Genomic DNA, 144179 nt, shown 5'->3' with positions numbered 1-144179 from the left:
TCAAGAATCCGCTCAGCAGATCTGGGGGCTGCAACCTCATGTTCCATGCCAGGAAAGCTATTTCTGTGTGTTTCCATCTGTTATCACCATCTTACTATGAAAATGGAGGGGGCAGGGAATGTTAGGAGAAAATAATGTGATTAAATGTAGTATGTTCCTTAGTACCAACTAAGCTAATATCTGATACAGAGCTCAGGAAATACTGACTCCTCGATATATGGACTTTACTATATACAGGAATCCCGATATACTGAATTTTTATTTTAACAGCTCAGCTTTCTGACTGTTGGCATATCAGGAAGATATGAAATTGAAAAAACTTTTGACAAAGTAGGAACATCTTCAATATATGTTGCCTAGAGAATCTCAGTATGGAACTTTTCATTTCTTCCTTTATAAATTCAAGGAGGTAGAAATTCTCCTATCTGACCTGATCAGGTACATTCCAGGTAGGCCTGTTTGCCATCATAATTGCTATGACTGTCTTCACTGTAGGGAAGCTGTCTCATAGATAGTGTAGCTCCGTGGTTCTGAATGGGGGAAGGATCTGAGAGATCAGAAATATCTTCATAATAATAATATACATTATTTGCCTATTAAAATAGTCCTCCCAGGGGTTGATGATGTTGCTAAGTGGGCTAAGTAATAGGGCTATATATCCCTAGGTGGCGAAGTAGATAAAGCACTGGCCCTGGATTCAGGAGGACCTGAGTTCAAATCTGACCTCAGACACTTGACACTTGCTAGCTGTGTGACCCTGGGCAAGTCACTTAACCCCCATTGTCCCACCCCTCAAAAAAAGTTTGAACTAAAATAGTCCTCCCTTTTCCAGCGCTATAGTTGTGTAAGGATGGGTTTTCTTCAGTCTTCAGCTAAAACAACAGATTGCAACAGATTGAATGCAGCAGCAGATATGAAAATCCAGCTGTCTCCTATTGTTAGGCATCAAAGAACTTTGCAAAAATATGTAAAACAATGCCACTCTTTGCACTACATTTTTTTGTTTTGGAAAAATGCTTGTTTTTCATAAAAATATGTTAACATGTAATAAGCTCATTGTTGTTTTAAAATTTATTAGTAAATGGTAATAGCTGGATGGGATATATGTCCATGCCACCAAACATATTGGAAGGAAACTGAGTCATACTTAATCAGATGCATGGGATTGAGACATCCATGGCATCAGGCATATAGGAGGGGGCATAGAAGCCAGGTGTAGAATGAGATGGGTGGGATGAAAACTTCCAGCCATCTGTACAATATTGTGGGGGGAAAATTAAATCAAGAGAAACCAACCTCAACATTTGTCAAAAGCCGTTCCCTCGGCCATACCTTGACTTCATGCATGTCTCCCCTCATGTGACAGTTCAATGTCTGCTCTTGCATGTATTCCTCTTTCGATTGGATGGCATCCTGGCCAACTGGCATCTGATAACTCAGAATGAAGACAATTTTGGCCCTCACACTTGCTGACCCCAGGTTCTTGAAATTTATTCTAGACTTCATGAACCCCTTTCTGATTTTGACCTCCTTAAGGAATTAAATAAGATAATATATGTAATGTGCTTTGTAAACTTCAAAATGCTATATAAATGATGTCATTATATATACTATAGTAGTATCATACAACCAAAGGGTATGACATTTTATACACTTTTCTTGACATAGTCAGTATTACCAAAATGGAAAGGCTTCAAGAATGTGTCTATGATAGATTGTATCACTGCTGTCAGAGAACCAGCCTTGTTAAATTCAGTCTTATATCCAGGTTGGCTTTAAGGTGAGTCGGTTTTTCAGCTACAAGATTTGTGAAATACCATCTACCAAGCTCTGAGGGTATGTAGTCTGCCTCAATGGAAGAAGTCTGAACAATAATGAGAGCACAGAGCCTTAATATATTGAGGCATGAGTTGTTAGTTGTTAATGCGTTTAGATGAAGTAGGAAGTTGTTAAACCCTGATGTGGAACACACTTGGGCCTTTTCTTATTGCCATGGCGGAGTGAGGCAACTTTGGTATGAAAAATAATGTCCCTCTTCTTCCCCTCTTGCAATCATATAGCATTTTATAATTTTATCTCAAAGTCATAGCATAACCAAGTTTTATTTCTTTCAATATTTGTTCATTGTATTATTTCTTTAATCAAACTGACTGCTCTCCTTTGGATTCTACTAATTTGACAATATTGTAAGAAACTGTGAAGTAAAGTTCTTTTCATATCTTGTTATTCACATTATTTTTCACATCTTCTCTTTCCTGTTATGCAGACTCAATCTCTAATCATTTACTTAATATCAAATCTCCTAGTTTGAAAGGGGAAAAAACTAACAAGTTTTATAACTATAACTCTCTATTTTTCTCTGTCTCTGTCTCTGTTTCTCTGTCTCTGTCTCTCACACACACATAAATCTATAAGATATAAAAATTGTTTTCACCATAATTCAGTATGGTAGGTATTAATAGATGTAGTGGGATTAAGATGACAAACTCCCTTTTCTTTTAAGCCTTCATTTTATGAGCTTAAATAAGCAGTTGTTATATAATCTGTTTTCTTTAATGAGAGAAGCATTTTAGTGATATAGTTTGGCAATGACATGAGTGTTCCGAAATCTTGAATAACCTGTGTCTCTCAAATCTGATAAACAACTGATAAACATTTGCTAATGAAGTTTAGTAAACTAAAACTTTTACTGATAGTTTCCTTTCATCACAAGTTTAAGTAATGCATCACCAATCAGAATTTAGATGTAATTTATAAATGCCATTAGCCAGAATCATGAAAACCAACCAGAGGACTCCAGTCATCAGCCTGCTGCCAGGTTGTGACAAGAACAGACTCTTGTGTTCCCTAAACTTGAAAATGTAAGCATCCCATGCTAACTTGAGAGCAGAGCTGATTGACAGAGATTTGCCAAAATGCCACCTAGAGGGAGACACAGTTTCTGTCTGAGCAGTGAAGGAACTTTGTTATGATCACCAGTATGAGACATACTTAAGAGAACCTTTAAGAATCAGGTTGGTGGTTTGTTCCTAGAAGATTTAATATCTGTATTATTGAATAGTCTATAGAGTTTGATTGTATGAATTGATTAGTGTATTGTCAACCCCAATTAGCATATATTGGTTTTACATCTGCTCTGTACATTACATTATCTATACCTCCCTCACCCCCATTTTAAAGATGAGTCAATCAACTAACATTTATTAAGTACCTACTATGTGCCAGGCACTGTGCTAAATGCTGTGTTAAAATCTTGTGAGACTGAGATAGTAAATTACATGTCCATGAACATAAAAGTATTAAGTATGGGGGCGGCTAGGTGGCGCAATGGATAAAGCACCGGCCCTGGATTCAGGAGTACCTGAGTTCAAATCCAGCCTCAGATACTTGACACTTACTAGCTGTGTGACCCTGGGCAAGTCACTTAACCCCCATTGCCCCACCAAAAAAAAAAAAGTATTAAGTATTTAAGTTGTCCCTCAGGCTCACTGCCTAGGAGTCATCCTGAATTCCTCACTATCTCTCACCCCATTCCCATCCAAGCTGTTGCCAAGGCCTAACAACTTTATCTTTGCAACATCAATCCAATTCATTCCCTTCTCTCCTCTAACATTGTTACAACTCTGGTACAGGCCCTAATCACCTCATGCCTGGACTATTGCTCACTGACCTCCTTCCTGGTTCACAAACAAGGCACTCCCTCTCTTGGCCCTGGGCACTTTCTCTAGCTGTCCCTCACTCCTGGAATGTTTGTCCTTCTCATCTCTACCTACCACCTTCTCTGGCTTCATTTAGGTCCCAACTACAATCCTGTCTTCTACAGGAAGTCTTTCCCATGTCTTCTTAATTCTAGTGCCTCTCCTTTTTAAATTATTTTCTACTTATCCTGTATATAGTTTGATTGTACATATTTGTTTGGAAAGATGTTGCAACGGTGAAGTTGACAAGGCTTGACAACAGACTGAGGAGGAGTGGGGTTGGGTTTAGAGATGATAAAGATTCCAGGATAACTCCTACATTCTGAGCTTGAGGGACAGTAATAAGAAGTTAGGAGGAGGAAGGAGGAAGAATTTAGGGGGAAAGATACTGAATTCAGTCTTGGACATATTGAGTTTAAAATGCCTATGGCATATCCAGTTTAAGATGTCTGAAAGGCAATTGGAGACATGAGACTGGAAGTCAACAGAGAGATTGGGGCAGGACATGTATATTTGAGAATCATCAGCATAGAGATGGCAATTAAATCCATGGGAGCTGATGAGATCACTAAGTGAAGTAGTGTAAAAGAAGAGAAAAGGGCCCAGGACAAAATCCTGAGGGGGCACCTATTGCTAGAGGGCGGTGGGCAATATGACCCACAGGGGTTCAGAATCACTGAGAAGTGAAGGGCATGACCAGGTGTGAGAATGTTCATCATAGTGGATGGCACCACTACTCTTCCCAAAGGGAGAGGAGAGGAGGCTAGAGATCAGGCTAGAGGCAAGAGCAGTATGAGATAGAATACACATGGTCAGATGTTCTTATGGGAGACTCCATTTCATGACTCTTCTTTCCTCTGAAGGGTGGAGATTAGGCAGGAAAAGGGTGCACCAGGAGAGGGTCATTTTCCTCCCCACTGACTTTCTTCTTCCTTTTCTCTCAAGGGACAGGCACAGCAGGAGATGGAAGAACCATGGTCAGAAAGGAATGTTGCTTCTCTTTGAACAGAAAGTTCTCCATATCATCTCCAACAATTCGGCTAGAAATAGGAGTTCCCTTGTACTGGCATGGTTGGATGTCTCCCAGCTGGCCCCTAGCAGCTTCCCCTTAGGGGAATGCACAACAGGAGATTTAATGCTGTACAGATAATTTTGTGATTAAGGCAAAGGAGCACTCCTGTCAATTAGACAAGGAAACATGCTAATATTTGACCATTTCCATACATATATTCATATATATATATATACATATATGTATACACACATATATGCATAGCCCAAGTATAAAGGTTTAAGAGCTAGCAACTACAAACCACAGAGAATAAGAATGCAAATATTAGTTAATACTACAGTTTGTTCTCTACAAAATAAGACTTCTTATAATTCTAGATCATATGTCTCCTTGGAAATATAACAACAAACTAGGAAGTGTGAAATAAAGTAGTATAGCTGAATTAACAACTATTCCTGAATATATCCATGTGAAAACACATTATTGCCAGTTTTCTTTATCATTCAGTTTTATTTTTAAAAAACACATGGGGGCAGCTAGGTGGCACAGTGGAAAAAGCACCAACCCTGGATTCAGAAAGACCTGAGTTCAAATCCAGCCTCAGACACTTGACACTTACTAGCTGTGTGACCCTGGGCAAGTCACTTAATCCCAGTTGCCCCGCCAAAAAATAATGTAATCAAGAAATATTGAATAAAATAAATAAAAATACAATAAAACTGTGGGCACCCAACAAAAAACACGTGTATAACCTATTACCTTCCAAAAAGCCACACCTCCAACCCACCTCAAACACACACAAAAATGGTCTTGATCTTGTCATCACACACAAATGCACCAATTCCATGTTCAAGAATTCTGAAATCTTCCTCTCTTACCATAATCAGTTGGCTTTCCACTTTTCCCTCTGCCTTCCCTTACAAAAACTTACTCTTTATACACACCATGACTTCCAATTACTCCACCAGTTCTCTCAGTTCTCTCCTCTGCACTAGCCACTCTCTTCCTTATTACCAGACTCATTACATTCCTTTAAAACCACTGAGGAATATTTTAAAAGAAATATTTAAGAACTCAAGAAGTGGTTGACTAATGGACTACAGGGACTGTTTTTCATATGAATGAAGGAGGATTTTATCACAAAATCACAACTTTTTAAGGAAGAGTCAGAGAGAAAAATGTAAGAGGTCAACTTTTGTCATTAATAACTGCTATAAGCCTTATGTAGAAGACAGGAAAGTAAGCTTTGTTAATAAAACTGAAGCCTTAAATAAGCCACACATAACCATTTAATAAACTCCAGAGGTTCCATATCACCTCCAAGATTAAATATAAAATCCTTTGGCATTCAGGAAGAAAGTGGTCCTCTTAACAAATATAGGAAATAGGAAAAACAAATTTAGGAAGTGAGATAATGAGTTCCATTTTAGATATAATGAATACCTATCATTTGTTCTCCACTTAGCTGTCAAACTGACCTTCATAAGTGCAGGTCTGACCATGTCACCCCTCCAGTCAATAAATTCCAGTGACTCCCTATTACCTCCAAGATCAAATATAAACTCCTCTGGCTTTCAAAGTTTTTTTATAAACTAGCCCACTCTTAGCTTTCTAGTCTTCTAACACCTTACTCCTCTACATGTACTCTGTTATCTAGTAATACTATCTACTTAATGCTCCTTGCCAAGGAGGGGACTAGGCAAGTGTCAGAGACAATGACCTTAGCTTTCCTCTGTGTTTTTTCTCTACCCATTTGTCTGCCTGAGAGAACAAAAGAGATTTAGCATTGGAGAACTAAGGGACTCCAAACTCCAGAGACATTTTCAGACACCAAAAATTGGGAAATATCTGGAATGAGCCCCATAAACTTGCTCTCTGACATTCAAATCTTAGGTTTGGATGAGATTAAATATAAGGCCATTGGATAGCTAGCTGTAGCCACCCAGATCTTTGGTCTAAGAAACTTGCCTAGGGGTGAGAATCTCCTGCTGAAAAAAGAAGAGGCCTCAGTAGTTGAGATTCTGAAGAAACAAGAACCTTTTTTCTATTCCTAGGCCAAGGGCTTTCTCCTATCTCTAAAAAGTGCTGCTGATGAGATATGACAGCACGTTTTTCCCTGAGGAAGATACAGACAAGGATTTCAGATAAGCTAGATAAGTGGTGGCATATCCAACATCTGGCAGAGGCTACTTGACCATAATGGGCTATATCAATCAAGGAGGGTAATAGGCCTACCATGGAGCAACCCCAGAAGGAGAAGCAGAATGAGACATCAGTGGTCCTGTAGTGTCACAGTTATGACTTGCCCTTCTAGGACTGTACCCTGGCTCCCTACATGTGTCTACTTTTCTCACTGATGCTTTGTATATACATTAGAGTCCATCACATATTGCTTCTTAATATGCTATTTCACTAAATGCCTTCACTTTGAGCTAATTTTGTTATTAAAGTTAGATAGTTAGATCAAATTTCTCATCATTCAACTCCTCCATAAAAGCAGGGAGTATCTTTCACTTGTATTTGTGTTCCCAGTACTTAACACAATGCCTGGTCCAAAGTGTTTAACATGTGCCTTTTCATTCATTCAATAAACAATCATTAGAAATATGATATTCAGGTTCCATTAAAAATATTAAATTTTTAAATTTATATAAAATTGTGAACTTTGGAATTACATTGTACTATTCATTTATCAAACATTTATTGAGCACTTACCGTGAGCAAGGCACCTAGGCAGCAAACTGGTCCAATGGATAGAGCTCTGGGCCTGGAGTCAGAAGATCTGAATTAAAATCCTACATAAGACACTTACAAGCTTTGTGACTTTGAGAAAGTCACATAACTTCTGTGTCTTGTATTCTTCAAATGTAAAATAAGAATAGCAGTATCAACCTCTAGTAACACCTGCCTCTCAGGGTTATTGTGAGGATCAAATGAGAAAGTATTTGTAAAGTACTTAGCACAGTGATTGGCATATACTAGACACTTAATAAATGCATGTTTCCTTTGTTTCTTCCTTCCTTCCTTTATAATCTGAACTAACCTAACCTTTCCAAACATCTTACATTACTCCCCCTTCACCTACATTATGTTCTAGCCAAACTAAGCTACTTTGGATTGACACCGTACTATTTATTTAACAGATATTTATTGAGTACCTACCATGGGCAAGGTATTTGAATTGGTCCTGCATATACACTGTGCTTTCCTCCTATTGGTGACTTGGCTAGATATAATTATGTTCTGTCTTTCCTGGGAAGGCCAAAAATGTCTTTCTTCCAATATCTTCCATTGAAATCTGCAAGGTCCAGTTCAAATGTCATTCTCAGTGTTGCAGACTGAAAGTCATCCATCCATTCTTTGAACTCCAACATCTTTCTACTTCTAAGATGCACTTATTACATTTTACTTTTATTTTCACTATTGGTGAATAGGTCATCTCCCCTACTATACTGTAAATTCTTAGAGAATAGGGCACCTATCTTATACAACTTTGTGTCCCCCACAACATAACACATTATGCCTTGCCCATGGTAAATGCTCAGTAAATGTCTATTAAGTGAATAGTACAATAGTACAATGTCAATTAAAAAGAGCTATGATTTTAAATATTCAAATTAAAAGTTTTTTACATTTTAATAGAACTGGAATTCCATATTTCTAAATATTGCTTATTGAATGAATGAAAAAGTATTAAGCATTATATGCCAGGCACTATGCTAAGTCCTTGAAACACAATGCAAAAGTGACAGTCCCTACTCTTTTTTTAATCAAAAAGTAGTTTATTATTTTCTAGTTACATGTAGAGATAGTTTTCAACATTTGCTTTTATAAGATTTCTAGTTTCAAATTTTTCTCCCTCCTGCCCTTCCCTTCCCCCTCTCCAAGACAGCAAGCAATCTGATATATGTACAATCACATTAAACATATTTCTGTATTAGTCATGCTGTTAAAGAAGAATTAGAGCAAAAGGGGAAAACCTCAAAACAGAAAAAAAAAATGGAAATATTGTGGTTCAATCCGTATCTAGATGCCACAGTTCTTTTTTTCTGGATTTGGAGAGCATTTTCCATCATGAGTTCTTTGGAACTATCTTGGACCATTGTATTGATGAGAAGAGTCAAGTCTATCACAGTTGATCAACACACAGTGTTGCTGATACCATGTACAATATTACAATGTTTTCCTGGTTCTGCTCATCTCACTCAGCATCAGTTCATGCAAGTTCTTCCAGGTTTCTCTGAAATCCACCCTGCTCATCATTTCTTACAGCAGAATAGTATTCCATTACATTCATATACCACAACTTGTTCAGCCATTCCCCAATTGATCGGAAAACCCTCAATTTCCAATTCCTTGCCACCACAAAAAGAGCAGCTATAAATATTTTTGTACATATGGGTCCTTTTCCCTTTTTATGATCTCTTTGGGATAAAGACCTATTAGTGGTATTGCTGGGTCAAAGGGTATGCACAGCTCTATAGACCTTTGGGCATGGTTCCAAATTGCTCTTCAGAATGGTTGCTTCAGTTCACAGCTCCACCAACAATGAATTTGTGTTTCAATTTTTCCACAGCTTCTCCAACATTTACTTTTTTTCCTTTCTTTTGTCATATTAGCCAATCTAATAGGTGTGAGGTGCTACCTCAGAGTTGTTTTAATTTGCATTTCTCTAATCAATAGAACATTTTTTCATAAGGCAATAGATATCTTTGATTTCTTCATCAAAAAACTTCCTGTTCATATATCCTTTGACAATTTCTCAATTGGGGAATGACTTGGATTCTTATAAATTTGATTTTGTTCCTGATATATTTTAGAAATGAGGCCTTAATCAGAAATACTGGCTATAAAAATTGTTTCCCAGCTTTCTGCTCCCCTTCTAATTTTGGATGCATTGCTTCTGTTTCTACAAAACCTTTTTAATTTAATGTAATCAAAATCATCCATTTTGTATTTCATAATATTCTCAATCTCTTGTTTGGTCATAAACTGTTCTCCTTTCCATAAATCTGAGAGGTAAACTATTCCTTCCTCTCCTAATTTACCTATGGTATCACCTTTTATATCTAAATAATGTACCCATTTTAAACTTATTTTGGTATAAGGTATATAAGATGTTGGTCTATGCCTAGTTTCTGCCAAACTATCTTCCAGTTTTCCCAGCAGTTTTTTATCAAATATTGAGTTCCCATCCCAGAAACTGGAGTCTTTGGGTTTATCAAACAGTATATTACTAAAGTCATTTACTACTGTGTCTCCTGTGCCTAACCTATTCCATTGATCTACCAGTCTATTTCTTAGCCAGTACCAAATAGTTTTGATGACTGCTGCTTTATAGTAAAGCTTCAGATTTGGTACAGCTACCCCACCTTCCTGTGCATTTTTTCCCAATAATTCCCTTGATATTCTTGACCTTTTGTTCTTCCAGATTAATTTTTTTATTATTTTTTCTAGCTCTATACAATAATTTTTAGGTAGTCTGATTGGTATGGCACTGAATAAGTAAATTAATTTAGGTAGAATTGTCATTTTTATTATATTAGCTCAGCCTATCCAAGAGCAATTGATATTTTTTCAATTATTTAGATCTGATTTTATTTGTGTAAAAACTGTTTTGTAATTGTGTTCATAGAGTTCCTGGGTTAATCTTGGCAAGTAGACTCCCAAGTATTTTATATTGTCTACTGTTACTTTAAATGGAATTTCTCTTTCTATCTGTTGCTGCTGGACTTCATTGGTCATGTATAGAAATGCTGATGATTTTTGTGGATTTATTTTATATCTTGCAACTTTGCTAAAGTTGTTGTTCCAAGTAGTTTTTTAGTTGATTCTCTAGGATTCTCTAAGTATACCATCATATCATCTGCAAAGAGTAAAAGTTTTGTTTCTTCCTTACCTATTCTAATTCCTTTTTCTTCTCTTATTGCTAAAGTTAACATTTCTAGTACAATATTAAAAAATAGAAGTAATAATGGACATCCTTGTTTCACCCCTGATCTTATTGGGAAGGCCTCTAATTTATCTCCATTACATATAATGTTTGCTGATGGTTTTAGGTAGATACTGCTTATTATTTTAAGGAAAGCTCCATGTATTCCTATGCTCTCTAGTGTTTTTATTAGGAATAAGTGTTGTATTTTGTCTCTGCATCTATTGAGATAATCATATGATTTTGGCTAGTTTTCTTATTGATGTGGTTGATTATGTTGATAGTGTTCCTAATGTTGAACAAGCCCTGCATTCCTGGTACAAATACCACCTTATCATAGAGTATGATCCTGGTGATCACTTGCTGTAATCTCCTTGCTAATATCTTATTTAAGATTTTTGTATCAATATTTATTAGGGAACTTGGCCTATGATTTTCTTTCTCTGTTTTGGCTCTGCCTGGTTTTGGTATGAACACCATATTTGTGTCATAAAAGGAATTTGGTAGAACCCCTTCTTCACCTATTTTTCAAAATAATTTGTATAGTATTGGAATTAATTGCTCTTTAAATGTTTGGTAGAATTAACTTGTAAACCCATCTGGCCTGGAGATTTTTTCTTAAGGAGTTCATTGTTGACTTCAATTTTTTTTTTTTTTTTAGTGAGGCAATTGGGGTTAAGTGACTTGCCCAGGGTCACACAGCTAGTAAGTGTTAAGTGTCTGAGGCCAGATTTGAACTCAGGTACTCCTGACTCCAGGGCCAATGCTCTATCCACTACGCCACCTAGCTGCCCCCCAATTTCTTTTTCTAATATGGGCTTATTTAAGGATTTTATTTCCTCTTCAGTTAACCTGAGCAATTTGAATTTTTGTAAATATTTATCCATTTCACATAGATTGTCAAATTTATTGGCATACATTTAGGCAAAATAGTTCCTAATTATTGCTTTAATTTCCACTTCATTGGTGGTGAAATCACCCCTTTCATTTTTGATACTGGTAATTTGGTTTCTTCTTTCTTTTTTTTAATCAAATTAACTAAAGGTTTATTTTTTATTGTTTTGTTTTCATAAAACCAGCTCATAGTTTTATTGATTAATTCTATAGTTTTCTGCTTTCAATTTTATTAATTTCTCCTTAATTTTCAGGATTTCTAATTTAGTATTTAATTGGGGATTTTTAATTTGTTCTTTTTTCTAGCTTTTTCAGTTGCATGCCCAATTCATTGATCTCCTCTCTTATTTTTATTCATGTAAGCATTTAGAGATATAAAATTTCCCCTAAACATTGCTTTGGCTGCATCCCATAGGTTTTGATATGTTGTCTCATTATTGTCATTCTCTTGGATGAAGTTGATTGTTTCTATGATTTGTTGTTTGACCCACTCATTCTTTTTTGTTTGTTTGTTTTTGGTTTTGTTTTTTAGTGAGGCAATTGGGGTTAACTGACTTGCCCAGGGTCACACAGCTAGTAAGTGTTAAGTGTCTGAGGCCGGATTTGAACTCAGGTACTGCTGACTCCAGGGCTGGTGCTCTATCCACTGCACCACCTAGCTGCCCCACCCACTCATTCTTTAGAATGAGATTATTTAGTTTCCAATTAATTTTCAGTCTACCTTTCCATGGCTCTTTATTACATGTAATTTTTATTGCATCATGATCTGAGAAGGATGCATTTACAATTTCTGCTTTTCTACATTTGACTATGAGGTTTTTGTGCCCTAATACATGATCAGTTTTTTAATATGTGCCATGTACTGCTGAGAAAAAGGTATATTCCTTTCTATCCCCATTCAATTTTCTCCAGACAGCTATTATATCTAACTTTCCTAACATTCTATTCACCTCTTTAACTTCTTTCTTATTTATTTTGTGGCTAGATTTACCTAATTCTGGGAGGGGGAGATTCATATCCCCTACTAGTATAGTTTTGCTGTCTATTTCCTCTTGTAACTCATTTAACTTCTCCCCTAAGAATTTGGATGCTGTAGTCCCTACTCTTAAAGAGTTTACATTCTAATAGTGGTAAATAACACATATAGGGGAATGGTGGCCAGGAAGGGGAGTTTTGTTTGGGAAGTCACAGGTTAGAGAGTTGAACCATAGGGCCACATATTGATCTGCCATTTCTAGAAGTTAGGATAGTATTGATTTAATTTCTGTGCTCAAGAAGGTGAAAAACTGGGAAAGGGAAATAATGGGGAAAGTGTGCATGCAAAAGCAGAACATTTGGCAAGATGGTTCAAGTGAGATGCTAGATAGGATGTAAAGCACAGTATGTTCTGGTGCCAACTACATATGATTGGTTTCTTGAATTTGTACTCAATCTAGATATCTAGATCTTCAATCTAGATATCTGGAAGAGGATACTTGACCAGCATGGGCTCTATAAATCAAGGAGCTTCTTCATCTGTAAAATGGTGATAAGACTACGTAGTCCTCAAGATTGTTGTGAACATCAAATGAGAAAACTGTAAAATTGCCATCCATGTACTAAGGAATATATATATATATATATTTCTATACATATACACATATGTTAGCTATTATGATTGTTATTATTACATATGTCTATTTCTACATACACTATTCATTTAAAAAATCAAAATAATCAAAAATCAGCAAAATTTATGATTAACCTTCTCTCATCAAATGTTATGATTGGTCTTCATACTTTTTTCTTTTTTAAATTTTTCAAAATTTTTGAAATTTTATTTTTTCCGCAATTACATATAAAAATTATTTTTAATATTCATTTCTTTAAATTTTTAGTCCCTCTCCTTGAGAAGACAAGCAATTTGATATAGAGTAGTCACTCAAAACATTTCCATGTTAGCCATGTTGCAAAAGAAAATAGAAGTTTTAGGGTGGAGCCAAGATGGCTGAGAGAAGCCAGAAAGCTGCCTGAGCTCTCCCAAATTTCCCTCAGAAACAATGTTAAATTAAGCCTCTAAATGCCTTCTGGAGGTACAGAACCTACAAAAAGATGGAACGAAACAATATTCCATCTTAAGAAAACCTAGAAGGACTTCAGGAAAAGTCTGTTTTGCTCAGGTAATCTTCTGTTAACCTGGGCAATTTATATTTTTGTAAATATTCATCCATTTTAGATTGTTAGATTTATTGGCATATAATTAGGCAAAACAGCTCCTATTAATTGCTTTAATTTCTTTTTCTTTCATGGTGAATCTACCCTTTCAATATTTGATACTGGTAATTTGGTTTTCTTCTTTCTTTTTTAAAATCAAATTAACCAATAGTTTATTTTATTTTCCCTTTTTAATAAAGCCAGTTCCTATGTTTATCTATAAGTTTAATGGTTTTCTTACTTTCAATTTTATTGCTCTCTTCTTTGATTTTCAGGATTTCCCAATTCAGGTGCTTAATTGGGGATTTTTAATTTGTTTTTCTAGTTTTTTTAGTTGCACGCCCAATTTATTGATCTGATTTTTCTCTATTTTATTGATGTAAGCATTTAAAAATCTAAATTTTTCCCCAACTACTGCTTTGGCTGCATACCATAAATTTTGGTACATTGTCTCATTGTTATTTTTAATGAAATTATTTATTATTTCTATTATTGGCTTTTTGATGTACTAATTCTTTAGGATTATTTCGTTTCCAATTAATTTTAATCTGTTTCTATGCCTTTTACTGAATATAATTTTCATTATATTATGATCTGAAAATGATGCATTTAATATTTCTGTTTTTCTGCATTTGGTTTGAGGTTTTTATTCCCTAATAAATGGTAAATTTTTGTGAAAGTTCCATGTACAGCTGAAAAAAAGCTATACTTCTTTTTATTGCTATTCAGTTTTCTCCAGAGGTCTATCATATCTAACTGTTCTAAAATTCTATTCATCTCTTTAACTTCTTTTTAGTTTATTTTTTGGTTAGATTTATCTAGTTGTGAGAGAAGGGAAAGTTAAGACCCCCCTCCTCCATTCATATACTTTTACTGTATTTCCTCCTGCAACTCATTTAACTTTTCCTTTAAAAATTTGGATGCTACACTATTTTGGGGCATGCATGTTTAGTACTGATATTACTTCACTGTCTATGGTACCTTTTTTCTTTTTTTTTTTTTCAGTGAGGCAATTGGGGGTTAAGTGACTTGCCCAGGGTCACACAGCTACTAAGTGTTAAGTGTCTGAGGTCAGATTTGAACTCAGGTCCTCATGAATCCAGGGCCGGTGCTCTATCCACTGTGCCACCCAGCTGCCCCTATGGTACCTTTTAATGTAATGTAGCTTTCCTGTTTATCTCTTTAAATTAGATCTATTTTTGCTTTTGCTTTGTCTGAGATCATGATTACCACCTTTTTTTTTTTTACATCAACTGAAGCATAATAGATTCTGCTCCAGGTCCTTATTTTAATTCTCTGTATATCTCAGTGTTTCTTGTTTGTTTTTTGTTTTGTTTTGTTTTGGTGAGGCAACTGGGGTTAAGTGACTTGCCCAGGGTCACACAGCTAGTGTTAAGTGTCTGAGGTTGGATTTGAACTCAGGTCCTTCTGCCTCCAGGGCCAGTGCTCTATCCACTGCACCACCTAGCTGCCCCTCTCGGTGTTTCTTGTAAACAATGTATTGTCATATTCTGTTTTTCAATTCATTGTTTTATTATTTATTTATCACCATTTTATTGGTGAGTTTACCCCATTCACATTCACAGTTATGATTACTATATATTTCTCTCTTCTCCCCACCTATCTTTTTCTCTCTCTCTTTCTCTTTAACATGTCTCTCCTCAAAAGTCTGTCTTGCTTCTGACTGCTGCCTCCCTTAATCTGCTCTTCCATCTATCAGCCTCCCCTCTTCTCTTATTCCCTTCCCCTCCTGCTTCCTTGTAGGGTACAATAGGTTTCTGTACCCAATTAAGTGTGTATATTATTCCCTCTTTGAGCCAATTCGAATGAGAGTAAGGTTCAAGCACTGCCCACCACCTCCAATTCCATTGTGAAAGCTCTTCCTTTCACACCTCTTTTATGTGAGATAATTTTCCCCATTCTACCTCTCCTTTCCCTCTTCTCCCAATGCATCCCTCTTTCTCTTCCCTTCATTTTATTTTTTGGAAATCATCCTATCATAGTCAACTAAAACCCATGCTTTCTGTCTACGTACACTCTTTCTAACTGCCCTAAAAATAATAAAGTTCTTATGAGTTACAATTATCATCTTCCCATGTAGGAATATAAATTGTGTAACCTTATTGAATCCCTTATGATTTCCTTTATGTTTACCTTTTTAAACTTCTCTTGAGACTTGTATTTTAAAGTCAGATTTTCTATTCAGCTGTAGTCTTTTCACCAGGAATGCTTGGAAGTCTTCTGTTTCATTAAAAATCTATTTTTCCCTGAAAGATTATATTCTATTTTGCTGGATATGTTATTCGTGGTTGTAATACCACTCCCTTTGCCTTCTGGAATATCATATTTCAATCTCTCCAATACTTTGATGTAGAAGCTGCTTTTAAATCTTGTATTATCCTGATTGTGGCTTCATGATATTTGAATTACTTCTTTCTGGCTGCTTGCAATATTTTCTCAACCTGAAAGATTTGGAATTTGGCTGTAATATTCCTGGGAGTTTTCATTTTTGGATCTCTTTCAGGAGGTGATCAGTGGATTCTTTCTATTTCTATTTTACCCTCTGGATCTAGATTATTAGGTCAGTTTTCCTTAAAAATTTTCTTGGGGTAGCTAGGTGGTACAGTGGATAGAGCATTGGATTCAGGAGGACCTGAGTTCAAACCCGGCCTCAGACACTTAACACTTAGTAGTTGTGTGACCCTGGGCAAGTCACTTAACCCCAACTGCCTTACCCCCCAAAAAAAAGATTTCTTGAAATACAATATCTAGGCCACTTTTGATCATGGCTTTCAGGTAATTCCAATAATTTTTTAATAATTTTCCTCTATTTTTTTTTTCATTTTTTGCCTTTGTTTCATTTTTCTTGATGTCTCATGGGTGCGTTATCTTCCACTTGCCCAATCTGAATTTTTAAGAAATTATTTTCCTTAAGGTAATGTTTTACATAATCATATATGTATAACCCATATCTAATTGCTTCCGGCCTCAGGGAGAGGGAAGGAGAGGGAGGAAAGAAAGGATAAAAATTGGAACTCAAAACCGTAGATAAAAATGTTTATTACTTAAAAAAAAAGAAATTATGGACCTCTTTCATTTGGACAATTCTAGTTTTTAAGGTGTAATTTTCTTCAGCATTTGTTGTGCCTCTTTTTACTGTTGAGTCCCTTTTCATTATTTTCTTGCATCACTCTCATCTCTTTTCCCAATTTCCCCCTACTCTTTTCACTTGATTTTTAAAGCCATTTTTTAGCTCTTCTAGGATTTCTTTGGGGGACGTATGTCCAACTCACATTTTTCTTTCAGGCTTTCTATGTAGATAGTTTGACTTCATTGTCTTCATGTGAGTCTTGATCTTCCTTGTCATCATAGTAAGTTTCTATGGTCAGGGTTTTTTATTGTTTCCTCATTTTCCAGTACATTTCATGACTTTTAACTTTATGTTAACATTGGGATCTTCTCTTGGGGTGAAAAGGGCACTGTTCCAAGTTTCAAGTTTTTGTGCTGCTGCTTGCAGTAAGTTTTTGGCTTTTTCAAAGTGGTATGATCTAAAGAAAGGCTTGGTCACTGCTCTCCTGGCCTGTGCTTTGGTCTGTGAGTGACCATTAAGCACTCTGCTCTGCTCTGGAACTGTGATCAGAGCCCCTACTCTCTTGTAGCCACAAGTACTAATGTGCTAGTGCTCCTCCTTACCCTGGGACTGCAAACCAGAACTGTATGTGGGCAATGCAACAGGATCCTGTACCCAGCACCAGTAAAGGATCCCCTGTAATCTCCTTCTGACCTCCTAACTGTCTGTGGGCTGAGAGCTTCCAAAGCTGCTCTTGCCACTGATGCAGCCACCTCCAAGATCTGCTGATGGCTTGCCAGGGTATAACCTACACTGCACTGTGCTCCAGGCTTAACCACCATTCCAGTGAGGCAGACCTTTCCTGCTGACTTCCTAAGTTGTTCTGAGATAGAAAATTGTTTTGCCTCAACCTTTTGTTAGTTCTTCCACTTCAAAATTTGATTTGAAGCATTATTTTTAAAGTTTTGGGGAGGGGAATTTGCAAGAGTTCAGGTGAGTTCCTGCCTTTACCATCCACACTTTTTCTTAATGTAATCACAAAGAATAATTGAGTCTAACTTAATGATTTCTCAGATTATTATCAAAACATATAGCTTTCTTCATTAAAAATAAAGTCTAGTAAATATGTATTTTTTAATCTTAGCTATATAAAATTGGTATACAAGTAACAAGATAGCTTTTAGGATGGAGACTGCTGTATTTGGAAGATAGTTCAGGAAAAGAAAAAAGCTCCAAGTAGCCAGTTATTTCTTCATTGTGTCGTCTTGGTAACTAAAGCAGCTGTTTAAACTGTTTTCTATTATTTTCCACTACTGTCACCAGAAAGAAAATTTTGAAATGGGAAAGCAGATGTACAAAAGATATAATTAATCTCCCTGAAAATGGCCCATTAAAATAATGTCAATAGACATAAGGATACGAAATTATCCAAACAAAAGAAATAGAATAATATAAACTTAAAACTGAATAGTATTGCACAAATTATTCCCTTAATATAGTCATATTAAAAAGGTTTCAACAAACCAAAAATCTCTTCAGCTGGAATCAAATGAGGCCCCAGGCAGACATGTCTTACTCAGTAACTAGTCATAGAGGGAAAAACCTTTTTGCTGCCAAAATCTTCAATAATAAGTGCTAAAATTTCTAATAACCCAAGCTACAAAGAGTATTGCTTTGTGACATTAATTTTTTTTAATTATTCAGCTCCCAGCAACCTTGCATAAAGTAGAGTCCCAGAGCAAATAAATGGAGAATTTCTGCTTGTACAAAAAAATAAAATTTGAGAGATGTAAGGGACTTCAGCAGTCATATAGTACAACTTATATACTAAGGAAATCCTCATTATAACATGTCTAACAAGTAGTCAACTAGCAAGCCTCTGCCTGAAAAATCCTCTAAAGGTAGAGAACCCACCACTTCTTAAGAAAACCTATTCCATTTTTGGACAGCTCTAGTTGTTAGGATGTTTTTCATGAAATGAAGCCTAGGGGACAGCTAGGTGGCAGCTAAGTGGCACAGTGGATAAAGCATTGTCCCTGGATGCAGGAGGACCTGAGTTCAAATCTGACCTCAGACACTTGACACTTGCTAGCTGTGTGACCCTGGGCAAGTCACTTAACACTCATTGCCCAGGGAAAAAAAAAGAAATGAAGCCTGAATTTCTCTATTTGCAATTTCAAACTAAAATACCTATCTCTAAAATAACAATATGTAGTCATTCTACTTCTGGATAGGGCACTTACTATATAATCTGTAAGCTAACAGTGTAGTTAAAGATAAGAGTAAGATTACTTTTCATTCAAATAAAACGTCAAGATAGTTTCAAGTCATCTATGCCAATGACTTAACACGAGCTCCTTAAGAATAAAGAACATACCTTGAGGTAGAGCCAAGATGGTAGATTAGAGACAGCAACTCAGCTGAACTCTCAACATTCCCCTCCAAAAAATTTTAAAATAACACCCCAAATTAAATTTTGGAGTTACAGAGCCAGCAAAGGTCAGGGTGAAACATTTTCTGTTGTAAAGAAACTTACAAGATCAGTAGAAGTCTGTGACCCTTGCATGGAGGCCTTTCCAAAGTGCAAGGATATACACACATGGAGCAGTCACAGCAGTGGCTTTCAGAGCTCTAAGCCCAGAAGGGGCTAGGGACTAAGGGGGTAGGAAAACTGATCAAAAAGAGTGATTATAGGGCACCCTTTATTGGCACTGGGTACAGCTAGCACTGATTGGCAACTCTATTGCACTTTTGCAGTTCTAGGTCACAGTTCCAGGATGAAGAGGAGTTCTGATTGTCTATCATAGGAGAGCATGGGCCATGCTCACACTTCCAAGGCAAAGAGAAGTGCCAACACTTGTGGCTGCAGGGGACCAGGGGCTCTTCCTGGGCAAAGAACAAAGCATAGACCAGAAGAATGGTGACCATACTACTATCAAAATCACATCACCTCAGAAGCACCAAAAACTTGCAGACTCCCAGAACTAGCTCTAAAAACAACAACAAGAAAAAGCCTTAAGCTTGAGATAGTCTCCTCACCCACAGGTGATCAGAGCCCAACTTTAACATAAAGTTAAAAGTCAGGAAATAGACAAGAAAAAGACAAACAACAAAAAAGTAATTTGACCATAAAAGGCTACTACAGTCACAGGGAAGACCAAAACATAAACTCAGAAGATAACAATGTGAAAGCAGTTATAAATAAGCCCTCAAAGAAAAACACTAATTGGATCAAAGCCCAACAAGAATTCCTGGAAGAATTAAAGAAAGTGATAAAAGTAGTAGAGGAAAAGTTGGGAAAAGAAATGAGAGTGATGTAAAAAAATTCTGAAAAGAAAATTGACAGCTTGGTAAAAGAGGCACAAAAAATACTGAAGAAAAAAACACCTTAAAAACCAGAATTGGTCAGATAGAAAAAGAGGTACAAAATCTCACTGAAGAAACTAACTCCTTAAAAATTAGAATTTGGCAAATGGAAGCTAATGCACCCATGAGACATCAAGAATTTTTTAAAAAATAAAAGAATGAAAAAATAGAAGAAAATGTGACTATCTCATTGAAAAAAAAAAAACAACTGACCTGGAAAATAGATCCAGGAGAGATAATTTAAGAATTATTGGACTACCTGAAAATGATGTTCAAAAAAACAGCCTAGACATCATATTTTTGTTTGTTTGTGTGTTTGGTTTTGCTAGGTAATTGGGGTTAAGTGACTTGGCCAGGGTCATACAACTAGTATCACATATCTGATGCTGGATTTGAACTCAGATCCTTCTGACTCTAGGGCCAGTGCTCTATCCACTGTACCACCTAGATTCCCCTAGACATCATATTTCAAGAAATTACCAAGAAAAACTGCCCTATTATTCTAGAACCAGAGGTTAAAATAGAAAGAATCCACTGATCACCCCTAAAAGACATCAAAAAATGGATCTATCCAGGAATATGACAGTCAAACTATCAGGAATATTATATCCAAATTTCAGAGCTCACAAGCCAAGGAGAAAATACGTCAAGCAGCCAAAAAGAAACAATTTAAATATCATGGAGCCACAGTCAGAATAACACAGCATTTAGTAGCTTCTGCATTAAAGGATTGGAGAGCTTGAAATATGATATTCCAGAAAACAAAGGAGTGGTATTACAACAAATAAACCTACTCAGCAAAAATGAGAGTAATCCTTTAGGGAAAGAAGTATATATAATGAAATAGAAGACTTGCAAGCATTCCTGATGTAAAAAACCAAAGCTGAATAGAAAAGCTGACATTCAAACATAAGAATCAAGAGAAACATAAAAAAGTAAATATGAAAAAGTAACCACAAGGGACTCAATGAAGTTAAACTGTTTACATTTCTATATAGGAAGATAACATGTAACTCCTCTGACAAGTAAAATTAAATGTGATCACCCTATTTCTGTCCCAAGTGTAGGGAAAATTGGCTGGGGTTTATCATATATTTGTTACTTAGAAATTAGAGGCTACTGCACCAGTTTGGGGCATTAAGCATTTATTAAAGTATATTAAATATAAGTAAAGAGAGCATGCATGTTTCTGAAAGGTAGGAAAGCCTAGAGAAGAAAGAAAATGGGGAACCCTAGAGGGCTGCATCTGCACTCACCCAGTTCCTACACCAAAAGAAAGAGTGTTTCTGCAAGCTCGCTGAGGGCAGGAGCAGAGCCAGCCCATAAACATTGTTCAAAGCTCATTGACTAGCATCACTCAAATCTATTGGTTCACTGGATGCACAGTTGTGCTGGGGTCAGAGAACAGATCCTCTGGCGGGAACAAAGTTTTCAGGTAAGTGTGGGTTTGAATGAGGTAACTTTCTAACTCTGGGCTGACCTTAAGAAAGGTCAGGCCTGGTTCTCTCAGCAACTGCTATTATTTTCTCACACTCCTAATATCCTTATCATTATTAAGGCAATTTAAAAGAGTCTTCAAAGACAGAGGGCATGGGTATAAGTTGACTATGTTAGAATGATTTCAAAAAAATGAAACAAAGGTGGGAAAAAGAGGGATGCACTGGGAGAAGGGGAAAGAGAGAGGTAAAATGGTGAAATTTTTCTCACATAAAAAGGACACACAAGAAAGAGTGATTACAATAGAGGTTAAAATTGGGGAGGTGGGCAGTGCTTGAATCTCATTCTCATCAGAATTGATTCAAAGAGGGAAATATGTGTGTGAGTGTATGTGTGTGTATAGATAGATGATAGATATATACATATACTCATCTATGTATAGAAATTTAAGTTACTCGATAGGGAAATAAGAGGAAAAAAGATAAAAGAAGGTACAGGGTGATAAAAGGAAGGGCAGACTAATAGAGACAGTGGTCAAAAGGAGGGACAGGGTACAAAGAGAAGGATAAACAGAAGAAAATAGGATGGAGGGGAATACACAGTCAGTAATCATAACTGTGAATGTGAATAGATTGAACTCACCCATAAAATGGAAGCAAACAGCAGAATGGATTAGAAACCAGAATCCAACTATACGTTGTTTACAAGAAACATACTTGGAAAAGAAAGATATACACATATAGCTAAAATGAGGGTCTGGAGAAGGATCTAATATGCTTTAGCTGAACTAAAAAAAAAAGTAGGGGTAGCAATCATGATCTCAGATAAAGAAAAAGCAAAAACAGACCTAATTGTTTTTTGTGAGGCAATGAGGGTTAAGTGACTTGCCCAAGGTCACACAGCTAGTGTCAAGTGTCTGAGGCCAGATTTGAACTCAGGTCCTCTTGAATCCAAGGCTGGTGCTTTATCCGCTGTACCACCTAGCTGCCCTCAATAGACCTAATTATTAAGGGATAATCAGGTAAACCACATTTTGCTAAAAGGTACCATAGACAATCAAAAATTTTATAGCAAGTTTTTCTGATAAAGGCCTCATTTCTTAAATATATACATCTGAGTCAAATTTATAAAAATAAGAGCCATTCCCCAACTGATAAATGGTCAAAGGATATAAACAGTTTTCATAAGAAGAAATCAAAGCTATCTATAATCACATGGGGGAAAAATGATCTAAATCACTATTGATTAGAGAAAGACATATTAAAACAACTCTGAGGTACCATCTCGTACCTATCAGAAATGAAAAATGACAAATATGTGGGGAAATGGGTATGCTAATAAACTGTTAGTGGAGTTGTACCACTATTAGGTCTGTACCTCAAAGAGATCAAAGGAAAAGGAAAAGGACCTATATGTAAAAATATATTTATAGTAGCCCTTTTAAGGGGTGGCAAAGAATTGGAAATCAAGAGGATGCAAATAATTGAGAAATGGCTGAACAAGTTGTGGCATACGATTATGATGGAGTACTGTTGTGCTATAAGAAATTAAGGGGGGTTCAGGAAAACCATGGCAAGACCTATATAAACTAACACAAAGTGAAGTGAGAAGAACCAGGAGATAATTATGCACAGTAAAAGCAATGATGATCAACTATGAAAGACTTGGCTACTCTGAGCAACACAATGATCCAAGACAATTTCAAAGGACTCATGAAAAAATGCTATCTACCTCCAGAGAGATGACTAATGAACTCTGAGTGCAAATTGAAATATAATTTTCTCAATTTCTTTATTTTTCTTGCTTTTTAAAAAAACATGGCTAATATGGAAATGTTCTGCATGATATCACATGTGTAATTGATATATTTCGCACCTTCTCAGTGGGTGGGAAAGGTGTGGAAGGAAGGGAGGCAGAGAATTTGGAATTCAAAATTCAAAAATAAAAGAATGTTTATAATAAATACTTTTTTGTAAAAGATATTTACCTTGTACTTTCTTTGTATTCCCCATAATCCCTAGGACTATACTTTGCTCACAGCCAGCACTCAGTAAATGCTTGCTAAATCAATCAATCAATCAATGAAATAACTGGAAAAAAGTAATAGGCTTAGACTACATATTTCCTTGGTAGTTTTTTTTTAAGTACCCTCTAGGAAAAAAAAAAGAGCTCCTACTAAATTCCTTCAGTAGCACCATCTCTGGGCTATTCTCTATATTCCACCAGAAGGTTTTCAGTTTGGGTGCCCAGAAATGGCACCTACCTTGGGATCTTGGAGTAAGCCTGTAGGGTCTATAATATCAATCAACACTATAGCTCACAAGGACCCAACCACTGTGGTTCCCATTAACAATCAGCCAATCAATTAAATCAGCTCTTAGCAAAGGCATTTACTCAAATGGCATATCAAGAACAGTAGTTCAGGAGTACCTGAGTTCAAATCCGGCCTCAGACACTTGACACTTACTAGCTGTGTGACCCTGGGCAAGTCACTTAACCCCCATTGCCCCACCAAAAAACAAAAACAAAACAAACAAAAAAAGAACAGTAGTTACAAAACATTCTCTCCATCGTATGCTCTTAAAAGTAAACATAGAATCCAGCAGAACAGTTGGCACAAACTTTGAGTAAAATGGTAATGAGGCATACATGTGGCAAAGACAACTCATAATTACTCATAGCGGTGAGGGTAGAGGTCCTTTCTCTCCTTGTAGTTCTTTTTTTTTTCTTTTTCTTTTTTTTTTGGGGGGGGGGGCAATGAGGGTTAAGTGACTTGTCCAGGGTCACACAACTAATAAGTGTCAAGTGTCTGAGGCTGGATTTGAACTCAGGTCCTCCTGAATCCAGGGCCAGTGCTTTATCCACTGCACCATCTAGCTGCCCCCCTCATAGAGTTCTAATGTTAAAGTTCCTAGCTCTTCTCTATAGCTCAACTCTTGATTGCTAGGGGTCAGGGTCCTTTAAGCTACTTCCTTCTTTAGATGACTGTCTCTTTGTATCTGTATCTATCTGGAATGTATGTCTCTATGTCATTAAATATAGTATATCCTACTTGATCCAGTAGCTCCCCTTTAAAGCTAAATGGACAATGTAGGGGAAAAGAAAGAGGAATTTCCTTCATACACCCAAATCCCTGGAGGGTTTTCCTCTACAGGTAGCTCTTGGCTTTCAATATCTTCCACTTTTTAACTCTGAAATCTCTGAAATTCTTCCAGTACTTAGCTGTTTAAAGCTCTCAGAGGTGTGGTTAATGTATTTGCTCAGCCAACCAGAAAGATGTTCATACGTTATAAAAAGATTAGGCTCATCTCTACAGTCAGTTTAACATTTCATTAACAGCTCGCAATTATATTCTTGGTTTTCTGTGACTCTATCCTAAGATGGGGAGAGAAAGTGCCCCTCTGCCCCACTCTTTTCCAGAAGCAGCTAGTAGTACAGCAGATAGAGCACTGAACCTAAAGTCAGGAAGACACAAATTCAAATCTAGTTTCAGATACTTACTGTGTGAGCCTGGGAAAGTCACTTAGCCTCTGTTTGCCTTAGTTTCCTCAACTATAAAATGGGCATAATAGTAGCAAGGTTTGTTGTGAGGCTCAAATGAAGTAATATGTATAAAAGTGCTTAGCATGGTGCCTTGTATATAGTGGGTACAATACAAATGCTTATTTCTTTCCTCTTCCTCTTCCTTCCCCTTGTAATGGAGAAAAATAACTTAAACAAACCCAAACAATACAGCATAGTAAACACTCCGGGTTACCTTCTCTCCCCACCAACTCATGCTTACAAGTTGGGTCTCCAAGAAGGTGATTATCCCCAGTTCAAAGTACTCTCTAGGTCAGTATTTTTAAAACTAGTGCCCAAGCCCAAATAGACCTTTAATAGTCAGCCAGTAGATATAATAACTCAAAGCAAAGGCATTTACTCTAATGGTTTCCAAAGAACTACAGTAACAAAATATTCTTTTTTTAAAAACATGTTTAAAGTTTTAAGTTCTAAATGCTATCCTTCCTTCTCTCTCCCTCTTCTCCTTTCCTAAGGCAGTAAGCAATCAGATATAGGTTATACATGTGTAATTATGTAAAAGATTTCTATATTAGTCTTTTTGTATAAGAAGACTCAAATAAAAGGAAAAAATCAAAGAAAGTAAAAACTAGCATGCTTTAGTCTGTATTCAATACCAGTTCTTTCTCTGGAGGTGGGTAGTATGCTTCATCATTAATGCTTTAGGATTGTCTGAATCATTGTATTGCTGAGAATAGCTAAGTTCTTTTCATCAAAAAATATTGCTGTTATTATGTATAATGTTCTCCTGGTTCTGTTCAGTTCATATAAGTCTTTCCAGGTTTTTCTAAAATCATCCTAATTTTCATTTCTTATAGCACAATAATATTCTAATACAATCCTATACCACAGCTTGCTTAACCATTCTCCAGTGGATGATTATCCCTTTGATTTCCAATTCTTAGCCACCACAAAAAGAGCTCCTATATTTTTGTACAAATAGGTCCTTTCCCCATTTTTGGATGTCTTTGGGCATACACTTGAAGTACACTGGTAGAGAGACAAGACACACTTAGAAAACACATATAGTTTAGGAAATTCACACCTCTGGCATTGATAGGTCCCAGTGTCCTTTCTCTTCTCATGCCGCTCCTCTACATGTAATATCTCTGCTGGGCAGGCCACTAAATTGGACTCCCTGGTCTTATTCCTCTCTGCAGTTTAACTCTTAATAGCTAGCCCTGAGTCTCTTCAATTCACTGAGTTCACACTCCTCAAAACCGTCTCCTGCCTGGACTTTCCATTGACCTACTTCTTGCTGGATATTGTGTCTCCTATTGGGCAAATAGTGCCACTACAAGATGCCATAGCCAGGGGCAGCTAGGTGGCGCAGTGGATAAAGCACCAGCCCTGGATTCAGGAGGACCTGAGTTCAAATCTGGCCTCAGACACTTGACACTTACTAGCTGTGTGACCCTGGGCAAGTCACCTAACCCTCATTGCCCTGCAAAAAAAAAAATGCCATAGCCAATGGTGAGGATGTGAGGGGAAGGTAAAGGGGAGAGCAAAATCCCCTCCTCACTTTACACATAGTAGATATTTTAAAAATATTTGGTGATGAAGATAATGGAATGACTCCTGGTAAAACTCCAAGGAAACAGAAAAAAATGAAAGGTAATGGGTATATGTAGATATAATTTAAGTTTTTCTTAACTACTTTTTGTTATCAACTTGCTTATGGTATTAAAAGATTTAATATTGTGTTATAAAATGTGTCAGAGGTAAATATCTCTATAATTTGAAAGACAAAGAGAGTTCTGTTGGATAAGTGTCATTTTATTTCGCCTAACACCTCAAAATCAACTTTAATATACCAAGTACCACTTCCAAATATTCATAGTAATGAATTAACATATTAAATCTTTAATAAGCCCAAAGGATATTCAAACAGAAATGAAGGAAAAAGAAGATATGGTTGAGTAAGGAAAATCATATCCCCAAATCTGTGATTGATAATCTACTCCAACTTCCATTCCCCAAAGTAGGTCCTTTGAAGAAAATCATATTTACCCTGATATTAGAAGTGCTCAAGAAGAACTGTGAATGACTTAACTATTCTCAGCAATACAATGATCCAAGACAATCCCAAAGAACTAATAATGAAGCATATTATTCACCTCCAAAGAAAGAACTAATATTGATTGAACACAGACTGAAGCATGCTATTTTTCACTTTCTTTCATTTTTTTCTTTTATTCAAGTTTTCTTATACAAAATTACTAATATGATATTTTACATGATTGTACATGTATAATCTATATCTGATTGCTTACCACTTCAGGAAGGGGAGGGGGGAGGGATGGAAGGAGAAATAAAATTTGGAATTCAAAATGTTAAATAAAATTATTATTTTTAAAAGTTAAAAAGTGCTCAAAAACCTCTAAAATCAATCAGCAAATATTTATTGAGCCCCTACAATGTGCCCAACACTGATAATCATTATAAGTATAGAGTTGGCCAGAACATTAAGCAAAGGCCAGATAGTCTGTTATTGGAAGTTATACATGGCAAAGGCATGAATATAGAGTAGAGCTAAGGTTGATAGCCCTGCGGCCTCACCTAGACCTTTTGTTCTTGCTCCTAAGTTTATTTGTATGCCAATCCAAGAGCATTTTGGGAACTGAATGAGGCCTTATTGCCCCATCCTATCAGAAAGACATATGAAAACTGCAATCCATCTGCAGAGAAAGAACTGATGGTATCTGAATACAGATTGAAGTATAATTTTTTTTGTTAGTTCCTCTTTCTAAAGTTATTTTTTCTGTTCTCTTTCACAACCTAACTAATGTGAAGATGTTTTGCATGATTGCACATATGTAACTTATATTGAATTGCTTGATTTCTTAGAGAGGGGTGAGGAGGGAGAGAAGAAGAAAATTTGGAACACGAAGTTTAAAAAATCAATGTGAGGGGTGGCTAGGTGACACAGTGGATAAAGCACTGGCCCTGGATTCAGGAGGACCTGAGTTCAAATCCAGCCTCAGACACTTGACACTTACTAGCTGTGTGACCCTGGGCAAGTCACTTAACCCTTATTTCCCTGCCAAAAAAAAAATCAATGTGAAAAAAATTTGTGGTTTTCTTACATGTAACAAGGAAAATTCTAAATAAATAAATAAATGAAATGAGAAAGATTTCTAATGGAGGAATCATTAAGGGCTTTCTGAATTGGGATGGGGGAGAGAAACAGGTTGCAATTCCCTGAAATCAGAAAAAGAAGTGTTCCACTCCTTCCCCCCCCCCCAAGGTGTTCCTTCTCCTTTCAAATATGTCCAAATCAACCCCATCCTTAAAACCTTCACTAGACCCTACCACCCATTTATTATCTTCCTATATTTTTCCTCCCTTTCTCATCCAGAAAAGTTCTTAACTCAAATCTGATGTTCTTTTCTCAGTATTCATCCTTCCTAACCTCTGATACATTTGATACTCTATTTTCTCTCCGGGTTTTCATGACACTACTTTCTCTTGGCTTTCTTTCCAACTTAGACCACTACTCAGTCTCTTTTATTGGCTCATCATGCAAATAACAATCCCTCGTTGTCAGTGTTCCCCAAGACTCTGTCCTGGGTCCTACTCTCTTCTCCCTCCATACTCTCTTGGTGATCTCATCAAGTCCCATGGCTTTAATTATCATCTCTATGTAAATTACTCACAGATGTAGAGATAGATGATAGATAGATAGATAGATAGATAGATAGATAGATAGATAGATAGATAGATAGATAGATAGATAGATAGATAGATAGATAGATAGATAGGTAGGTAGGTAGGTAGGTAGGTAGGTAGGTAGGTAGGTAGGTAGATAGATAGATAGATAGATAGATAGATAGATAGATAGATAGATAGATAGATAGATAGATAGATAGATAGATAGATAGATAGATAGATGAATGGATGGATAGATAGACAGGCAGAGATAGAAAGATATATCTTTCTATATCTATTGACCAATCGATCGATAAATAGCCCAAGATTCTATCCTGGATTTCAGTTCTACATCACCTGAGGGACATTTCAAACTATAGATCCTAGAGACATTTCACCATGTTCAAAAACAGAACTTATCCTTCCTCTCAAACCCACCTATCTTGGCACTTCAAGTGCATTCTTCCAGGCATCTAGGCTTGTTATCTTAACATTATTCTCAATTCTTCATTCTCCCTCACAGCACATATTCAAATCAGTTGACAAATTTTAGTTTCTACCACCACAACATTTCTTGCATGGAACCCTTTCAATTTCCTCACATAGCCACAGTTCATGTTCTCATCACCTCTTGCCTCAACTATGGCCTTCTAATTGGTTTCTCTCAAGTCTCTCCCCACTCAAAAATCTTCATACAGCTTCCAAAGTGATTTTCTTTAAGCACAGATCTGACCAAGACACTATCCTGTTCAATAAATTGCATTGGCTCCCTATTGATTCTAAGATAAAACAGAACTTTCTTTTTTCAGGCTTTTAAAATCTTTCACAACCTGGCCCCAACCTATCTCTCCAATCTCATTGGACATTACTCCTCTTCCCATACTCTATGGTCTAGTCCATCAGACCTCTCTATTCCTGACACACAGAACTATTTCCCTGGCTTTATACTGGCTCTCCCCCATATCTGTAATGTACTTCTTTTTCACTTCTGCATTTTATTTCTATACTCCTGTTGACACAACTCAAGCATTACCTTCTACTTGAAGCCTTTCCTGATTCTCCCCAACTAGTAGTGCCCTCTTCCTCCACCTTGTAAATAACTATTTATGTACTGAATGTGTATATTTAAATATATACTATATATGCACATATATGTGTATATATCTAGAATGACATGTCTACATGCATATTGTGTGTATATGCATTAGACAACCATATATGGTATCCCGAAAGTTTTAGTGCAATTTTAAGCATGAATAGTCTAGGCATAAGGTGATTAAGAGAGGATCTGCTGTAGTGCTTGTGTAAGACAAAGGGACTTAAATGAGATATATTGTGAAGATAGAAATGACAGGATTTGACAATAGTGCAGTAAATGAGAATAAGGAATCAAGGATATCTCCTAGGTTGCAAACCTAAGCAATTTGAATATAGTGATGTTCTCAGTAGGAAAGTTCAGAAGAGGGAAGAATTTGGGGAGAAAGATAATGAATTCAGTTCTGAGCATAGTGAGTTTAAGATGTACATAGAACGTCTAATTCTAGATGCCTAAGAGGTCCTTGGAGATGTGAGACTAGAAATCGGAAGAGATGTTAGAACTAGATTTTTTTAAATCTTAGGATCATCTAAAGAGATGATAATTGAATCTATGAAATCACTAAATGAGAGAATATAGAGGGAAAAGATATGAGAACCCAGGACAGAGAGCCCTGTGAGATACCCAATGTTAGCAGGTGTGAATTAGCTGACGATCCAACAAAGGAAATTGAGAAGGAATAACCAAAGGAAGATCTCTGGAGTGCTGGGTAAATCTGCCATTGAATATTTATAGAGAAAGATAGACAAGAATTGCCCAAAGATGAAAGGGCACTGATGGCTGATATCTTTGCAACTAGAAGAAGCCCACAATGATGAAATCATGAAACCGTGAAATAATAGCAATAATAATTAACATTTAAAGTATGTAGTAATTTACAAAATGCTTTACATACATTATTTCAGATCCTTATGAAATGCCTGGGAGGTAGTAGTAAAAGAATTATCCCCTCTGAAGGAATTAATCTCAACTCAAACTCTAGTCTCAATTTTTTCCCCTAAATTATAAACTTTTTAATACCTTAGTTTTTTGGTTTTAAATGAAAGATATTAACAAAGAGGGACTATTTATCCTAAGCAGAAATTTAATTTAAAGTCTTACATAACCGAATTCATACAACTGAATATGAATAACCACAACTGCAAACTATCAAAAAAATTTTTAAATGCAGATGATGGGATTAACAGAATATCAGATGCTAATCTGATGATCCCTAATTCAACATCAAATCCAGTAATACTATTGGTGAATCCTTGCCTTCTTATAAGAGGGAAGTCCTAGAGTTAAACTTCCTTGTGACTATATTCCTGAGGAAGAGGGAAGTCCCTTCTCAGTGACTATATAGCCATCCCCTTTATCATTTTAGGAAAGGATAAAGTGAAATATATGATGGTACTTCAAAAAAGTTAAAATCATCATAAAACACAAGACATATTAACATTAGACTCAGAAGACCTAGGTTCAAGTCCTGGGCCTGCCATCTAACAGTTTTGTAACCCCAGATTATTTCATCTCAATCTGTTTAATCTATAAATGGGGATAATAATCATTAATGCTACCTTTCTGAAGGGTTATGAGGATCAAGTAAAATAATGTGCCTATTAGCACCTTGTAAGCCATAAACACTAAACAAATGTAAGGTGTTATGGTTTTAGGCAGCTGTGGGGGAAATGTCATTAATAAATTGCTATAAATTGCAGGAAAGATATCACCGTTGATTGGTAGAGTGAGTTTCTTCACCAGGAGTTCCCTGTGCCAATGAAATCACAGGTTGTCTTTATACCTATATATCTTTACAGTGTTCTATGCACATTATTGTAACGATTGGAATGACACCACCTGCTGGAGACTTACTGTAGAAGAGTTCCACCCATGAAGTGAAGTTCTTTGAGGGCAAGACCAGGAGTCTTTTCTTAGGAAAAGGAAGTGACGCGGGTTAGTGGGAGGAGGAAGGAAGAGACTGGCGCTTGGTCTCGGGCTCTTTCCTTTGGACTCTGGTGGAGAGTGGAGCTAGAAATGTGCTCTCCCTTTAAATAGATAGGAATCTAGGCCTTTCTCTCTCTTTACCAAATTCTTATTCTCCTTAATAAATGCTTAAAAGTCTAACTCTTGCTAAAGCTTATAATTTATTGGCGACCACTCATTAGATATTTTAGACAGACTAGCTAGAATTTTAGCCCTTAACATTATGAATTCTAAGGTTCCTCCAACTCTAAATCAAAGATATCTTTTAAGCATGATGACAGCCCTATGAGGTTGGCCCCATAATGTCCATTTTGGAGATGAGGAAACTTAGTCAAAAGTAGAATATTTGTAGTTGGGTTCAAGTTCTGTTTCTGCCACTTACTGGATATGACTTCATACTTGTAAATGGAGTCAAGTACTGCTAGGTGGTGCAGTGGATATAGCACCAGGCTATAGTCAGGAGTCAGGAAGACCTGAGTTCAAATCTGACCTCAGACTCTTACTAGTTGTGTGACCCTGGGCAAGTTACTTAACCCTGTTTACCTCAGTTTCTTCATCTGGAAAATGAGCCAGAGAAGGAAATCGCAAACCACTCTAGTATCTTTGCCAGGAAATGGACTCAGATATGAGTCAGATATGACTAAAAATGATGACAACAACTTGAGATTATTGACTGTGAGGTACAGTGGCAAAGGAGAATCTAGCTACCTGCAGGGTTGTTCTAAAGAGAACATTATTTCTAAACTCTAGGGGTAGATTCCAAAGTCAGGTGAGAAAAGTTTCTCTACTAATACAGATGACAACTGTTCAGTAATTTGTTTAGTCTAAGAGAATTACTCAAGGGTTAGTGATTTATTCAGGGTAACAAAACTAGCATGTATCAGTGATAGGACTCCTGGCTCAGAAGTCAGCTTGATCATCATTATGCCGTGCTGCCTCTTACAATTTTACCTACCAAATATTTAATGTACATTTTTACTAACCTCATATTTATGTTGTATATAGTTTTATATGAACTTGTTTCACCCATAAAGATAAAGTCTCTTTGGGGATAGTTTCATTCTTTTTATTTGTATTGCCAACACCTACCACAGTGCTTGGCACAGAGTAGGTACTTAATAAATGATTGAATGTTCTGAATTCAAATCCCAACTACAGACCTAATTTAGGCTGCTTTTCTGAGGAGAGACTCAAGTTCTTATTCAGTTATTAGAAACTTTATCACCTTATGTTCTACTGACGTCCTAGAAAATCTAGGGTAAATTCAGTCAGAGGTTTAGTGGGCCAAGAAGTATTTATGAAGCCTTTCTATAAAGAATGACTAGAATGGGTTAGACACGAGGCAGAAAGCTTTTGCAATCTTCTAGAGAAGAGCTAATCAAGTATGAACTTAATAAAGTAGTAACCCTGTTAGCAGAGAGAAAGGGGTCAGAAATAGTGATGTTGGAAATGGCAAGATTTGCAAACTGATTTGATCTATGGGGTGAGAAGTAGTGAAAGTAGAGGATAATGATAAGATTAGGAACCTGACACGTTGGAAGAATATTTTGGGGGGTTGATGGTTTGGTGAGTTTTTTTTAAAAGAATTTGTCTTCAAACGGAAAACAGCAAAGTTTGAAAGAGGGGAAGGTTTAATATGAAAGACAGTGTTTTAATTTTGGACCCAGTGAGCTTGAATTGTCTGTAAGAAATCAAATTCAAGTGTTACAGGTTTAGAGGTTATCCATAAAAGCAATAGTCACTATTAACAGCAGTATTCACGCCATCTATCAGCACTTATTTTTCTGATGAGTCCTCTCCTATTGGACTGTAAGCTTCCTGAAGGGAGAGGATTTTTCTTCGCCTCTGGCCTGTGCGTCTGTACTCTCATCTGTAAAATGGGAAGGAGAGTAGTCATTCACCCCGGAGGAGGCAGCTTAGGGTTCTTGGAGTCAGCAAGAGGTGGGTCTTCAGGGACACCAACTATTTGACCATGGGCTATGGCCCTGGACCTCTCAATGGCCTGGGAAATTCTCCAGGGGATCTAGATCCTGGATTAAACGTCCGATTTACATCAGGGGAGGAAGTTTCCTCTCGGAGCATTTTCTCACACGACGAAAATCCCAAATCAGAACCAAAAAAAAAAAAAATCACCTTCTAGGGTTATTGTAAGGAAAGCGCTTTGGAGTGTATGTGTTCGGACTATTAGGACGATAATAACTATACTCTCTTGGTCTGAACTCTCTTACTATTTTATATGACGTTGGGAAAGATATTTCAGACGGAGGAGGGACATTCCCAACTCCGAATCCCCAGAAAAGTCCCAACTACCTTTCCCTTTCCTGCCCAAACACCCACGTGATCGGAGAGCCCTTAACACCCCACCCCCGCCTCTCCCCTTTCTCACACTCCAACCGCCAAAAGCCAAATCCCCGCCCCTTGCCCCTGACGCATGCGCAGCCAGATCGTCCAGGCGCAGCCTCTTTTCACTCGCTCCTCCCCTGCCCCAGGCCCAGGTTCTAGCTTCTCGCGACCGGACTCAGGGATCACCGCGCCGCTCCTCCCCTTCAAGGGTTTACAACAAAAGAAAGAAGAGAGGGATTGGAGGGACAACCAGAACAGAGGAAAGAGCCAATAGACGTCCTTTCCTTTGCGCATGCTTGTTGGGAATGACCAGGGTCGAACGGGAGATTCAATCCAGTTCTCCATAGTTTAGTGGCGGCTGGGACGGCCACTAAAATAGAACTGTTCAGGAAAACGAACGCAAAGTAAGGGCGGCCAGGGGCAGGGCTAAAAAGCTGCCGATAAAACCCGGAAAAATGGAGCCTGCCCCTGGAGGCGATGGCGCGGCTTTGGACATGCGCAGTAGGCTTTCCACAGGTTCGGGTCCTGGGGTCGGAGGGTCGAGCAGCGAGTCCAAGGGACTCGCTTGCTCCGGTGTCATGTCGTCCCTAGGCGACTGTGAGTTCCTAGTGCAGCGAGCCCGGGAACTGGTGCAGCAAGACCTGTGGGCGGCCAAGGCCTGGCTCATCACTGCGCGCAGCCTCTACCCGGCCGACTTCAATATCCAGGTCAGGGCCCGGCGTGCGCGCGCGTGCTTGTGTTTGGGAACCGGACGTACGTGGTGGGGGCGCGCGCTCGCGTGTGTCGGTGCAGCTGTGGGGCTGTCACTACGTGTCCTTGCGTGCGTACGTCTGGGGGTGGGGTGTATTCTGTGTTTATGAGATGTGTCTATGTAGTACTAGTGTGTACGTGTAGTGTGTATAGTGCGTGTGTGTATATGTATATATAGTGTGTATATATACATAGTGTGAGTACAATATCTAGGGTGCATGTGTATATGGTGTGTTTATATAGCGTGTAAATATATATATATACTATGTGTATATTTAATGCGTGTATGTTGAGTGTCTATATAGTGTGTCTCTATAGTGTGAGCATGTTTAATGTGTATAAAGTGAGTATATGTAACGGATTAGTGCGTGTATTTAGTACTGTGTAGAGTGTGTGTATATATGTATATGTGTGTATGGAAAGAAAGAGAATATGTGTGTGTGTGTCTGTGTCTGTGTATGCTTTGCCCAGGACCAAGCAGAGGTTCTTAACCTAGGGTATATGAATTTGCTTTTAGGAGGCAACTGGGTGGTTCCTTGGAGTCAGGAAGACCCAAGTTCAAATCCTGCCTCAGACACCCCCTAGCTCTGCAGCCTGGAGCAGGTCACTTAACTTCTCTTAGCTTTAGTTTCCTCATCTGTAAAATAGGAACAATAATAATAATAGTGCCTCTTTTATAAGAGATGTTTCAAAGATTATGAGATAGTATTTATAAAGTGCTTTGCAAACCTTAGGCACCATATAAATGCCAGGTTTTTTTATGTTATTGTTATTATCATCATTTAAAGGGTCTAATAGTATCTTCTAGGGCTGTGGTGAACAACAATATTTGTAAACTACTGAACTATGGAAATTCTAGTTAATATTGATGTTTATTATTATTATTATAAAAGAAGTATATGAGATAATTCACAGTGGCATTCTGTGACTCCTTCTCTAGCTTCCCTCTTCTACTTTAGTCACTGGTGTTCTCTCTTTCCCCAAATGACCAGGTCCTGACTTTGTCCCAGATTACCTGTAGAACCTTAGGCAAGTTCTTTCTTTCTGGTCCTCAGTTTCCTCATCTGTAAAATGAGTAGATTGGACTAGAAGAACTGTAAGGTCCTTTCCAGTTCTGTCTCTGTGATGTTGTATCTACTTAGTGATCTGCATGTTGTTTCTCCCTGTAGAATGTAAGCTCCTTGAGGACAGGGGACGATTTTTCATTTTGGTCTTTGAATCTCTGGGGCTTAGCACATGGAAACCATTTTAAATTTAAGTTGAATCCTGCCCCCTTTTCTGCTTTTACAGTATCAGACATTGCTAAACCCCTGCAGTGAATGGCAGGGCTAAAGGGGCTGCTGACCCCACCACACATTCTGTTTGTTTCTAACCACATTAGTATTTTGTTAAATCCATTGTCACCACAAAAAAATCACTCTCAGTATTTTTGTCTTGTTGACATAAAATGCTGTAAGTGCTCAATAAAAGCTAACTAACTGATAGTGATAACTTATACTAAGAGTTAGATTAGGAATAAAGCAAGCAAGGTCAGAAGGTAGCCATCGCCAGCACAGTGACGGTGGATAATGCCAAATGTGAATGGTCTTTGTTTCAGTATGAGATGTATATCATTGAACGGAATGCAGAGCGGACAGCTTCAGCTGGAAGACTCCTGTATGACATGTGAGTGACAACAGCTTAATCCTGTTTGACTTGACACATTTTCTTCATTGCATTTCTACATGAGGCTTTGTGTCTGAGTATGGGGCTAGGAGTGCAAGGATACCCAAGTCACTAGGGTTTATTGTTTAGGAGGGTTGTTTGTCAGTGTAGGTAATATTCCTTAAGAACTAAACAAGGACTCGGAGGGGGGAGGAAAGGGAGGGAGGGAGAGAGAAAAATTTGAAACTCTAAATCTTATGGAAATGAATGTTGAAAGCACAGTGACTTGTACACAGTGGGTGCTTAATAAATGCTTATTGACTTAAAGGAGAAAAAAAAAAAGAACTAAACAAAGACTCAATATCCATTCCAGGCCATCCTTCCTTCACATGAGCTCCTCTGTGCATGACATTTAAAACCCTTCACAGTCTGGCTCCAGCCTGCCCTTCCAGGTCTATTACATATTACTCCCCTTCATTCACTCTATGACATTTCTTAATGCTGGCTTTCATGTGCAGAGTCCATCTCTGACACCACCTGGCTTTTGTTCAGGCTGTACCCCCTGCCTGCAAATCATTGCCTTCTCACTTCAGTGTCCTTCAAGGCTCTGCTCAAGTACCACTTTCTGCAGGATGCCTATATTGTTTCCCCTAGTTGGTAGTGCCACGCACCCCTCCCCCAATTACTTTGTGTTTACTTCCTCTGTGTCTTTTATAGTGACAGCATGACAGAGGTGTTAAAGACCCAGCTCTAAAGCCAAGGAGGCCTGAGCTTAAGTCCCACCTCTGACACAGGCCTGCTGTGACCAGGAGCAAATCACTTGATCCCTCTCCATGCTCTTAGAGAAGACCTACACTGGTAAAGGAAATTTCTTCACCTGGGAATTCCATCAAATCCATGAACTGTCCCCTTTATATTTCATATTGAGGAATAGCATAATAAGCACAGTATATAGAGCCACCCTCAGAGTCAGGAAGACCCAACCTCTGACCTCCTGGCAAGGCATCTCAGTAGCCCAGACTCTCTGTGACTGTAAGTTGCAGGAAAGTTGCCAGCCTCTTTGGCAGAGGGGCTTTTTTCATCACATGGACCTCTTGATACCAGCCAAATCACATGTCCAGACCAAAACATTTTGTCTGTTTAGTTGGGCACATGTTGTGTCTTCTCTCTTCCACTCTCCACACTCACATTAGATTAGAAGCTCCTTGAAGACTGGGACAGTTCTTCAGTGTTGTCTTTTGGCCCTTGATAAATGCTTATTGAATGAATAAATGTAAGGCATAGACATGTATCCTGAACTTCATGTGCCTTGGACTTTGACAGCATTCTCTTAAGCAGTCTTGTTTTTCTTACCAGTCAGTTTCCATTTCTCAGTAGTTCTCTGTGAGTCTGTTGGTATAGACCCTTCTTCACGTAGAAGAAAGAAAAGTGCTAGTTTCTGTTTTAATCAAAATTGTTTTGAGTATTGATGGTTTTTATAGGTAGATTTCCTATTCGAAAGTTTAGAATTCTGGTGTATATGTGTAAAGACAAGGGATAAGAAGACTATATGTGTGGGTATATACATGCATGCATATGTGTGTATACACATGTATATATGTGTATGTATATATACATACATACACACCGTTTTAAGCTCTAATAACTTCAAAAGTATATGTGTTACAAACTTGCAAAAATAATTAGGTTAATTAGATAACATTTTTAAAACATTGGTATGTTTCTTACTAAAATTCAACATAACTACCATTGCTCTAGTCAGATTTTGAACTTCATAAAAACTTTCATCAGTAGCTACTCGGTGACTGAAAAGATAACATTTGTCATCTAAAGAACAAAATTTTGAGGCATACATGACAGTTTTGACATGATCCTACAATAAAAAGTCTGATGGAAATAGATCATTTGAACAAGATACCCAAGAAGAGGACTTCCTCTCCTGATCCACCAGTCTGAAAAAGTGTCATCCAGAAACTATCATATATGCAATGCATAATGACAAGATACACTGTCTTGTTAAAATTAAAATTACAAACATATTATTCAAAATTCATAAAACTAAGTTTAAAAGACATTTAAATAATTAAACTTTCAAATTATGTTTTTAAATTTTGTAGCATTTATATTTCTGAAGCTATTAAAATTTTAAAATGCTCAAGACTTTGGGGACATTCTGTATATGCATATTTTATTTTTAAAGTGTTCTTTTTTTTAAAGGTTTGTGAATTTTCCAGACCAACCAGTGGTATGGAGAGAAATAAGTGTCATCACTTCTGCATTAAGGAATGATTCCCAGGATAAACAAACCCAATTTTTAAGAGGTAAGGTGTAGCAATCCTTTACAAAGTTTACAAAGTAAACTCTCTTGAACGTCAGATTTTCTTAGCAATAAAAATTAATGGTTTGGGTCCTTGTACCTAACTGTAGGCTTTGTTCCTGGCATCTAAATTTGTTTAGGTGGTGTCAAGGAATCCCATAAGTATTCTCTTAGAGCCTCTTAGCATCCTTGGAGAGAAATGAATTTACCATTGTTCCTAAGGAAATGTTTTGAATTAATATAGGCTATTCAGGTGCCTAAAAGTAAACAAATCACAGAGATGAAGGAGTGAATGTGTTTGGACTATTATGAAGGAATGATGAAGGAATGAAGACTGTTTCTTAAGAATTTTTTTTATAGCCTTTCTATTTTTGTTAACACCAAGAAAAAAATGTCACATTTGAAGTGAGGTGATCTGCCTTACTCTACCATGCACTAATAGGCAGTAAACATTTATTAAGTTCCTACTATGTGCCAGTAAGTGCAGGGAAGACAGGCAAAAAACAATAACTACTCTAAAGGAGCTCACAATCTAATGAGGGGAGATGACAAGCAAACAACTCTGTACAAATAAGCTACATACAAGATAAATGAGCAGGAATCAATAGAAGAAAGCCACTAGAATTGAGAAGGATGGGAAAGGTTTCCTGTAGAAGATAGTATTTTAATTTCCACTTGAAGAAAGCCAGGAGGCAGAGATGAGGAGGATTCATGGGGAACAGCCAGGGAAAATACTCGAGGTCAGGACATGACAAGTCTCATGGCACAAACAACAAGGAGGCCAGAGTCCCTGGTCTCCATAAGAGTATGTGAGGGAAATGGAAAGGATCAGAAGACTGGAAAGGGAGGTGGAGTATGGCAGAATGTAATGAAAGATGTTAGGAAGTCACTGGAGTTTGGGGCCTGGGGGAAGAGGGTGGCATGGTCAGACCTGCATTTCTGGAAAAACACTTTGGCAGCACTGCCTGTACCCTAGGAATACAGAATTTCTGTGTTTAGGCTGCTGTTGTCAGGAAATAATAAAAATTATCCCAACGGGATATTTCTTCATTTTGTGTTGTCTGGTCAGACTGTTAACAGAGCTTACTCTTTTGCCTTTCTGTCTCTTCTCATTTTCCAAAAATAAGAAAAAGAAAATTTTATTTTGTACAGGTTTATTTGAAACCCTTCCTGGTAGGGTGCAATGTGAGATGCTACTAAAGGCCACAGAACAATGCTTTAATACATTGGAGCGAGCAGAAATGTTACTTCTGCTTTTGAGGCGGTTCCCTGAAACAGTTGTACAACATGGGGTAAGAGAAGATTTGACACAGTAGTATGTTAACAAATGTTTCCATTCAATTGATAACATTTGTTTTTCTTAGATCAGAGTGGAGGTGAGGTGAAACCAATAGCCAATCAAGTAATTTAAAATGTTTTCTGTGTTGATTTTTACCTATAAAAACAGTGTGGGGGCAGCTAGGTGGCGCAGTGGATAGAGCACCGGCCCTGGAGTCAGGAGTACCTGAGTTCAAATCCAGCCACAGACACTTGACGCTTACTAGCTGTGTGACCCTGGGCAAGTCACTTAACCCCAATTGCCTCACTAAAAATTAAATAAATAAATAAATAAAACAGTGTGGGTAAATAGTAGTAGTCTGGACTTTAAACTAAGAATCCTTAGAAATAAGCCATATTGATTATAAGATATTGACTGCCTAGGGAAACAGTAACTGAACTATGATAATAGCATGTGCTCAGCAAGCAGTGGCTATAAACATTTCATGTTCCTTGGGACTAAACAGTGTATAAATTCTTAATTTAGGTGTGTTTTAGGAATGGGCTAACAATTATGTTTCAACAACCCCAAGTTGCTATTGGCTCAGTCCCCTCTTTGGCCATGTTGCTTTCCTTCTGTCTCACTTTACCAGTAGCAGTCAGTTCTGTTCTTCCCTTAGCCTGTTCTCTGGCTTGCTGGCCAGACTGGCCTACTCTTTTACCCCTCCAGTATTTCTTTCATTTTAGCTTTTCTTGTTCTGCAACACAAAACTTTCTTTCACCACTGCCATGGTCCAATGCTTTGTTAACCTTTAGTTCTGCAGACTTGGGTGAGATTACTTTTAAGGGCCCCTTCAACTTCAAGCTCCTATAGCATTTACTGGGAGCATCAGAAATGTTCAGGTCGGGGGCAGCTGGGTGGCACAGTGGGTAGAGCACCAGCCCTGAATTCAGGAGGACCTGAGTTCAAATCTGGCCTCAGACACTTGACACTTAAGTGACCCTGGGCAAGTCACTTAAACCTTGTTGCCCTGCAAAGGAAAAAAAAAAAAAGAAAAAAAACCACACAGATGTCTTTATAATTTAAAAAGAATTGCATCTGCCCCAGTGTCTTAAGTACTTGCCTTTCAAAACTCTCTAGCATTGACTTTTGTTGCTATAAGAGCAAGTGCTAGTACGCTACCTTGTCCTCTACAGAGGAGAGTTTCCCTTCTCTGTATACTTCCATACACTGTTGAAATGCTCTTCCAGCTCCATGTCTGATGCTATCAGTTAGTTTCTGTAGCAGTTTCTCAGTTTTCCCAAGTAAAAGTCAAATAATAGAAGTTTTTGGGGGATGTCATTCCCAGATTTGCTGCAGATGTCCCATTTGTTTCTCTAAGATGTAAAATGAGGATTCTTGCTTTACAAAAAAATAATTCATTCTTTAATAGGCAATATAGAAAGACAAAATATTATTGTTTCCTTCATAGACTCTTATCAAACCTTAGCACAGTCTGCATTTGAATTTACATTTATTTACATTTTAAAACAGGTTGGCCTTGGGGAAACATTGTTGGAAGCTGAAAATATTGATGAACAAGAATCCCCTGTCAACTGCTTTAGAAAATTATTTGGTAAGAACAGTTTCCTTATTTCAGGCCAAGAAACATCCAGAGGGTTGGTGGGCAGGAAGGGCCATGCTGTGGATGCCAAATAGTGTGTTAGGAGACTCAAATTAATGTAACCTTTTGTATTGTGGAATTTTAATATAATTGCCCCATTTTCCAGTAAAATTTGACATTTTACTTGCCCAGGAAAGTGTTTGCTATGGTTTTCTTCTTTAATAAGAAGCTTGGATTGCTAAATTTTCAGTGAATTTATATTTTGCTGGTATTTTGGTGGGGGAAAAAAACAAATCAATTTTTTTTTTCTTTCAACAGTTTGTGATGTCCTTCCTCTAATAATTAATAACCCTGATGTTAGGTTACCTGCCAGCCTATTATATAAGTATTTGAACAAAGCAGCTGAATTTTATATTAATTATGTCACTAGGTCTACCCAGACGGAAAATCAGCATCAAGGTAAGTGAACTATATTGAAATTGTATCATCAAGTTAAAAACTGAGGAATGTCTGTGTTTTGAAAATTTTAATATAATGTTTACATGGTGATATATCTAATAAGCTTAAAAATTTTAAAGAGGAGTTTATTTTGGTTTTTGCTTTTTAAAGAAAAGTAGTGGAGGGCTTTACTCTTTTGGGGGAGGGGGAGTGGCACAAATCACAAAGTATGTTTCCAGTCAGACTGTCTTTCCTGTTTGACCTATCAGTAAGCAAGTACTTATTAAACACCTACTTTGTACTAGACATCGACGCAGACAAAAACAGAACAACCACGACTCTGTAGGAGCTTATATTCTATCAGAGGAGACATGTACACATACATCTTTATGTAAGATAATTTCAGAGGGATAAACTAGCATCTAGGGGACAGGCAAGGTCAATAGGAGGTGACATTTGAACTTTGAAAGAAATTGGAGATCCTAAGAGGTGAGGAGGAAGTGCATTCTAGTCATGGGCAACAGCCAGTACAAAAGCACACAGGTGGGAGACAGAGTGTCCTGTGTGAGCAACAGCAAGATAGCCGGTCTCATTAGACCATCAGATTTGGGGGATTTTGGAGCCAACTTGTGTGGGGCTTCACTTGGCAAACAGAGGAGTTTGTATTTGGCCCTAAAGGTTACAGGGAGCTATTAGAGCTTAACGAACAAGCGACAACAAGGTTGTCAGAACTCTACTTTGGGAATATCACTGGCAGCTGGGTGGAAAATGGGCTGTGGAAGGAAGATCCTCCAAGGTATGGTTCTTGATTTAGGGCTGGAAGGGGCTGTAGAGGTCATCAGGTAGAACCCCATCATTTTACAGATGAAGAAACTGAGTCACAGGAAGGTTAAGTGACATGCCCAAACACACAACTCGTAGGTGTCTGAGGCAGGATTTGAACTTAAGTCCTCTTTATTCCAAGGCCGCTGCCCTATCCACTAGAGCATGCTCGTCCCCAAGAGCTGAGGCAGGGAAACCAGTTAGAATACTATTGCAATTGTCTAGGTGAAAGGTGACAGTGACCTGAAATAGGGTAGTGGTCTTAGGAAATGATGAGGTTTGGCAACTGATTGAATATGTGGTGTTAGGGACTGTTAAGGAATCAAGGATGTCTCTGAGGATGCAGAGTTGGGTGGCAGGAAAGATGGCCAGAGAAGAGTGGCGTGGATTTTATTTTCATTCTGTATCATTCTTACTGTGCCCTCTTTAAAGCCAAGCTGATTTGGGTCCAAATTTTAGGGTTCAGATTGTAACTAGTCTGACCTGAATCTTTTCTCCAATGGCCCTATTTGATCAGAAAAGATAATTTTGTCATTTTGGAAAAAGCGAATGGAAAAAGTGGAAGTCGAACAGTTAGGGCAAGATGGAAAGCCCTAGAGAAACAGGTAAATTCAGGGCAGCGGTTCTGGTTGAATAGCATGATACTGGTTCTTGTGAGGAATAAAGAAGTGGGATCATCAAGAAGATTCAGTGACGGGGCAGCTAGGTGGTGCAGTGGATAGAGCACCGGCCCTGGAGTCAGAAGGACCTGAGTTCAAACCCGGCCTAAGACACTTGACACTAGCTGTGTGACCTGGGGCAAGTCACTTAACCCTCATTGCCCCACAAAAATAAAAGAAGTGTCGGTGACAGAGATAATGTATGAAACAACTAACTAACAGAAGACAGTATGATGAAGTGCCAGAATGTGTTTATGTATGTAGATGGACCTCCATGGGAGAGCAGAGAAGGATTCATGAAAGAAGTGGAGCTTAAGCTTGACTTCGAAGGATAGAGGGTAGGATTTGGAAGAGCAGAGACAAAGAGGGGAAAATTTCACAACAAAATATGAGGTGAATGTGGTTTGGAAATTTCACAGAATCTTTAGAGTACAAAGGAACGGTTTGCTGATAACGCATTTAGATGTCTGGTCCAACCTGCTGCCAGCATAGGCACCCTACCTCCCACAGCTCTAACTGGTTTTCTGGTCTTTTCATGTAAACATTTCCAGGGAGGGCTCACTGCCTCATTAGGAAATTCACTCCATTTTTAACAACTTTAATTGTTGGGATGTTTTTTCTTACTTTTAATTAAATTCTGCTTCCCTATAACTTTGCTCATTAGCCTTAGTTCTGCCCTCTTAAGCAACCCAGAGTGACTGCTTCCTCTTCAACACGATGGCCTGTGTAGCCATATGTTGATGACTGTTATGTCACTCAGGCAACTTCCCCTCCCCAAGCCTTCTCTTCTCCAGGTTAAATTGTCCCAGTTCCTTCAACCATTCCTCATAAAATGTGGCATTCAGAACTGAACACAGTATTGCAGATTTGCCTGGTCATTGCCGTATACAGTGGGACTGTTACTTCCCTTGATCTGGACACTACTTGCTGTCATACAACATTAGTGCACAGAAGTTATATAGAATGCAGCTCAAAATTCTGTTCCTAGCTATACCAGTGTGTGACCTTGGACCAAAGACTTCGGGACCTCCATGTCCTAATCTTTCAAATGAAGGTAATGCCTCCTGCTTACCTCGCAGAATGTGTGTATGGGAGGGGTATGGCATGTGGGCTGAGGGGCGTTTTTAAAACCAACTAATCTTACTGTCCATCAAATGCTATATTAACACCAAGTCATAATAGTGATAAATACAGATGTTTCCCCCTTTACTTTTCAGGAGCCCAGGATACACCTGATCTTATGTCCCCGAGCAAGCGTAGCACTCAGAAGTACATTATAGATGGCCTAACTGAAAAGTCATCCCAGATTGTAGACCCTTGGGAGAGGTTGTTTAAAATTTTGTCTGTCATAGGAATGAGATGTGAATGGCAGATGGATAAAGGAAGACGGTAAGGAATGGTTTTACTCTTAGATTTGGTATCTGATCTGCTAACTTTGTCGTCATAATTCTTTAATAGAATTCAAATCATTTGATTTGAAAAGCCTGTTGTATGGAAGTGTACCCTACTTTAAGCAAAGTTTTATAATCTGTATTTACATTAAATAAAAGTTAGAGGGTATATCTTTACAAAAGGGTTTTTTATGTCAGTTTAATATGCATCTGCAACTTTCTTCAGTGAATCTGTCATGTTGTTAACACCTATAAAATCCATTAAGCATATTTAGACTAGGTGACGTCATGTTCTTTCACCTCTGCTGTCCTTTTTGTCTTTGTAAACACAGTGTTTCTCATTTTGCTATGTAAGTAGACAGTTTAATAAATGTTGAACATTTGTTTACCTTTTATCTTTCAGAAACCTTGGTGATATTTTGCATAGAATGAAAGACCTCTGCAGATACATGAATAATTTTGACACTGAAACTCACACAAAGTATAAAAATCAAATAGTGTATTCTACAATGCTAGTCTTCTTTAAGAATGCATACCAGTATGTCAGTAGCATACAGCCATCTCTCTTCCAAGGTTAGTCCAGAGAACTTGATAGAGTCCTAAAGTGGTCAAGATGGACATTTACTGGGTTTTAGGAACAACTTTGATGGAAAGTATAATTGAAATCTTCGTTCTTGGATCAGGGCTTAACTATACATAATATGTTCAGGTTTGTGTTGATGTTGGAGTTTTGTTTTTTAATCAGTGTACCAACTTTAAAAGGTCTCTAGATGTGTTAATGTGCCATCACTGAAAGGTCTCTAAATGTGTGTAAAGAAAAAATAATAAATGCCTATAGCAGAATTAAGCAAAATCAGAAAAGAGTGAGGGTTGTGCTCACAAAGACTTTTTTCAAATTAAGTGATATTTCTAAGAATACTTTTATTTTTACCTGTAGGTCCTAATACCCCCAGTCAAGTTCCGTTGGTTCTTCTTGAGGATGTATCAAATGTGTATGGGGATGTAGAAGTAGATCGCAACAAACACATACATAAAAAGAGGAAACTTGCAGAAGGAAGAGAAAAAACCATGGTAACCTTTTCATTTATTCAAAATTTACACTATTAGCCACTATGGTGCTTGAGTTATGTGTTTATATTATTGTAGGTTATTGTTATGGAGACCAAGTGGAAATTTTTCTTTTGAGCCAAAATAACAAAATTAGATGATCCTAGAAGGGCCAGTTAGGTAATTATGTACCTATTTAGTCTTTTGTTGCATTACAAAGCCTGTGCCACGTGTTGGTTTGGTGATTTGAAGGGTGGCACAACGTTCAACTTTCCAAAGATGAAGCCTGGTGTAGTGGAAGAAGAATTGGGCTTGGAATAAAGAGACCTGGGTTCAAATCCCAGCTCTGATACTTGTTGGTTCTATGAATATGGTCAAGTCTTATGACCTCTTTCAGTTTTGGTGTCCTCATCTGTATAATGGAGATTATGTACTTCCTACCTCACAGAGCTATTGTGAAAACTGAATGATGTCATATGTATAAAATGCTACCCAAGTGTCAGCTATTCTGGTTAATTTCTTCAGTCTCTAAAGCTCTTTTAGAGTACCTGCATTCCCATCACTAAAGACCATCCTTTTGAGCCGTGGCATTGACACTAAAAGGCTCTTTTAGAATACAGTGGGTTGGGGCAGCTAGGTGGCTCAGTGGGTAAAGCACCAGCCCTGGATTCAGGAGTACCTGAGTTCAAATCCGGCCTCAGACACTTGACACTTACTAGCTGTGTGACCCTGGGCAAGTCACTTAACCCTCATTGCCCCACTTAAAAAAAAAAAGAATACAGTGGGTTACCTGAGAAGACCATAACACAATTATAGTTCTGTTCTCCCAGCCCAAGGGTGTCCTGTCTCATTACCCACAGGATAGACTTTGGGTTCCTTCGTTATTACTACCACCCAAGGAGAAAAAGGAAGAAAGGATCCTCAAGAACATATACTTTCTCCTAACATATCAGTATCTTTATTCCCAGCTTCATCATTTTAGTTCATCATACATTGAATGAAGGAGAATAGAAACCAAACTAAACTACCAGTCCTATTCTTCATCTATATACAGTCAATAAGGTCCTCATCTTGTCATATGTTTCATATTGTTCAACTAGCCTAGGGCAGGTTTACCAGTACTCAGCCTTTGCTGATGTCCATGACAGAGGTGATTTGAAAGTTCTAAATGGACTTTTCCCAAGTGTTGTACTACCTATCCTTTCTCCCATTCAGTCTATTTTTCCTTCAGTTTCCAGTTGTAACAGTACTTTTCCCACAAAGATGTTGCTAAAGGACAACTTTGCACAAATTATAGAAGTATAAATCTTTTTTTACCTCTCAAATTGTTTACTTCAAGTAAATTCCCTGGAGCAGAGTGTTTATATTAACTTCAGCATACCCATTTCTTCAGAGTTCCAACAGTGGATTGTCACACACATTTTTAAAACAGCTCTATAGGCACTGTGCTAAGCACTGAAGATGGACAGAGGGGTAAAAACATGATTCCTGCTTTTAAGGAATTTACATTCTAATGAAGCAACATAGTAAACATTTGCACATACACTATATACATGGTGAACATGGAAGTTAATCTCTGTGTTGTATTGTGTATTTATCTTGTTAGATATTTCCAAATACTATTTTTTTGGCAGGGTAGTGAAGATTAAGTGACTTGCCCAAGGTCACACAACTAGTGAAAATTGTCTGAGGCCAGATTTGAACTCAGGTCCTCCTGAATCCAGGACTGGTGCTTTATCCACTGAGCCACCTAGCTGCCCCATGGAAGTTAATATCAAAGAGAAGGCACTACAGTGTAGATGAGTGACACGGAGAAGGGAGGGTTTGACCTGTGTCTTCAATGAAGCCAGGAGACTGAGACTGGGAGGGAAAGCATTCCAGGCATAGTTGGTAGGCCAAGTGAAAAGACATGGAGTCAGGAAATAGAACATCATGTATGAAGAGTCAGTGTTTCTGACAGAACATGGAAAACGTGGAAGGATGAAAAGTTTAAAAAGACTGGAAAGGGAAAAAGGGACCAGGTTATAAAGGGCCAAATGTGGGACTTTTTATTTGATCCCCATAATAATAGGGAGCTACTGGACTTTATTGAATAGGAGAGTGCTATGGTCAGACCTCAGTTTTATGAAGATAGCTTGAGCAACTTCTGGTCCAGTGTACTCATTGGGGAGAGCTTTGAGGCAGGGAGACCAACCAGAAGGCTATTACAGGAGTCCAGGTATGAAGTGATGACAGCCTTGAGTGTGGCTGTGTGAATGGAGAGAAAGGGACATATAAAAGAGCTGTTGTGAAGGTAGAAACAAGAAGATTTGGCAACAAATTGAGTATTGGGTGAGTATAAGTGAGAATCAAGGAAGACACAAAATTAAGGTAATGGTGCTCTTGAATGAATGAAATATTGATTAAACACTTACTATGTACAAAAGGAGGCAGCTAAGTGGCACAGTAGATAGAGCACTGGGTCTGGGGTCAGGAAGACCTGAGTTCAAATCCAGCCTCACACTTTACTAGCTGTGTGATCCTTGACTTCTGTTTGCCTTAGTCCACTGGGGAAGGAAATGGCAAGCCACTCCAGTATCTTTGCCAAGAAAACCCCATGGACAGTATGGTCTACAGGATCATGAATAAACAACTGGACAACAAATGCATTGGGGATACAAATAGAAAAGTAAGAGTCCTTGTTCTCTAGGAGATCACGTTCTAAAGAGAGAGACGTCACTTGTGGTAGGTTTCAGCTACAAGTGAGATGGAAATGTCCCATGATCCTCAGGGTGCAGTGGCAAAGCAGATGGTAATGCCACTTTAATGTCATTTCTACTGCTAAAGTGCTATCAGTTTCTGATGTTGAACTATTTAACAGTACCAAAGACATGAGTGTCAAGAGCTTTCTTTTCTGGATCTTTAATAAATGTTGCTAGAGCCAAGCTACATCTCCCCAAGGGTTGCTTTTAATTATGATGGGTGTGGATTCTGGACTGGAAGCACTGCTATTCCAAAGACTCTTGAGTTCAGTGTCCTAAGCTGTCCCTAACAGCGTCCGAGAGGAGATGGTAGTCAAAGTGGCCATAGTGGTTGCTGGTGCTTTGACTTTTCTAGTACATGCTGCTTCCTGTCTTTCCTTCAGGATTCCTTGATGATAATAGAGAAGTTTATAAGAAGGAAGGAGGCTTTTGTAAGAAAAATGATGAGTTCTGGTTTGGACTTGTTGAATCTGAGGTACTTAAAGGATATCTAGTTAGAAATGTCCAAGAGGGAGGTATGATGCATGACTTCAGGTAAGGAGAGAGGTTAGGGCTGAATAAGTTGAATCTAAGAATCATCAACATTGAAATGATCATTAAACCCACGGTTGCTGTTTAGTTCACCAAGGGAGAGAGTACATAGGGGAAAGAGAAAGAGAACAGGACAGATTCTTGGGAGACCCACATTTCTTTGCCTACTTTTCTCAGTTTAATAAGTGTGTAATGATAAAGTTTTAATTTGCATTTCATTAAGAGCATGTGTGATTTTCACATATGATTATGTACTATTTCCTTTGACTGTGAAGTGGAATCTTAGGACTGATTTCATAAATTTCCCTATTTTGAATAATAAGATTTTTTAAATCAATTCTTTTTCACTTTCCATTTGCACAATGAAATGTAATAAAATATTAACAAATTTTTAATTTTGTATATATTCAGACAGCCATCTTGTCACTGATAATATCCTGAATTTCTTTAATAAACAAGAATTATCTTCCCTCCATCACTGGGATAAATATGTTCTGTTTTATTCTAGTGTTATAAAAATCTTCATCCCTCAGGAACTTATTGCATTGTAGGGTGTGAGAGATGGATCCAAGTTCATTCTTTACTGACTTTTTAAAATTTAGTCCAGAACTGTAATTTCTTTGTAAGGAAGTTCCCTCTATCGATGCAAATTTTATCTTGTTCTACAATTTATAGTCTTAGAATTACCTGGGGCACTTAGAGGTTAAGTGAATTGCCCAGGGTCACACAACCAGTGGGGGGGTGGGGGGGTGAGAAATGTGTCAGGCTTCAACACAAGTATTCCTAACTCTGAAGTTAGCTCTCTATCCATGTAGGAGGGGTTGATGAACTATTACCCCAAGGTAATGCTTTTGTATAGCCTTCAAGCTAAGAATGGTTTTTATATTTTTAAAAACAATACAATATTATATTAAAATGTAAAAAACCATTCTTAGCTCTCTAGGCTAAATAGTTTGCTGACCCCTGGTTGGTTGGGGATATAACAAGCATCCAGGTCTTAGGCCCTTTATTACTCAAAAAATCTGTAATTTGTTCTTTGACCCACCTTTAGTGTCCAATAACTTTTTTAAACCTTCCTTTAAGGGCCCTTTATTGAATATATATTTATTACATTAGATTTAATAAATGATATGTTTAATATTTCTGTTTATTTTTGGAGAGGTCTTTGTGCCCCAACACATGGTGGGGGGGGGGGGGTTAAGTGCCATGTATAACAGTATGTAAATTCTTTTCTATTCCTATTCAGTAGTTGTTAGAGATCTATCAAATCTCATTTTTCTAAATTTCCGTTCAGTTCCTTAACTTGTTTCTTATTTATCTTTTGGTTAGATTTGTCTTGATCTGAAAGGTATATGTTAAAATCTTTCACTGTTAATAGAAGTTTAATTTTCATAGCTTAATTGCTAGGAGGTGGAGAACTCCCTAAATATTATTTTATTTATTTTATTATATTTTATAATATTGTTATATTTTTATTTGCTTACTGTAGTGTTATATCTGAGTCATAAGGATGTTAAACCTTGTTTTTGTTCACACCTAAACAGGAGTCACTGCTACAGTATTCCTGAAAAGTTATCTGCCTCAAATCAGTTTGCTTTGTACAGAGGCCTCTACTTGATCACCTCTAGTGAGAGAACCTTGCTGCCTTGTAGTTAACTTTTGGACAGTTCTCTGTGTTAGGAAATTTTTGTAGTTTTGTCCCCTGGGGCAAGAACAAGTTCAAATACTCTTCCACATGAAAGCCATTTAAGTACTTGGAGATAGCTCTCATTCTCCACCCTGTCTCCTGTTCCCAAAGTATGATTGTGTTATTAGAGACGCAGAGTTAAATATGATGAAACCATACAGTAGGAACTTAATAAATTTTTGTTGAATTGACAGTAACCTCTTATCTTCTCTGTTTCTAATCTATAATGTGCTATACAGAAATGGGAGCAACACATTTATTTAAAAGGTGATGTGGAATAGATGAGTTAGTTATGTAGAAGGTTGAAATAAACACATTATTCATATTTTTTAAAGCAGAGCTCTGATGATGAAGAATGTTCAGGGAAAGGAAGAAGCCGGCACATTGTAGTTAATAAGGCAGAGCTTGTCAATTCAATCGAAGTCCTGGAAAGCTTCAAATTGGCACGTGATAGCTGGGAGTTGCTCTATTCCCTAGATTTCCTTGACAAGGGTAAGGAATGTTCTCACATTGTACTGGCTTGTGTGTGTTATTTCAACAGTGCCTAGTTGGGGCTGGACAAATGATTGGCATCAGTATACGTTTTTAAGCCTTTTTTTTATTTTAGGACAGAAATCATCCATTGCTAATGATGCTTTGTTATTTTGAAATGTTAATCCTTGGCTCCACCTGATAATTTTCATGGATATTTTATAAATGCTTTCATATTTTTGTCCTTCACGCTCTAATTTTTTTCCCTCTTTTCTATGGTCTTTTATTCTTATTCTCTGATGGCTCTTCCAAGACATGTGTGACTGAATATAAAATAGAATAAATGCTCAATACTTTTAGCTTCATTACCATTTGCCCACATTTTTCCCTAAAAATAGCCATATCTAAAACTATAACCTGCCATTTCGGGCAAGGGTTGTTGAAGAAGCTTATGAAAATAAGGTAGAGGGGAAGGGGAAAGGCTTATACTGTGGTGAAAAGAGGAATAGCTGAACATTGTTTACAAATTCCTTTACCATGGATTTCCTGACCATGTTCATTTTTACTGAATTTTGGGGAAGCAAAATGGTTCATTCTTGTACATTACAGTATAACTAGTGATATAATTCACTTATTGGCCACCCTTGTGCAGCTGTTACTTGGTATCCCTACTAAACTCCTCCACAGAATATTCTAAGATTCTTCAGTCAATTTTTGTGTAAGATCTAAGGATATCCTCCATTGTCCTAGCCGTCCTGCTCTGGCTACTGCCCAGCTTACCAGTGAATTTCTTAAAATATTGTGCCTAGAATTAACACCATGCTCCAGATTTAGCCTGATGGGGGAAGAATACTGTGGGACTATCACCTAGTTTTTTCTGTGCACTATACCTTTCTTAATGCAGCCTAAGACTTCATTGGCTTTTTTGTTTGTTTACCCTATCACATCCAATTCTTTTGGAGCTTGCAGTTCACCAAAATCTCCATGTCTTTTTCAGATCAAATGCCATCTAGCCACGTTGCTCTCATCTTAGACTTCTGAAGCTAATTTTTGGAACCAAAGTACAGAACTATACATTTATCCCTCTTAAATTTCATCTTATTTTATTCAGCCCAGAATTCTAACTTGTTGACGTTTTTGTGGATTCTGTCATCCATCACATTAGTTTTCCTTCCCAGTATTATTTCACTTGAAAATTTGATATGCCTCAATTCAAGCTATGAATAAAACTGTTAACTATTACAGAGTCAATGATAGATTCATTTAGATGCCACCTTCCTTATTTAGAAAGATAAATGAATGGGAAATGAAAATATTTTGTATTATTGTGTTTTATTTTCCTATATGACTAATCACACATTTAGAATGTTGCTTTAGGGGCAGCTAGGTAGCGCAGTGGATAGAGCACTGCCTTGGATTCAGGAGGACCTGAGTTCAAATCTGGCCTCAGACACTTGACACTTACTAGCTGTGTGACCCTGGGCAAGTCACTTAACCCCAATTGCCTTACCAAAAAACAAACAAACCAAAAAATCAAGGTTAAATAGGGGCAGCTAGGTGGTGCAGTAGATAAAGCACTGGTCCTGAATTCAGGAGGACCCGAGTTCAAAATCATCCTCAGTCACTTGACACTTACTAGCTGTGTGACCCTGGGCAAGTCATTTAACCCTCATTGCCCCACCAAAAAGAAAAAAAAAAAGAAATCAAGGTTAAATGATAATATTCTTTTCTGTAAATTTACCTTTTTGTTTCACACACAGAATTTACAAGAATATGTTTAGCATGGAAGACAGATACCTGGCTTTGGCTACGAATCTTTCTCACTGACATGATTATCTATCAGGTAAAATGAAACATACTAAATTCCATTTGTACAGATCTTTCTTCCATTGTATTTAATGCATGCAGGATTTTCTTTTCATACTATCAAATGAATCTACATGTACTTTAAAATTTTTCCCATCCATAGGCAGGATAACTATGGTCCATTGATACAGCATTCTCAATTCATGTGAACAATAAATTAAATATTTTTTGTTATGCTTTCCACTGTGAAGAAAGAACACTGTCCTAATCTTGTCACCAAAAAACCTTGGAGGTTTTTTTGAAATTGAAAAGAATGACTTTCTAGACCTTTTTCTACTGAGCTGTATAGCTTTTGTGACCTGAGATTCAAATCATCTAACCTTAACGTAAAAAAGTAAATGATCAAAGAATAAGATCAAAGATTAATTTTCTACTTTGAGTAGTGAGAGGGACAAGGAGGAAGGACAGGCTTATTGTGTTAAGTAATTACATAATTTAAAGAGTTGGTGTTCACATGGACTAATTTTACAAAGGAAAGTCAGAAATGCAAAGGACGAAATTGTTTTAGCAATCTTCTGATTTTCCCTTTCTCTGTTTGTTCCAAATAGCTGTAAAGAAGATGGTGATAGCAGTTTAACTTGCTCTAACTTTTACATTTATGTCTTTTAGCACAAACTTAATTTGTAAATTGTATTTGATCTCAGATCATTGGTTCTTTGGTGGCATACACCCCCTTAAGGCTAGAGCTGGTCATTACAATTTCCCAGAAGTTATGTGATTTTTATTAAACTCTAAGACTCATTGAGTCTGGAAAAGAAAATCTCTATGCCTTTTAGATGAGATTCTAGAAACTCTGCATAGCTTTAAATAATGCAGTTTTACTCTATTCCAGAATTGCCTTGCTACTTACCAAAAGGTCAAAGCATAGCTAGTTCTTTGCAGTTACTAGACTATTTCTACCTGATTGATGCTGGAAACTTTTTACAAAATAAGGTTTTTATCCCCATCTATAAATAGTTTTTCCACCTTCTTTGCCTTTTAAGGGGCAGTATAAAAAGGCAATAGCCAGCCTACATCACTTAGCAGCTCTTCAGGGATCACATCCTCAACAGCAGATCACTGGACAAGGAACACTGGAGCATCAAAGAGCACTCATCCAGTTAGCAACTTGTCACTTTGCTCTTGGAGAATACCGAGTAAGTACTATGTATTTTGTGAATGTACCCACAAATGCATTTAACCATTTCTGGTACTTTTATGTTGTGAGACAGTGTTACTTTTCTCATTTATTTCTCTGCATCTTTTAAAATCCCGGGCTTTTAGACTCAAAACATTGAACTCATCTTTGACTGTTCTTGTCTCCATTCCCAATATCTAATACATCACCAGTTTTTGGATTCTTGTTTCACAGTGTCTTTCAAATTGCTCCAATCCTTTCTATTCCCAATAATACCAACCTACATCAGATTCCCTTGAGATCATATGTTGACTGCTTTACCTGCTTCTACTTAATTTCCTTGCTTCTCGTCTCCCTTCCTTTCAGTCACCTCAAAGCAAATGTTCCTAAAATGGTTCTTTAATTATGCCATTCAGTTAACCAAGTGTGTAATGAACCTATAATCTCCTTGAGGGCAGACTTTGCTGAACTCCTAGAGCACTTACAGTTTCTGCTGCACACTTTAGTTCATATTTTGCATATCTTCTATGAATAAATGTCTGCCTCATTAAGTCATTATGAGAAAAATACTTTTAAAATCTTTTTAGATTGCTATAGAAATGTCAGTAGAGGGTTTTGATTCAAATATCTTTGGATAGCACAATATTACCTGCATATCAGGATGTCAGTAAATATTTGTTGGTCTCTTGGCTTCTGTATTTTGGCATTGTTACTCCAAAAGTGGATCTTGTTCCCTCAAAGAGGAAAACTAGACTGATTTAATTTTAGGCTTAGTTTCCTCATAAGGAAACTAAGTGATAGTGAAATAAAGAGAATAGACTATTGCAGCAATGCCAAAGCCTTCAGATACACTTTTTTTTTTTTAGGGGCAGTGAGGGTTAAGTGATTTGCCCAGGGTCACACAGCTAGTGTCAAGTGTCTGAGGCCGAATTTGAACTCAGGTCCTACTGAATCCAAGGCCAGTGCTTTATCCACTGTGCCACCTAGCTGACCCCTCCTCTACTGTCTTTTACAAATCATAATAAAAGGTGGGAATGCTGAATACATAATCCAAAATAAGCAACATGGTTTTTACACAGACATTTTTTGCCCTGTATTTCTTTTAATTTGTGCACTGCTGATGTACAACTTGAGTCACTTTCTTAGGACCGCTTCAGATTAATATATATGTACATATATTTACATGTGAATGTGTGTATTTGCATCTATGTAAATATACACATGTACATTTTTTACATTTTTTTTTCTGTTAGTTGACATGTGAAAAAATTCTGGATCTTATGTGCTACATGGTACTTCCCATTCAAGATGGAGGAAAATCTCATGAGGAACCTTCTAAAGTAAAACCCAAGTTTAGAAAAGGTACGGTTGGAAAATTAAGTTTGGGGTTTTTTTGTTTTTTTTATTTTAAGTCTCTGAGGAATTAAGAACATTTTTTAACTATTACTAGTAAAATAACATTATTATTAGTCCTGCAAGGTTCAACAGTTTTGTGTATTTAAATTGTCTTAATTTTTTTATAGCTTACAACTCATCTATCACTTAGTAGATAAGTCCTAGAAAATTACTATAGGCATATGGAGGTTTAAGTGCCATGCCCAAGCTCACATAGCTAGTATGTGTCAGAGGTAGGATCTGAACCCAGGTTTTCTGGACCCTGTCTACCATGCTACACTTCTCTGATAAAAGAGAGGTCATGTTGCATGGTAGATAAAGGATCATTCTTAGTGTTGGAAAGACCTAACTTTAAATTCCACCTTTGACATTTACTAGCTGTGTGACCATGATCAAGTCGCTTGATTTCTCTGTGTTTGAGGCAACTCTCTGAGATTACAGATTGCAGCCATGTTGCCAATCTGCATTGACAGTTCCATTCTTGGAGGGAATTTCCTTATCAGGAGTTCTATACCAATGAAATCACAATTCTGACACCCCCCCCTCCCCAAAATGGTTACATCTTAAAGTTTGTGACCCTATAATAAGGATGGTAAAACTGCTTTACACATGTAATACTTATGCCAGTGAGTTTCCATTCTGTGTATGTATTTTTAATGCCTACTAAATGAATATGACTATAAGTATTTCCCCCTAAAATGTCCATACCCTTTGAACTAGAGATTTTATTACTAGGCTTATGCCCCAGGGAAACTATTGATTTAAAGGGGGGAAAGTCACCATATACTCAAATATTTATAGCAGTACTTTTTATGATATCCAAGTACTGGAAACAAAGTAGATGCCCATCACCTGGGAAATGGCTAAACAAATTGTGGTACAAGAAAGTAATGGAATATATTCCTGTGCCATAAGAAATGATGTGTATGATTAATACAGAGAAGCATGGAAAGATCTATATGATCTGATGCACAATAAAGGAAGTAAAGCCAGCAACAAGTGGAAAGAACAATAACACCAAAAAATTCAAAAGTAAATGTAAACAAAATTATAGAGATCAAGTGGGACTCAAATGAAAAGATATGAGAGGACATCCCCAACCTTACCCCTACATGGAGGTAAGAGGTCTCTAGATGGCACACTGCACACATAAAAGAGGTGTTGGATGTGGATTTTTCAGACTTTTTCAGTATATTGATTGGTTGTGCTTTTTGTTTCCTCTCCAAAAAATACTATTTATCTTATGACATGGCTTTCTGAGAGGAGATGGGGCGAGGATACATACATGAGATACTATGGTAATGTAAGAAACACAAAATATCAATAAAAATTTTCTTTTTAAAGAAAACCTTACCTAGAAAAAGTCTGTATGTTCCAAAAGTACTTGAAGATGTTATTTACATTGAGATCTAATGCTAGATATAATATGGATGTAAAACATAGCCATCTCTTAGGCTAACTTGTTTTTATTGCTGCTTCATTCTTCCTAATTTGTTATGTCATGTAGCTAGTTCATTATCGATTCCAGCAGATTTCAAGATTAGGGAGAAAAGGAAATAAAACTATTTCTTGCTACTTGTAAAAAAAATTTTTTTAATTTGCAACTATACCCCTATTAAAAGCCTTAGATGGGAGCAAGATTGGTTTTTGAATTGTCCCTGGAGTTCAGTTATTAGTCCCCTGTTAGCACAGATAATCAAGAGTTGTATGTCCTTGAAATTGTGACTTTTTGCATCAGTAAAGTTGCCTTTGTTTAAGCTAATCAATGTATTTTTTTTTTAAGGATCAGATTTGAAACTTCTGCCTTGTACTAATAAGGCTATTATGCCTTATTGCCTTCATTTAATGTTAGCCTGTTTTAAGGTAAGCCTAAAGATATTCATTGGGATTGTTGCTTAATTTAAAGTACTTTATAATTTTAAAAAAAAAATTTTTAAGTCAGTAGAACAAATACATTTGCTAACATTTAATTACATGAGTATTTTACTCAGTTATGTACACAGAAGAAATTTTCTGTAAGGAAGAAACATGCATATTAATAATTTTTTTAAATCAAGTTTATTTTATTTTCAGGTTTGTATTCTCTCCCACCCACCTTCCACTTTGCCATTGAGAAAACAAGAAAAACAAACCCCCTGTTACAAATATGGATAGTCAAGCAAAACAAATGCCCGCATTGGCCAAGGCCCCAAAAAAGTCTCAATCTTTACATCTTACTTTTAATCTATTTATTAAAATGTTAAAATTTAGAAATAAGTGCTGTGCTTTTCACATCATACTCTGATGGGGTGGGGGGGGGGTCCCATTCCTAATGTTGTTTGCTTAGATCCTAGAGTGCTTTATCTAGTAGAAATCTTAAGGATCTTCTATTTTGAATCCTTCATCTCTAAAGTAAGAAAGAACTGATCTAGCAGGGATAAGTGACTTGGCCTAGGTATTGAATAGGAGAAAATTTCTATTACTTGCTGAATAACAGTTTAATAGTAAAGCTGATTATAGGACAAAGGCTCCAGTTCAGAGCTTTCAAGGACTTCATATTCTGGTAGGAATTACCAGGTTAATAATAATTTAATGCTCTGGTCAGATGAGGTAATAGTCATAAAAGGTGACATCATATATGGCAACTGCCCTGATTTGGAGGAGCAACCTCATGTTGGAAGGGCCTGCCACCACTCTTAGGCTGTGAAAGGCTGCTTGACGGAGAGTTGGGAGTCCTGAAGTTAAGTTTCTGCTGCCACTGATACTTTCTCATTTTGAGCTAATCACTTTACTTCTTGGGACCACATTCTCCTCATCTTGGTGAGAAGGGGGCTAGACGGGATACCATTAAGCCCCTTCCAGCTCAGACATTCAGATTATAATTTCTTGCTTCTTTAGATTGAAAAAGAGAATCAACTTCCATTAAATTGTGAGGTTCTTGAAGGCAAGGACTGTCTTTTGCCTTGTTTTATATCCCCAGCCCTTAGCACAGAGCCTGGAACTTGATAGGCACTGAATAAATGTTTATTGATTGACAAACTGACTTCTTAGCAGATACATCCTGCATAGTTTCAAAATGTCATCTCTATAATAAAGGTAGATTTTTTTTAAAGCATGTATGGGGGGCAGCTAGGTGGTGCAGTGGATAAAGCACCGACCTTGGAATCAGGAGTACCTGAGTTCAAATCCGGCCTCAAACACTTACTAGCTGTGTGACCCTGGGCAAGTCACTTAACCCCAATTGCCTCACTAAATTAAAAAAAAAAAAAAGCATGTTTGGACTACCATCAGTGGGTCATAACCCTATACTATACTTAAATTTATATGGATAAGCTAGAGATGAAACAACTCACATCATGTTTTTGGTTCTTTTTTTTCTTTAGATGAAATAGACTGAATATTATTGAATAAGACTGTACTATTTGTTTTAGAATAAGTTGTTGTTTTTAGCAGATTTTGTGGATTTTTCCTCCCTTTCACAACCTTGTGGAAACCTTGTATAACAAGACAAATCCTCCTCTTTAATATTCTGATGGGGAGCCCTCTCACGAGTTTTTCTGTAGCAATGGAAAGTTAGTGTTGTAGTCTCAGAGTACAACTTAACAAGTGGATTCTGTTTAGCTCATACAGTAAGTGAGAGTATATTGTTTTGTTCCCAGATACTCTGTAGGTGTCTTTTATCAGAGTTTACAATATAAAACAAGGCTACATTAAGATGGCCTTTTTTTAAAAAGTGACTTTTCATATGCTCATTTCTTCCCTTTTTTCATTTGATATAAATCCTTGTCTTACAGTTAAGGGCTTTCACAGATAACAGGGATGATATGGCATTGGGTCATGTGATCGTGTTGCTTCAGCAAGAATGGCCACGTGGAGAGAACCTGTTTTTGAAAGCTGTCAATAAAATTTGTCAGCAAGGCAACTTTCAGTATGAGAATTTTTTCAACTATGTGACAAGTATCCTTTTGTCATACTCGGGAGCCTGCTCTGCCAACTGTCAGATCCCTTTTCAAGAATGACTTTTGTATGGTGTATTTTATTTAGCACTGAGTTTTTAAAATTTGTTTTGTACCTCATGTTGTCATCATTCCCTTTTGGAAAACCATCACCAACAAGAAAGAGAAAATAGGACAAAGATTAAAAAAAAAAAAGATTGTCCAAAAAACCCCAGGGGGACAGCTAGGTGGCACAGTGGATAGAGCACTAGACCTGGATTCAGAAGGACCTGAATTCATATCCAGCCTCAGACACTTGACACTTACTAGCTGTGTGACCCTGGGCAAGTCACTTAACTCCCACTGCCCCGCCCCCCCCCCCCCCCAAAAAAAAGGTTGTCTTATCTTCAGCCTTCATCAAGCTGCTCTGGAGCAGTGGTATCAAACCCAAATAGAAACTGATCCCTGCAGACTACATTTTAACTTAGAAAACCACAAATTAACAAATTTTGTTAACGCTTTCCCAGTTACATTTTAATTTGGTTCAAGCAACACTGGGAGTTTTTTGGTTTGAAACCTGTTCTCTAGAGTACAGCCAGTTGAATACTAGGGAAGATACAAAGATGAATAAAACACAGTTCCTGCTCTCATGGAGCTTACAGTCCAGTATAGAAAATGACACATTAATGTAACTAATACAAAATAGAAAGTGATCATTACATAAAAGAGGTGTTAGATGAACAAGAAAGGAAAGGTTGTTCGTGGGGCATTGGGAAAGGCTACCCCACATGGAAGAGCTGGGTTTTGAAGGATGCTTGTCAACTTAACAAGCAGAGATAAAAAGGAAAGCATCAGAGGCTTAAAGGACAGTATGCACCAAAGCAGGGAAGTGTGGGATGTGAGATGAGGAGTGAAGGATGTCAGAGCAGTGATACAAAGGTCACCTTTTAAGAAGCAGCATCAGTACTCTTCAGTCACATGCTGAGATGTGCAGTCTGAGTGTATGCATTACAGCTAGCCCCTGCTCTTCACAGTGACTGCTTTTAATCAAGAGGTAGCCACAATGTGGTGATTTTGTCATTTGCTACTATATTGGCTACCCGTTGGAATATGATTAACTGTTTTGCCCTGTGCTACCCATTCCTGACACTGAGTATACATCCCCCCAACAGATTGCATCAAGCTACTCAACATCCCCCTTTCTTTAATAGCTGCTGCGTTTTTTGCATGTTTATTGTTATTTGTGAACTTTTAAAAAATTGAAGTTAATTCATTCAAGTAGCAAATATTTACTGAGCTTCTACTGTGTGCTAGGCACTGGGCTGGACATACTTTCTCTAAAGTTACCGGTGCTCTCTTAATTGCCAAATGTGATGGTCTTTGCTCAGTTGATCTATCTGTTTGCTGCATTTAATACTCTGTTCCTGGTTACTCTTGTCTGCTGATTTTTGTGACACTACTCTCTCCTGGTTCTCTTACCTATTTGAAGAAGCCTTCTCAGTCTCCTTTGCTGGCTTAAAATCCAGATCACACCCCTTAATGAAGGCTGTTCCCCAAAGTTTTACCCAGACCCTCTTTTCCCTCCTAGTAACCTCATCAGTTCCCATTGGTTTAATCACCATCTCTATGCTGATGCCTCATATCTATATTTCCAGCCCCAGTCTCTCCCTTGAGCTCAAGTTTCACATTAACAGCTGCCTATCAGACATTTCAGACCAGAAGTCCCAGACACGTCTCAAACTAAACACATACGAAATAACTCATTCATTAGCTTCCCCCTTAGTCCTCACCTCTTCCAAACTTCACTATTTCTTTTTTTTTTTTTTTTTGCGGGGCAATGGGGATTAAGTGACTTGCCCAGGGTCACACAGCTAGTAAGTGTCAAGTGTCTGAGGCCAGATTTGAATTCAGGTACTCCTGAATCCAGGGCCGGTGCTTTATCCACTGCACCACCTAGCCGCCCCAAACTTCACTATTTCTATTAAAGGTACCATCATCTTCACAGTCTCCCAAGTTCACAATTTCAGCATTATCCTCAACTTCTCTCTTGCCATTTCTAAGTCAACAACATCTCTCAAATGAGACGCTTTCTTTCCACTTACACACCTTACCACCTTAGTTCAGGTCCTCATCACTTCTCCCTTATATCATTGCAATATCCTGTTAACTGTTCTCCTTATTTCTCAGTTTCTCGCCACTCCAGTCCATCCTATACACTGCTGCCAGAATGATTTTTCCTTTAGCATAGGTCTGACCTTGGGACTTTCCTGCTCAACACCATGGGCTTCTTCTTGCCTCTAGGATCAAATATAAATCCTTCTGTTTAGCTTTGAAAGGTCTATACAACCTGGCTCCAACTTCAAGGGTCAAGTGAAAAATTTTTAATAGGGGAGACCTGTATATTTTCTTATTTATTCATTCATTCATTTATTTTTGCCGGGCAATGATGGTTAAGTGACTTGCCCAGGGTCACACAGCTAGTGTCAAGTGTCTGAGACCGGATTTTAACTCAGGTCCTCCTGAATCCAGGGCTGGTGCTCTATCCACTGCACCACCCAGCTGCCCCTGAGATCTGTATATTTTTAGGTAGTGGGGAAGAAGTCCATGGATAAAGAGAAGATGATAGAAGAAGAGAGTAATTGATGGTATAGACTTCCAGAAGGGATGGACTTAGTAAAAAACACTACATCTTTTTTTTAAATTACATTTTAAGTTTTTCAACAAACAGAAAGCAGCTTTCTCTCTCTTTCCAATACATCTCCTCCCCATAGGAGGTGGGGGAAGAACTTTGTAACAAATAAGCCTAGTCAAGCAAAATAAATTTCTACATTGGCCATATCCAAAAAACATGTTTCATCCTGCACCCTGTGTCTGTCACCTCTCTGTCAGGAGTTAGGTAGCGTGAGAATTGGTACTTCTTCAGAGACTGGATAAAGGATAAGAGAATGGGAGATAATAAATGATCTTTTAAATATGGAGTAAAGGGAGGAAGGTACATGTAACAGCCTCTTTTCAGCAATATATAGGAGACAAGTTCTTCTGTTAGAGAGGTTTTAGGAGCATGGAGAAGGTTGGTCTTACTGAAGAGAGAAGATAGATAGGCTGTTTAATTATTAGATATATAGAAACAGATTATTCCATTGTCCCTTGGCTTTGTCATTTCTAGCTCAAAGGAGCAGTATTTCTTTATTCATTAACTACGTAGAGAGCTAATTTATTATTGCTTATGTCATATGCAAAGTTTGGTGGTGAACCCTGAACCTAGGCCTACAGATATAGACATGTTGGAGGAATTTGCCTATTTGAGGACCCAGGAAGGCGGAAAAATCCATTTGGAATTACTGCCCAATCAAGGAATGCTAATCAAGTAAGTAATGTTAATACCATTTTTAAATTTAACTGTTTCTTACTATAAGGCTTTGTGTAATGAATAACTGCTTTTGGTCATTTGCTTGAACTTTTTGTGTGTGGATTTGTGGGAAATGTTTCTAATAATATATTTCTAATATCTTTCAAAAAGATAGAAGTCCAGGCCTGAGTCTCAGCTTCGATGAACAGAATTCAGTTTAGGAAACATTTTGAAAGGCTTAAGCTTTCACAGTTACCTTCTCTACACCTCTAATGTGATAGTCACTATTTTAATAGTGTTGCTTCTCTCATTTTTGAGAGAGCTTTCACTACACAAAGGTCGTCTTCATGGTTTCTTTTATTTTTCCTTTCTTCAATTTAGAGAATTAATCAATTGAATTATAGACCTTTAGAGCTTGAAGGAGCCCTTAGAGGTCATCTGGTCTATCCCTCTTGTTTTACAAATAGCCCATGAGAAAAAGAGACTTGTTCCAAGTCACAGAAAGGTATATGTAGAGGGGCTCGGACTGGAACCAAGACCAACACCATTCTGACTTCAATTCCTTTTTGGCCAGTGAAGCTTTTTGTTTTTTTTAAATGGGAAAAAAGTTTTGTTCTTCTTTGACAGAGGCAAAAGCTCTCAAAGAGTAGCACCTGTGTCCTATTTACAAATTGCACTTGAATTGAAAGTTTTACTTAGTAAACTAGAATTCTTTAAGCTCCTACTATATTCCAGGCACTATGCTAAGTAAGTACTCTTAGCTCTAATAGTTAAGCCTGGTACCTCCTGGAGAAACTCAAATCTTATTAGAAATCTATTCTCTTCAATTAATAAATGTTTGTTGGTATGAAGAAGACACATCATTAGGTGTGATTCTTTGCCACAACCAAGTCAGTGACCCTTAGAATCATTGAATAATTCATGGAACTTTCCATCTGCAGCTCAGTACTAATTCTGTGCACTAAGTACTAATTGTGCACTCTGCATTCTCTACTATTTTTTGTTTTCACTTTTTCAAAAGGTCAGTATTATGATCACCTCAAGAAAATGAGTCCTCACTTAACACAAACTGAAAGGATTAAATTGGCTCTAGTCAAGATTCTTTTCCTCTCCACTGTGGATTAAATGGGTTCCCAGTTAAAAGAAGGACAAGACTCTTCCCCTCCTCTTTCTCCCTTTTCCCCCAGGCCCTCCATTCCCTAGATTCCTATTCTTAATTTCTCAGGGATTGAGAGTGGAAAAGGATGTTTTCTCTGGAACCCGAAGTTCACTGAGTAATTTGGAAGATGGCAAACTTTGTAGCAACGTCTGTGCCTCCCTTCCCTTCCCCACACTTATTAGGGACTGCAGGAGAGGTATAGAGCTTTGTCAAGAAAGATACTGAAGATGTAAAGAATTAGTAGGAATTAAATGAGGCATGCGTATTTTCCCCATGCTTTTTTTTTTAAGATTATGAAATAGACATTGCAATTGATTTTTGACTGATCCTCTCAGTGACAGGAGAGTCTCTCCCAATGACAAATGTTTACAAATAAAGACTGTTGTTTTGATTTGGGAGATAGGAGACTACCAGGGTGGTTTTTCATTGTGATTTCCTTTCCAGATTCTAATGCTGCACACACAAATAGATGTCAAGATGTCATTTAGCGGAATCGGACTTTAGATAGCAGCAAATATTTATACAGACAGTTCCTTATATAGACAGTGTTTAATTATCATTACAAATGGGACAGAAGTATAGATTGTTTTAAAAAGAAAGATCTCAAATGAATCCCCAAACCTCATTTTAACAATTTGCTTTACCTTGTCAAGTCAACGAGCATTTATTAAGCACCTACTATCTGCCAGGTACTGTGCTAAGTGCTAAGGATACAAAGAAAGTCAAAAGACAGTCCCTGCTCCCAAGGACCTCACAGTCTATCTAAGAGAAAGAAACACCATGAAAAATGTATACAAGCAAGAGGTAAACAAGATAAATTAGCTATAATCTCAGATGGAAGGCACTAGCATTCAAGAGGAGCTTCCTATAGAAAATAGGATTTTAGCTGGGAGCTTAAGGAAGCCAAGAATGCCAGGAGACAGAGATGAGAAGAAATCATTCCAGAGATGGGGGACAACCAGAGAAAATGCCCTGAGTCGAGAGATGCAGTGTCTTGGGTGAGGAATAGCTGGGTGACTGACCAAAATGTCTTCTCCACCAAATGATTTATTCTAACTGAACAAAAAGCGACTTAGGGAGATGTGCTGCAGTGTAGACATCCCCCACACAAGGACAGAGAAGAGGCTCAAGGTTAGACTCAGAGAGGAGAGATCTACCAGGGATTATGAGGGTAAATTAAGGATCTCTACTCGTAGCCCATTAGCATAATGAAGAGAGCCAATATTTATCTAGCAGTTGAAGATTTGTAAAGTGTTTTATGTAGATTTTCACATTTAATCTTCACCACAAACCTGTGAGGCTTATGTTGTTTTTATCTCCATTTTGCAGATAAGGAAAGTGAGACTCAGATACTTGCTCATGATCACATAGCTAATACATGTCATAAGTGGGATTCTAACCCAGAAATTGATTGATATTAGGCCAAGTATCCTTTCCAGAACACCATCCTTCATTTTAAGAGCAACTGATATCATCTCCTACAAGCTGGACCTTGGTTTCAACTCTTGAAAACAGTTAAGCAGCAAATTATCAGAATTGGAGGCAGGACTGGAAAAGACTAGTCTAGTACTTGTGGAAACTTTACTTAATGGCTGGATATGATGGATTTGCCTTTATGGAGTTCTTAAAGTCATTCTAAAATCTATATTGCTAGTCATAAACTGCAATAGTGGAAGGAAGAACAGGTGAAACAGTAGGGAAGCTAGAAAGCCACCTGAATAAAAATGGACATTGGCTTCCTTTAAATTAAAAAATTATTTTCAAGAGGTATCCCAGGCCCAGGAGAAAGTTATTTATATTAATCTTGCACCCTTTGTAGTAAGCCATTAAGATACACAATCATTATTTTAAAGTGCAGAACTAATTGAGGTTCTGTGATTAAAAGAACTGAGAAGATAGTAATTTAAAAACTGCAGTAAACTGTGTAATCTCTCTTTAAAGTTGTTTCTCTCTATAAAACTGAGGAAATGAGATGTGGAAATATGAGCACCCTCTGTAGAAAACACCCAGCTTGCTCAGGTCCTTTAAGCTAAATGAGAAGAACTCCAACCTTAAAATTAGATAAAAGGTCATCACAAAAATATCTAGGCTGCAGATGGATTGAGCCCCGTGCCTTACATTCAGAAGCTCTGAGGTGGTCAGCCTTGGACATTTTGTTCACTTCTCCCCTGGCTTGTAGGGCTTGTCAGATGTGGTACATTAAAAAAAAAGATAAATGTTGATGAAATAAGAAGTGCAAAGGGGCCATGACCTGGTTCCTAGAGCCAGAAAGAGATATTCTTTTAGAGCAGGGGTTAGTTCCTTTTGGGTTCCCTTTGGCAATCTAGTGAGCCTATGGACCCCTTCTCAGAATAATGTTTATTACCTACATTCAGAAGTGAAGGAGATGCTACATTTCAGTCACAGGCTCATGAAAACAGAGATCTTTTTTTCCCCATCTAAATTCACAGATGGATCCCTCAGGGATCCATTGGACCCCAAGTTAAGAGTCCATGGCTTAAAGGTTTTGCTCTCATGTATTCAGTAAGAAAGGATTTTTTATATTAAATGTCTGCTGTACTATTTCAGTTGGATCAGACTAGAATGAAATAGGCAATATTGGTGTATTTGTGCTTTGCCTTCAGTGGAATACTGTGTATGCCATGATGTGATCACTCAGCACTGAACTCCCTCCTAACCAAACTTTGACATAATTGCATTTGAGAGAGTTTGTCAGGGTATACACCTGGACTTTTGTGAGAAAAAGTAAGGATGATGGGGATTTCAAATTCACTTTTTTAATGTAGGTTCCTTTCCCCCTACAAATTCATCATGCTCAACTTCCTCCCTGTTCGTTGGACACCAGTGCCTATCTTAAGACTCAGTTCAAGTCAAATTCTAAGTAAGCCCTGAACATTATACATCAGTGAGCTTCATGAAAGTACATGGTGGCTTCTCCCTTCTTTCCCCTTCAGCGCATAGCTGGATCTAAGGTGGTTATTGCTGGTTTTAAAAAAAAAAAAGCGCTCATATGGTCTCCTTCCAGCTCTCTCTTGTATTTTCTCTGGAGTGTTTTACAGTCCAGGGTGAGTCGGTGTGGGTGTTTGAATGCTGCTGTTTGCTGTTTTTTAAAGGCCTTCTAGCCCTCCCCTGGGGTTACTGCAGCAGGAATTCATACCTGTACTACAGCCCAGCATACAGACTGCTGACAGGTACCAAGTGGGAAAAACACACCTTCTCATAGTGTGCTGTTTCGTCAACATGTTGTACTGCCCATGGTTTTCAGCTCTCTGTTCCCCAGTGCCCTCATCCATGCTTTTCTTTTCATTTATTCTGCTATCCTCGGCAACCATCTGGTTGTAATATTGTAACATTTCTTATTTTTATCCATAAGTTGACAGTGTGTGTGTGTTCAATTTAATATTCACCACCAAATTAAAATGGAAATGAAGATGATGTGAAACTGTTCATAGATTGTACTAGTTTAAGTACCAGCTTTTTAAAACAAGTTCCCTTTCCCAAATATAGGTAAGAAGACCAGACTTTTGTTTTAGCGACTGTTTTAGTCTTTTCTTATTCTTTTTTTCTTTTCTTTTCTTTTCTTTTCTTTTCTTTTCTTTTTCTTTTCTTTTTTTTTCCTGTGTGTGTGTGTGTGTGTCTCCTTTATCTAAATAGAGATCATAGATTCAGAGCTGGAAGGTCATCTGGTCGAACTCCATTACTTTAGGATGATGAAATTGAGGCCATAGAGGTTAATGACATGCCCAAGGTTTTCTAAGTCTTTAAATTCACTGCTTTTTAGTAGGCTTGATTTCAGCATTTTTTTTTCCCTTGGTCATTGCCAATTTCTTTAGAGTAGGTAATTCCTAATTTAAATATTGAATAGGACAGAAGGTTTGTAGCTTTTATCATTAGCTACTTGAAGTTTTTTCTAGCAGTGGGAATGGGTTTGTTTGTACCACCCATACATTTGCTTTGTTACTGCTAGAATCAACATTTTTTCACAGTTGTAACATTTAAAAATCAGGCTGCAGTGAGTCTGTGGCACTGGAACAGAACTTTTCTTGATACAAAGTTAGCTGACCTAAAGAAGGAAAGAACCCTTGGCCTTGATTGATCTTCTTAGTACTTTACCCTAACCAAACTCAGCTGCCAGTCCTAACTCAGAATACCTTGAAAGGAACAACACATTTTCTCTGTGGAGCCGATAATTATGTAGGTCTCGTGTAAATTGTGTTACAGACTTCCTACCATAAAGCTACTTCCTGAAGCTAGCAATTTAAAGCTTTCTGCTTAAGCTGCAGTGTGAATTTTGATTATGGCACCTATACAATTTGTTATTATACCCGAAGTTATTTTTACTCACATCATAGAATAGAAATAATCTAAAAGCAGTTTTTAGTTCTGCAAATGCATAGATTCATTCCATTCTACATCACTTATAATAAGGGAATAAAGGTGGCTTCTCGCTTAAATTTGTCTAAGTCTGACAATCAGTAAACTAGTACTTAGGACCCATTTCCCCCATAGCGGTGGATTGGCTCTCATTTTTTTTATTATTAGTAAAAATTCATTTTATTGGATTTCCTCTATTCTTTCTCTTCTATTTAAGGGATCCTTTTGAATATGTCCTTGATGGCATCCCAAAATGTTAACAACACCTCAAACTGTCCTATTCCTCTCCACCCCCGAGATCTCACAAGCACCAAATCTGTAGCAGTTTTTATGAAAGATTTTAAGATCTGCTGCCTCTCACCATTGAGTTACTTACCTAAGCCTGCCCACCCCTGGCTGGATTTGCCTGGTTTTTGTTCAGTCTCTGACCTCATTTCTTCCAAAACCAGACCTAAGGTCTGAATGGTTCCTTACCTGATATTCTTAGGGAGCCATTCCCATGATGACTTAATGTTCATTGAGCTCCCACAAATGACACTTAGGGACTTGCACAATTAAAGAGTATCTCCCACATTGGATTCATTAGTCTCAATTGTTTAGAAGGAGTAGCAGTAGTGGGAGACAAGGATTAAAAAACAAAGCTCAATTTTAACCAGTCAGGTGTTCCTTTGCCATTTTTATAGGGGAAAATGGTGAAGATAACTTTTGAAGATGCCCATCTATCTTAAAAATTGGAGTAGCATTTTATTTTGGATTGTTTTGGATTTGTGTTGGTTTTTTTTTTAAGGAATTTTTTTTTCTGGCTTAAATAGGAGACAGATTTATGTATTAGACACTACCCTTCAGGATTAATATGGTTTCAGGCCTAGATGATAACCCTGTTTTCTCTTTGTTTTCCTGTTGCTAACTTCAGGCACCACACAGTAACCAGGGGTATCACCAAAGGGGTAAAAGAAGATTTCCGCCTGGCTATGGAGCGCCAGGTATCGCGCTGTGGCGAGAATCTGATGGTCGTACTCCATAGGTTCTGCATTAATGAGAAAATCTTGCTGCTTCAGGCTCTGGCTTGAATGGAGTGATCCCCACGAGCACAGTTTTCTTTGCTAGAAGTTGTGATCAATAACAGTGTGGCTTTATGACTTTAAAAAGAAATCATCTGAATGCTAACTTTAGTTGCTTTTAATGTGAAATAGAAAAGTCTAAGAGGGTATTTCTATTTTTAAATATCAGTTTTTGTAACTTTTATAAAAGGAGAGTGAAATCATTTTGTAAATAAAAACCATCTTTAAAAAACTCTGAATGAAAAAGCTTTTATTAAGCATATGGTATGTTCCAGGCATGCTGCTAAACTCTGAATGTGAAAGTACTTTTCAAAAGAGACAGGCCCATCCCTCAAGCAGCTTACATCCTAATAGGAGAGGACAGCACATAAAAAGGAGTGGTGACTAGAGGAGGGTGTTTCGTTATGGAAAAGTGGAGGGATGAGGGAAAGAAAAGGGAGGGGGACTCACGAAGCATGAGGCAGATGGTGGGGGATCCCAAGTAGAGGCCTGAATGGGATGTGAAGCTGATACGAGGTCTGGCATCCAGGCCAAACCAGGAGATAGATTGGGTTCTTGTGCCCACATATTCATCATCAATCAACTGGGTTGGGCCCTCAGATGAGAATTCCAAAGATGACTCACGGATTTTAAAATGTATTGACTTTTACCGGTATCCCTGTTAAAAGCAGCTCCTTTCTGATTTTGCAAACACTACAATCAACAGTCTGGTGTATGACTGGATTTGGTAGTGAATCTTCATAGTGCAGATAATACTGAATTTCAGCACCATGCCAATTAATACAGTGCATTCCATGAGCCAAAGTTCTCTCTGTCAGCATGAGTGCCGTTCCACATTTCTCAGATTGTTAAATGTAAGAAATTCACTTTGTCTTTCCAGGGGCTTTCATTGTTAAAAACAAACAAACAAACAAAAACACCCAGAGTACAGTAGATTCCACCCCCAGGACCCTAATCCCCCAGTCGAAAAAAGTACAAGAGGGCAGAAGCAAGCAGTGATGAGACCATCTGAGATGGAACAGGGTAAGATCTCTTGGCTCCACCTGACATTCCTGGAGGAGTCAAAGGATTCTCTGGAAATGCTGCTTTGTAGAGCCTGTTCTGGAGAAATCTCTGATGAGAATACAAATCACTCTCCTTGAAAGGAAACATATTAACACAGGGGCCTAAAAATAAATCCAAAATTACTTGTTTGGGGTGACAAGAATAACAGAAAAAAGCAGCCAGGATTTCAATGACCCAGAATCAAAGTTAAAAGCACTTGCCCAGGGACTTCCGGGGCGGAGCCAAGATGGCGGAGGAAAGGCACTGAGCTCCCAAACTCATGACACGATTGCTCCAAAAAACATCCAAATAACACCATAGGAAAATGCCCAGAGCAGCAAAACTCACAGAAGAATGTGCTGAAATCATCTTCTAACCAAGAACAGCTTGGAAGATCAGAAGGAGGGAGCTGCTGTGCTGATACAGGAGTCGAGCCCAACCCCACAGTCACCCTGACAGATCCAGTCCCAGGAAGTCCTCACCAGAGGAGACCCCCAGAGCCTCTGAATCAGCTGAAGCACCAGTGTCGTCTGGAACTAAGCTCACAGTCTGGTGAGTAGGCTGAGCCCTGGGCAGGGGAGAGACTACAGGGGTTTATGCTAAGGCAGAACTTGGATTTTACACCCCTGCTGAGAACCAGGGGGTAGGCTCAAATAGCAGTGGCCCAGGTTGGGGAGGGGCACAGGCTCGTAAGAGCTAACAACCACAACACACAAAGCTGGTTGATTAGCAAGTTGGTCTGGGGTCATCTGAGACCAGGAAACAGGCCGGGCGAGGAAAGAACCTGATTCTCCTTAAACCATACCACCTGGGACTTCTTAAGCTTGGGATACTGCAGCCTGGAAACAGTGCCCCACTTTAAGGAGATAAAAGTGTAGTAAAAGAAAGGCAAGATGAGCCGACAGAGAAGGTAAGGACCATAGAAAGTTTCTTCAGTAACAAGGAAGACCATGGGGCACTTGCATACATCTCTGTAGGGAAGCTGGGGGTGTCCAGCAGGTCTTTGGCCTGAGGCTAACTCACCATAGAGTAGGTCTTTAGGAATGCACCCGTCTTGCATGCGGTGCACATGACTGAACCTGTGCAGCCATCTTTGTTTCTGTAGCGTGTAGATGCTCGGAAGTTGCACACGTTGGAGCACTTCTGTGTTGGTGATCCTATCTGACCAAGATATGCCAAGGATGCACCGAAGGCAGCCCATGTGGAAGCTGTTAAGCTTCTTCTCTTGTTTAGTGTATGTAGTCCATGTTTCACTGCCATACAGTAAGGTACTTAGGATGCATACTCTACAATAGAAGCATATTTAAATAGCCCATACAAGCTGAAATAGTGAGATTTTAAAAGCAATTCTGTTTGTTTTTTACCTTCAACATAACTATCATTATACCCGTTTTCACTTACTGCTCCATAATGTCATGCATTGCATCTGTGAATACAAAATTAACCTAGAATTAACAATGCTAATACATATACTTTAGCAATCTACCTTTGATGTTCCGTTTACAGTATGTTTCCATTGTGTATACATCTAAAGTTATTCAAGTTACATAAAGTTTTTATAATCCTCATATGTACAGTTTGCTCAAATAACAAGGAAATGGTCTACTAATACCAGAAAAAGGATGAGAAATAATCTGGTATGGCCAGGCTCTTCAAAGAAATGGCAAGTTGGAAATACAAGACCAGTAAGTTGAAAACAAACAAACAAACAAAAAACCAGAAAGGAATAGTTTCTCACAGAAAGTAGCAGCGCCTCCTGTGGTCCCAACCTCAATAAAACACGGTGCTGTTATGGAAAACTGTCTGCATGGGACAGGGGCAAGCTGTCCTGTAATGGCTGCATATGACTCACTAGGGAATGCTAAGCTAGAAAACCAGCACCAATGGTGACTTCATAAAAATGTTATGGCACTGTCCACCAATCAAGGGATTTAGTAAAAGTCTGGCATTTACTGACATAATGCAAACATCTTAAATTTCTACCAACAGTAAACTTAAGAATTCATAAAACTTGGAAGGGGCAAAAGCAATAATGTTTGAAGTGACTGGAACTAATGCCCAACAGAAATTGATCATTAAAAGAATGTTGGCAGAGGCAGCTAGGTAGCTCAGTGGTAGCTCAGAGCACCGGCCCTGAAGTCAGGAGGACCTGAGTTCAAATGTGACCTAAGACATTTAACACGTACTAGCTGTGTGACCCTGGGCAAGTCACTTAACCCCAATTGCCCCCCCACACACACACAAAATGTTGGCTTATGATGAACTAATGTGAAGAGCTGAAAAGACTCCATGAACCCACAACTGAGCAAACTGTTCTTTTCTACCTAATTTTAAAATTTACAAGAACCCATGTTTGAGATATTAGAGAATTTGTACCTGAAACTGCTTTACTATTGAAATGAGTATATTTGATTGAATCACATTTGCATATTAATGTTAGCATTTTACATGTTTGGTGAGAATTTAAGAACTTATTTCCTGCTGTTTGGGAAATTCTAGCCCCTAGTTCTGGTGTGAGGAGGGTTGTTAGTGTTAATCTTACTCTTAGTTCAAAATCTACTCCTAATCTTTTCTAGTTGTTAGAGTGACCTCTACCTCTGTGAAGTGGTAATAACTATGTTCATAATTATAGTCTCAGTCTTATTGGGAAATTCTCTTAAGGAAGCTTTTTGCAAAAGTTCATTTGTCTTCCCATCACCCTTGAGGGGTGGATAGTCAATGATTCCAGCTCGTTTGTGTAGAGATTCAGGAAACAACAGCACAGCTACGTATAAAAAATTGGCACCTAAGAAAAATCACCACTCAAAATTCTCTGGACAAAAACTTTACATGTGGACCCCTACATATCTAGAATGCCCTTGCTTTGGCTTATAGGCACATGAGATTTAGCACTTCATCTACATCAAGGCTTCTTTAACTTTCTTCACTCGCAATCCCTTTTCACCTGAGAAATTTTTATGTGAACCTAGGTATACAAATCAAGCATTTACTGACAAATTTTTCGCAACCCCCACACCCAGTTGACCTCATATGGGGTCCCAACCCATAGTTTAAGAAGCTTTGATCTAACTAAGATAACAGCCAGTGTTTATAGATTGTGCTTTAAAATCTGCAAAGTGCTTTATAACTATTTTATTTAATCCTCACCACAGACATGGGAGAGGCAGGGGCTATTACTCCTCACATTTCATAGATCAGGAAACTGAATCAGGTTAAGTGATTTGCCCAGGGTCAAATAGCTAGTTAAGTGTCTAGGGCAGGATTTGAATTTATGGCTTCCTGATACCAGTTACTCTCCACCTAGCTGCCTCACATAAGGAAACTAAGGGTCAGGAGAGGTTAAAGAATTCTCCCATAGCCACTCAAGTAATTAGCAGTAGAGTCTAGATTCATCAGCGAAGTCTTAAGTCCACTGTCCTTTGTATTTAACCCACAGTGATGTTTTTAAAACTAGCCAAGTGAACGGGAGTAGATCAGTACATTTTAGAACTCACATTTAAACATACTAAAACTACAAATTTGAACATAAGGATAAACATAAATACATTAAATAGATATCAAAAGGCTTTTTCTAAATTCACAGCATAGTATTTTCTGCTTTATTACATAAAAATCTACTACTAAGAAACAAAATGCTACCTAATTCAATTTCAAATATGGTCAAGAAAGACCCTAACTGCGGGTCTTTTCTAGGTATAGCTTTATTCTCCCTAAAGGCTTATACACAGTTATGATTGACTATATTAGAAAAGGTTGCCAGACACAGGCAGCGCCTGAATAAGTGGGGCATCCCGCAGCTATCAACTACTTTGGGAAAAAAAAACAACAAAAAACAAAAGAAAGAAAAGAAAGAAAAATTAGTTATATATCTGTTCTAAACCTATTTTGCTTAAATACATGACAACAGAAGTGGACCCAGCAAGTATCACAATTTAGAATGGGGGTAGTGATCTTTTGTCACAATCAGAAAGGTGTTTGCACTGTTTCATTCATAAAATGTGGTTTAACTTGAATGATGAATCTAAACAACGCAACTACTATCAACTGAAAAAATATCCACTTTGCAATCATAAATATTTCCAGGCACTAACGATTATTTTGTTGGCATTTCAGATATCTAAAATGAGTGTGCTGTTAACAAGGCCCTGTTTTCCTTTTTAAGTTGGGAGAGGTGGGAAGGAGAGAAAATAAATGCTTGTATGTTGAAAATAAAATTTCGTTTTAAAAATAAAATGGATCTACTGTTGAGCCAGACAAAATGTGAAAGATCACAGGATAGACACATCAAGGTAACTGAACAAGAAGATGAAGGGGCTGCAAGGAGAATATAAACTTCTGAGTATATAATTTTGAAGTGCTGTGATCAGCATAGTAGGTGAACTCCCAAAAGAGTGAACACAAGCTCTGTGGAAGAAATTCACCTTGGGATAATTGATTATAGAAGTTATTCATTATTAGTCTTATTTGTAGCTTCTCTAGTTTTGAGATTCTCAATTGCAGCAAGTCTACCAAGAATACCAAAATAATAATAATAATAACATGAGAGAGTCTGTACTCAAGAAGTTTATATTCTACCCAGGTCACACATGAACATGAGTTTATACATGATTACTTTTTAAATTATTTTTTTTTCTTTCAACAAAGATCTTCCGTCTTACTCTTCCCACTCCGCACTCCTCATCCCTCTATGCCAAGAACTAAAGAAAAACAAACCCTGTTAAAAACATATGTAGTCAGGGCAGCTAGGTGGCAAAGTGGATAAAGCACTGGCCCTGGATTCAGAAGGACCTGAGTTCAAATTCGACCTCAGACACTTGACACTAGCTGTGTGACCCTAGGCAAGTCACTTAACCCTCATTGCCCCACCAAAAAAAAAAAAAAAAAGGAAAACATATGTAGTCAGTCAAAACAAATTTCCATATTGTCCGTGTCCAAAAAACTAATATTTGTCTCATTCTGCACTTGAGTCCTTTACCTCTCCATCAGGAGGTAACATGGTTCATCATTAATCCTCTGGAATCATGATTAATCAGGAGTTCCTAATTCTTTCAAAGATTTTCATCTTTACCACATTTCTATCATTGTCTAGAAATTGTTCTGGTTTTGTTCATTTCACTCAGTATCAGATGAATAAAAGTTTTCCCATTGTTTCTTTGAAACCATTCACTTCATTTCTTACAACACAACAGTATTCTCTTACACTGACGTATGACAACTTGTTCACTCATTTCCTAATTTGTAAGCACCCCCTCAGAATTTCCATTCTTTTGACAGTTATTTTCAGCAATGCAATGATCCAAGACAACTCTGAAGGCCTTATAAAAAATGCAGTCCATCTCCAGAGAAAGAACTGATGGTGTCTGAATACAGATGGAAGTATATTTTGTTATTGTTGTTTATAGTTCCTGTTTCCAAAGTTTTTTTGTCTGCTGTGTTTTGCACAACTGAACATGTATAACTTATATTGAATTGCTTGAGTTCTTAATTGGGGGATAGGAAGGAAGAGAATTTGGAACACAAAGTTTTAAAAATTGATGCTAAAATTTGTTTTACATGTAAGGTGGGGGAAAATTCTAAATAAATCAATGAATAGAATTTCCATTCTTTGCTACCTCAAAAGAGCTCTATTTCCATCCTTCCTCTAATTCCACCTCCCCCTCCTTCTCTCCTATTTCCCTACTGAATGAAAATGTATTTCTGTACCAAACCGTGTGTGTGTGTTTCCTTTCTTTAATCAATTCAGATGAGAATAAGGCTGTAGTGTCGGATGCTCCCCCTATCCTCTCATTTATATAGATGTCTACTTATGCATCTTAATTATGAGATAATTCTCCCAAATCTTCTTTTCCCTTCCCTACTCCACCCCCCAGTGTATTCCTCTTCTTCTTTCCATTCTTTTTCTTAAGATCATCAAAACCTTAAAAGAACCACCCCTAGGCCTCATCTATTTGGACTCCCTTTATGAACTCTAATGATGATACAGATCAGAGAGGACACATGTATCATCTCCCCATATTAGAATGTTAGCAGTTTATCCTTTAGTCCATCATTGTTCAATCATGTTTGTCCTTTTACGCTTCCCTTCACTCCTGTTTGAACAACCTTAATGAAATAGCTTTGGTCTTTTCATCAGGAATGTTTAGAGGTCCTCTGTTTCATTAAGGTAGGATTATACTCAGTTTTGCTGGGTAAATTATTCTTGGCTCTAAGCCCCTATCATTTGCCTTTGGGAATATATTCAAAGTTCTCTTCTTCTTTATAGCAGTGACTGCTAAACTGTTTGTGATAATGCCTGTGGCTCCTCAGTTCTTGAACTCACTTTCTGGCTGCTCGTGATATTTTTTCTTTGAGCAGGAAGTTGTGGACTTTGGCTATAATGTTCCTGGGAGTTTTCATTTGGGGGTTTCTGCTAGAGGTGACCAGCAGATTCTATTTACACTTTGCCCTCTGATTCTAAGAGACCTGGGCAGTTTTAAGATCTCTTGAAATATGGTATTTAGGGGGTTGTTTTTGGTCATGGCATTCAGATAGTCCAATGATTCTTTTTTTTCTCATTGTTTTACAGATCAGTTGTTTTTGCTATGCAATAATTTACATTTTCTAAATTTTTTTTTGCATTTTGACTTTAATATTTCTTGCTATCTCAGTCATCCATTGGCTGGTCCTATTGTTACTTTATTAGGGTATATTGTGTTATTCGATGATCTCAGGTACTGCCAGTTCCAGTGCCCCTAAAGTGGTCTGATCCAGGGGAAAGTCCAATTGCTTCACTCCCTTCCTCCCAACTCTGCAAGTCCTTGACCTGGGTTTCAAACAGAGCAACAGAATGCTGCTAGACACAGCCTCCATTAGCCAGCTGGGAAGTTCTGGTCCAGAGTGACCACTGCAGGCTCCCCTTTGGTCTGAGACGCCTGCCCTTGTTATTCTTCTGCAGGCAGACCAGGGGAGATGCTGGGATTGCAAGCAGCCCTGCTCCTGGCCTATTAGCCACAGCACTGCTGCTGCCGGCTTCTGAACTGCCTGCTTTCTTGGAACACTGCGGGAACGCAAGTTCCCTTCTCAGTTCACTGGGGATCTGTACCCAAGATGGGGAGGAGGCAACAAAGCTGCTAGTTGGTACCTGTGTCTCCATGGCCACGAATGGCTCTGGGGGTGTCCTGGTGTGAGTCTGGGACCTCCTCTTGCCCTGATGCACAGCCTCTTCCCAGGAGCTGAAGTGCACACCCATGACATGCTCTTGCCTGCCCTGGTCCCCAGTGTCAGCCGACCTCTCTCTGTCTCTGTCTCCCTATGCCAACCTTGGCTGAACAAAGGAGTGAGTGAGTCACTGTGACTTGTTCTGGGTTTCCCCATAAAGATTCAGTCTGGTGCATTCCCTAGGTCTGGTCTCCGAAGGAGTTTTAGATCAGCACTTGGATGCATTGCTCCTAGAGAGTCAGCCATCTCCATCTCGACTCCTCCTTTTGCGTGAAGACTTTAGGCAGAAAGAGCACTGACAACTAGGTGGAAGGTAGGTGGCGCTATAGTACACAGAGCACTAGGCCCGGAATCAGGAAGCCCCAAGTTCGAATGTAGCCTTGGACAGTTACTGTGACCCTCGGCACGTCACTTCACCTGTCTGCCTCAGTTTCCACAACTGTAAAGTGAGAATAATGTCACCTACATCACATTTAAAAGCAGCCAGCACAGTAACTGGCACATAGTAGGCACTATGTATTTATTTCGTCCCTCCTTCCCCCTTCTTTCCCTGGGGGATTGAAAAGGGCTGACACATGAGCTGATGTTTAAGATTGTGCACATTTGTTTGACGATCACAGGGTGGTGCTCTGTTCCATGTTGTTATTTGTCTAGAATTTCTTTGAGTTAACACCAGGAATCACCCAGTGATGTCAAAAGCTTAGATCACATCAAGCTCTCAGGACAGTGGAAAGCAGAACAGTGGTGCAAGTAGTGGCAAAGTCAAGGAGTAGGAATGAGAGACAGCAGGTGGACAGCTTGAGTGAGGCATAGAGGTATGTCCAAGATACCAAAAGAAGGAAGACCTTCAGCTCCTTTGAAAGATTTAGGAGATAACTGGATAAATTTCAGTTTCATTAGACTGATAATGAAGGATGCCTCTCAGGAGAGAGGCGGTGGTCTCTGGGTGTAAAGCATACATTTGCAGATATAGCCAATGTTTTGCCTGGATGTACTTATTACAGAAAGGGTATACTGGGGTGCAGGAAGTAGTCATTCAGAAGTAACAGGGATGTAAAAAAAAGGTGGGGGTGCCACACCAATAAAAAATGTTCAAATGAAAAAGAAAATGGGGATAAGCTTCACAGGGGAAGAGGTGTGGGTGGGGTTATAGTGTATGTCAGTGGATCTATGAACACATTGATGAACTCACAGGTCCACCAAGTACCAAACTCCAAAATTCCCCACCCACATGTGCTAACGCAGCATACTTAAGCTGCTAATTCTTATTTTAGGTTTTCCCAGTGCCATTATGGAGAAACACTCGCGTGTCGGTTTGGTGACAGTGGGAAGGAAAAGATCTCCATTGTGAAGGTGTAATGATGGGAAGGATTTTAAATAATGAAAGGTCTCACCAATGCTGCTCAAACATTTTAATTGGAATTTTTCCATAATAAAATACACTTTTACTGAGAATTTCAGAAAAACCATAAACTCTAGCTAGCTACAGAATACTGGCGAGAAAAGAAGTTCAATACATGGTATATTAAATTAAAAAAGAAAGAAACAAAGAAAAAGAAAACTGGAAAGAACAGGAAAAGTCTTGACAGGAGGCGTTTTTTTTTTCAAGAAGCATCAGGAAATAGAAATGTATCACACAGCAAGCGCCTGGCAGATCTGAAAAGGGCACTTAGAAAGGTGGGCTTTCTTGGAACTCACTTAGCAGGAATCACACTTAGCAGAAAAGCTGGGATTATTAAATAAAGCGGAATATATCAGCACATAAACACATTCAATAACCTTTATAGTTCACAAGAGAAATAAGGCTGCTCTTCATAAGCAGGGTAGATAAGCTCTAAAACAGCAATATTATAGGAAAATGAGATAAGTAAGAAGAATCAGGTCTTCCAATTGTTTTTTATCAAACTTGAAAGCAAAAGGCCTGCAGTAATTCCCTTTTCAATGAGACCTCATCAGAATGGAACTAAAACTGTCAAACACATCTATTTTTTTTTTTTGGAGGCAATCGGGGTTAAGTGACTTGCCCAGGGTCACACAGCTAGCAAATGTCTGAGATCGCATTTGAAGTCAGATTCTCCTGACTCCAGGGCTGGTGCTCTATCCACTTTGCCACCTAGCTGCCCCTAAACACATCTATTTACACAGAATAAGGGGGGCGGGGATCACTATGGTCAGTTATACTACAAACACATGATTTACAAATATACAGAAGACAGGGTTTCTAATGGGTTATGTATGGGATTAAACCAGTTTACAGGACTACAGCATCTAATTTATGCACATTAAAAGAGGATTCCTTGTTCCCATAACCTGGACATTCCAAAGCCCCATCCACTTTTCTTCCTGATACAGCTGGCAGTCTATTTACTTCACTGATCTCACTGGGCCCCTCCAGTATCAGTCCAATGAAATGTATCTGCATGACCCTTAGATTTTCCAGAAAATCCTCTTTCGGTAGAGCACGTAAGCAATGACCACCCAGAGGGAAGTGGCCACCAGGTTCTGAGTCAGGTGTTCCTTATGAGACTGGTGATCCTCCATCTTCCACTGAAAAGGGAAGTAGTTTTCAAAGACCTCATGCCCAACGTACACCAGGATGGAATTCATTCCTTAAAAAGAAATTTTAAAAAAGACATCATCTGCTGAGCTGGGGACAGCATCTTGCTTATCTGAGACGTACGATATAACATAGAATGCCTTAGATGGATGGCACCCTGCATCATTTGGCAGACATGCTTTCCCCCCAAAAGAAGCCTCAAAGAGAAACTAGAATAATTTGTTTTTAAAACAGATAAAACAGAGATCTTGACAACATAACTGAGGAGGGAACCCAGACCCATGATTTCATTGATGGAGGGAACTGTCAATGAGAGAATCACCTCTACCAGTGCAGACTCACACCTGCTCCGCAACTTTTATTCCTGGAGAGGCGTTTGGGGAATTAACAGGTTAAGTGACTTGCCCACAGTCACATAACCAATATGCGGCAGGAGTATGGCACATTATACTACAGTGAAACCAAAGGCTGATAAAGCTGGAAGAGTTATCTGAAACTATCTCACCCATCCCTCTCTGCGCTTACGCCAACCCATGGACCTAGTTTTTTGGGCTTGTTTGTTTGTTTTTGGCTGGGACTTATGGCTTCATTAATGAGTTGGAATTCTCAATTTTGAAAAGTCCCTCCACCATTACAGAGCGACAACTCATCTGTAACTTAAAGTCTTAGAGACTTAGAATAACAACTCAGACACAGAGACAATCAAGCGAGTTGTTTGTAACCACCCAGGCAGCATGTGTTAAGAGGCAGGATCAAAACCTTGGTCTGACTCCAATGCTCCCTCCCTCTCCACTACACCACACTGTCTCTCCTGGGACTACCTTATTCTGACATTTTTCATTTTGGGAAAAGTATTATTGCTGCACAAAACAATCTAACTAAAATTTGGAAATCAAACTAAGCATACTTTCCAGAAGCTGGTGTCTTCCAGGGGGAACAATGCATTAGAGCTCTTCTGACGTTAGGTTCGTGAATTATAAGAGTATGTCACGATGTTTCTGTCATGACACCTCTTTTCTAGTCTCTATTCCCACAAAGACACCCCTTGTTACTCTTCCATATACACAGAAGCCTGAGCTCACCTCTAGGCAGGCTATTTTCACTGTGGATCCCTCCCTCACCCTCTTCATGGAAATATGCCCAAAGTGGTTACTGCCCCATAGGCCCCAAGGTGTCCAACTACCATCACAGTGGACCTTTGCTCTGGGGTCAATCTGACTGACCTGGGTAAAAGAAGGGAGCTCCAGACCACAGTCTCGCAACGTCCACCAAGAAGTACATAAACAGGAGCAGAAGGAAAGCAAAGAAGCTCAGGGTTGTTACATAGGAGATGGACCTGGGTAAGTGGGGGAGGAAAGATAATGATATTTAGCCATCTGGGTACTAAACAATACTGTTGTGTAATCACTTAAAAGGATTAAAACAATATTTTGCTTTTCACTCACCAGAGATTTTTATTTACTGGAATGAAGCCTTCGTTTTGCGAAAATTTGGTCAAAACACCTGAAATAATCCCCTGGAAGAAAAAAAAAAAAGACAAAGGCTTACATCTGGTATGAGAAAATAAAATTTATGCTGTAAGGCAAAGGAAAAGGGAATTGTATGAAATACTGAGGAAATGTCCATTGTGTTTTTAATGGGAAAACAATCTCTTTTCAGATGCTTATTGTAATTACTGAACTCTTTATAACAAAATCATACTTTAAAGTCATTCTAAACTGGTTATGGTATATGAATGTGATGGAATATTACAGAATACTACTATGTTATAAGAAATGATGACGGGGATAGTTTCAGAGAAACCTGGGACGATTTGTATGAATTGATGCAGGGTGAAGTGAGCAGAACCAAGAGGACAAACAACTTTGACTTGGAAGCTATCATATTGTTTGCCTTTCTGTGGGTGGGGGAGGGTCTGGAGGGAGAGAATTTGGAACTCAACATTTTTTTTTTTTTAAAGAATGCTATAGGGGCAGCTAGGTGGTGCAGTGGATGGAGACACTTAACACTTACTAGCTGTGTGACCCTGGGCAAGTCACTTAACCCCAATTGTCTCACCAAAAAAAAAAGAAGAATGCTATAAATGGATGGAATGAATGGATAAATTGGGAGGTGGGGGAGAAAAACTTGGAAAGTGACCAACACAATAATACCCACAAAAAAATACTGGGGGGCAGCTAGGTGGTGCAGTAGATAGAGCACCAGCCCTGGATTCAGTTCATATCTGGCCTCAGACACTTAACACATATTAGCTGTGTGGCCCTGGGCAAGTTATTTAACCCTCACTGACCTGCCCCAAAAAAAGGAAACTGAACAACACAATAATCAAACACAATCCCAGAGGCCTCATGATAAAACACCTGCCTACCCCTGATAGAGATGGATTCAGAGTGTAGATGGAAATATTTGGGGGGACATGAAAAATTCATGTTACTTTTGATTATTTGTTACTCTTAAGTCTTCATGTTTCTAATAGTTTTGTTTTTCTTGCTTTTCAATGCGAGGAGGGGAGAGTTGAGGGAGACAGAAAATGGATCTTTCTTTGAAAATAAAATAAAATTTAATTTAAAAAATAAAGTCATTCTGATGACAATATCTGATTCATCCTTATAACATTTATGTGAAAGAACCAGAAGGACAGGAAACCTGAATTGCCTCCCACCTCCACAGTGAATCAGTGACCAAGATGAGGACAGGATGGAAGAGTGAGTGTCTCTGCAAATTCACTTTTCACGTGTAATTCTAGAACATAGCATTGGAAAACAGCCCTGGGTCTTAACACAGCAGCTTGTTTTTCTCATTCATATGACTATCTAATGTGATTTGGGTCTACTGCTTTATGGCATAAAACAAGAAGCAAAAGCCCTCGCCTTTAATTAAAAAGGAAGTTTTTTCTTTACATCTGAGACAGGGCACTTAATTCAACAAAGACAGCTCATCACTACAATGAAAGTAAAACAGGGTGTTTGATGGGCACTGGATATGCAGTGGACAGTTAATATGAGAGATTTCACAAGTATTTCTAAGTACATACATTTTAACAAATATTTCAATTACGAGAAGCAGCACAGTCTAGGGACTAGTGAACTGGCATTGAAATCAGGAAATTGGTTCCAGTCCTGCCCCAGACACATACTGACTGTGTTAAAATAAGCAAGTCATTTAACCTCTCTGGGGATTTTATAACACCCCAAGACTACAAATTACAAAGGAGGTGCTGATCTACATTAGTGGTGGAAACTTCCAGACCCGGAGTCCCCTGTATTGATGAAATCAAAAGCCAGACCTTCCTCACCCTCTAAAAAAATTACATTCCTAATTATTGTCACATTTCTATTAATTTCTCAAAAAGACCAGGTACATTAATGGATGCAAAAAGTGTTAATTTTACTCTGAAATAAAACTTTTCATCCTATTTCTATTTTCTTTGCCTCACAGAGGAAAAAAGGATACAGCGGAGCAGCTAAGTGGGGCAGTGGATAGAGCACCGGCCCTGGATTCAGGAGTACCTGAGTTCAAATCCGGCCTCAGACACTTGATACTTACTAGCTGTGTGACCCTGGGCAAGTCACTTAACCCCAACTGCCTCACCAAAAAAAAAAAAAAAAGGATACAGCATCAGCCACTGACTGATGCTTTGTCCTTTTTCAATCTGTGAGGTCTGAGCTTGGTCCTTCAAGGTACTCTTAAAATGTGGTCCTTTTAAACACTGCTGAAAACAGATAGTAACGAAGCAATCACTTACCAGCATGGCACTCCACAGAAAGAACCGAAGCATGATCTGCTTGTGTTGGTCTTTGTAAAAAAGGAGGATTTTTCCAGCCTAGAAAAGAAATCATCTCTAATGACTCTTTCATGATCCCCAGTGAACCCTAGAACAACCCTGAGAAGCAGGCAGGGGTGGGCATCACCCACCTCATCTGCAGAATAACAGGAACTCAAGCTTTCTGATTCTCAAGCTAGGTCTCTTTTTGACCACATTATACTGACCGAGACTGCACTGACACATACAGTTGTCCCTTCCCTTTGTACCACAGAAGAAGTCTGAATTTTTTCTTTTCCTTTTATGGGGTGTTGATATTATTCCACACCATATTTTATGCATTTCTGAATGATGTCCAAGTAGTGTCCAGAAGGCTGCTGGAGGTGCAGGACAATTGTTCATGGCAGACTGTAGGCAGCTATGTAGGCCAGGAGGCATCTTTACAGAGCTGACAACTGAACCCACAAGAACTGGAGGAGGTCACCAAGGGGGAAAATGTAAAGAAAGATGAGGGACCAGGACAGAACCTCAGAGACGCCCATGGGTAGAGGGCAGGCAGAAGCCTAGCAAAGTACATCATTAAGGAAAAGTCAAATTCATAGGAGAAGATCTCCCAGTCATGAAACTAATTTCATGAATTATTGCCTGGCTGGGTGATCACCAAAACCCAATGGCTGTGAAATGATCTGTCCAGATTTCTATGTGATTATTTTCATGTCTGACAAGTTTTATGGGTGAAGAGTATTCAAAATTCAATAATAATATCAAAATATTTGGTGATGATGCAACAGATATTTCAGTAATTTCTAGGTTTTGTACACTTGACAGAAAAATCTCAATACTTTATGGCTGAGGATCAGAAAAATAGGAACACTCCAAAGAATTATTTATTTATTTATTTATTTATTTGGTGATGCAATTGGGGTTAAGTGACTTCCCCAGGGTCACACAGCTAGTGTCAAGTGTCTGAGGCTGGATTTGAACTCAGGTCCTCCTGAATCCAGGGCCAGCACTCTATCCACTGTACCACCTAGCTGCCCCTCAGAGAATAATTTTTAAATTAATATGGAGGGGCTGCTAGGTGGCAAAGTGGACAGAGCATCAGTCCTGGAGTCAGGAGGACCTGAGTTCAAATACCACCTCAGACACTTGACACTTACTAGCTGTGTGACCTTGGGCAAGTCACTTAACCCTCATAGCCCTACCAAAATACATAAGGAAAGCATCTGGGGTGGGGGTGGGGGGGACTTCCTGGGAGTTTATTTCTCTGTTCTAGTTCAGTGTGTATTATTTTGTAAGAAATTGATAACATTAGGGCAACTAGGTGGTACAGTGGATAAAGCACCAGCCCTGGATTCATGAGGACCTGAGTTCAAATTTGACCTCAGACACTTGATACTTCTAGCTGTACGACCCTGGGCAAGTTACTTCACCCTCATTGCCCCACGAAGGAAGGAAGGAAGGAAGGAAGGAAGGAAGGAAGGAAGGAAGGAAGGAAGGAAGGAAGGAAGGAAGGAAGGAAGGAAGGAAGGAAGGAAAGAAGACATTCTAAAGAAAAACCCTACCTGTACTCCTAAAAATGCCATCACAATTGAGTTGATGGTTCCCAAGATTCCTTCTGGATCATAGGCCACTTTGGTGTGGTAGAGCACCTGGAAAAGAAAGACAGGAAGGTTAGTTTTGAAGACAGGCTTGGCAGGTCAGAAGTGGGGGGGGGGTGTTTCCTGATAACTACTACATATAGGAAATTAACGTAAACAGGCAAGCCCCAGAGTTCTACCCTGATGAACAGAGATTATCCATACCCAGTGGATAAAGAAATCATTCCCAAAAGAACTGCAAGCTGCTAATAATTGTGCGAAAGATTGTGTCAAATCACTAATAAGAGAAATGTAAATCTGAAAAATTATGAGACTTCAACCTCATAAACAGCAGATTGGCAAAGATGAAAAAAAATGGAAATGATCAATGCTACAGGGGAATAAAAAGACAGGTATGCTAATATACCTCTGGTGAAACTATGAATTAATCCAAGTACTCTGGAAGGCAATTTGGGATTACGCTTAAAATCCAACTAAATCATCCTTCCTCAGAGATTCCACCACTAAGCACATACCCCAAGGAGGTCAATGACAAAAAAGAAAGTCCCCATTCATATACGTCAAAATATTTATGGAAGCATTTTGTGCAGTAGCAAAGACCTAAATTTAAAGTTTAGCCCATCAATTGTTGTTATTCTGTTGGTTGTCAGTCCTGACTCTTTATGACCTATTTGGAGTTCTCTTAGCAAAGATACTGGACTGGTTTGCCATTTCCTTCTCCAGCTCATTTTACAGATGAGAAAACTGAGGCAAACAGGGTGAAGTGACTTGACCAGGGTCACTCTGAGGTCACATTTGAACTCAGGTCCTTTTGACTCCAGACCCAGTACTCTATCCACTGCACCACCTAACTGCCCCATCAACTGAGGAACAGCTAAACAAAGAATGGTACACGAATATAAAGAATACTACTGTTTTCAGGGCAGCTAGGTGGCGCAGTGGATAAAGCACTGGCCTTGGATTCAGGAGCACCTGAGTTCAAATCCAGCCTCAGACATTTGACACTAGCTGTGTGACCCTGGGCAAGTCACTTAATCCTCACTGCCCTGCAAAAAAAAAAAAAAAGAATAAAAAGAATACTACTGTTTTCACTGACTTTCACCTTCCCTTCTCTTCTTCAAGGATGGGTTAATCTCACTCACATTAGGAGATGGATGCTGGTAAATATGGTCTTCTCCCAGAAGCAAGCGATCAATGTAGCCGGCAGCCCCTCCAGTACAATTTGGGTATTTTCCAAAGTCTCCAATGCCACCAGGACCAAGATAACCCCTAGAGATGATAAAAACAAATTCTTACTTTACAAAACTTCATAATGAATAACAAAGAATAAATTTATGAAAAAATAAACTTATGAAACTATAGAATAAATTTGTAATAAATAATAAATTTATGAAACTACATAATGAGATGAGTTGTATATGAATGCAAACCTTGTAGACAGTCTTACCAACAGGAAGGCACTTTAAAATGCCTAAGCCTCAGTTTCCCCATTTGTAAAATGAGTGGATTAGACTAGATAATTTCTAAGGTCACTTCCACCTCTCAATCTATGATTCCTGATGAGCATGAAATGTTGATGAGTCTTGTGTAGCCTTCTTGCTGTTCCTCACTCAATATTCCATCTCACTTCTTCATGTGTGGCAGGCAGTCCTCTGCCTCGTAGAATACTTGACTTCCTTCAAAGAGCAACTCAAGCACTACTTTTTACATGAAGAATTTTCTGATCCCTTAATATCAAATCATTGCATATATCTTTTGTATGTATACTATATACATATCTTATGTGTGTATACATATACCACATATATGTATATACTTATACAAATACATGTGTGTGTATATACACACATGTGTGTAACACACACATATGTAAATATAGTGAAGAAAACAAAGATAAAAATTAAGCAATGCCTGCCTTCAGGGAGCTTACATTAATAGAGATGTGTATGTATCCACACACGTTTATATGCTTGTTATTGTATACCTATACACAGCTACGTGTGTATACAGATGTATATCTATAAACATATGTGTGTATACATCTACCCATATATATTTCTATAGCCATACCCACATATCTCCTCTAATAAAATGTAAGCTCCTTGAGGGCAGGCACCTGCTCAGTGCCTGGTACCTAGTAAGGGCTTAATGAACCCTTGTTGACTGACTGATTGAACTTTTCTCCCATCATAGGAGCTTAGGAATCAGATTTATATGAATTCGATTGAACAATTCAAGGAGCATTTCTTAAGCACTTTACTGGGTACCAGGCACTGGAGATCCAAAGACAAAAACAGAAGCAGAACCTTCCCAGAAGGAGCTTATGTTCTCCAAGAGGCAGGTGGTAAACGGTACAACACATACACAGACAAGTAAATTCAAAGTAATTTGAGGAGGGAGGAGAGGATCAGCATCAACAAGTGTAAGCATCAGGAGAATCCTTGTAAAGGAGGCCTCTGCTGTTATTTATACAATTACTGTTTTGTTTGTGTTTGTTTTGGGGGGCTTTTTGTGGGGCAATGGGGGTTAAGTGACTTGCCCAGGCTCACGCAGTCAGTAAGTGTCGAGTGTCTGAGGCCAGATTTGAACTCGAGTTCTCATGAATTCAGGGCCAGTGCTTTATCCACTGTACCACCTAGCTGCCCCCTATTTATACAATTATTAAAGCTGACAATTCCCACTCCAAATGGTATTTTTTTTTTTTGCAGGGCAATGAGGGTTTGTTTGTTTTTAATTTTTCAGGACAATGAGGGTTAAGTGATTTGCCCAGGGTCATACAGCTAGTGAGTGTCAAGTGTCTGAGGCTGGATTTAAACTCAGGTCCTCCTGAATCTAGGACCAGTGCTTTATCCACTGTGCCACCTAGCTGCTCCAGGAAACACTTCTCAGGATACACTGCACATTCCTCTCTTTAAGCACTTGGCAAGGTAGAAAGTTGGGGAAAGAAAGCTCCATTTACCTCAAATAGTTCTGATAGAGTGAAAGTCATATGATAACAGGGAAAAACTGCTATGGTATCAGGAATGACAATAAGTGGTATTTACATTGTACTTTAAAATGCTCTCCTGGATGCTTCTCATTTGAGCTCACAATCCTGAGATTCACTGCTACCACCACCACCACTATTATTGTTGTTGTTATCCTCATCTTACAGATGAGAAAACTGGGGCTCAGAGAGATTAGTGTTTGCCCAGGGTCACACAGCGGTATCAAGTATCAGAAGCAGGACTTCCTCTCCTTTTTAACACCTTCGAAAAGTAAGGAGGGTATTTACTCACGTTGGACAGCCAGGAACTGGTAACAGGAAGGTCACACACACCCACACGGCTTCCAGCATCAGAATGAAAATCCACTGTGGCCAGTACGAAATTATATCCTGGAAAGAAGAACAGGACCTCTCTTATTGTAAATGGCAGAAAAGGAAATAGAATTGACTAGGAAAATGAGCTATATACAATACTCTGGGCCAAACACCTCCTTTGAGGTGTTGGAAGGAAGAAATGAGAGATGAATCCCTGTGAGTTCTCCTATGAAGAATGACAATGAAAACCTTCATCGAGAGAAATCATGGAGGCGGGGGGAGAGGAGAGAGGGTAGGAGGGATAAAATTTAGAACTCAAAACTTTAAACAAAATTTTTTTTAAATAATTTTTTTTAAAAAGAGAGAGAAATCATTCATTTTCAAGAACCCTATAGCAGGCTTGATTTAATAACCCTCAATGTTGTTTCTTCTAGCTTCCAGCACACATACGGTTTGAAATTTCCTAAATTAAATTACAGAAGTAAATAATGCATTTAAACCACTCTGATTAAATCCCTACAAAATATCCCTGAGGAGAGGAGACAGTGAGTGGGGGAGGAGGTGAGAGGGGCCAGCAGATACAGAATAAACTCCACTAAGACTGCTACTAGTGACAACAAACACCCCACTGCTGCATTAGACCCATTTCCTATGGAAAAGCCAAGTTTTTACTCTCAAAGGCTAGAGCTCAGAGCTGCGTTTTTATCAGGGAAGAGAACGCTCACTGCAGAAAGTCTCCACTAAAGCAGATCACAGATGTCAAAAATTTAAAGGATCTAACGGTCTGGGGGCACTTAGAGGGCTGAATGACTTGTGTCTATAAGTCCTAAAGCCAAGGCATGTGCTCTGGACACGGCCACTCATGAACTGTATAACTTCATAACTTCAGTGTAAACTTTGTTCCAAGGTACAATGGCTACCTAAGCTGACAAGATGATCATAACAACTAGCATGTATATAATTTGCAAAGGCCTTTACAAATACTAGCTTGTCCTCACAACAACCCTAGGAAGGAAGTACTATTATTATCCTCATTTTGCAGGTGAGGAAATAGAGGTTAAGGGACCTGCCCAAGGTCATAGAGCAAGGAGGTTTCTGAAGCTGGATTTGAACTCGTGTCTTCCTGACTCCAAGCCCAGTCCAGCAACCAGCTGTCCCAAGGCAGGCATTACAGGTGAAGTGGTAATTATTAAAAACCACTTTGAAAGCATAAATTGTGGCACAGTGGAGAGAGCCCTGGACTTGGAGCCCTGCCTAAGACCCTATCAGCTGTGTGGCCCTGGATAGGTCACTTACCTTCTCAGCCTTGGTTTCCTCATCCATAAAATGGGGATAATAACAAAACCTATCTTACAAGATTGTGGCAAAAGTCAAATGACATTTCTTTTTTTTAAAAAAATGACATTTCTAAAACACTTTGCAAACTGTAAGATGTCATATAAATGCTAGCTATTATTACTGTAAATGTTAAAAGATCAGCATGGGAAAAACCAAGAAAATCTGGGATATGCTGTTAAATGTGCTAACAAGAATCTACCTACACTGAAGGAGGGGCAGGAAAAATTAAAGAAAGAACCTTTAAATGTCTTCCACATGGTAAGCACTTTATAAATGCCTGGCAACTGACTGAGCCATCAAAAGAGAAGAAATAAATATTTCCTACAGAATTGCAATTGCAATAGTTTTATGGAGGGAGACGGCCTGTCCATGTAGCTGAATACAATTTTAAAAACAGGGAAAGAAGGAATGAAGATGCAGGGAGCAAAAACAGAAAGACTGATGTGGTTTGGAGGATCCTGACAAGCTCTTCACAGAATTTCTCCATCTTTTGATCCTCGTTAGTGGTGACTGCGACAATTATCCTTAGGGTGGCCTTTTTGCTCATGCTCCTCATGAGCACTGCAAGGAAATGAAATGATGCTTCCTGCCACCTTGGGGCACATGATGAAAGACACATGAGTCATCTTTCTTTTTAGCAACTACTTCCTTATGTCTTCTGGTTTCACTTATAGCAAAAATATAACAATAATAATTATTATTATTATTAATATTATTATGGTAGATGATGTAGCAACATTTACATAACTTTTTAACGTTTAAATAACACTTTACAATTGTCCCACAAACAACACTGTGAGGTAGGTGCTCTCACTGTCTCCATTTTGCAAATAAGGAAACTGAGGCTGAAAGGTTAAGTGATTTGCCCATCATCACATAGCTAGTTAAGCATCTGAGTTGGCATTTAAACTCCCATATTTCTGACTCCAAGAGCAAGGCTCTCTACTCACTACAACACCTAGCCAGCTGATATGGTGCAAATCCTGTAACACACTTGTGTCAACCTGTTGGCCACTTTGAAGAGGGATGTCACATACAAAGAAGCAACAGTTAAATTAGTGTTTAGAAGAGCTATGTGATTCTTAGCAGCCTCTGTCCCCTTTTCCACCACTTGGCCACCGACCCTACAGAAGGAGGGCTGCAAAGGACCGAGGGTCACTTTAGATTTTCCTTGGTTCCTCCCATGGTCCTTTGGTCCCTTCCTTGGCCAAAGTCTCCATCACCTGCTGGCTAACCTGTTGGTGATGTGCCTCTGCATACACAGCTCACCCCATGCCAGAAGATACAGACTATCACTCACACCAAGCATTTGCAAAGAGGGAAGTAGAAATACCCACAGGAACACATAGGAAGTACACTAATGACTACACTTTAACAGCAGCAGCTCAATCTCTCCGAAGAATTTGAACTAACTTTATATTGTCGTTGAAATGTTACAGACACAAGTACGATACAGCATAGGTTCTTATACTGTAGGTCACAACGCCATATAGGGTCTCGTAACTGAATGCGGATGTCACGAAAAATTTGGCAACAGTAAAACATTAAGAAGCTTTGTTATATGCCAAATACCCAGGATCACGTAAAAATTTCTCTGGCAAAAAGGGGACGAGAGTGGAAAAAGTTTAAGAAGCCTTGCTCTATACCAAAAATCAAGAATACAAAGAATGACAAAGGTCTATGCTCCTGGACACTGAACTATGAGGTGAGGTTGGAGGGGATGAAATGAGATCATTTAGTGCCTTTGTGCCTGAGCTTGAGATATGAGATAATACTCTCCCTTAACCTGGATCCTTTGCAGGGATCCATGGGTGTGAGACACTGCACATACCGTCAGATTTTTTCCATATGTTATTTGGTTTTCCTGAATCTTGTTTCTTTTCTCCCTCCCCTCCACTGTTGGTGGGGTTGTTTTTTGTTTTTTTGTTTTAATTTCTAAGGGATGGCTATCTGGGAAGGGGAAAAAGAAAAGGGCAATGTAAAAACAAAATACATCAATAAAATATTTGTTTTAAAAAACAGGCCACCTGGGGCAGCTAGGTGGCACAGTGGATAAAGCACCGGCCCTGGATTCAAGAGGACCTGAGTTCAAATCCAGCCTCAGACACTTGACACTTACTAGCTGTGTGACCCTGGGCAAGTGACTTAATCCCCACTGCCCCACAAAAAAAAAAAAACAAACAAACAACAACAACAACAACAAAAACAGGCCACCTGAGCAAGAAGTTGGTATATGTAAGGAGGAGAGATGGTACCCTAAAGTAGGGCAGGGGGCCCATCCTACAAATGCCCTTTGAAAACACAGGGCTAGGGGCAGCTAAGTGGTGCAGTGGATAAAGCACTGGCCCTGGATTCAGGAGGACCTGAGTTCAAGTCTGACCTCAGACACTTAATACTTACTAGCTGTGTGACCCTGGGTAAGTCACTTAACCCCAATTACCTCACCAAAAAAAAAGATATTTAGTTAATAGGGGCGGCTAGGTGGCACAGTGGATAGAGCACTGGCCCTGGAGTCAGGAGTACCTGAGTTCAAATCCGGCCTCAGACACTTAACACTTACTAGCTGTGTGACCCTGGGCAAGTCACTTAACTCCAATTGCCTCACTAAAAAAAAAAAAAAAAAAGAAAACACAGGGCTGCTACATGAATACAACCAACCACAAAACACTTTTTCCAGAAATAGAGACCTGACTCACCTACTTGGGTAGAGTGAACCAATAAAAAAAAATGACCACACCTAAATTAATGTGTCTATTTAGCACAATACGAATCACTACCAAAGGAAGGAGTTGGGGGGATGATAAATAACAGATTTCAAGTGAAGGGACAAAAGGTCAAGAATTTCAAGGGAAAGAATGTAAAAAAATAAAAGGTGGGCAGAAAGGAGTCTAGCAGTGCTAGTCCCCCCCAGCAGTAATTATCAGAACTTTTTGGTACTGGTTAAAAAAATCAGAAAAGTCAATCAGTGGAGCAGATTAGGAAAACAAACATCACATAGGGTTCAATAAACTCTGGCTTCTAAGGACAAAGACTCATTACTGGACACAAAGTACTGGGAAATCTGGAAAGCAGTTTGGCAGAAATTAGGTTTAGAGTAGACCAATATTTCCTACCATATAATAAATAAGGTAAGTTTCAAATGGATTCATGACCTAGATATAGAAGGTAAATCATAAACAAATTAGAAGAGCAAGGGAATGAAACACTTTTAGCCAATATGGAAGGGGAAGAGCTAATGCTTAAATAAGGAATAGAAAGGAAAAAAGAAGATAAAATGAACAGTTTTTATGACAAAAAGGGGAAATGAGAGTTGTTGGAGAAGTTGTGAGAAAACAGGCACATTAAGACAATATTGAGGGCCTCAGACACTGAACACTTACTAGCTGTGTGACCCTGGACAAGTCACTTAACCCTCACTGCCCCACCAAAAAAACAAAACAACAACAACAAAAAAAAAAAAAAAACCAAAAAGACAATGTTGATGCTCTGAGTTGGTCTGGACATTCTGGAAAGCAATTTGGAATGAAATCCAAAAAGTCACCAAAATGTGCACATTCTTTGACCCAAATGATGCCATTACTAAACTCATACCCCAAAGATATCAAAGAATGAGAAAAAGGATAATAAGTTTTGTGGTTTGGTTTTTTTTTTAAAGTGTATCACAGGGGTAGCTAGGTGGCACAGTGGATAGAGCACCAGCCCTGGAGTCAGGAGTACCTGAGTTCAAATCCGGCCTCAGACACTTAACACTTACTAGCTGTGTGACCCTGGGCAAGTCACTTAACCCCAATTGCCTCACCAAAAAAAAAAAAAGTGTATCACAGCTCTTTTTTAGTGGTAAAGAACTAGAAACTAAGGGGGGAAGACAGAGGTCCCATCACTTGGAGAATGGCGAAACAAATTTTGGTATATGAATAAAATGGAGTGTTATTTCACCTTAAGAAGAAAAGGGGAAAAAAGAAATACGAAAAGAGACAGTTTCAAGAAAAAAAGAAAGAAAAGGGACAGTTTCACAGAAATCTTGGAAGGCTTACATGAAATTATGCAGAGTAAAGTAAACAGAACCAGAACAATTTATATAATAACAACATAGTAAAGACAAATAACTTTGAAAGACTTAAGAACTCTGATTGACAAAATGACCAACCACGAATCCAGAGAACAATGATGAAGCATGTTACACAACTCCTGACAGAGGTGCATGAGACACAATTTATAGACATGGCCAATGGAAGGATTTGTACTGCTCGACTATTCATATCTGATTTTTTTAAAAAGTCTCATATTTCTTTCTTTCAATTTGAGGAGAAGGGATTTGGGAGAACCAAATTTAACATTTAAATTATTAATTGAATTTAATATTTACTTAGAAGGAAAAGCAAGTTGTACTTTTGAAGATTTGCACTTTTGTTTCAGGCCTTTATCTTCGGTTCTACTTTGTGTCTGGATATGGTCATTTCATTTGGTGGTAGTTAAGCTCAGAATTTTTGAAAGTTATAAAAAAAAGACATCACTGAATCCCAGAGTATTCTTTTTTTTTTTTCAAAGTAGAGGGTCTCACCATGGCGCTGTTTTCAGGGACGGCTTTGGCAAAGAGAAGCTCTAAGACTGCAACCACAAGGTAGGTGAGTCCCAGCCGCTGAAGCACCCCAGGGATGCGCAGCTTATCCCAGGACACTGGAAAAAATGCCAATTAGAATGTTAGCCAACACATTGCATTTCATAGGACGGTCATTTTTTTCTGCAAAAGAAAGCCTACAGGGGGCAGCTAGGTGGCACAGTGGATAAAGCACCGGCCCTGGATTCAGGAGGACCTGAGTTCAAATCCGACCTCAGACACTTGACACTTACTAGCTGTATGACCCTGGGCAAGTCACTTAACCCTCACTGCCCCACCAAAAATAAAAGCCTACCTAGGCTACCTAGGCTATGTCTGCATAGATCTTTAGGACCATTTGGAAATGGACATGCAGCTCATGCCTGAGTCTCCTGCACTCTGGTCACTAAGAAATCTGAGGTCAGACTAAGGGTGTATCAGAATCAGGAGACCTGGCTCTTAAGTTGTTGTTGTTGAGTCATTTCAGTGGTGTCCAACTCTCCACTGACCCCCATTTAGGGTTTTCTTGGCAAAGATGCTGGAGTGGTTTCCATGAACCAAACTCCTCGGCCTGAATCCAAAGCCCTTAACACATCTTTGCCCCCCCTGCCAAATCTGGTCCCACCTTATTAAGCCCATTTTCTCCCTATAAGAACCTCTCTGCACTGGACATATTAGTCCATTTACTGACCCCTGAACTTCACACCTCTTTGTTCATCCCATTTATCCCACTCAATATGTCTTCCACTATCTGTCTCATGTGTCTTATCTCCACAGATAAGACAGTACAGTGAATCTTACACTTCTTTGTTCCCCCCTCAGCAACAAGCACAGCGCCTCTTTGTTGAGCTTAAGAGATTATGTCATGCTATGCCTTGCATTCTTCCTTCAGGCTCCAGTCCTCAATGATAAATATTAGCATTAAATTGGATCACAAGAGCACCATTCCTTAAGGACATCTCAACCACCATACAGGAAATGAAGATGAATTCACATTATTTAGTCTTGTCCAACACTTTATGACCCCATTCAGGGTCTTCTCAGCAAAGATACTAGGGTGCTTTGCCATTTCCTTCTCTAGCTCATTTTACAGGTGAGGAAACTGAGGCAAACAGGGGTAAGTTACCTGCCTAGGATCACACAGCTAGTAAATGTCTGAAGTTGAATTTGAACTCAGGTCTCTCTGAATCCAGGCCCAGCATTCTATTCACTGCACCACCTAGCTAAACTCATAGGCCAGCTACAAAAAAAAACAACACTCATAATGAAAATCACTAAAACAAAGGTAATTATGGGATATAATGGAAAGAACACACCAAAGGTGACAAGACTTGGATTCCAGTGCCTTCCTCTATAAGGTTACCTTCTATCTACTCTAGTGTACAATACCTAACGTGTGCCTATTTAAGTATACGCTCTCTTCCATCAAAACATAAGCTCCTTGAGGGCAGAGACTGTTTCACTGTTGTCTTTGTATCTCTAGCATTTAACAACTCTCTCTCTTTCTTTCTCTCTGTATTTTATTCATGTGTGTGTATGTATATACACATATATACATGCATATATGTATGTCTATCGATATGGGCATACATGTGTATGTACTTGTAATGTGTATACACACAGGTACACATATACATATATACATATATGCACATATGTGTATACATATGTACATGTACCTATGTATGTGTAGAGATGTTGATACTGCCACTGTATAAATGTGTGATCCCACATAGTCCCCTAATCTCTCTGTATCTCAGATGTAAAATGAAGTGTTTTCACTTGATGCCCCCAACTTCATTTCCATCTTTCTGATTTTCCATGACTATCCAGAAAAGCACCTTTTCCCAAAATAAAAATATAACAGAAGGTAAGTACATTCCTATTCATTCATTCCTCATTATGTTGATAAATATTTGAAATTAATTTAATATTTTCCCTTTACATGATACTATTTAATTTCCATCTTGCAACTTGCATTTAGTGTTTTAAGAGAAATGAAGCAATTACTCACAGGGTCCGAGACAATAATTAGGATTCACAATTAGGATTCCAATCACACAGAGCAGAAGACTCCTCCACAGAATTTTCCCCAGAAGCTTCCATTTGGAACATCCTCGCCGGAGCATGGAACTCAGAGAGAGTGCAATGGAAGAGCCCATAATAAACACAAACCTAAAAAAAAAAAAAAAAAGAATTGATTAACAAAAGGTGACAGAGAGGTGGGGCCACCCTTGTGGCTTTGTTTGTTTCTGGAGAGGATGTCTTCAAGTTCTGCTATAAAAGCACATTTGTAAAGAGAAATCCCCAAGGACTGAAGATTTGAGCACTTTGGAAACAGAAAATGAAGTTATTGGAATCCAAATAATTTGTCCTTAAAACTCTCTGAAAGAGAAACAGAAAACTGGAAGTCTTTGTATCTCACCTTTCACAAATCCACCCTTAGTTCCTAAACCAGAAAAAAGAAAGCGGGGAAATAATTGTTTCTAACTACAAGGCAAAGTGGATATGTAAAACTGATCAATGCAATGACCAATTATGAGGCCAGAGGATTAACAATGAAATAACTACCCACTTCTTACCAGAGAAGTTATGAACTCAAGAGGCAGACTGAGACATATATTCTTAGACACAGCCCATGGGGGGATTTGTTTTGCTCATCTATGCATATTTGTTACAAAGGTTTAGTTTTTTTTTTTCAAAGGGAATGAAGTAAAAGGAAGAAAATAAATGCTTCCTAATTTTTTTAAATGAAATTTTAAAAAGATATCTGAACCACATCTTCTTGTTCTCTAACTAAACTTCCTTGATACTTAAAACAAACAAAACCCAGAAAGCTAACTGAACTTATTAGACATCTTTAACTAAGCATTACTTTCCTTGACTTCCTTTGTCTTCTTTCCTAAGGTGAACAATGTCCCAAGCAATAAACGGGGAGATGATCCCTAAAAACAGGGACCATTCATTTCTTTGTGTAGCCCTTCATACAGAATTACACATAAAAAATTTAATAAATATACACTGGAGTTTTGTAACCTCCAACACATAATTTGATATCACGCAAGTTCTAGAAGCAAAAAGCCAATTCCACAAACCTCAAGGATGGCCTTAGAACAAAGCTCTGATGTAACCTGGATCAAAATGCTCTTGGAATTGTTGATTAAGACATTAGTGTAGATGAGGGAGGGGGAAAAAATCATTGCTAACTTACCATGGAAACACAAGGTCTGCCACAGTCAAACCTGTAGAACAATACAACAACAGTAAGGAAAAAGGGCTCTGCAATGAGCAACCTTTCTAATTCTGAAGATAGGTGTAGAGTGAGAGAACCTGGCTTTTCCTCTTACTGCTCTAGGCAGCAGTTTACTTTTCTGTAAAGGAAGAGTGTCAGACCAGATGACCAACTAGGTCCCTTCCCACTCTGGCTTTATGACCCTCTGACCCACATGGTCCTATGCAAACAAACAAACCCTTCATAGATGAGAAAAATGTGGAAGCTTTATTTGACGCTTTTTGAAAAAAACTCTACTGAAAAAATATTATTTGTTCCCTTTAAGCGCTATGAAGTTAATGAGTCAAAAGCAGTTACTGTGAGCATCTACTATAAGAATGCATTGATCCAGAAACAAAAATTAGAGCACTGAATAGGAAGAATATCATGTTAAAGCAGTGTCCCGAGGGCTAGTCCTAAGCAATTTTTCAACCTAAGCCAGGTTTGGCCAGAGATTATTCAGGGTTGCACAGAAAGTTCCCAGCACCCCAATAAAGGTAGCAAGTTGGAAATTAACATGTTGGTAAGACACAATACTCAAAAGCAAAAGGCTTGTGATAAAGGCAAGACATGGAGTGTGGCAAAGACAATAGAAGGCCAAATTCTTGTCATCAAATCTTTCAGAGCCTCAGAAGGCATTTTACAAAGAAACACATGTAAAAGCTTATTAGCTGTTATTGTTGGACCTTGTTTATGGGTCCATGGTCTGCCAGGTGAGGCGTAAAGTCTCATGAAGTAACTGACTTCAATGGACCAACCATCTATAAGATAAACAACCTGAGGGAGGAAGGCCATGAACTTTGCTTCCATGACCTTCAAGTTGAGACAAGAAGACTTAGTTCTTCATATTTCTCAAAAGCTCACTGAACCAGGCCCAACTGACTTTAGCAAATACTTTACCATTCCAGCTCTCATGTTTGAAGAACCAGTATTTTCCTCCTCCATAATTAACAAAAATCATGATGATCAGAGCGATCCTAAAAGAAGCAAGAAAACATAAAGAAGGCAGGGTCCATAAATCAAGGTGGCGTGAGAGAGTTAACAACACATAAACATTTTGTACCTGCAAAGACAAGTCTTACACTAGCATCATGGTGCCTGGCATAGAGTAGGCCTTTGTTGGCTGATGGACTGCCTTAATACAAGATGAGTTTTACAGGTAAAAAGTTATACTGCCTGATAATTTCTACAGGTTAAAATGAGCCACTTTAAAGTCTTCTTTTATCCATATTGCTTAAGACCTGTAATGGAATACGGGAAACACAGTGGGGCTAACCTGTATCATTGGGAAAAGGGTATGGTACCTCTAAGGATAAAAGCCTGCCTTCTTCTGAGGCATGACTAGAACTCAGTTCTTCCTGATACCAGGTCCAGTACTCTATAACTGTGCCACCCAGTTGTCTCATGAAATTTAATGATGAATTTAATAGATATTTTTAATTTTTAAAATCAATGAACTTCAGAACAACTAAGTGGCACAGTGGATAGAGAGCACCAGTCCTGGAGTCAGGAGGACCTGAGTTCAAATCCAGCCTCAGACACTTACTAGCTGTGTGACCCTGGGCAAGTCACTTAAGTCCAACTGCCTCCCCCCCCCCCAAAAAAAAAGATAGAAAAATATTTTGATTTTTAAAATAAAGTAAATGGAGTCAGAAAGATGAAAGTTCTAGTCCAGCCTCTAACTGTGAACATAAGCAAGTAACTCAACCTCTCAGCAACTCCAAAACTACTAAAATTGAGAATGGATACAAATCTGCACTGTTAGCCAGAGTTTCTCCACTGATACAGTGCTACACTGATAAGATCATGGTCGGGGTAAGGAAGAGAAGAGGGCAAGGAGAAAGGAAGAATGAGCTAAATTTAGGAAGCATGCAACTTGTGAGGTAATGGCCGAAGCAAAACACCAAGTTGAAACCACCAATCACATCATACCTAAAAACCTGCCATCATACGCAAGAATTCTTAAAGGTTGAAAAATCTGTTTATGAAACAAAAGAGGAACAAAGTTCTAAGGGAATTTCCACTTACCCTCTGAATGTGTCTAGAGAGCGAAGGCGATGAATTGGAGGGGTCAGTCTCCATGCTTCCACCTGCAGGTCACTGCTATAAGACTCTGCTCTGGTTGGAGATCCCAGCTCCTTCAGAAACAAAAGAAAGAAAAAGAGAATTTGTTGGTTGATCTCTTGGCCAGTTTTCTAACTTCACTTGATTTTTTGGTGTTTTTCCTAAGCTTGTCCATGGGCCACATTAAAGATATAGCCACGTAGAATTGGTCTGAAATAAACTCATTTCACCCAATTCCAGCCAGCCATTGCAAAAGGAACTAAAAAGAACACTATATCAGTACAATAAGTATGGGCAGGGGTCAGCTAGGTGGTGCAGTGGATAAAGCACCGGCCCTGGATTCAGGAGGACCTGAGTTCAAATCTGGCCTCAGACACCTGACACTTACTAGCTGTGTGACCTTGGACAAGTCACTTAACCTCCATTGCCTCACCCCCCAAAAAAAAAGTACAGGCAGATGTATTTAGTGCATCCTTCAAGGACCTGTTATCTAACTGATGCAAATGTCCTCTCCACAACCTCTCATCATCTTCAAGTTGCTACGGCCAATGAAAGTTCTTGAGTATATAAAGTCTGGTTTTCAGCTGACAAATATATTGCCTGTCACATGTCCTGGACTTAAAACTGTACATGTGTATAACCTATACATGGTTGCTTACTATCTCAGGGAGGGGAGAAATGAGGGAGAGAATTTGGAACTCAATTTTTTTTAAAAAAGAATGTTAAAAATTGTTTTCACATGCAATTGGAAAAAATAAAATAGAATTTTTTGTTTTTTTTGGTTTTGGAGGGGTTTTTTGTGGGACAACGAGGGTTAAGTGACTTGTCCAGGGTCACACAGCTAATAAGTGTCAAGTATCTGAGGCCAGATTTGAATTCAGGTCCTCCTGAATCCAGGGCTGGTGCTTTATCCACTGTGCCACCTAGCTGCCCCTAAAATAGAATTTTTTTTAAAAAAACTGTCCCTACTTGGTAGGTTCTGACGATGTAGCCTTTGAGAACACTGGCTCACTTTCACTCAATGATGAGGCATGAGAGCAGGACTGTGGTGGACATCAGGCAACCATGCCACAAATATGATTAAGAACTATTAAGCCAGAAGCAATGATTATTATATTTGAGGGGGGAAATTCTAAATGTTGTAGAAAACAGTGAAGACTAAGTTGATGCATTCTAGTTACTCACAGAATTAATGAGACGATCAGTTTCTCTGGGATTCATTTTTTTGTACAGCCAATTCCGAACAGGATCAAGTCTGTAAATAATAGTCCCCGTTAGCATACTTCATTTTCCTTAAAATGATACACCTTGTTAAATTAGTTCATATTAAGACTTAACAAGGCAGAATCTGAAATTATTGATAATTCTGCTTTAAAATGAGGCAAGAAGAAATCTTTCATGGAAAGACATGACTTTACCTTATAAAAAACAGTAAAACTCATGTTTCCCATAAGCATTTATGTCTTATACAGATTTTGTTGACATATATTGTTTAGTCAATATAAGATTTTCAAATGTTAAAAAAAATTATTTTCAAATGTTTGCTTTCACAGATCATCTCCCCACTTCTACTTAATTCATCATCTTATGAAAAGGTGTTAAATAGACATTAATGAAAAATTCAGAGAAGTTAGTAAAATAATTCTGAGGTTCCATCTTACAACCACCTGATGGACAAAGGTGACAAAAATGAAAATGGTAACTTTTGGAGGTGCTATGGAAGGAAAGGCACAATAATGCACTATTGGTAGAGCTGTACATTGGTTCAACCATTCTGGAAAGAAATTTGGAACTGCCCCCCCCACCCGGTTACTAAAATATGCATGCTCTTTTATGCACATAACCCCAGAGAAGTCAAAGACAGAAGGAAATGACTCACATACACAATATTAACAGTAGCAACAAGAACTGGAAACTAAGTGGATTCCCAATACTTGGAGAATGGCTGAGAAAATTATGGTAGATGAGTGTAATGGATTATTATATTGTAAGAAATTATATGAAAATTATAAATTTGTAGAAACCTGAGATTTATATAAAGAGATGGACTAACTGTACAGAATGAAACTTGGCCAATGTGTCAATTTGTTTTGCTTGACCACATTAATTACAAGGAAGGCTTTTATTTGGGGATCAACAAGTTGGAAGGTGGGAGGAGGGAGTATTGGTGGTTTGTGATAGTAATATAAAAAAAAGAACAGAAATAAAAGTCAATGAAACATTCAAAAACCACAAAAGGAAGCAGACTGGAGATCAGAAGGGTTCACAGAAAAGCAGGGCATCTTTGTTATTCTCCTTAAATTTAACACACGCTTAAAAACTGTCATTGAAGTTCAGTCTCAAATACGATCCTCTTTTTCTCTTTGCATATTCATGTTTGTCAATATGTCATGCTCATCATAAAAAAGAAAAAATTAATTTAAAAAGGGCAAGTTAGAATGTTAAAACAATTTGTCTGATTCTGCCTCACACATAGGGAAACACCCAATCCCCAAAAGTAAATGATCACAGGAAGAAAGAAAGAGGAGTTGCTGTTTTCTTCCTGAGGGGAATCAAGGCTACCACTGGTCTACCTGATAAGTACAGCAGAGAGATCTGATGTCTTTCCAAGCCATACATCCAAGACCTAACAAAAAATCTCCCAAGACTTGTGAAAACCAATATCTATTCCCTACTTTTGGTGATTCACTTCATGTCCCCTCCATCATTCTGTTTGAAGACTCAAATCATAAAAGAGTTATATGATTAAAAAAGGCCATCATTTTCCACTAAGAAATGATGGGAAAGGGAGTTTTTATCCTATCACCAACTCACAAATCACAAAAGTGAAATTATCCTTTATTTAAAGAAATCATTCCCAAGGACTCAGGTAGGTACCTTCAAGGTCATTAAATCCAAACTTCTCATTCTCATGTGAGGAAAATTAAGTCCAGGGATGTTAAGTGACTTGAAAAAGGTCACACAGGAGCTGTGAACTGATCCAACCATTCTGGAGAGCAATTTGGAATTATGCCCAAAGGGCAATAAAGCTGTGCATACCCTTTGACCCAGCAATACCACTTTTAGGTCTTTTTCCCAAAGAAATCATGGAAAGGGGAAAGGGACCCACATGTACAAAAATATTTATAGCTGCTCTTTATGTGATAGCAAGGAATTGGAAGTTGAGGGGGTGCCCATCAATTGGGGAATGGCTGGACAAGTTGTGGTATATGAATACAATGGAATACTATTGTGCTGTAAGAAATGATGAACAGGAGGAGTTCAGAGAAACCTGGAGGGTCTTGCGTGAGCTGATGATGAATGAGATGAGCAGAACCAGAAGAACATTGTACACAGTATCATCAACATTGAGTGTTGATCTACTGTGATGGACTATATTCTTCTCATCAATGCAATAGTACAGAAGAGTTCCAGGGAACTCATGATAGAAGAGGATCTCCAAATCCAAGAAAAAAAAAAGAAAAAGAACTGTGGAGTATAGATGCTGAATGAACCATACTATTTCTTTTGTTTTTGGTGCTGTTGGGTTTTTTTTCTATTTTGAGGTTTTTCATCATTGCTCTGATTTTTTTCTCTTATAACAGGACTAATGCAGAAATAGGATTAATGTTATTATGTGTGTATATATATATATGTGTGTGTGAATAAATATATATATCTATATGTATATGTATATAGATATATAGATATAACCTATATCAGATTACCTGCTGTCTAGGGGAGGGGGGGAGGGAGGGGAGGGAGGGAGAAAAATCTGAAATTGTAAAGCCTGTATAAACAAAAGTTGAGAACTATCTTTACATGTAACGGAAAAAATAAAATACCTTATATGTAAAAAAAAAAAAAAAAAAGAAAAAGGTCACACAGCTATTAAGTGACTGACCACAGCAGGATTTGAATCAGGGCCCTCAGCTTCCAACTCCAGTACTCTCTATCACACAACATTGACCTTCTTTTGGTCATCTGTCACTTTAAAAAGCACAATTCACACTAAAGGTTATAACTTGTAAGAGAGCTAACCTTCCCTGACATATATCCATTTAAAAGCAGATTGGAAAGGCATACTTTATCTTGAAGGGAAGAATATAATGCTATAATGCCAGGTTTTTTCTTATCATCTTTTCTGAATTTCCCTTTTGACCCTTTTAAATACTATCCTGGTTTATATTTAATTGCATGCATGCCAAAGGCAATAGGAAGAAAAATGAACTTAGTAGTAATAATCTTGCATCTATTAATTATATTTGTATTATATTTATTATTGTGGTAAAAAAATATGAAAGTTTTTTAACAGTTGGTTAGGATAACTGAAAGACGCCAGTTTTTTTTTTTTAAGGACCACCCTTTCAGGGAGGAGACCAACAGCATGAGCTACACACGCCAGTCCGCCTGCTGAGCACGTCAGACTGCCTGCTAGCACTCCACTTCTGGGGTGCGAGCTTAAAAGGCAAGGAGAGAACAGAAATGGGAGTTTTTTCCTGCTCTGCTGGTCTCCTGACTGCGCCGCACAGACGGTCTCTCTCTCCCCAAAGGTGGCCTTTGGCTTTTGGTGAGTTTTATACAGAATATAGACTAAGCCTAGACTTAAGACGATTTGTATTGTATTTCTACTTTCCTATCCTTCTAATCAACATCACCTTGTGACTACCATAAAAATAAAAGCTCTATCTAGAAAACCAGAAGCTTCTTCCATTTACTAGTCTGGGAGATAAATTAAGGGAAAGGTTAAGTAGGGTAGATTTATGATCTAATATCCAATTTTAATCTCACATTATCTACCTTATGATCACAAAGTAATTTGCATATATTAAGACAAAAAATATATCAGGATATGATTTCTGCATTACAAAAACACCTACTGCATGACTTTTAAAAATAAATCCCAAGTGGGGGCAGCTAGGTGGCACAGTGGATAGAGCACCAGCTCTGGATTCAGGAGGACCTGAGTTCAAATCCAGCCTCAGACACTTAACACTTACTAGCTGTGTGACCCTAGGCAAGTCCCTTAACCCCAAATGCCTCACCAAAAAATAAATAAATAAATAGATCCCAAGTGTGTTTGATATGTAAGAATGTAATTTACAAAAAAAGTTAAAAAAAATTTACAAAAGAAACTGTCTATTGTGTATAATAGAGCTATATCTATATTTCTTTTTTGGTTACTTCCTTTTCAGCTTTTCCCTTTTTCTCCTATTCCTCCATGAAATCATTTAAAGAGTGTTATTCTTCTACATTAAACAAGAATTATAATTTGTTCTTTTTTATGACATTCCTAGACTATTTGACATTCATTATGGATTTAAAGGTTCCAGTGAACTTCAGAGTCACTAGATTTCTGTTATACCAAATCTGGTCTCCTGTTTTGACGAGGGAAGGTCAATTCTGACCTTGTAAGACAAAAACTCTATTTGGAATTTAGGTAAAATAAGCTTCTTTTCAACTCGAAAGAAAACAGTACATATTAAAATTCCAAGCAAAATGCCTCAAGTTTTGAAGTAGCCCTCCTTCTCTTTCCCTTTTCATCTTTTCTCGACCACTCCTCCTCTTTTTCTTACACCTTCTCAAGTTCCCTCCAAGAATGCCAACCTAACCTAACATAAAGTCAAAATCGCTATCCACCAAGTACTGGACAGTAGACTTCTTATTCTAGTATGCACTTGGAAAGAGCCAAGAACCAAGTACTGAGATATGGAAGGTGTAGTCTCTCTTTTCCCATCCTACCCAACTGTGGAGTGGTAGCAGCAGGGAACATGTGTGGGGAAGCTCAGCACCAGAGAAGAAAGATGTTTAAGTGTTTGGGTTTTTTGGGTTTTTTCAAGCCTAGGAGTCACCTGCTGCTGCATGGGCAACAGCTTGTTTTCCATATTGATCCGGCCAGGCCAGCACCCTGGAGAGGACACTCCAACTACTCCTCATGGGGTAGATACAACACAGGATGCGGCAGATACCAGTTATAAGTCACTCGGGAGCTGCGGCTCCCATATCAGACTGCACAGCCACAATGTGGCCTGTGGCTCTTCAAGGCGCTGATCCATGGTTGTCTGCAACTGGTGGAGGCCTACTACTACTACTAGGAGTCACCTCCTAAAATTCCCAGAGATCACTACAGCTCTGTATAAAATATAATGGCTTCTGTTAGGAAATAACTGGTTGAGCTTGGGGTATCTAGGTTTTTATTGTTGTTGGGAGGGTTTGGTACTTTGAGGGGACAGTGTCATATGATAGAATAGAAGGCTTATAAAGGAATGAAAACAAGCCTCTATAAATATACAAAATAAGCCATGACCCACTTTCTCCAATTTTCTACTTTATCCCCCAACAATTTCTACTTACTTCACAAAGAAATTTCCTACAGATGAGGAAATGATGATTGCTATATAAACGAGGAATGCAATGTAGATCGCTGTATGAAGAAAAAAAATCACAAATAATGTCAACATTGTAAACAGTCACATCATTGTAATCCATAAAAGTACTTTTAATTTAGAAGAGGCATAAAGCATTTCTGCAAAAACCACAAGATAAACTATTACTGCGGGAGGGGAACCCACATATCTATGCTAAATTTCCTACAAGCAATGGAGAAAAATGAAGAGCATTAAAAGGGTGAAATATACTTATTAATGCCTCATAGCTCACAGCTTACTCACTTGAAATGCAGCTAAACTAAGAAGTACATTTGGATGACAGATTGTACACTTCCAGAACTGTCAGAGAATGACAGAGTGCGGAGGGTCTCACCTGAAATGGACAGGGACCTCTTTCTCCTAATCCTAAAACAAGATAAGGTCTTCTTTGATCCAATGCTCTTATTTCTGAATGTCCATCCTTGACTTTTTTTGGTCTGTTCATGACTAAAGTTGGTAACTAACAATACTGTACTCATTTTTCAATAAAAACCTGATATAATCAAAAACATAACAACAGTAGCTGACATTCATGAAGCACTTTAAGATTTTCAAAGAACTTGACTTATATCATCTCCTTTAATGTTCACAATAACCCTGGGATAAAAGATAACATCCCTAATTTACAAATGTGGAAACTGAGGCTCAGAGGTTAAATCATTTGCCCAGGGTAACAGAGCTAATAAATATTTTGGGGAAGAGTTGATCCCAGGCCTTCCTATCTCCAAGTCCAATACTCTATTCGCCATGTTATGTTGGCTGTAATGCTCTGAGATAAGCTCTATACTTTGTGTTTTCAATTACCCAAAAAGTATCATGTGCTACTACTCTTTCAAATCAGTACTCCAAAAGTGAAAACACTTTCAGGCTGTTACATAATCAACAAATTGGTACATACGAAGGTTGCTGTTGACTGGACTTTCATTGACGACCATGTCACAGGACATCTGGTTGATACTACCATAGTGAGGTTTTACCCAGAGAGAATAGTTTCCAAATTCTCCAAAAACATAATGTATCCTGCAAAAGAATTGAGAAAAATAACAAGAATTAAAAAAAAAAAGAGGTTAGAAACTGAGTTGGAATTTGACAGATATGTTCATTGCAGAGGGGGGATGACTGCTGTAGACCAAGAACAATATGGAGATGTGTTTGAAAGGGAAGGAAAAAAGGAATGAGGAGGGTGGAGAGAAAAATGTAGATTTTATTTAGATAGGTCAACATCAAAGGAGGTACAGACCGGCAAATCTCTTTCTTTTCCAAGGTATCATTTAGAAGCAGGGTGACAGGGTGCTGAGTGCTCACTGCAACTGCTGCAATGCTAGGGTGTCCAGGTTTTGGACTCACGGGAACGGACACCAGAAACTGATACAAGCACTATGAAAATAGAAGCACAAGAAGGAAGGGGGTTGGGGAATTTTAAAGTCTGCTGGCTTTTAAAAAATAAGTTTTTATTGATGTCTTCTTACATCAGAGTTATCCCTCCTTCTCCCCCTCCCAGAGAGCCATCCCATGTGACAAATAGTATTTTTAAGAGGAAAAAAAAAATCAGCTCAACTGATCAATACATTGAAAAAGGCTGAAAACAAGAGCAGAGATTGAACTTCCACAAAGTAGTGGGTTGGGGGAAGGGGGTCATCTTTCTTCATTCAAGTCTGGCTGGATCTTTAAAATTTTGCTGCATTCACTTTTAAATTTTTGGCATGTCGTTCTCTCAGTTACATTGTTGTAATTAATGTGCACATTATTTTCTTGGCTCTGCTTATTCTGCATCAATTTATAGAGATATTTCCATGCTTCTCTGTATTCATCACAGACATCATTTCTTAATAACACGAGAATATTACATTACACTTATATACCACAACTTATTTAGTCATTCTCCAATCAATGGGCATCTACTTAATTGTCAAGTCTTAATTATCAGAAAAGGTACTGCTATAAATATTTTGGAATGTAGGGAGACTTTCTTCTTATTGATGGCTTCCCTAAGTATAAACCCAGTATGGAGTCTCTGGTTCAAAGGATATGCACATTTTATTTACTTTATTTGCATAATTCCAAATTGCTTTTCAAAATGGTTGTAACATTTCACAGATCCACCACCAATGTATTAGTGTATCTATCACAATGCATCCAACATTGTCTATTCCACATTTTTGCCAATTTGTAGGGTGTGTAGCAAAGATTCAGGGTTGTTTTGATGCTTTTCTTTTATTATAATTGATTTGGAGCATTCATTCATGTGGTTGTGAATACTTTGCAATTCTTCTGAGAAATGTTTCTTCATACCTTTTGATTTTATATATACATATATTTATATACATGTATATGAGAATGATTATCTCTCTCTCAAAAGACTTTAACATCAAACTAAAAAAGACCCTGACTTGAATTTCATACACTATCTTATTTTCATCTAAGTGTTTACAATGAAGAGAATGGTTTCTATTAAATTATCTTTCACTAACCCCAGCCATGCACAATTTCTTATCCATTTTGAACCATATGAGTTTTCATTTTCCATGGAAATAATTTTTATTTTTAAAAAAGCAGTTAAGAGGGGGCGGCTAGGTGGCGCAGTGGATAGAGCACCGGCCCTGGATTCAGGAGCACCCGAGTTCAAATCTGGCCTCAGACACTTGACACTTACTAGCTGTGTGACCCTGGGCAAGTCACTTAACACCCATTGCCCCGCAAAAAAAAAAAAAAGCAGTTAAGAATACAAAAAAATAAGACCTCACTATAAAGTCATCAGAAGCAAATTATATGCTTTGGAATTTGTATGAAACTCTTCCCAAAGGGGAAGAGGATGGACATTCTGAAGAAGAAGCCTGTTCTCCAGGGACTGATGATGTGAATACATGTGGATACACAAAGGCTATGAAGTCAAAGATCAGCCAGTAAAGGTCACATGAAGAAAAGAGAAAGAGGAGAAGGAAGAGATAGTCACTCATTGCTGAGAGGTATTCAGGCAACTACTGGTTGACCTCATAACAATAGTAGAGACCTGCTTTTGCTGCCTTCCCAAATCATACATCTAAGACATAGTAAAGGATCTCTCAAGAGCTGTCAAATGTGATAAGGGCTACCTACTTCTGGGGATTAATTTGGGCACAAATGGGACTGCCAAAAGTAATGAGGACACATTACTAAAGGTTATAAAATTTAGAGGAATACATTGAAGTCTTTAGGTGTTATTCTCATCATTCCTGCCCCAAAAGACAAAGGGTTCAGAAGAGGAAGGTAGAATTGGGAAGTGAGCATAAAGATGGTTAAAGAAGATGGGATTTAAGAAGAGAATTTGAATTTCTAGATCATGGTTTAAAATATAAGAATGACAGTCTCCTGGCCAGAGATACCTAACATGTGCTAGTAATAATCTATTTGCCTAAAGTTTTGCAAATCTTTAAAATTAAAAGGAAGAGGGGCAGCTAGGTGGCACAGTAGATAGAGCACCGGCCCTGGATTCGGGAGGATCTGAGTTCAAATCCGACATTAGACACTTAACACTTACTAGCTGTATGACCCTGGGCAAGTCACTTAACCCCAACTGCCTCTCACACACACACACACACACACACACAAAAAAAATTAAAAGGAAGAGAGAGGAAAGGAGAAAACTGACTATTCGCTGTTATGAAGCAAGACACCATAGAGAGAAGATAAAATATAGAAAAAAATATAACAAGAGATGTACTCAGAAATTCACTAAGGCCAGAATCCAAGGGGGAAAAAGAGAATAATAAAGCCCACAGCCTCATATCTTTTTTAAAAATATATACAAAGGGGCAGCTAGGTGGCACAATGGATAGAGCACCGGCCCTGGAGTCAGGAGGACCTGAGTTCAAATCCAGCCTCAGACACTTAACACTTACTAGCTGTGTGACCCTGGGCAAGTCACTTAACCCCAATTGCCTCACAATAAATAGATAGATAGATAGATAGATAGATAGATAGATAGATAGATAGATAGATAGATAAAGAAAGAAAGAAAGAATATATACAAAGTATGGGTAACAACCAAGATAAACCAACGAACCCAATACAAAGAGGAAAATTTTAACTTAAGGAAGATCAGAGTCCAGAGGGGAAATTCAGGACCCTTCAAGAAACAGAGCAAGGAGAATTAGGGCATAGTTCATAACAGAAGCCATATTTATAACCTAAGTGTATTATTGCCAGAACAGCTAGGTGGCAGAGTGCATAGAGTATATCAGGAAAACCTGAGTTCAAATCCAGCCTCAGGCACTTAACTCACTGTGACCCTAGGCAAATCATTTAACCCTGTTTGCCTCAGTTTCCTCATCTGTAAAATGAGCTGGAGAAGGAAATGGCAAACCTCTCTAGTATCTTAGCCAAAAAACCCCCAAATGGGTTCATGAAGAGTCAGATACTACTGAAAATGACTGGACAGCAGTATTACTACTCACCTAGACATAATAAGGAAATGAAAGATAAGTGACATTTTTGGAGAACATAGAAGATATTCTTCCTAATTAAAACTTTGCCACTACCTAAAATCTAACATAACAACCATGGCAGAGTCATTGTTGTTACTATGACATGAAATTCACAGGACACATGACAGAAGAATGATGGCAGACTCCAATTCTCGGTACACTGACTGAAGCTCTCTCAGTCAAAAACACAGTAATTCATTTCTTGTCTTGCCTTAGGGATAATGCTCTTTCAAAATGAATAGGAACTTTTAAAAAGGGGGGGAATTCTATTCTGGATATGATTCTTGTCAACAAGAAGGAACTGGTCTCTGAGTGATGAAAACCTCGGGAGGAAGTCCCATTTTAGCTTAAATTCTGTGATGAAAAGAAAATGAGAAGACCCTAGATCTTGGGGTGGCAGATTTCAAAGGGTATAAGATCCCATAATCTAAAACTTCACAGGGGAAGAAGTAAACCCAGGAGAGGCAACGTTCTCAAAAATGAAATTCTGAAGACACAAAAGAAAAACAATTCAAATGAAAATGAGGGGGCTGTGGGGACCAATTTTTAATTGGGGCTTTCTGAAGAGACCAATGGGTTACACAAAGCAACTCCCCAACCAATCTAGATTTTAACGAACTATATGGTGAGAAGTAGAACAACATAGTCTAGATATTGAACTAGCTGACCTAGGAGTCAGAAAGACCTGAATTCAAGTTCTGTCATTCACCATAATGACTGTGTGACCCTGGGCAAGTTGCTACCTCTCAGCATCCCCAAACAATTCTCTAAGACAGCTGCCCATCTGCAATGGTAGAGGAAGTTTCTTCACTAGGCATTTCCTTACACCCATGAAATCACAGGTCCAGATACTGTCCCATTACTCTACCTCTCCCCACCCCCCTCCACAAAAAGGCATGTACAGAATACTAATAATGGAGAGAGAATACCATGTAGGATGGTCCTTTACGAACAGTGTCAGAAATATTGAAACTTAGAATGAGCTGAGGATGTGCAAGAAGGATCAGGATAGAGGCAGCTAGGTGGTGCAGTGGATAAAGCACCAGCCCTGGATTCAGGAGGACCTCAGTTCAAATCTGGCCTCAGACCCTTGACACTTGCTAGCTGTGTGACCCTGGGCAAGTCACTTAACCCCAATTGCCTTACCAAAAAAAAAAAAAAGAAGGATCAGGATAACAGAATAATACTGGGGGGAGTGGGCAGGGTTGTTTTTGTCGTTGTTTTTGCTGTACTGGGGAAAAGAGAAGAGTAAAAAAGGGGTAGGATCACTACCAGAGGTGGATATAACAACAATAACTTATGACAGAGAAAAGACAGAACTGCTCCATTCCTATTTTCCTTCTTCTGACAAAGACAATGACCTTTGGACTAGAAAGAACTGTACAAAAAAATCTTATCAATCAATCAACCAGCCAACAAGCATTTATTATTAAGTGCCAGGACTTGAGGAATACAATGAACAAAAAAAATCCTTGATCTCAAGGAGTTTATATGCATTTTAAACAAGATAATTACAAAATACATATGTACACATAAAATGTACATATCAACTAATCAATCGAATGTTTATTAAGAATTTGCTACATGCCAGGCACTGCATGAGGCAGTGAGGATACAAATACAAAGAATTTAAAAATCCATATTCACGGGAAGTTTACATCTTAATGAAGGAAGCAATTAGTACACATAAAAAATAGACACAGCACATATATGAAAATATATACAAATGAGCTAAATACAAGGTAGCAGAAGACGGAATGCACTAGCATTTGGGGGGGGATAAGAAAAGGATTCCTGAAGATGACAGATACTATGTGAAGCTCTGTAAGGAGGGAGTTCATCCACAGATGGAGGACAGTCAGTTCCCCATGCAAAGGCACGTGGGTAAGGCACAGAGAGAGAGAGAGCCAGTCAACCATTAGAGGTAAGAAGCGTGTTTCATCATGGGTCCTTTGGAATTATGGGGGGTCATTGCATTGATCAGTTACTAAGCCTTTTGCTTAGTAACACAATGACCCACCGCAATTCCAAAGGACTCATGATAGAGAACTGATGATCTCACAGTGAAGACTGAAGCATCATTTTTTTTCCTTTCTTTATTTTTCTTGCTTTTTTTCTTTTTGTTTCAAAACATGGCTGATACAGAAACTTCAAATGTATGATGGGTGTTGTATTTTTTTGCCTTCTAAATGAGTAGGGGAGAGAGGGAGAGAATTTGGAACTAAAAATAAAATAACAATTTTTTTTAAGTTACTAAGTCTTTCAATATCGTTTGTCTTTACAAAATTGTTGTTATTGTATAAATTATTGCCCTGATTCTAGAAGTTCACATTACTTTGCATCAGTTCATACAAGTCTTCTCAGGTTTTTCTGTAATCTTCCTCTTCAACATTCCTTATAGAACTGTATTTCATCACATTCATATCATAATGTGTTCAGCCATTCCCAATGTACCTCTTCCATTTCCAATTCTCTGCTCTCACTAAAAGAACTGCCATAAATATTTTTGTACATGTGTCCCTTTGATCATACTTTGATCTCTTTGGGGTATAGACTTAGTAGCAGTACTGCTGGGTCAGAGGATATACACCATTTAATAACTTTTTAGCCATGGTTCCAATATGTTTTCCAGAAAGTTGGCTGGACCAGTTCATAGCTACACCAACAGTGCATTAGTGTAACTTATTTTCCCACAGCCCTTCTCGCATTTGTCATTTTTCTTTTTTGTCAATTTTGACAATCTGATGAGTGTGAGGTAGAACCACAGAGTTGTTTTAAATTTGTGTTTCTCTAATTATTTGTGACTCAAAGCATTTTTTTTATATGGCTTATTAATGACTTAGATTTCTTCCTCTGAAAACTGTCTGTTCATATCCTTTGATCATTTATCAATTGAAGGGATGGCTCTTATTAATATGAGTCAGTTCCAAAAATAAAAAGTCAGTTCACTTATATCTCAGAAATGAGTCCTTATCACAGAAACTTGCTACAAAGATTTTTTCCTCCAATTTCCTACTTCTTTTCTCATTTTAGCTGCATAAGTTTTGCTTGTGCAAAACCTTTTTAATTTTATATAATCAAAACTGTCTATTTTATTTCCTGTGAGCCTAACTCTTGTTTGGTAATAAATTCTTCCCCTATCCCTAAATTTGACAGGTAATTCCCATGTCTCTCTAATGTCCTTATGATGATACCCTTTATGTCTAAATTGTGAGAAAAATTATTATTAATAATGAATTTCTTGGGGGGACCCAGAGATCAGTTTGTCCTTTCTCCTCCTGCCCCCTCCAGAAAATGCAGCTCTTATCTGGGACAAAGGGAACAAAAGAAATGGAGACTGATTCTTTTGTCTAGCTCAGTGAATTGATGGGATCATACCACATCTACAAAGTGGACTTTGCCTTAGCCAAGAGAGTCTTTTGCATATTTTCCCCTTATGTCATCAATAGAGTTCATTTTAATTTGGACCACCCTCAAGTCACGTTGACCAATGGAAGTGAATGATGCTAACCAATTAGCTTTGATCAATATCTAATGACCCGCCTCTATCGAAAAAGGATAAAACTCTTGACCACGCCAGGGTCTGGGGCTCTCTCAGTGCTCACTCTTCCTCTTAGGACAGTGTAGGTTTTGTAGATCTTCTGAACTCTTCTTGAGAACTCGTGCTGTCTCTCTGAGAGACAATATCCTGCTTGTGCTAACTGTCACACAGTCAATTCTTTACTAGTGTATACATATTAATTAATAATAAATGCTTACTGCCAAAACTGGTGCAATAGCCATTAATATATAGATAGCAATCAATTCATTTATAAAAGTACAGTAGTAGCAAATAATTTTTTAAAAAACACAAAATCATGTACTCATTTGGAGCTTATCTTGGTACACAGTATAAAAAGTTGGTCTATAGCTAGTTTCCACCAGACAACTTTCCAGTTTTCCCAATAGTTTCTGTCAAATAGTGAGGTCTTCCCCAATAGTTAGGATCTTGGGGTTTATCAATACAAGGCTACTGTGCTCATTTGTTTCTATATACTGTGTGCTTAATCTGTTCCACTGATCAACCTCTCTATTTCTTACCCAGTCCCAAATGTTTTGCTGATTAGAGATTTGCAGTATAAGTTGCAATGTGATACTGCTAGGCACCCTCCCGTCCACCTACTAGGCAATATTTGAACCCAAGTCTTCCTAACTGCAAATGTAATACTCTTTCTACTGCACCATGGTGTGTCTTTTTAAAAACTAAGGGAAAAAAATTATACAGGTATAAGAAGCATTAGGAACTAGGGTGCATTTGCCTAAAATAAAATATAAATTAAGAACATGCTTACTTGATAACAATGGTCGGAAAGCCAGTAGACATTCAAATCTCCATGGAGAAATTCATTGTGGATAATTAATAATGCCTGATCCATCTTCAACTCTGGGAACTTTCTTTTGTTGATATCTGGTACCAATTAAGATGGAAAAGGAAAGAAAATAGTGCAAATGAGAGTTACTCTTCCAGAAAAAGTACACAAATTAGAATGATGGTTCCAAACCAGTGGTTTTCAAAATTCATTCTGAGATTCTTCCTCCCCCATCACAGGTCTTTGGATCTCCTGTCACATTTTATACTTCAATTTAATATTTATTAAGTCTCTGCTATAAGTTAAGCACTGTCCTTTGCAACATGAATTTTCAAAAAAGGAAAATTATTCCTGCCTTCAAGAATCTTACATTCTAGTGGAGGGGTATGATAAACATATATAATTAAGCTTGAGAGACAGAGAGAGAGACAGGCAGACAAAGAAACAGAAAGAGAGAGAGAGAGAGAGAGAGAGAGAGAAGGAAGGTTTCATAAAGGAGGTGGGACCCAAGCTGAGCCATGAAGAAAGACAGAATATTATGAGAAGCAGAAATGAGAAGGGAGTACATTCTAGGCATGGAAGATGTGTGTGAAAACAGGCAGGTAGAAGATGGAATGTCGAGGTCCATTAACAGCTTGTGGTCCAATATGGCCGAAATGAATCTGAGTCATCTATAACATAATCCTAGAAAGGAAAGTTGAAATCAGATTCATAATAAAGAAATTGAGGGGATTAGGACAGCAAGTGGTTAATTGTGGAAATTAAGTGAACCACAATGATTCCATCTTATGGTTCCAATCTGGAGCTAGCTCAGTTCTCTATTTAATCATGGGTCTAGTCCAAATTCTGTCTTGTGAGAAACGTTTATTCATTTGTGGGAATTAGGGGACAGCCAGGTGGCACAATGGATAAAGCACCAGCCCTTGATTCAGAAGGACCTGAGTTCAAATGCTGCCTCAGACATTTGACACTTACTAGCTATGTGACTTTGGCCAAGTCACTTAACCCTCATTGCTCTGCACCTCCCCCCAAAAAAAATTGTGGGAATTGGGAGAAAACCTTATTGCATTGTTTGAACCTAGCCCAGTGTGGCCTTCATGCTACTTAGAGACACTTAACTAAGGACCTAGGTTATGCTGACCAGAAACTCAGTCAGATCCAAAGACTGATAGTTTTTTTCACAACTGTATGTCTCAAGAAATGCATAAATCTTGGCCAGCTCTAAATCACAAGGATTAGAGGAGCATTTCATGTTCACAAACACACACTTCACCAAAATGTAAAACCCTCATGGTTATAGATGCCTCCATAAACAACTAGTCTGTCAACATTTACAACCCATTGTATGCAGAGATCTATGGAGTTCATAAGGAGTTCTGGATTTCTAGTTTCTAGCTACCCCACTATAGTAAATATGGGAATAATAACAACAATAGCCAAATTTTACATAGCACTTTAGCATATTGTCTCATTTGAATCTCACCAAAAAACCATGGAAGGTAGATGCTAGTATTAAACCCATTTTACAAATAAGGAGATTAAGGCTGAGAGCCTTTAAGTGACTTGCTTAACATAGAATTTGACCTCTGGTCCACCTGACTCCATTCTATCTACAGGGGAACTGGAAGGAGGGGGGGGGGGGTTTACAAAGCCAAACTCAAGTTCTAGAGGGAGAGATTCCCTACCCTGCCTTCATATGCCTGTGATTTACTGTTATTACCAGCAAACAATTCCTCTCATTTTATATGGGGGGGGGGGGAAGAACTGAAGATCAGAGAAGTGACTTATTGGGGTCATATACTTGTAGTCAACAACACAGCCAGGGGTCAAATTCCAGTTTCTCTAGGTAGGTGTTTGTTAAGTATCCAAACAATTTTCTTTTTGGTGAATTCAGCATAAAGGTCAAATAAAGTAGAGCTAAAGAGTCCAAAGAAGGTGGTTAATCTAACGATTAAGTCAATAATTTTATAATAGGGATCATCATCATAGCTTATATTTTATATTGCTTTATATCAAGATATTATTACATCTATTTCTGACAACAACCCTATGAGGAAGAGAGTACCCTCATCTTATAGAAAGGAGAACTGTGCCCTGACTCTTCTGTCACAATATGACTAATGCAGAAATATGTTTAATGTGATTGCACATATATAACCTATATTAGATTGCTTTCTGTCTTGGGGAGGAGGAAGGGAAGGGAGGGCGGGAGAAAAATTTGGAACTGAAAATCCTAGGAAAACAAATGTTGAAAACTATCCTTATATGTAACTGGAAAATAGTAAAATACTGAATGAGAAAAAAAGAAAGAAAAAAGAAAGGAGAACTGATGCAATGAAAAATTAAAGGAATTTGTTAAAGGTCACAAAACTAAGAAAACGAAAAATATGGGACTCAAAACCAGTTCCTCTTCCCCCAAATCCAGTGCTGTTTCAAGATACAACACAACCCCATCTTATGTCTATTTCATTAACAAAGGTATTTTGGGGGGCAGCTAGGTGGCTTGGTGGATAAAGCACTGGCCCTGGATTCAGGAAGACCTGAGTTCAAATCCGACCTCAAGACACTTGACACTTACTAGCTGTGTGACCCTGGGCAAGTCACTTCATCCCCACTGCCCCACCAAAAAAAAAAAAAAACAAAGGTATTTTGACTAACATGTAAATGTTTTACATGATTGCACATGTATAACCTATATCAAATTGCTCACCATCTTGGGGAGGGGAGAAGGGAGAGAATTTGGAACTCAAAAAAATTTTTTTTAATGTTAAAAGTTGCTTTTAAATATCATTGGGAAAAAAATAAATTATTTTTAAAATGTTAAACCTATTACTTCTTTTTTTTTTTTTTGGTGAGGCAAGTGGGGTTAAGTGACTTGCCCAAGGTCCCACAGCTAGTAAGTGTTAAGTGTCTGAGGCCGCATTTGAACTCAGGTACTCCTGAATCCAGGGCTGGTGCTCTATCCACTGCACCACCTAGCTGCCCCGAAACCTATTACTTCTAGTACAGAAAAAAAGACAAAACCCAAATCTACCCAAGAGAGATAAAAACCTATCCAATCATAGAGTTTTGAAAATAAAATTCAAGGGAAGGCTCCAAGGACTCTCAATTATTACAACTGCCATCAGGAAATTCTTCTTTGTATCTCTCCTAAATCCCAGATTCTGTAGTTTAAGTTCATTTCCTCTTAGGTCTTTAGTATAGACTGAGAACAGATGGTCACTGTCTGCATTTTTCTCCAAGTAGTAACAGAATCAATTCCTTTCACTTTTAGTCACTATCTTTCTATGAAACTGGAGGAAATGCTCTCCAAATCCTCCTTTAATGAATAATATTAACTACTATTTATCTGACCATTTATAATTTATAAGAGTAGCTTCCATTTATTTGCAAAGTGCTTTTCAAATCTTATCCTCACAACAACCATCCTGGAGGTAGGCACTTATTATTATAGCAATTTTACAGAAGAGAAAACTGAGGCAAAGGTTAAATGACTTACCCAAGGTCACACAGGCAGTATCTAAGGCAAGATTTTACCTCAGGTCTACCTGAATCCAGGTCCAGCACTCTATTTTGCCACCTAGCTGTCTCAGTTACAGAGCAGGGAGAGAAGATGCTCCAAGCAGGATCCAACTATTGGTAAGGATAATGGGAGGATTTCTTCTGTGGTATTAGTCGTGTGTGTGTGTGTGTGTGTGTGTGTGTGTGTGTGTGTGTATACACTCACCTGCGTGCACACACACAGAGCTACTGTGAACTCTTCTCCCCTATCAACTGGCAACACCCTTTTAGGTCCTAAAGGCTTTTATCATTTCCAGTCACAATGCAGGCTGTCACAGAAGTCTGCCTTTTTCCTCTGGCCTGGGGATCCCCCACAAACTTCACAAATGAACAAACGAGAGGCACTAAATAACAAACTTCCAAATTACCCTCAATTGTTTTTTGACCAATTCACAGGTTGCAGAAAGAATAAGGCTGAATATACCCCAAGAATGGACAATGAAGCTATGTTCCCAGACTTTCAAAAACCCTCTTCAATGCAACATCTCTGACAAAAGGTCATCCACCTTCTGCCTGCAGACCTCAGGTGATGGGTAACTAGCTCCCTCTGAAGGCAGCCAATTTTACTTTTCCATAATTCTAAATGTTAGAAGTCTTTCCTGAGGGGGCAGCTAGATGGCACAGTGGATAAAGCACCTGCCCTGGATTCAGGAGGACCTGAGTTCAAATCCGGCCTTAGACACTTGATACTTACTAGCTGTGTGACCCTGGGCAAGTCACTTAACCCCCATTGCCCCACAAAGAAAAAAAAAGTCTTTCCTCAAAGTGACCCTAAATCTGGCTTGTTACTTCTACTAATTCACTGCTCCTAATCTTGCACTGTGAGGTTCTCTTTCCCATGACACCTGTTCAAACACAAGAATGTAACTATCATATCGCCCTCCCACCCCAAGTCTTTTCTTCTTCAGGCCAAATCTCCAATTCCTCCTATTCTCCTTCCTTGGGATAGTTTCTAATCTCCACACCACTCTAGTGAGCCTCCTCTAAACTATATATAGCTTTTAAATATCCTTCTTGAAATGGGATATCCAGCACAGGAAAGAACATATTCAGAAATGAGGGTAATGTAAAAATAGAAGATATTGATAACTTTCTAAAAAAAGAAAAACTTTGATGATCAATACTGAACATATTATTCTTCATGTGTTCTGCCTAGAGCATGGGATAATGGGAAACTCACCTTACCTGTTCTGGAGGCTACATATGTACCTCTTTTTTTTTTTTTTGGGTGAGGCAGTTGGGGTTAAGTGACTTGCCCAAGGTCACATAGCTAGTGTTATGTGTCTGAAGCCGGATTTGAATTCAGGTCCTCCTGAATCCAGGGCCGGTGCTCTATCCACTGTGCCACCTAGCTGCCCCTGTTTAAATTTTTTTTGTTTTTTGTGGGGTTTTGTGTGTGTGTGTGTGTGTGTGTGTGTGTGTGTTTTATATATATGTACCTCTTAATGCAGCCTAAAACCTCATTAGCTTTTTGGCTACCATGGTCAGCTACTTAGACTAAATTTGCAGTCTATTAATCTCCTATTACATTTTCATACAAACTGCCTTCCAGCCAATCTCCACTATCTTATATTTGTTACTCTGACTTTTGGAACCCAAAGTCAAGGCTTTATCTTTTCCCCTGTTAAGTATTATCTTATTAGATTCAGCTTATCAATTGAACTCATGAAAATCTTTTTTAGGTCTTGATGCTGTGGTCCAGTGTATTAGTCATTCTCCCAGCTTTGTGCCATCTGCAAATTTGGTAAGAATGCCTACTATGGCTGTAAGAAATGATGAGCAGGAGGAGTTCAGAGAAACCTGGAGGGTCTTGCGTGAGCTGATGATGAGTGAGATGAGCAGAACCAGAAGAACATCGTACACAGTATTATTAACATTGAGTGTTGATCTACTGTGATGGACTATATTCTTCTCACCAATGCAATGGCACAGAAGAGTTCCAGGGAACTCATGATAGAAGAGGATCTCCAAATCCAAGAAAAAAAAAGAAAAAGAACTGCAGAGTATAGATGCTGAATGAACCATACTATTTCTTTTGTTTTTGATGCTGTTTTTTTCTATTTTGAGGTTTTTCATCATTGCTCTGATTTTTTCTCTTATAACAGGACTAATGCAGAAATAGGATTAATGTTATTATGTGTGTGTGTGTGTATATATATATATAACCTATATCAGATTACCTGCTGTCTAGGGGAGGGGGGGAGGGAGGGGAGGGAGGGAGAAAAATCTGAAATTGTAAAGCTTGTATAAACAAAAGTTGAGAACTATCTTTACATGTAACAGAAAAAAATAAAATACTTTATTAATTTTAAAAAATTTAAAAATTTAAAAATTTAAAAAAAAGAATGCCTACTATGCTTTCATCCAAGTCACTGATAAAAATGTTTAACAACACAGGACGAAAGACAGATCTCTGGGTCACTCCACTAGAGGCCTTCCCAAAAGTTGGCATAATCTATCCATTAATGACTATTCTTTAGGTCCAGTCATTTAACCAATTCTAAACGTACGTTTAGTCTACATTTCTTTATCTCACCCACAAGAATAGCATGGGAGTCTTCTGTTAAGTGCTCTGCTGAAATCTAGTTAGGCCAGTCCCTAAGTTACTCCATCACTATAGTAAATGAGTTTATTCTAACATGTCTTGGTCCTGATGAAGCCAAGATGGCTCTTGATGATCACCCATTTCTTTTTCAAAATGCTTAAATCTAGCTGTTTATTAACATGCTCTAGGAAACCGTTCAGCTATCCATCTATACTTGCTTTTCTGAAAGCCAAGTCCTCAGTTAAAGATCCTGAACTGTATTACACTTCTAAAAACCTGAAACTCCAGAGAATTGTTGGGATGGTATCTAGAAATTTAGAGAATATACAAATTTAACAAATTTGGGGGGGTAGCAACTTTCTTTGAAGGAATGCCTAGAGATGGTTTGTGGATCTCTGAATTTCATGAAACTACTACTGAATTACCAGAATGTGACTCATTCATTCTTTTTCGTTGTTGTTACTGTTTTGTTTTTGTTTTGTTTTGCGAGGCAAGGAGGGTTAAGTGACTTGCCAAGGGTCACACAGTTAGTAAGTGTCAAGTGTCTGAGGCTGGATTTGAATTTAGATCCTTCTGAATCCAGGGCCAGTGCTTTATCCACTGTGCCACCTAGCTGCCCCCTTGCTCTCATTAATTCTCAAGGAGCTCTCCAAGAAGATACTTGGCCCTACTGAAAATTCTACTTCTTGCTTTCCTTTCCCCTGTGGTGTAGATTCACATTTGTTGAAGAAGTAATCATCTTATCAACATTCCTCCACTTCTATCCCCACCAAGAGCTTATATTTTACTAAACAGAGGCAATGGAAAGAGCTTTGGCTAGGTAATCAAAGGGCCCTGTGGCTCTGCTACATACTATGTGGCATCTCTTAACCTCTCTGAGCCTCAGTTTCCTCATATGTAAAATGAGGGGGTTGTATTGGATGATCTGTAAGAACCCTTTTAGTTCTAAATTGCTGATTCTATGAATCACACAAACCCTCCCCCCTCCCTCCTAAGGAATAAGTCAAAAGGAGGATGATTAAAATATTAAAATAAAATAATATGATGAGTAGTGTTTAAATGGTCCAATGGTGATAGAAAGCAACAGTAAGGCAACATGGCATAGAGGAAAGCTCATTGGTCTTTGTCATGAGAGTTGGGGTTCAAATCCTGACTTTGATACTTATTAGGCAAGCAGCATGGTGAATAGAGCACCAGACTTGGGAGTCAGAAAGACCTGGATTTGAATCCAACCTTAAACAATGCCTAGCTATATATGCCTAAACACGTGTGTGTGTGTGTGTGTATATACATGTGTGCATATGTATATAATGTGTGTATATGTGTGTGTGTGTGTGTGTAATGCCTAAGCAGACCATTCATCTCTGAGCCTCAGTTTACTCATCTGTAAAAGTGATAATACATCAGCCCTGGATTCAAGAGGACCTGAGTTCAAATCCTGCATCAGACACTTGACACTTACAAGCTGTGTGACCCTAGGGAAGTCACTTAACCTCAACTGCCTCACCAAAAAAAAAAAAAAAAGTGGTAATAGCAACAACCTTGAAGATCAAATGGGATATTATCATATGCCAAAAGAAGAGCTTTCCAAACCTTAAAGTGCCAGATAAATGTTAGCTATTACTTTTAGTGGTGTGACCTTGGGCAACTCACTTAAATTCTGAGTCTGAGTTTACTCACCTGTAAAGTGGGGATAATAATAACACTTCTAACTGTTCATAGTTAAACAATATTTTCATCACAACAACCCTGAAAGGCAGGTTACGTAACTATCCCTTCTTAACTTTGACCCTTTCTTATCTAGTGTTGTGGCCAATCCATCAAAACACACACACACACACACACACACACACAAACACACTCTTATGTACAGATACATACATATATGTATATATCTTTACATTTACCACTTAGCCTTCATATTATATATTCATATTTATGTATAAGTGTGTATACAGATATACATACCTTTCTATTCACTACTTATCCCTTACCCTGAAAATCTTTTCTGTTATCACTGAAAGCTATGGTTGAAAAGACCCAACTTGGGGCAGGTAGGTGGCGCAGTGGGTAGAGCACTGGCCCTGGATTCAGGAGGACCTGAGATCAAATCTGGCTTCAGACACTTGACACTTACTAGCTGTGTGACCCTGGACTAGTCATTTAACCCTCACTGCCCAGCCAAAAAAAAAAAAAAAAAAAAGACCCAGCCTTAGGCCACCATCACTTAATCACATCCAAGACTTATGAATCTGACTTATCTGGCATTTCATAAATAAAGTTAAAACACTGATGATGTACTTTGTCCCAATAAAGTCACTAGTGAAAATATACCCCAAGAACATAATTAAAAAGAGAAAAAAATCCACTAACTGTAGAAAGATATTCATAGGGGCGGCTAGGTGGCACAGTGGATAAAGCACCGGCCCTGGATTCAGGAGTACCTGAGTTCAAATCCGGCCTCAGACATTTGACACTTACTAGCTGTGTGACCTTGGGCAAGTCACTTAACCCCCATTGCCCCACCAAAAAAAAATTTTTTTTTTTAAAGAAAGATATTCATGCCTCCATTATAATTAATAGTGACAAACTAAACAACTTTAATCCAATTGCTAGGGTCTAGTTAAACAAAATGTAATGTATCATTACATACCCATTAAAAATTATAAATTTTATAAATATATAGAAATACAGAAAGCTAAAACAGCGCTAGCAAGATATATGACTACATAAAACTATAATTACATACTTATGTGAGTGGCCCACCAAAGTGACAGGAAGGAGGATATAAAGAAGTAACTAATTGTTATTGTTGTTTGTTTAAAACTATTTTTAGGGGCAGCTAGGTGGCGCAGTGGATAGAGCACTGGTCCTGGAGTCAGGAGTACCTAAGTTCAAATCTGGCCTCAGACACTTAACACTTACTGGCTGTGTGACCCTGAGCAAGTCACTTAACCTCAATTGCCTCACTAAAAAAACAAAAAACAAAAAACAAAAAACTATTTTTAAATTATGAAAGATTCTGAAGAAGAGGTCTTTTTTTGGTCATTGTGTAAAGTTAAGTTGATTTTTAAAAAACATATTTAGAAATTAAATTAATTAAATGTTATCCAAAAAAAATAGGCAAAATTCTATAGCTATTACTCTGATACCCTAGGATATACCCTAGTAACAAGGAAACAATGCTTTATTAAGCATTTATTTTGTGGCAGGCAATTTATAAATACTATCTCATTTGGTGCTCAAAACTACCCTGAGACAGCCATTATCTGTTATCATCCCCACTTTACAATTGAGGAAACTGAGGCAGAGGGTGTCTTGCCCAGAGCCACATAGCTACTAAGTTGTTCAGACATTTCAGTCCTGTACGACTCTTTGTGACCCCATTTGAGGTTTCCTTAGCAAAAAATACTGGAGTAGTTTGCCATTTTCTTCTCCAGTTCATTTTACAGATGAGGAAACTAAGAAAAACAGGGTAAAGTGACTTGCCCAGGGTCACACCGCTAGTAAGTATCCAAATGCAAATTTTAACTCAAGTCTTCCTGACTCTGGACCAGAGCTCTGTCCACTGTGTCACTTGGCTGTCTATCACATAGTCTAAGGAAAAATTTGCTACCTCTGCCTTTGTCTCTGAGTCTATTTTCTTGGTAATAAAGCAGTAATTGCTGACATTTATATAATATTATAAGGCAGACTGCTAAAAAGTAATCTACATTTCTTAACCTCATTTGATTCCCATAACAATCCTATGAACTAGTTACTACAATTATGCCCATTTTGCAGGCTGAATGAGTTGTCCCCTTGTAAGGCAGGTAGTGGAGTTCAGAGTCAATGATAACAACACATGAAAAGCTCTTAGCAGGGGGACAGCTAGGTGGCGCAGTGGATAAAGCACTGGCCTTGGATTCAGGAGGACCTGAGTTCAAATCCAGCCCCAGACACTTGACACTTACTAGCTGTGTGATCCTGGTCAAGTCACTTAACCCCCAATGCCCCACCAAAAAACAAACAAAACAAAGCAAAAAACGGAAAAGTTCTTAGCAGACCTTAAAGAGCAGTAAAAATGTTTGCTATTGTTATCATTATTGCTTCCAGAGATTATGCCTGAGAAACTTAGTTCATTCATCTTTGGAATTCCTGCCCTGGGCTGCTATATATCAGGATGGCCCCAGACCAGGTTTCACATTTCATTCAGCCATACATCCCCCTCAGTCAACTTCTGGCCATCCAATTAACCTCCCAGACCAAAACACCCTTCCCTGCCAACCCCAGTGTGATTTCCCCCAATTACAATCCAAGCTCTTTGAAAGACTGGAGTATCAAGTGCTTAACAAACTGTCCAATCAACAAGTATATTACTAAGCCCCACTATATGCCAGGCACAGGGAATACAAAGAGATGCAAATAGAAGCTGCCTTCAAGAGGCTGACATTCTAATAGAGGAAGATAACACATAAAAAAGTGTTAACAGGGCAGCTAGGTGGCACAGTGGATAGAGCACTGGCCCTGGAGTCAGGAGGACCCGAGTTCAAATCCGGCCTCAGACACTTGACACTTACTAACTGTGTGACCCTGGGCAAGTCACTTAACCCCAATTGCCTCACCAAAAAAACAAAACAAAACAAAAAAAAAAATTAACACATTATAAGCTCTTACTAAATGATTATTCACTCATTGATTCATTCATCCATCCTTGACTTTGGGTCTACTTTCTGTCCATAACAAGAGCATACAATAAACTATCAATTACATAACTTATGTATTATGCAGGCCCTACCTACCCAGTGTGTTATTTCCCCATTCATTAGTGCCCACACTGAGGGGTGGGCAGGTAAAGATATCTTAATAGTACATCCTTTTTTTTCCTACCTAGTGCCAATGACTTCCCCTATTCAAATAAAATTATAAAATGATAAGTAAATTGTAATAAACAAATAAAAATGATGGTCTTGGTCTTAACCAGAATCTGGAATTGAAAATTTGTACTATAAGACCATGTAAGTGAGTCCTGATGGAGCTAGTGATACCAAGTGATCCCGTGGGCCTCAAAATTCATTCATTCAATTCAACAATTATTAAATGCTTATTTTGTACAAGATGAGAGGTAGCAGTATGTTTAGCAGACAGAAGGATGGCCTAGGAAACAGAAAGATCTGGGTTCCAAACCTTCTTCCCATGAAGAGCAAGCAAGTCTGGTTGGGGGTGAGGGTGGAACTGGGGCTGGGGCTAGGGCTGGGGTTAGGGTTAGGGTTAATTTATCTAGTATGGAACTATTTATGTATGTTTTATCTTTCTCATTAAAATGTAAGCCCCTTGAGAGCAGGTATTATTTTTGTCTATCTCCAAGGCTTAGCATAGTACTTAGAACCTAGTGAGTACTTAGTAATTGTTGATTGATCAAATTATGACCTCAAAGGTCCAGACTAATTGTTTCAAACACTTTTTACTCTGTTGTTTGATGAATTGGATGGTTTTCTAAGCAAGAAATTAAAAACTCAAGTCTATAGTTTGGGGTGGCAGTGGCTCAAGAAGAATGAAAGGTAACAGTACCCAATATTCACTGTTGTTGTCTTTTATTCCAAGACAAGAAGGTGGCTCTCCACCACTATTCAATATTATCATTTAGCATTCATAAGGAATTCTGGGATTGAATGAATATCATATAGATTGCAAAATCACCACCAATGGTAATTAGTTATTCTTCATAATAACGAAAAGCAGTGTGGTCTGATGAACCAGGACAATCTGGGTTTAAATTCCATCTCTCATACATACTGGCTATGTGACCCTCAGCAAGTTGCTTAAATTTTCATTGCTCTAAGAACTGTAACACTATTAAGTTGAAGAGAAGGTGCCACGCTGAATTGGTGGAAGGAGTTTCTTCACCCAAGGGTGATTATATATACCATTGAAATCCCTATCCCCCCCTAATACTGAATAAAACCAAATCTCTAGAGGTGGTACAGTGGACAAAGAGCTGGGCCTGGAATCAAGAAGACCTGAGGTTCAAATCCAACCTTAGATTTTTACTAGCTATGTGACCCTAGGCAAGTAGCTTAACCACTATTTGACTCAGTTACCTCACCTGTAACACGGGAGGGGGGGGTGATGATGATGGTGGTGCCAGGTGGCTGTGAGGGTCAAATACTAATTGTAAAGTGCTTACCACAGTACTAAGTACTATATAAATGGAAGCTAAGATGAAGATGGAACTCCTATTAGGCACCAAAAACCCAGGATGTTTAAGTAATCTCCTCCCCTTCTCCTTCCCCATTTCTCCATTTCACTTCATCTTTTCTAAAATACAGGATTCAATACACATCTATCTATAGACTCCAAATTCTCCCGTCAATATAAGATGATCAACATCACACTACATTTTCAACACCCAGAAATCCTGTTGCTTTTGTCTGCTCTGGGTTATCTGACTCCTAAAGCTTCTCATCTCCCAGCTCCTTTCTACTGCGTCACCATCACTCCATCCTGATGGTGGGTGGAGGTACAAGGTGGGCAAGGAACAATTGATTTCCCCTGGGGGCAGACAGGATGCCAGGAGGAGGAAGCAATGTTCCCTTCTAATTCCTCCCAACATTAAGGCAATTAGGTATCTGGGGGATAATGTAGAAAAAGCCTGGACAATTCAGATTCTGAATTTTAAGATATAATGTATTAACCAAGCATTTATCCCTTTTTAACCTCAGTGGGCCAATCGCACTTATTTCACAAACAAAAGACATAATAAGGGTAATAGTGCAGATGTTGGCTAGTATTGTCAATTGTGCAATAATAAAAGCCCTGAAGAGGATGGGATGGCGGGGAATAGGAGGGAGAGAATCTACAATACCTTACCAGTATTATTTTTTTTTACATCCACAAGGCTGATGGGGAGGCAAGTGCACAGCCAATATTGGAAGAAGAGAGCTAAAGGCAGGGATTTGGTTTTTGTTTTGTTTTGTTCTTTAATATAGGAGGGGAGGTTTTTTTGTTTTAGGGGTGAGGTTTGTGGGGGGGGGTGTTTGTTTTTTCCTTTTGTTTTGTTTTTTTTTGAGGGGGTGGAGGTTATGTTATTTATTAGGATTTCAAATGTGATGATGCTTTTTCTCCAGGGAAGGGAGTATCTGGCTTTTCACCAAGGCTTGAAACACGGATAGGGTGGGGTGGAATGGGGGTGAGAGCAAAGCAAGAGCAAAATCCAAACCCCTTAAGAGAACTGGGGATGGGGAGGGAGAGAGTCAGGGAGTCCAGCCTGGAAAAAAAGAGGAAAAAGCCAGGAAAGGCAGAGAAACACCCAGGGAGGAACAAGAGAAGGGAGGGAAAGAGAGAGAAAGGAAGAGGGAGAGAATGTGTGTGTGCATGTGTGTGTTCTGTGTGTCTGAAGGTTCTGTGTTGGCTGCACGTCTGCGCAGGTGTGCATGCGGCTAGTGTATGACTGCAGATGTGTAGTTGGGGAGCAGAGGCAGTGCGTGTTTGCTGTTCATGTGTCTAAATGCTGCAAGCTCTAATCTATGTGAACATACATGCTTGTGGTGGATGGCGTATGATTTCAGATGTATGTATGTTGTAGCTAAAGAGGGAACACTTGTCATGTGTTCACATGGATAACGGGCATCATGAAGGGTGGGGGAGGGGCTGGAAGGCTGGGAAAAATCGGAACTGAAAATTTTTAAATGAATGGCGTTGGTTTTTTTAAGATGAATATGTTATTGTGTGTCAGGGAAAAGTTGTGTGTTTTTGTGTGTGAATGTCATGTGTGAGCTTGAGTTCATGACTGCAGATGTTTGTGTTGAGTATGTGTGTCATTAGGGAGGCGTGGGGTATGATATGTGAGCTGTGCATTGTGTGTGAAGCCATTCGTGCAATCATGACTTAAGATGTGAATGTATCGAGTATGTGTTGTCGAGGGGCATGTTTCCGTGTTGCGTGTGAGTTGTGTGGACATACACATGTGGCTGTGGATGAGTGTATGTAGTCTGGTGTGTGGATATTACATGTGAGTTGTGTGGACCCATAGATGGGACTGCGGGGGTGGGGGGTGGGGGGGTTGTCTGGGAGACGTGGTGGGTAGCTGTAAATATTACATGTGAGCTGTGTGTACACACACATGTGGTATGGGGCTGTGGATGTGTGTTTTCTGGAAGACATGGGGCATGTCGTGGGGGAGGGGGGTAATCTTGCGTGTGAGCTGTGTACACCCACGCATGTGGCTGGCGCGGGGCTGCGGATGTGTGTGTTGTCTAGGACCCCTGGGACATGTTGTATGTGTGCGGGGGGGGGCGGTGAATGTTTCGTGGGAACTGTGGGTCCTGTGTGCGCAGCAGATATGTGTGCACGCATGCATGGGGTGCTGGCGGCGGTCACTCACTCACCCCGAGGCTGCTGCTCCTGCAGCTGTTGCTGCCGGTCCTGCTCCTGCGTGTCGGGGCCCGGGAGCTCCCCGCGAGCCAGCAGCGCGGCGCTCAGCACCGAGGCGACCAGGAGCGCGGCGGCCAGCGCCCTGCGCGCGCCCCACAGCCCACCGCCCATGTCGTCGTCCGCAGCCGCTGCCCGGGGCTCCCGACACGCCGCTGCCCTGCCGCCTTGCCTTCCTCCTGGGCCCGCTCTGACTTTGGCTCCGGCTCCGGCTCCGGCTCCGGCTCCTGCTCTCGGAGCGCGATCGACGCACGTCTGCTCTCCTCTGAAGCCGCCGCCGCCTCTGCCGCGGAGCCCGCCCCGCTCGTCTCCCCCCGGCCCAGCAGCCGCCGCCGTCTCCTCCCCCGCCTCCCCGCGCTGGGCTGCTGTCGTCGTAGCCGCCTCCGCCATGAGTCACCCGCCGCTCTGGGAGCGGGGAGGGCGGGGGCGGAGCGAGGGAGAGAGGCCCGGCGGCCTAAGCGCAGGCAAGCCAGCGAACCCGTGCTAGGCGCCGCAAAGTGGGCCTGCCCTCAAGGAGATTACAATCTAAGGGAATGTGTGTGCGCGTATGTGTATCTGCATGTACGTGTACTTGTATATTGGCGTGTGTGTGTGTGTGTGTGTGTGTGTGTGCTGTAAATGCTCCATACACGCGTGCATGTATACGTTTAGATAATGTATATGTGTGTACCATACATAAATTCTATAGATACACGGGGGCGGAGCAGCTAGATGGCTCAGTGGACAGAGTGAGTACCAGACATATTCCTGAATTCTAATCCAGCCTCAGACATGTACTAGCTGTGTGACCCTGGACAAGTCACTTGTCTCAGTTTCCTCACCTGGAAAATGAGCTGGAGAAGGAAAGGGCAAACCACTCTAGGATCTTGGCCAGGAAAACACAATAGGAGTCAGGCGTGACTGAACAACAACAAAGTACCATTTAGAATCACAAAATCTCAGAGATGGGAGGGAGCAGAGGAGATCCGGCTCAAGCCGTACCTGACCCAGGTTTCCCTTTCCAACATACAGTCGTCTAGCTTTCACTCGACAGACTCCAATGAGGGGGAACCCATCACTTTCAATGCTTAAGCTGTTTTTCCTTAGGAGGAGCCAAAATCTTCCTCTCTTAGAACTACTTTTTGCCCTCTGAGGTCCAGGAAGAAATTTACTCCCTCTTCCAAACGACAACTCTCCGAATAATGGAAGGCAGCTCTTCTGTACCTCCCAAATCTCCTCTCCTCCAGGCTAAACATCATCAATTCCTTGAGTAGATCTCAGATGATCCCTAGTCCCTTCATCTTGTCAGTGTCCTTTCTAAGATGTAATGGACTTGGGGGCGGCTAGGTGGCGCAGTGGATAAAGCACCAGCCCTGGATTCAGGAGTACCTGAGTTCAAATCCGGCCTCAGACACTTGACACTTACTAGCTGTGTGACCCTGGGCAAGTCACTTAACCCCCATTGCCCTGCAAAAAATAATAATAATAAATAAATAAACTAGTAAAAAAAAAAAAAGATGTAATGGACTTGAACACAATGCTTCAGAGATGGTCGGACAATCAGTAGTAATAACTAATATTTATAAAGCACTTTACAAATGTCATCTCCTATATCCTCTCAACAACCCTGGAAAGAAGATACTATTATTAGCCCCATTTGACAGATGAACAAACTTAGACAAGCAGAGGTTGTGAGTTACCCAGGGTCACATAGCTAAAAAAAAAAAAGTCCAAGTCCATGCAGAACTCGACTTCCTAATTCCAGGTCTTAACACCACATTACAATAACAACTAAATAGCTCATTGGAATGGCAGTCAATAAGCAGTTATTAAGTACCTACTATATGTATACTCTGTGTGTGTGTGTGTGTGTGTGTGTGTGTGTGTGTATTTAGCACTGCTAAATGCTTGGAGCTACAAAAAGGCAAAAACTAGTCCCTGACCTCAAGGAGCTCCAAATCTAATGGACTATAATATATGTTAAAGTACCTTGGGAAACTTAAGCAAATATACAAATGTAAGCTATCTTATTTTTCAATTCAAAATGCTAGGGACACAACAATGACATAGTTGAGTCCCCAAATAGCTTTCTTTCTGGTAAGTAGGAATGATGGTTGTTGGTAAAACAGGTGTATATATTTAGATAAGCAGAATACAAATAGGAGTTGTGGAAAGCAAAAGAGAAATGTTGTTCTAGGAAATTTTGAGGATTTTGAGGAAGAAAACTGTGAGCTAGGATCAGTGATCTCTTAGTTGACAAACCCAATGGCCCTTTCTCAGTTCTCCTTCCTCTGGGCCTCTCTACAGCCTTTGACACTGTTGATCACTTGCTCTTCCTAGATAACTCTCTTCTCTCTAAGTTTTTGAGACACCACTTTCTCTTGGGTCTCCTTCTACTTATCAGACCATTCCTGTGTCTCCTATGCTGGATCCTCCTACAGATCATGCCCTCTAATGACAGGTGTCCCTCAATATTCTGTTCTAGGTCCTCTTCTCCCTTTATACTGTGTTTGATGATCTCATCATGTTCCTATGGATTTAATCACCAGTTCTGTGTTAATGATTCTCAGATCTAGCTATCCTGTCCCAACCTCTGCCCACCTGCAATATTGCATCTTCAGTTGCCTCTCAGACATCTCAAACTGTTATGTCCAGGAGACATCTTAAACATGTGTCCAAAATGGAACTTATTATCTTTTCCCCTAAACCCTCCTCTTCTCCTGTTGAGAGTAACACCATCCTCCCAGTCTGAAAATCTCCCAACTTAGGAGTCATCCTGGTCACTTTACTCTCTCTCAATCCCCATATGTTATTTGCTGCCAAAGACAATTTTACCTTTGCAATATTTCTTGAATATACTCCCTTCTCGGGGCAGCTAGGTGGTGCAGTGGATAAAGCACTGGCCTTGAATTCAGGAGGACCTGAGTTCAAATCCAGCCTCAGACACTTGACACTTAACTAGCTGTGTGACCCTGGGCAAGTCACTTAACCCCCATTGCCCTTAAAAAAAATAAATTTAAAAAAATATATACTCCCTTCTCTCCTCTGATACTGTCCCACTCTGATACAGGTCTTCATCACCTCACCTGGACTATTCCAATAACTTATTGGTGGAAAGAGATGATAAAAAAGGAAAAAGGACCTAATGTCTGAATGCAGATTGAACCATACTGTTTCTACATTTGTTTTTTGAGGTTTTTCCCTTTTGTTCTGATTCTTCTTTCACAACATGACTGATGCAGAAACATGTTTAATGTGATCATAATATGAAACCTATATCAGATTGCTTGCTGTCTTGGAGAGGGGGGAGGGAAAGGAGGGAGGGAGAAAAATTTGGAACTAGAAATCTTATAAAAACAAATGTTGAAAACTATCTCTACATGTAACTGGAAAATAATAAAATACTTTTATGATTTAAAAAAAAGGAGTGGGGGTAGCAGCTAGGTGGCACAGTGGATAAAGTATCCACCCTGGATTGAGGAGGACCTGAGTTCAAATCCAGCCTCAGACACTTGACACTTACTAGCTCTGTGACCCTGGGCAAGTCACTTAACCCCCATTGCCCCACCAAAAAAAAAAAAAAAAAAAAGGAGTGGAGAAGGAACAGGAAAAAAAAAAGGACCTACATGTACAAAAATATAGCTACTCTTTTCATGGTGGCAAAGAATTGGAAATTGAGGGGATGCTCATAAATTGGGGAATGGATGAACAAGTTGTGGTATATGAATATAATGGAATACTATTGTGCTATAAGAAATGATGAGCAGGTGGATTTAAAAAAAACAAAATCTGGAAAGATTTACATGAACTGATGCTGAGTGAAGTGAGCAGAATCAGAACATTGTACATAGTAACAGCAACATTGTGTGATGATCAGCTGTAATAGACTCAGCTCTTCTCAGCAATACAATGATCCAAGAAAATTCCAAAAGACTCATGATGGAAAATGCTCTCCACATCCAGAAAAAAGAACTATGGGGTTCGAATGCAGATCAAAGCATACTATTTTCACTTTTTTGTTTGTTTCTTATTTTTTGTGGTTTTTCCCTTGTGATCTAATTCTTCTTTCACAACATGACTAATGTGAAAATATGTATAACATGATTGTACTGTATAACCTATATCAGATTGCTTACTGTCTTGGGAAGGGGGGAGAGAAGAGAGGAAGGGAGAAAATTTTGAAACTCAAAATCTTACAATAATGAATATTGAAAACTACCTTTACATGCAAATGGAAAAAATAAAATGCTATTTTTAAATCTTTTTTTTAAAGAATTAAAAAAATAAAATGTTCTTCCAAGGGGAGAAGAATAACCTATTGGTGGGTCTGCAGACCTCAAATCTTTCCCCACTCCAATCCATTCTGCATTCAGCCACTAAAATGATTTTCCTAAAGTTCAGGTCTGATCATGTCACCCCCTACTCAATATACTCCAATGGCTACTTGTCACTTCCAGGATCAAATATAAAATCCTGTGTTTGGCATTCAAAGTGCTTCATAATCTAGTCCTCTCCCAATTTTCAGATCAGCTCTGGGCATTTTTTCTGGCTGTCCCTCATGCCTACAACACTCTCCCTCCTCATTTCTACCTACTATCTTTCCTGGTTTCCTTTAAGCCCCAGCTAAAATACCATCTTCCATAGGAAGACTATTAAAATGGGGTGTAAAAGGAAGAATTGATACAGAAGAAGTGGGTGGGGGTGAAGGTCTGGTAATGTTGGAACCTTACTCTTATTGAATCAAGTTTGAAGAGGAAACAGCGTGTACATCTGGAGGAGTGTAGAAGTCTTCTCGACTTCTAGAGGGGTGAGAGAACTGGGGAATGAGTCAGGGAGGGAGTTTTAGAAGGGTGTGTAGGGCAGCTAGGTGGCACGGTGGATAGAGCAGGATTCAGGAGGACCTGAGTTCAATTCCGGCCTCAGACACTTAACACTTACTAGCTGTGTGACCCTAGGCAAGTCACTTAATCCCAATTGCCTCCCCAAAAAAAAAAAAAGGGTGTGTAGATTAAGATTTAGGAGGTTGGGTGGAGAGGATAAGGGAGGGACTCTTAGAGGGATGGGTAGAATAAGGAATTGGGGGTAAAGGGAGAAGATAAAGTAATCTGGATAGGTTTAAAAAGAGGCAAAGAAGAACAATAGTGAGTAAAAATAATATGGAAGGAAATTTACTAGTAGTAATTATAATTTTGAATGTGAATAGGATGAACTCACTCATAAAATGAAAACAGCAGAATGGATGATAAATCAGAATCTAACTACATGTTGTTTGCAAGAAACACATTTAGGAATGAGAGATATACACAGTTAAAATGAAGTGTCAAAGTAGAATTTATTATGCTTTAGGTGATGCAAAAATAGGCAGGGGTAGCAGCAGGACCAGATGGATTTACAAGTGAATTCTATCAAACATTTAAAGATCAACTAATCCAGTATTAAATAAATTATTTTGAATTATAGGCAAAGAAGGGATCCTATTGTTGAGGGTGCAGAGCACCCCAGAAGTTCTCTGGGGCACACCAAGGAATCTTCTCCTTGAGAAACTAAACCAGAGGACTGATACGCCTAGAGAGATGAGCTGAACCAAATCGGACTGAGCTAGCTTCGGGACCTCCGCCCTTAATTCTGATCTCCCTTACCCCTGGGGAGATAACTTTGGGTGTGGCTGCGGCCTTTGTGTCCTGAAGAGAGAGATGGCTTGAGAGATCTGTAGCCACCCCTCACCCAATTCCTCTAGTCACTACCAGTGGGGGATGGTCCTCCTTCACTAAAGGAACTTTCCACAGGCAGATGGTCACACCTCCATCAGTCCCCTATAAAAGTACCTGCGGGTCTCCTGCTCAAGGAGATTGGTACCTCAGAGCCAGGTGCTTTGTGCCTTTCTCCCCAAGAGAAGTCCAAGGATTTCTCTTGGTTTCCCTTCCCTTCCCTTCCCTTCCCTTCCCTTCCCTTCCCTTCCCTTCCCTTCCCTTCCCTTCCCTTCCCTTCCCTTCCCTTCCCTTCCCTTCCCTTCCCTTCCCTTCCCTTCCCTTCCCTTCCCTTCCCTTCCCTTCCCTTCCCTTCCCTTCCCTTCCCTTCCCTTCCCTTCCCTTCCCTTCCCTTCCCTTCCCTTCCCTTCCCTTCCCTTCCCTTCCCTTCCTTCCCTTCCCTTCCCTTCCCTTCCCTTCCCTTCCCTTCCCTTCCCTTCCCTTCCCTTCCCTTCCCTTCCCTTCCCTTCCCTTCCCTTCCCTTCCCTTCCCTTCCCTTCCCTTCCCTTCCCTTCCCTTCCCTTCCCTTCCCTTCCCTTCCCTTCCCTTCCCTTCCCTTCCCTTCCCTTCCCTTCCCTTCCCTTCCCTTCCCTTCCCTTCCCTTCCCTTCCCTTCCCTTCCCTTCCCTTCCCTTCCCTTCCCTTCCCTTCCCTTCCCTTCCCTTCCCTTCCCTTCCCTTCCCTTCCCTTCCCTTCCCTTCCCTTCCCTTCCCTTCCCTTCCCTTCCCTTCCCTTCCCTTCCCTTCCCTTCCCTTCCCTTCCCTTCCCTTCCCTTCCCTTCCCTTCCCTTCCCTTCCCTTCCCTTCCCTTCCCTTCCCTTCCCTTCCCTTCCCTTCCCTTCCCTTCCCTTCCCTTCCCTTCCCTTCCCTTCCCTTCCCTTCCCTTCCCTTCCCTTCCCTTCCCTTCCCTTCCCTTCCCTTCCCTTCCCTTCCCTTCCCTTCCCTTCCCTTCCCTTCCCTTCCCTTCCCTTCCCTTCCCTTCCCTTCCCTTCCCCATGAATAAACTACCATCTTATTCTAACTGCTTTTGTGTGCAAGAGGGTGTAATTCTTTAAAGAGGAATTCCTAAGAACCCCAACCCCTAACCCAAACCCTGTACCCATTTTTCCCCCATAACACTATCAAACTCCATTTATGAAACAAATATGATACTGACACATAAAACCAGGAAGAGTAAAAACAGAAAGAAAATTATGGACCAATTTTATTAAGGAATACAGATGCAAAAATCCAAAATAAAATACTAGCTAAAAGATTAAACAATATATTACAAAGTTTATACATTATGACCCAGCCCCTCTGAATTCTAGTGACTTCCTTTTATTATTTACTATTTATCCTATACTTAGCTTGTTTTGATATATTTGTTTGCTGTCTCCCCCATTTGATTGTGAGTTCCTTGAGATTAAGACTTTTTTGTCTTCTCTTTTTTCTCTAGTACTTAACACAGTGCCTAGTACATAGTAGGCCCTTAATAAATGTTGATTAATTTCCACTATAATGTGATTGCATATTAGATAAGTAATTGACTGATTTATTGATTTGGTCTTAGATTTAGAGCTAAAAAGCATCTTAGAGGTAATATGATAATACAATATCCTTATTTGATGGATGAAAAGGGTAAGCCCAGAGAGTCATAAAGACTAGAGTTCAAATCTGACCTCAGATGCTTCCTAACTATGTGACCATGGGCAAGTCACTTAGTCTCTTTTGCCTCAATTTCCTCAACTGTAAAATGAAGATAATAATAGCACCTACCTGGAAGAGTTGTTATGAGGATCAATGAAATATTTGCAAAAAGCACTTAGCACATTGCCTGGTACATAGTAGGTGCTATATAAATGCTTATTCCTGCCCTTATCTCCCTCAGGAAATTTACATTCTATCCACAAAGACTCTGATAATACAATTCTGTATTATCCATCAAGCCTTGGATATCTTTAGCTCTGAGAACAGCCATGTTACATTGTTCCTTCATATTGCGTATGCAGTCCACTAAGACATCCAGACCTTGTTTCCATAGGAACCATGCCCAGCCATCCTGCAGAGCTTATTTTTGGAATGTAAGCGTAGGACTTCACATTTATATTAATAATAATACATTTGTATGGTGCTTTCAGATTTGCTAAGCACTTTACTCATAACAACCCTACCAAGAAGTATTAGAGTACAACTATTTTTAGCCCCATTTAGAGATGAAGAAAGGAAAGCTCTTAGGGGATCTGAACTGACGTCCACAGTGACACAGTTGATGTGTCACATTTTGCGTATGTACATATGTCCCTGAACTCTTCTTTCTCCCCAGGTGCCCTCTTCTCTCTCTTTCTCTCTCTCTCTCTCTCTCTCTCTCTCTCTCTCTCTCTCTCTCTCTCTCTCTCTCCCTCTCTCTCTCTCTCACACACACACACACACACACACACACACACACCATGCTTGCACATGCACAAAATTCTTTCTCCACCATCTTCTAGAGGTTGCCCCTCACTCAAATAACATAACATTACATCTACAAAGGTTCATAAGGATTATCTAGTCCCTTCACTTCGGTTTTAAAGAAGAAGAAATGGGGGGCCAGAGAAGGGAAACCAGTTGCCCATGGTCACACAGGTAGCAAGTGACAGCTTTCTCAGACTTTTAATTCCAAATCCTTTTTTGAGAGTATTGCCCCAAGTGATTAATAGCTAACAAATTAAAGAAGGAATGAATGAATAAGCACTTATAAACAAAACCAATGTAGCCAAGATTAAAAGGGAAGCAGGAAGGGCAGCTAGGTGGCACAGTGGATAGAGCACCAGCCCTGGAGTCAGAAGGACCTGAGTTCAAATCTGGCCTCAGACACTTGACACTTACTAGCTATGTGACCCTGGGAAAGTCACTTAACCCCAATTGCCTCACCAAAAATAAAATAAAATAAAAACAGAGGACATCAATAAAAACTTCCTATTTAAAAAAAAAAGAAGGGAAGCAGGAAACTGGGGGGAGGGGATTTATAACAAGTTTCATTCTCAAATATATAGAGAACTGAGTCAAATTTATTAGAATATGAGTCATAGGGGCAGCTAGGAGGCTCAGTGGATAGAGCACTGGCCCTGGAGTCAGGAGTACCTGAGTTCAAATCCGGCCTCAGATATTTGACACTTACCAGCTGTGTGACCCTTGGCAAGTCACTTAACCCCAATTGCCTCACCAAAAAAAAAAAGAATATAAGTCATTCCTCAAGTGATAAATGGTCAAAAAATATGAACAGGAAGTTTGCAGAAGAAAAAATCAAAGCTATTTATAGATATGAAAAAAATGCAGGGGGCAGAGCCAAGATAGCAGAGAGAAGCCAGGAAGTTCCCTGAGCTCTCCCCAGTTTCTCTCAATAACAACATTAAGTCAAGCCTCTAAACGGATTCTGGAGCTACAGAACCTACAAAAAGACAGAGACACAATCTTCCAACTTGAGATAATTTAGAAGACTTCAGGAAAGGTATGTCTCACTTGGACAAAAGGGGAGAACAACCCAGCTCAGTGCAGCATGGAGGGAGTCTGGGCAAGTCAGCAGGAAGCTTTTGGCCACAACACAGATCAGCAGCTGAGGCCTCTTCGTCCTGGCTCAGCAGTCTGGTGGCTCAGCAAGACAGTTGTGCCACTCCCCCAACCCTGGCTGAGAGGGCAAACTGCCTGCTAGAGAACCACACACTGGACAGGTGTGACTAGGCCAAGCCACCCCAGCACAGGGAGCAAGCCCAGAGCAGTGAAGAATCCACAAGCCCCAGAAACCTTGGAGTAGAAAGTCAGGGACTAGGCCCCTATCCCCCAGTGCAAAAAGCTTGCAACAGTGGCACTGTTGCCCCAGGAGCAGGCCTCAACTTTAAAAGTCAAAAAATAGGAGGCAGCTAGGTGGCACAGTGGATAGAGCACTGGCCCTGGAGTCAGGAGTACCTGAGTTCAAATCCAACCTCAGACACTTAACACGTACTAGCTGTGTGACCCTGGGCAAGTCACTTAACCCCAATTGCCTCACTAAAAAATAAAAATAAAAATAAAATAGGCTAGGGGCAGCTAGGTGGTGCAGTGGATAGAGCACCAGCCCTGGATTTAGGAGTACCTGAGTTCAAATCCCGCCTCAGACACTTGACACTTACTAGCTGTGTGACCCTGGGCAAGTCACTTAACCCCCATTGCCCCGCAAAAAAAAAAAAAAAAAAGAAAAAGAAAAAGGCTAAAATATGAGTAAGAAACAGAAAAGGACCCTTATCACTGAAAGCTTCTATGGTGACAGGATAAGACCAAAACACAAATTCAGATGAGGACAATACTGTCAAAATGTCTACATGTGAAGCCTCAAGGGGGAAGATGAATTGGTCTCAAGACCAAAAAGTCTTGAAAGAGCTCAGAAGGATTTTAAAAATCAAATAAGAGGGGCAGCTAGGTGGCGCAGTGGATAGAGCACTGGCCTTGGAGTCAGGAGTACCTGAGTTCAAATCCGGCCTCAGACACTTAACACTTACTAGCTGTGTGACCATGGGCAAGTCACTTAACCCTAATTGCCTCACAAAAAAAAAAATCAAATAAGAGAGGTAGAAGAAAAAAATGGGGAAATTACAACTCACACCTATCAGATTGACTAATATGAGAGAAAAAGAAAATGCAAATGTTAGAGGAGATGTGGGAAAATTAGGACACTATTGCACTGTTGGTGGAGTTGTGAACTGATCCAACCATTCTGGAGAGCAATTTAGAACCATGACCAAAGGGCAATAAAACTGTGCATACCCTTGGCCCCAACAATACCATTACTAGGTCTATATCCAAAGAGACCAAAGAAAAAGGAAAAGCACCTGTGTACAAAAAATTTTTATAGCAGCTCTTTTTGTGGTGGCAAAAAATTAGAAATTGAGGGGATGCCCATCAATTGAGGAATGACTGAATAAGTTGTGGTATATGGTTGCAATGGAATACTATTGTGCTATAAGTGATGAACAGGATGCTTTCAGAAAAACCTGAATTTACATGAATGCAAAGTGAAATGAGCAGAACCAGAAGAACATTGTAGCAGCAATATTGCTACAAATGATCAAATGTGAATTGTTTGGGGAGGACTTGTGACCTGAATTAGGGGGCTAACTCACCCAAAGAATTGGAGGGTCATCACAAATCTCGTAAAATAAAAAGAGATTTATTAGGAGAGGAATATATGACCAGGGAAGAGATCACCTTGGTGACTGTCCTGCTGGAGTAAGAGAAGACTGGTCTTTTGTATTTTAACCTAGACAAAAGGGAAGGAAGGGTATTACAAAGCAAGAAGAAACACAAAATAAACTGTCTTTGATAATAGGGAATCTATTAGAGTATGCAGCATCCATCCAGATCTTGCATATCATCTTGCAGACTTTACCATTGCTTATCAGCATATTGGGGCCATGCCCTACCATACCGCATTCCTGAGATGGGAGAGATCTGTTTTCCCCTTGACCAAAGGAGTTTGAATCTTTTGGATTTCTTGGGGTCCCACCACACTTCCCTCGCTCTTATTTCTGGGGAGGAGGCAATGGTCCATCTTCTGTAGCTTCTTCAAGGCTGAAAAATGGGGTGTAGAGATGTCCCTGTTGATTAAGAAGAGAGGGAGTGAGAGGTCCTATGGGCACAGTCCAAGGGTCACAGGGGCATCACTGTGGCTTCAGTGAAAGCTTAATCCTAGAAGTGACTAAAGAAGTGACAGTATTACAGATACAAAGTCCATACAGCAAGATGCATGTAATGATCAAAATTACAGGTATAAAAATAACCATGAAGTCCAGGATGGAGAGCTGGAGAACAATTGGCTGCAATGATATACACACAGCACAAAGTATATTACTCCACCTTCAACAGCAAGTAAACAGTCTAAGGCTATCCTATTGTCCATTACTATATTGGCCAAAGAATCTAGGGACTCTTGGAGGTCCTCAAGGCCTAAAGCAGTTTAATTAGAAATCTTTTCAATTGCTAAGGTCAGATTAGTCAGGATTGATTCATGGTCTAGGTACCCCACCAAAGAAATGGAAAGGGCCGCAGTTTTATCCACCTCAGGAAATTGTCCCAAGACCCTTTTTCCTCAGGAGGGAGAATGCTCAGAGGGTTCTGATATAGGGATACTTTAGGATCTATAAAACCCAGAGTGCACTGACCATAACTGATGTAGAGGCTGAGGCAAGAAGTGGGTAGGACCATGGACATAAAAGCTTACTCAGGTGTCTCTGCCCAAGATGCCAGAGGTATTGTATAAACCTCTATCCTGTAGGATAGATTGCTTGGTTGACCTTAACATTGGAATAAAATTAGCCCCTATTCAGAAGAGACAAGCACACTAGGTCTGAGGCCTGCCTGCCATAGGGTGTTTCACTGAAAGTACAGGTATAGAGGGCAGCTAGGTGGTACAGTGGATAAAGCACCAGCCCTGGATTCAGGAGGACCTGAGTTCAAATCTGGCCTCAGACACTTAACATTTACTAGCTGTGTGACTTTGAGCAAGTTACTTAACCCCAATTCCCTCACCAAAAAAAAAAAAAAAAAGAAAGTACAGGTATAGGATATGGCCTGGAGGCATTAAGGCCATGAGCTAGGGGCTGAAAGAGTTTTCTTCTGTTCTGTGGGTGTCTCTTACATACTCAGCAGTCAAAAGGGCCTGCCTCAGTTACTGCTTCTCTTAGGTAGGATGCTTCAGTCCCAGAGGCAATAGGCACTCTAAGAACAATAGGCTCAAGGAGCCTAAGGAGAAGGCTATCTGACAGCAGAAGAGAAACTGTGAGATCCTCCATCAGTTCACAGGAATATCTGTTTGATTCTGAGGGGACAAAGAGTTTAATGAGAGAAACCTGAGTCCAGCCCCTTAAGCTTTAGAACTGTGGGTATTGATAGGATGACTTGATGGGGACCGTCCTTTCAAGGAACTAGTTGGTTCTGTACCTCAGTTTTCCCAAGTTTTCAGAAACACTAGCTCCCCTGGCTGGGCTGAGTGTTGAGGTTCCTGCCAAATCTTTCTGTAAAAGTTTAGGAAGGATTTGATTTGCATGAGCCCCAAGGGAGCCATTCTAATTCAGGTGAGTGCAAGGACCCAATCAATCTTTGCTTTCTCACAGAGTTTGGTACCAGTTAATCATCTGAGTAATCTGAGATGAAGGCAGGACCATGATCACGCTGGAGTGATTTGGGAAAGCCAAAGTTAGGAATTATTTCACCAAGAAGGGCTTTTGTTACATCCTGCCCTTTTTCTGTTTTGTTAGGGAAGGCTTCTAGCCATCCATTAAAGATCTACAAAGACTAAAAGGACTCTATCTTTTACCTTGAATTTTAACCTGTTTGGTCTCCTCCTTGGTATAGGAAGGGGAGATACTTTGGGGCACAGTAGGATACAAGGGAGCTAGGTGAATGGACCTGGCAGATAATTTAGTAGCAAGGTCTGCCTGTGTTTCTTAGCAATACAATGATCTTAGAAAATTCCAAAGGACTTATGATGAAAAATGCTATCTACCTCCAGAGAAAGAACTGATGGTGTATGAATGCTGATTGTTTACTTTCTTTATTATTCTTCTGGTTTTGGTCTGTTTTCTTTTGCAGCATGGTTAATGTGAAAACATTTTGCATGATTACACATGTATAATCTTTATCAAGTTTCTTGTCTTCTCAAGTTGGGACCAGGGAGGGAGGGAGAGAATTTGGAACTCAAAATTTTTAAAATGTATGTTAAAAATTTGTCTTAGCATGTAATTGAGAAAAAATGAAAATTAAACATTAAAAATCACACATGAAAAAAGAAAAAGCATTTATAAAATGCTACCAGGTGCCAAATACTCTTTCAGGAGCTGGGGATACAAATCTAAAACAAAAGATAATCCCTGACCTTAGGAGGTACTTATATTATAATAAGGAGAGACTACACATGTAAGGGAACATAGCTAGGCAGGAGCTCTAAGGTCAGGAATAAGTTACAAAAATGGTGAGTATTCCTTCCAGGAATGATGATAGAGTATATCTGATCATGATTCCAGAACTGAAGAGGGGAAGAAGATTCCCCCAAAGCAAGTCTAGCCAACAAGCATTTATTTAATTCCTACTATGCAATAGGCACCATGCTAAGTTCTGGGGATACAAAGACAGCACTCCCAGGGGCAGCTAGGTGGCCCAGTGGATAGAGCAACCGCCCTAGAGTCAG

At 39.0% G+C, this 144179-nt stretch overlaps 2 protein-coding genes across 13 annotated transcripts; one reads left to right on the top strand and one right to left on the bottom strand.

The window, feature by feature from the left end:
• The first annotated feature begins 34339 nt into the window (after positions 1-34339).
• INTS10 (integrator complex subunit 10) lies at positions 34340-70042 on the top strand. Of its 12 annotated transcripts, none has more exons than XM_043985666.1 (19): positions 34340-34922; positions 36563-36630; positions 38827-38930; positions 40079-40218; positions 41718-41799; positions 42106-42246; positions 44695-44760; positions 44924-45095; positions 45501-45670; positions 46035-46168; positions 51442-51595; positions 53335-53417; positions 54424-54576; positions 55811-55919; positions 57736-57815; positions 59726-59888; positions 63140-63233; positions 67488-67565; positions 69662-70042. In XM_043985666.1, exons 1-19 carry the CDS (start codon positions 34671-34673, stop codon positions 69816-69818), a joined length of 2400 nt encoding a protein of 799 aa, XP_043841601.1. In that variant the 5' UTR covers positions 34340-34670; the 3' UTR covers positions 69819-70042. The 12 variants fall into 12 exon arrangements, with proteins under 12 accessions (XP_043841601.1, XP_043841599.1, XP_043841602.1 ...); XM_043985664.1 differs by having other exon boundaries at positions 51439-51595; XM_043985675.1 differs by lacking the exon at positions 34340-34922 and adding an exon at positions 34948-34968 and having other exon boundaries at positions 51439-51595.
• Positions 70043-79447: 9405 nt separating this feature from the next.
• HGSNAT (heparan-alpha-glucosaminide N-acetyltransferase) lies at positions 79448-130681 on the bottom strand. The gene is made up of 18 exons (XM_043983878.1): positions 130234-130681; positions 115744-115859; positions 108190-108326; positions 107848-107969; positions 106876-106945; positions 101728-101797; positions 100507-100616; positions 99379-99455; positions 98419-98449; positions 97222-97382; positions 95172-95287; positions 89250-89347; positions 87114-87240; positions 85936-86022; positions 84353-84430; positions 82053-82123; positions 81831-81943; positions 79448-80659 (listed from the first exon to the last, which is right to left on the bottom strand). The coding sequence occupies exons 1-18, from the start codon at positions 130664-130666 to the stop codon at positions 80478-80480; spliced, it is 2199 nt and encodes a 732-aa protein (XP_043839813.1). The 5' UTR covers positions 130667-130681; the 3' UTR covers positions 79448-80477.
• Positions 130682-144179: the final 13498 nt, after the last annotated feature.

The sequence above is a fragment of the Dromiciops gliroides genome, chromosome 2 (genome assembly GCF_019393635.1).
Source record: "Dromiciops gliroides isolate mDroGli1 chromosome 2, mDroGli1.pri, whole genome shotgun sequence".
NCBI classification, from domain to species: domain Eukaryota; kingdom Metazoa; phylum Chordata; class Mammalia; order Microbiotheria; family Microbiotheriidae; genus Dromiciops; species Dromiciops gliroides.
Note: the sequence above shows the minus strand (reverse complement) of the source record. Positions and strands in the feature narration are given on the sequence as shown.

Coding starts and splice junctions, on each gene's coding strand:
- INTS10 (XM_043985664.1), top strand. CDS start 34,671: ATGGAGCCTGCCCCTGGAGGCGATGGCGCGGCTTTGGACATGCGCAGT. Junction 36,631..38,826: donor GGAAGACTCCTGTATGACAT/GTGAGTGACAAC, acceptor TTTTTTTTAAAG/GTTTGTGAATTTTCCAGACC. Junction 55,920..57,735: donor AAAACCCAAGTTTAGAAAAG/GTACGGTTGGAA, acceptor TTTTTTTTTAAG/GATCAGATTTGAAACTTCTG.
- HGSNAT (XM_043983878.1), bottom strand. CDS start 130,666: ATGGCGGAGGCGGCTACGACGACAGCAGCCCAGCGCGGGGAGGCGGGG. Junction 107,970..108,189: donor GAAAAGAAAGAGATTTGCCG/GTCTGTACCTCC, acceptor ATTCTTTTGCAG/GATACATTATGTTTTTGGAG. Junction 84,431..85,935: donor TGGCATTTTTAGGAGTACAG/GTAGGGTTTTTC, acceptor TTTCTTTTCTAG/GCTGGAAAAATCCTCCTTTT.